The 144,179-nt window shown below is 54.0% G+C and overlaps 4 protein-coding genes across 7 annotated transcripts; 1 reads left to right on the forward strand and 3 right to left on the reverse strand.

Annotated features, from left to right (window-relative positions):
* Positions 1–2,090: 2,090 nt before the first annotated feature.
* CENPP (centromere protein P) lies at positions 2,091–76,105 on the reverse strand. The gene is made up of 10 exons (XM_076072127.1): positions 76,090–76,105; positions 71,595–71,667; positions 69,378–69,546; positions 67,622–67,785; positions 66,893–66,981; positions 66,297–66,382; positions 65,636–65,732; positions 7,977–8,068; positions 3,997–4,088; positions 2,091–2,535 (listed from the first exon to the last, which is right to left on the reverse strand). The coding sequence occupies exons 3-10, from the start codon at positions 69,521–69,523 to the stop codon at positions 2,411–2,413; spliced, it is 891 nt and encodes a 296-aa protein (XP_075928242.1). The 5' UTR covers positions 69,524–69,546; positions 71,595–71,667; positions 76,090–76,105; the 3' UTR covers positions 2,091–2,410.
* On the forward strand, positions 43,494–62,877 carry LOC103091677 (biglycan). 3 transcript variants are annotated; one of them, XM_032966370.2, is made up of 8 exons: positions 43,494–43,871; positions 48,038–48,477; positions 49,303–49,415; positions 50,200–50,413; positions 51,877–51,990; positions 53,056–53,149; positions 53,933–54,071; positions 54,907–62,877. In XM_032966370.2, exons 2-8 carry the CDS (start codon positions 48,066–48,068, stop codon positions 55,105–55,107), a joined length of 1,287 nt encoding a protein of 428 aa, XP_032822261.2. In that variant the 5' UTR covers positions 43,494–43,871; positions 48,038–48,065; the 3' UTR covers positions 55,108–62,877. The 3 variants fall into 3 exon arrangements, with proteins under 3 accessions (XP_032822261.2, XP_032822263.2, XP_032822259.2); XM_032966372.2 differs by having other exon boundaries at positions 43,494–43,694; XM_032966368.2 differs by having other exon boundaries at positions 43,497–43,859.
* Positions 76,106–79,161: 3,056 nt separating the features above from the next.
* On the reverse strand, positions 79,162–117,571 carry LOC116949464 (uncharacterized). 2 transcript variants are annotated; one of them, XM_076072128.1, is made up of 8 exons: positions 117,479–117,571; positions 107,507–107,593; positions 95,898–96,057; positions 92,164–92,277; positions 91,277–91,414; positions 90,482–90,685; positions 89,606–89,792; positions 79,162–84,706 (listed from the first exon to the last, which is right to left on the reverse strand). In XM_076072128.1, the coding sequence occupies exons 2-8, from the start codon at positions 107,575–107,577 to the stop codon at positions 83,163–83,165; spliced, it is 2,418 nt and encodes an 805-aa protein (XP_075928243.1). In that variant the 5' UTR covers positions 107,578–107,593; positions 117,479–117,571; the 3' UTR covers positions 79,162–83,162. The 2 variants fall into 2 exon arrangements, with proteins under 2 accessions (XP_075928243.1, XP_075928244.1); XM_076072129.1 differs by lacking the exon at positions 117,479–117,571 and adding an exon at positions 101,787–101,961 and having other exon boundaries at positions 107,507–107,594.
* LOC142930058 (uncharacterized) lies at positions 100,523–101,983 on the reverse strand. Its single transcript, XM_076071971.1, has 2 exons — positions 101,876–101,983; positions 100,523–101,755 (listed from the first exon to the last, which is right to left on the reverse strand). The coding sequence occupies exons 1-2, from the start codon at positions 101,981–101,983 to the stop codon at positions 100,850–100,852; spliced, it is 1,014 nt and encodes a 337-aa protein (XP_075928086.1). The 3' UTR covers positions 100,523–100,849.
* Positions 117,572–144,179: the final 26,608 nt, after the last annotated feature.

Here is a 144,179-nt window from a genome sequence, read left to right on the forward strand (position 1 = left end):
GGGTGACGGTGAAGAGCGATGACGGTGACGGGGTGACGGTGAAGAGCGATGACGCGGAGGCAGTGTAGGGATGGACGCATGGAACGCGTCCCGAGAGCGGATCCAGCGACGAGGTCCGAGGCCGCGGGTAGACGCCAGACGGACCGTGGCATCGCAGGACCGCGAGGGACGATGGTGGTGGCTAAGGGGGGGCGGGGAGACCTTCATCCAGCAGTGGATGGATCACGGCTGATGATGACGAGTGGATCATCGTCACGAGTCGACATGCCTCCCACCGTCCCCTGCCCCGCAAAGAAGACGGCGCGCTCGGCCCCATTGAGCCAAGCGTCGCTCCATCGACGGATGCGAGCCAAGAGCAGTGACTCGCCGCTGTGGTCGAGTGGCTCACAGCGAGTACCCAGCACAGACGCAACAGCAGCAGTACGAGCAGCAGCAACACTAATACTAACAGCAGCAGTACTAACAACAGCAATACTAACAGCAGCAACAGCAGTACGAACAGCATCAGACAGGAAAGACTTGGCGAGTGGGGTGATTTGTATGTTTACTTGACATGGGCCAGTAGAAAATCGTGGAAATCATCCAGAAATGTACAGCGCTACCCAGCCCCTGCATGTGCCCCCCGCACTCCCCAAGGCCCCACGCCGCCCGCGGAGGGGATGGCGAGAGACTCGAGACGATTCATTTGTTGTTTCCCCGTCTCTGTTTAGGTTCAATCTGAGAGATGTAAAAAATAAATAAACCACGGCATAAATAATGACGAGGATCGGAATAGCACGCCCGACAGTTCCCTTGGCACAGGGGAGACGGGGGGGGGGGGGCGAGCGGCCCTCCCCGTGGCCTCGCCCCGGGGCCGGCCCCATCTGTTGCACAACGGTCGCGCGTGGCCCTCGGCCATGCGTGGGTGGAGTGGGCTGTGTGTGGAGCCGACGTTGGCCCGGCCCGGCTCGCCGTGACGAGCCGTGACGAGCCGCGGCTCGCGACGACGCAGCGATGCACGTGGCGCGGGTGGCGGGAGCACGTGGCGCGGGTGGCGGGAGCACGTGGCGCGGGTGGCGGGAGCACGTGGCGCGGGTGGCGGGAGCACGTGGCGCGGGTGGCGGGAGCACGTGGCGCGGGTGGCGGGAGCACGTGGCGCGGGTGGCGGGAGCACGTGGCGCGGGTGGCGGGAGCACGTGGCGCGGGAGCACGTGGCGCGGGTGGCGGGAGCACGTGGCGCGGGAGCACGTGGCGTGCGCGTGGCACGAAGCGGCCACCGCGGGTCGGCGTGCTTGCGGCGGCGTTACGTTGTGTCGCGGGGTGAGGCGGCGTGCCGGTGCGGCGTGCCGGTGTGGCGTGGTTATATCCGGCGTCGGTGGAGGTGGGCAGAGTTGTGGACGTGGCGGGGTGCGGCGAACCCCGGCGGCCGGAGTTCGATTCGCGCTCGCGGGCGATGCCAGCGACGGATATCCGAATCTGTCCTGGGCCTCTCCTAGGTCGACTCAGCCTTAAATGATTATCTGGTGTGGCATGTAAAACATCAGGACTGGGAGAGACAAAGACGGCCAGGAGTGGTGCTGGCCCTTGAATGCCGTGCCGGCCTTAACAGGCGATGGCTAACAGCGCTTTCCCCAACAGTGTGAAAAGTTGACAGGAGGGATCCTTGCCTCACGGTGTGGATGAATATTATAATGTAATCCAAAGATGGCAATCCATGCAGACGCACACGAATCTATCTCATGGCTCCGTCTCCGCAGTGGACGCGAAGCCAGGCGTGTTCACTCCGTCGGTCGCCACCCCGTCCGCCAGTCCCGACCGCCGCTGGGCATCAGCCCTTCTCGGCGCACTTCTCTCCCCGTGATCCACGCCCCTCGCCCACACGAAGAATCTTACGCGACGTTTCTTCTGTTGTAAAATGGCCTTCCTTTAAAAACAAAAAAAGGCTCCAGCAATGCCACACCCGCGATCACGCGCCAGAGAATCGGGGCCATCTCGCTTCCGGCGCGGCGCGGCGCGGCGGCGGTGGTGCCGTGAGAACGGTGCCGCCGGCGTGTGCGGTCGACCCGGCGATGGGGGAAGCGATCGACTCGCTCACGGATGCGCGTACGGGGTGGGGATCGACGTTTTTTTTATTATTATGATTTACGGGCAAGAACAAGGCAAGCAAATGCGCCGTGTCGATACACACCGGGGGCCGCGTGAACCAACGACAAGAGACGCGAGCGACGTTACAAAAGAGACGCTAAAAACACCGAAAAAAGCGAGAACGAACAATTCCGAATGTACAGGGTGGCACGGTATAGCTTGGCATGGCGTGGTGCGAGGTGGCAACAGCAACAGCTTGGCACGGCCACAACGTTGCGCGGCGTGGCAAGGGGGCACGCCGCGGCTTGGCGTGGCTTGGCGTGGCTTGGCGTGGCACGGCGTGGTGCTACTGCGCGGGCTGCACGCTGAGCACGAAGCAGGCGAGCGCCGTCTCGATGCCCTGCAGCTTGAGCAGGGTCTGGAAGGCTCGCGGCGCATCCTCCGGCAAGCCGCCCAGCCCCTGCTCCTCCACTGCAAGAGACGCCGCCACCCCCCCGCCAAACAACAACAACAACAACCGCCACCAGAATCACATGCCTCGTTCATCCTGGAGAAAGCCAGCCACGAAGCTCTGTTTTCACGGCAACGTCCACCAGGAGGGACAACCACGACGTCCCACGCGGGGCCGGGCGGTTGTCACCGTGAGCCGTCTACGGCTGGGGCGTCGCCCGCTCGGCACTCTCGCCAGCTCACCCGGCCCCGGCTGGGCAAGAGGGCCCTGGCTGGGCAAGAGGGCCCTGGCACAACACCCACCCTGGCCCCATGTGCACGCCTCGCCCCACCCAACGCCTCCTGGAGGCTTTGGCAGCCACAAGGTGGAGCGGTCCAAGAGACGAGAGGAGGGCGGGGGGGGGGAGTCTGGGACAGGGATGTGCTTGGGTTGACAATAGGGGACTCACTGGGTGGACAATAGGGGACTCACTGGGTGGACAATAGGGGACTCACTGGGTAGACAATAGGGGACTCGCTGGGTGGACAATAGGGGACTCACTGGGTGGACAATAGGGGACTCACTGGGTGGACAATAGGGGACTTGCTAGGTGGACACTACGGGGACTCACTGGGTGGACAATAGGGGACTCGCTAGGTGGACAATAGGGGACTCACTGGGTGGACAATAGGGGACTCGCTAGGTGGACAATAGGGGACTCACTGGGTGGACAATGGGGGACTCACTGGGTGGACAATAGGGGACTCGCTGGGTGGACAATGGGGGACTCGCTGGGTGGACAATAGGGGACTTGCTGGGTGGACAATAGGTTGACTCGCTGGGTGGACAATGGGGGACTCGCTGGGTGGACAATGGGGGACTTGCTGGGTGGACAATAGGGGACTCGCTGGGTGGACCATAGGGGACTCGCTGGGTGGACAATAGGGGACTCACTGGGTGGACAATAGGGGACTCGCTGCGTGGACAATAGGGGACTCGCTGGGTGAGTGCGAGCGACTCACTGGGTAGACAATAGGGGACTCACTGGGTAGACAATAGGGGACTCACTGGGTGGACAATAGGGGATTCGCTGGGTGGACAATAGGGGACTTGCTGGGTGGACAATAGGGGACTCGCTGGGTGGACCATAGGGGACTCGCTGGGTGGACAATAGGGGACTCGCTGGGTGGACAATAGGGGACTCGCTGCGTGGACAATAGGGGACTCGCTGGGTGAGTGCGAGCGACTCACTGGGTAGACAATAGGGGACTCACTGGGTAGACAATAGGGGACTCACTGGGTGGACAATAGGGGATTCGCTGGGTGGACAATAGGGGACTCACTGGGTGGACAATAGGGGACTCGCTGGGTGGACAATAGGGGACTCGCTGGGTGGACAATAGGGGACTCGCTGGGTGGACAATGGGGGACTCACTGGGTGAGTGCGAGCGACTCACTGGGTGGACAATGGGGGACTCACTGGGTGAGTGCGAGCGACTCACTGCGTTGCGTGGTTTTGACGTGCAGCTGGATGTTGGGCAGGACGAGGCCGTGGGGGTGCACTTCGGTCCGCCACACCACGAGGAAGCGGGGCCTACAAAGACAAAGATCCCCGTGTAGCCTTAACAGACTGTTGGGGCAAGTGCTGTTAGCAAGTCGTACCTATGAACGCCAGCAGGGTGGGTGGTCAGCGCCACGCCCGACCGCCTTTGTCTCCCAAGTTGCGATGAGTTCACACACCGCGCCAGGTACTCATTTGAGGCCGAGTCGATCTAGGGGAGGCCCAGGACCGGTTCAGATAATCATCATCGGTGTTGGCAGTGAGCGGGAATCGAACTCGGATCGTCGGGTTCGTCGCTCAGGGCGTTAACCGCTACATTAACGGTTCCCTCACCTGCGTCATCACACACACACTCGCACTTTCGCAGGCCTTTACAGAAAAAACATCACCACAACGCTACGGGGAAAACGCCGCATTTGTGAGTGTTCATCCCAGTCGTGTGTGACAGCTCGTTTGATTGCAACCACCACCACAACCACCACCATCGCGGCAACCACCACCACAACCACCACCACCATCACGGCAACCACCACCACAACCACCACCATTCACGAGCTAACGCACAGGTGTGCGCGCGTCAACAATTTTTTTTTTTTACCGTCGCTGCCAATCATTCCTCATCACCTACAACGGCTTCTATGATCGATCTCCGCACATGTACTGATTTCATCGCTGCATCTCCTCGGCGGTCGTTCAATTTCTTGGCTGCCGCCACTTCATCGTTGTTCTTGACCACCGCCGGCCCGCCCGCCCGCCCACCCCAACAGTTCCAACGCCGCATGTGCCCCTCTTCCCCATCCCTCGGCGCGATTCCGGCACGAGTTATTTTTCTCCTTCCGTCATTACAACGACGAAAATAAACACGGGCTATTCTTTGATTTTTTTGCACGTTAAGAGGCGGGCGTTTTGCCCGTCAAGGCCATATCGCGATGTTGTTCAGAAACGCGGCTCCGTGGTTCGCCCGTTTGGGGGCGAAGGAGCGGGAACATTCCAACGCGGACGAGAATAGCCGAGAGTAAAAAATGTCTTGACCAGAAAGGGCCGGGCGCCGGCTCCGTCGCGTCGATGTTGTTTGGCCAGGTGAGAACGACGCGAGAGGAGACCGGGCGTGGGTACGTCTCACTTTGAGAGGAGACCGGGCGTGGGTACGTCTCACTTTGAGAGGAGACCGGGCGTGGGTACGTCTCACTTTGAGAGGAGACCGGGCGTGGGTACGTCTCACTTTGAGAGGAGACCGGGCGTGGGTACGTCTCACTTTGAGAGGAGACCAGGCGTGGGTACGTCTCACTTTGAGAGGAGACCAGGCGTGGGTACGTCTCACTTTGAGAGGAGACCAGGCGTGGGTACGTCTCACTTTGAGAGGAGACCAGGCGTGGGTACGTCTCACTTTGAGAGGAGACCGGGCGTGGGTACGTCTCACTTTGAGAGGAGACCAGGCGTGGGTACGTCTCACTTTGAGAGGAGACCAGGCGTGGGTACGTCTCACTTTGAGAGGAGACCGGGCGTGGGTACGTCTCACTTTGAGAGGAGACCGGGCGTGGGTACGTCTCACTTTGAGAGGAGACCGGGCGTGGGTACGTCTCACTTTGAGAGGAGACCAGGCGTGGGTACGTCTCACTTTGAGAGGAGACCGGGCGTGGGTACGTCTCACTTTGAGAGGAGACCAGGCGTGGGTACGTCTCACTTTGAGAGGAGACCGGGCGTGGGTACGTCTCACTTTGAGAGGAGACCAGGCGTGGGTACGTCTCACTTTGAGAGGAGACCAGGCGTGGGTACGTCTCACTTTGGAAGTGTGACCCGGGTCACCAAAACAATGAAACATACCAACGGAACGAAACAAATACACACACGGCCAGGAAAATCGGTGCGGAGCGGTGGCGGCGGTCTGTGACAAAGAGCTTCACAGCTCATCGAATTCCTCCTCCTGCAGTCCAAATAAACATGCCCATTCTGGGATCCCGAGCCTCCGCAACACGGCGTCGAAATTCACAGTGGGAAGGGTGGAGCGGTGACACAGTGGGAAGGGTGGAGCGGTGACAATGGGAAGGGTGGAGCGGTGACAGTGGGAAGGGTGGAGCGGTGACACAGTGGGAAGGGTGGAGCGGTGACACAGTGGGAAGGGTGGAGCGGTGACAATGGGAAGGGTGGCGCAGTGACAGTGGGAAGGGTGGAGCGGTGCCACAGTGGGAAGGGTGGAGCGGTGCCACAGTGGGAAGGGTGGAGCGGTGACACAGTGGGAAGGGTGGAGCGGTGACACAGTGGGAAGGGTGGAGCGGTGACACAGTGGGAAGGGTGGAGCGGTGACACAGTGGGAAGGGTGGAGCAGTGACACAGTGGGAAGGGTGGAGCGGTGACCCAGTGGGAAGGGTGGAGCGGTGACACAGTGGGAAGGGTGGAGCGGTGACACAGTGGGAAGGGTGGAGCGGTGACACAGTGGGAAGGGTGGAGCGGTGACACAGTGGGAAGGGTGGAGCAGTGACACAGTGGGAAGGGTGGAGCAGTGACAGTGGGAAGGGTGGAGCGGTGACCCAGTGGGAAGGGTGGAGCGGTGACACAGTGGGAAGGGTGGAGCGGTGACACAGTGGGAAGGGTGGAGCGGTGACAATGGGAAGGGTGGAGCAGTGACAGTGGGAAGGGTGGAGCGGTGACACAGTGGGAAGGGTGGAGCGGTGACACAGTGGGAAGGGTGGAGCGGTGACACAGTGGGAAGGGTGGAGCGGTGACACAGTGGGAAGGGTGGAGCAGTGACACAGTGGGAAGGGTGGAGCGGTGACACAGTGGGAAGGGTGGAGCGGTGACACAGTGGAGCGGTGACCCAGTGGGAAGGGTGGAGCGGTGACCCAGTGGGAAGGGTGGAGCGGTGACCCAGTGGGAAGGGTGGAGCGGTGACACAGTGGGAAGGGTGGAGCAGTGACACAGTGGGAAGGGTGGAGCGGTGACCCAGTGGGAAGGGTGGAGCGGTGACACAGTGGGAAGGGTGGAGCGGTGACACAGTGGGAAGGGTGGAGCGGTGACACAGTGGGAAGGGTGGAGCAGTGACACAGTGGGAAGGGTGGAGCAGTGACAGTGGGAAGGGTGGAGCGGTGACCCAGTGGGAAGGGTGGAGCGGTGACACAGTGGGAAGGGTGGAGCGGTGACACAGTGGGAAGGGTGGAGCGGTGACAATGGGAAGGGTGGAGCAGTGACAGTGGGAAGGGTGGAGCGGTGACACAGTGGGAAGGGTGGAGCGGTGACACAGTGGGAAGGGTGGAGCGGTGACACAGTGGGAAGGGTGGAGCGGTGACACAGTGGGAAGGGTGGAGCGGTGACACAGTGGGAAGGGTGGAGCGGTGACACAGTGGGAAGGGTGGAGCGGTGACACAGTGGGAAGGGTGGAGCGGTGACACAGTGGAGCGGTGACCCAGTGGGAAGGGTGGAGCGGTGACACAGTGGGAAGGGTGGAGCGGTGACCCAGTGGGAAGGGTGGAGCGGTGACCCAGTGGGAAGGGTGGAGCGGTGACACAGTGGGAAGGGTGGAGCGGTGACACAGTGGAGAGGAGTGACACAGCGGTGCTCCTGTGTCACTCCTCTGTGTGACACAGTATGCTGCTGGAGAGCCGAACTGGGCAGTGGTGACTCCCATTGTGGTGACTCCCATTGCGGTGTCTTAACGAGCAGTGGCACAGCACGGTGCGGCGTCGCGTGGTCTGGTGCGATGCAGTATGTCGCAGCGTGATGCAGTGCAAGTAGGTGCCGTGTGGCGTGGTGCAGTGCGATGCCGCACGGTGTGGTGCACAGTGTGGCGCGGTGTGGTGCCGTGGTGCCGGATGATGCCGTGTGGCGTGTTGAGGTGTGATGCCGTGTGGCGTGGTGCGGTGCAGTGTGACGCTGTGTGGCGTGGTGAGGCGAGGTGCCGTGTGGCGTAGGTGCGGTGTCACACACAAGTGCTTGTACCCCGGCACGGCGGGGTTCTGGATGAGCAGGGTAGACCCGAATTCACCCTCCGGGAGCAGAACCACGCCGGGGAACCGGGCCTGGCACCGGGGAAAGGGGGGCGAGGGGGGGAACAGACAGATCGCCTTATACATCACAGTGGTGATTGTGGGATTGTTAGTGCCTGTTGTGGCATTCTTAGTGGCAGTTGTGGGATTGATAGTAGCGATTGTGGGATTGTTAGTGGTGATTGTTGGATTGTTAGTGGCAGTTGTGGGATTGTTAGTGGCGGCAGTGGGATTGTTAGTGGAAATAGTGGGACTTAGTGGTGATTGTGGGATTGTTAGTGGCAAGTGGGACTTAGTGGCGATTGTGGGATTGTAAGTGATGCTGCATGCAGGGATGCTCCGGTGCCAATTCCACAACCGAACACGACTCTGCTACAATCCAGGCGGCCCTGCTTTTATGCGCGCAACTGCTCGCCAAAAATCAAATACAGAGCAGACGAACAAATACAAACATCAACCTTCATGGGGGACTCTGCATGTCGTAACAAATTCAAAAAAGAAATGCGCTTAAGTGAGACTCTTGGGCCAGCAGTGGAAAGCCTTTATTTCGGAAAAGTAAAACCAATTCATAATCCCTGGGCGGGCGGGCGATGGAGAATGAATATGGGTGCACATTTCAAATTCGCATCGTTACAATCAACTCCGGCAAAATGAAAAAGCTTAAGTGTGTGGGAAAAAAAAATCACATTATTCTGCCGCCACTCTCGCCATATCGCTCGCAAGCCCAACGGTCACTCCAATAAAAATATTAACAGCGTGTGGTCACTGGCACCTGGGGCAGACAAAACATACCGTTGAATAATAATGAAGTGTTCCGTTTTACATTTTGTGCCCCGAATGGATTGTTTGGTTCAGCTAGAATATCGCCACTGCCGTCATTGTTGTTGTTGTTGTTGTTTTGGAATCGTTATTTTTACCGCGAGTGCGCTAATCGTGCGAGCCCCCATGCGGAGGACTCAAAACTGGGGGGGGGGGCCGTGGGCCAGCAGGGGGGTGGGGTGGGAGGGAGGTTCGCCGCTCGTTGTGGAGGTTCGAATCCAGCGGCAGGCAGCTCTCTCCCGCCCGATTGATGCCGGATGTGAGCGCTGACCGCGCCGTACGCTTCACAAGAGAGGGCCGCCGCATTCCCGGTGTCGCGGTCCAAATTGGCCACGTTAAAAAAATTTGCCCGTAAAAATTACTCGAGTGGGTAACACAGGGGCGCCACGGTGGTGGGATGTTAACTACCTAGCCTAGTTTCCAGGAGGTCGTGGGTTCTATCCTGACCGTGACGCCTGCTGCATATTTGTAGTTTTCACGTACTCTCTTCCCGTGGTCGTGTAGATTTTTCTCTGGGTCCCCCAGTTTTTCTCTCCACATTTAGAATCAACAACATGTGTGTAGATTATTTGACTCCTACAAATTTCCACGTGTTAAGCCACTGTTCGTGTGTGGCCAGGTCGCTTATGATTTAGAGCCGTATACAATTCAGTGGTGCCTTACCTGGTAAAAAAATAAAATTGTCAAAGTCAAATCACCACCTACTCTGTAAACTACGAAAATGTGGCAAGACCCTCCTGACAAATGAGTCACAAGACTCAATTAATATTTTGCGGGGTAAACGAGTGTAATAATAAAAAACAATCATGAATAAATACAATCTGAATCCCCCGTCATGGTGTTTAACTCTTCTTATTGAGCCGGCCTGCGACCGAATGTCCTAGGCTCGTCGCGTCTCGGGCGACCCGGCACGGGCCAAGGGCGCAGAGCGTCGCTTGGATCGGCAACCCCGCCCCGTGGCTCATCATGTGGCCAGAAAGAGAAGCTAAATAGCGCAAATGGGCTTTAACCTGATAGGATAAAAACAAAAGTTTTAGTTTTATTTGTATAGATTTTTAAGGGGAGTTCAATCTTGATTTGGGGCGTAAAGTGAGTTGTTTACCCTTCCTTTGACTTTGCACTCCTGTCGTATTTTTGTACTGTTTATTGTTGGAACAATCTGACCCACGCCCTACTGGACATTGGTGGAAGAGAGATGTATAACTGATCGGATTCCTCCAGTCTTAATAAAGATTATAAGTCTATAAACTACCGCGCCTGGTGTGTCGGAAGTCGTGGGTTCGATCCCGACCCCGACGGCCTGTTGTATATTTTTCTCCGGGTCCTACGGTTTTTCCCTCCACACTTAAAATCAACATTACGCATTTAGAGTTTTTGACTGCGATACATTTCCACGTTATAAGTGACTTTGTTGAGCTATCATTTGTGGCCAGTTTGCTTCTGAAAAAGAGCTATAGAGCTTAGTGGGCCTTACCGGGTAAACTAAAAAATAGTTTAGTAATTTCGTCATTGATATAATGTATGGAAAGGAAACAGAGAAACAAGAGCAAAAGAGCCAGGAGATACGAGGGGATCGGGAGAAAGAAGCTGCTTCAGGGCCTTGATGCTGCTGCTGCTGCTACTGTTGCTGCACAGAGTAGGAGCGGAGTCTGTTTTCACAGTGGGCGACGACGGGGAGATGGGAGGGGTTCAGGGTGGGGTGGCCACACAAGTCACGTGATTTACGGGAAGCTTGAGCTGAGGGAGAGATGTGTGAGCACTGCGCACAAATAGGTTGCCGCAGGGCTTGCGAGGCTACGACGTTGCAAGCACTGCAGCAAAACGAATTGTTGTACTGCGATTCTCTGCTTCTGCATCCACGCTGCTCGCCTTCCCCAACTCGCACTGACCAGCAGGGTGAAGTATGGCCAAACTCATCTCCGTGACCCGCACTGCAAGGGGAGACCCTTATCCAGCATACGGATGAACACAAAACTAAAATCCCTGTTCTCATATGATGGCTGCTGCTGCTGTGACGTTTAATTCTGCCTTTGTTAGTTCGCATTGCTGTAGAACCCGTGAGGGGCGGTACTCGCCATTTATAGATTTATTTAATGTGCAGTTGACCCGGCCCAGTGGGAGCGTGGTCGCCGCGCATCATGGTCCGAGTCCGGCAGGTCGCCCTGGTTAATACTGCGGCACGTGAGTTTCAACCGTTAACAATGGGGCACTTCTATGGCGAGATGTTAACTCCCTCTGCTGCTATGGAGGAGCTCGTGGGTTCTCTGTCCCAACCCTGACGTCTGCTGTATTTGGAGTTTGCGTGTCTCTCTCTCTCTCCCCATGGGTGTGTCTTTTTCTCCGGGTCCTCCTCCGGTTTTTCCCTCCACATTTAGAATCAACACCATGCGTGCAGAGTATTTGTCTGATGTAAACTTCCACGTGATAAGCCACTTCGTTTATGAACTATAAAAATTGTTTTTAGTTTCATACTCCGAGCGGGGGAGGGGGGGGGACACGTTAAAGATTCCACGATGTCATTCGGCCGCCGTGTTTCCGTGACGGTCCAACTTTGCTCAATTCGAAAAACCACGCCGCAATTAACCCAATTTGGATCACGCACACGGCGTGTACGCGGGTACACGCGTGTACGCGTGTACGCACGCCGAACTTCTTCAGCACCGCACGTAGCCAACCGTGCTCACCGGAGGTGCGGGGGAAAGGACAACAAAACGAAACACAAAAAAGCAGTGTCGCCCCCTTCACTGCCAAACAACTGCAGCCTGCGTCCGTGATAAACACAGCAGCACCCCGTCTTCGTGATAGCCTTGCGCTACAGAAATGACAGCGCCAATACCAACTGTGCTCAATTATTATTAACCCACGTCTGCTTGTAACCCAATGTGTGTGTGTATAAATATAAAACTGTTGGCACTCCTCAGTCCCAACGTTGCTCTCACCTGCTCTTAAAACTAAGGCGTCGCGACGACCCGCCTTAGCGTAATTAATGACCATTTTTATAAACATGTATTTACTTACAAATATAGTTTTTGTTCTACGACGATAAATTGTGTGCGCGTGTCTGTGTGTGTGTGCATGCATGTGGAGCGGTAGTGTAGCAGTTAGTGCACTGCGCTACAAACCCGGGGACCCAAGTTCGACGATTATCTGAAACGGTCTTTGGCCTCCCCTAGATCGACTCAGCCTCAAATGAGTACCTGGTGCGGTGTGTAAACATCGCCACTGGGGAGACAAAGGCGGTCGGGCGTGGCGTTGGCCGCCCAACCCCATGTGCCGTGCCGGCCTTCATAGGTGCTCGACAACAGCACTGCCCCAAGTCTGTTCAGGCTATACGGGGGATCTTTGTTTTTGTGAACACCAGCGCGTGTGTGTGTGCACTTGTGCACGTGTGCGTGCGCGCACGTGTGTGTGTGCATACGCACGTGTGTGTGTGCATACGCACGTGTGTGTGTGCCTGTGTGTGTGTCCGTGTGTGTGTCCGTGTGTCTGCGTCGCCTCTGCACGAAATGCAAATGCCTGCGCTGGCCGTGCCGCAGCGAATCTAAATGTAAATGCGTGCGGCGCCGCTACCGCAGCAGCAGCAGCAGATTGCCGCTGAATATCTGACCCATAAACGATGGAGAAGAGAAACATTATTTTAGAAAGCGGCAGGGGCACCACGCAAAAATTGAGATAAATGAGGCTGTGCGGGTTTTTGTTTGTATTTGTGGATTTGAGTGCTTAAAGTGGTGAGCGGCAACAGCAGGGGGGAGATGAGGGGAGAGGGGGGGGGTGGAGGTGTGCGTGCGCGACGACCACACGTGATTCGCGTGCGTGGGCGCACCACCACAGCGACACGCGTGTACAAACACGCATCTGCGAATGAATAATATAAACATACATGCATATAAAATAATAGTAATGGACACAGGACGCCGGGCTGACTCAGGGGTCAGGGACGCTGAGCCGGCACAGCCGAGATACCGAGTTTGCATCCAGGTTACAGCCGCCCAACCGTAAACAACCTGAGTTCTTGAACGTAGAGTGGTGATGGTCTCAGCCTGGTCACCAGTGACTCATGCCGAAACCGGTAAGACTCACGCAGAGACCCGTAAGACTCACGCAGAGACCTGTAAGACTCACGCAGAGACCCGTAAGACTCACACAGAGACCCGTAAGACTCACGCAGAGACCCATAGACTCACACAGAGACCCGTAAGACTCACACAGAGACCCATAGACTCACACAGAGACCCGTAAGACTCACGCAGAGACCCGTAAGGCTCACACAGAGACCCGTAAGACTCACACAGAGACCCGTAAGACTCACGCAGAGACCCGTAAGACTCACACAGAGACCCATAGACTCACACAGAGACCCGTAAGACTCACACAGAGACCCATAGACTCACACAGAGACCCGTAAGACTCAGGCAGAGACCCATAGACTCACACAGAGCCCCGTAAGGCTCACACAGAGACCCGTAAGACTCACACAGAGACCTGTAAGACTCACACAGAGACCAGTAAGACTCACACAGAGACCCATAGACTCACACAGAGACCCGTAAGGCTCACACAAAGACCCGTAAGACTCACACAGAGACCCATAGACTCACGCAGAGACCGGTAAGACTCACACAGAGACCCGTAAGACTCACACAGAGACCCGTAAGTCTCACACAGAGACCCGTAAGGCTCACACAGAGACCCGTAAGACTCACACAGAGACCCATAGACTCACGCAGAGACCGGTAAGACTCACACAGAGACCCGTAAGGCTCACACAGAGACCCGTAAGACTCACACAGAGACCCATAAGACTCACACAGAGACCCTTAAGACTCACGCAGAGACCCATAAGACTCACACAGAGACCCGTAAGACTCACACAGAGACCCGTAAGACTCACACAGAGACCCATAGACTCACACAGAGACCCGTAAGACTCACACAGAGACCCATAGACTCAGGCAGAGACCCATAGACTCACACAGAGACCCGTAAGACTCACACAGAGACCCATAGACTCACACAGAGACCCGTAAGACTCACACAGAGACCCGCAAGACTCACACAGAGACCCGTAAGACTCACACAGAGACCCGTAGATTAACAGAGACCCATAGACTCACACAGAGACCCGTAAGACTCACACAGAGACCCGTAAGACTCACACAGAGACCCGTAGATTAACAGAGACCCATAGACTCACACAGAGACCCGTAAGACTCACACAGAGACCCGTAAGACTCACACAGAGACCCGTAAGTCTCACGCAGAGACCCATAGACTCACACAGAGACCCATAGACTCACACAGAGACCCGTAAGTCTCACGCAGAGACCCATAGACTCACACAGAGACCCGTAAGACTCACACAGAGACCCGTAAGACTCACACAGAGACCCATAGACTCACACAGAGACCCATAAGACTCACACAGAGACCCATAGACTCACACAGAGACCTGTAAGACTCACACAGAGACCCGTAAGACTCACACAGAGACCCATAAGATTCTCACAGAGACCCGTAAGACTCACACAGAGACCCGTAAGACTCACACAGAGACCCATAGACTCACACAGAGACCCATAAGACTCACACAGAGACCTGTAAGACTCACACAGAGACCCGTAAGACTCACACAGAGACCCGTAAGACTCAGGCAGAGACCCATAAGACTCACACAGAGACCCATAGACTCACACAGAGACCCATAAGACTCTCACAGAGACCCGTAAGACTCACGCAGAGACCCGTAAGACTCACACAGAGACCCATAGACTCACACAGAGACCCATAGACTCACGCAGAGACCCGTAGATTAACAGAGACAAGTAGATTCACACCGAGACCGATGGCTTTAACAGACACCAACAAACTCGCACAGAATGAGTTTGGGATAGCTAAATTACGACACTTATGAAAATTGTGATCGCCTGCACACTACTACTGATGCAGTGAAATATACTCATAACCATGAATAATATATTTATATTTTATAGAGCGTCATCGTTCATGCAAATCGGATCTCAAAACACAGCAGTATAATTTGTCACGTGCGCAAATGTGCGCGCACGCGGAGGTGTGCATGTGTGTTATGTATGTTGAACTTCTTTCGCACACCGTTAGTAGCCAACCGTGCTGATTGGAGGTTGCGCAGGGTGGCGCAGTGGTACCACTAACACATCCGAGCAAGAAGAGCCTGGGTTCGATTCTTGATTCAGGCACCCGTGTATATGTGGAGTGTTGTAGGTTTTGTTTCCTTCCATAGCTACAACACCGCCGCCTCCCACCCCCCCCCCAGCAACATAACTGGTACTGGCTCAAACATCCTCGATGCTGTAAAATGATGTCGATGCCCAGCGCGCGTGGATACAAAATAAAAACATCGGCGTGAACACGCCTACGACCGTTAAATACGATCGCTGTCCAACTCCGCGCGACGGTCGCTGCTCGTCGCCGCACGTTTAACCCGAGCGGCGAGCGCGGTGACGGCACGGGGTTGGGATCGTTGGCGACGCGGCAGCCTTCCGGCGTACACCCGTGGTCCTCGCCGGAAACCGTACCGGCGGTGGGAGAAGGGTTGGGGTCGCTCTCGTGCGACCGATTTGAGCAAAAAAAAGCTATCAAAACAACAAAAATAACAACTCGCTTGCCACAACTGTACCAAAATAGCTCGCCGACGATCTCGTCAAGGAGCATTAACCATCAGCACGCAAACGCCGGTGATCCTCGCAGCAGCAGCGGATTTTGGCTAACCGTAGGCCTCTGGTCATCGAAGCGTCCATTTTAAAAGAAACAAAACAAAATAATTCCATCGCGTGCTTTCAGGTATGCTGCTACGGCCGTCTGGAACGCCTCTTCCTTCCAATATTAGGAAGCCACTGGGAGCTATGCACTTTTAAATCATCATCATCATCATCTAGATTGACAAACTCATTTCTTTAGGAGTGATTTTTCTGTTCAATCTGCTGTCCTTCCCCTGCACCTCTGATTAGCGCGGTTGGCTAAGTACCACTCAAAAGAAGTTTAACATACATACATAAGCCTCACATAGCCATTGACCCACTCACAGTCTCTCACCAACACACCCAACCTCCGATTAGTGCGGTTGGCTACATATGGTGCCAAAGTAGTTCAACAATAACAACACCACCATCTCTGTGAGGGGGGTTGTAATTTTCAGTATTTTGAAACCTAAACCGTCGTGGCCTGGTTTTTTCTACGTGAGCGGTGCGGTTAAAGCTGTTTACACCAAAGCCAGCTTTTAATCCTTACTTTCATTCGGATAAATACATGCCGCAGGGCAGACTCGGAAATGACATCTCCGCAATTGCCTCGTCTGGGGCCATAGATAACCATCGAAAGTTTCCGCGCCGGTGAACATGGAAACTTAAACCGCTCCGTGAGAGATGACAACGAGCAAGCCCGCTTGCGTTTTGTTTGTCGCGCCGACGGGGAGGGAGGATACTCAACGTTTCGGCCGACTTGCCCGCATCATTGAATGTTGGCCGCCACGGTGGCGAGGATGTACAATGCATCACCTGGTTTGCTGTAGGTCGTGGGTTAGATCCAAACCCTGGTGCCTGTGTATTTGGAGTTTGCGTGTCTCTCTCCCCGTGGTCGTGTGGATGTTTTTTGCAGGTCCTTCGTTATAAATAAGCAAACGATTTGTCTCCTTCCCATGTCTGTCCATCACATCAGCGACGCGGCCCGCTGGAAGTGTGTAATGTCAGTAGCATTGCTTGAGCTTGAACACAGGCAAACTCTGGACCAGTTTCGACATTCAGTGTCTCACCAACAGAGGCAGGCTTGGAGTATTTGGCTGCTATAAATTTCCATACGCTAAGCCACTTCGTTGAGCGATCATTTGTGATAGCCAGGTCACTTCTGAAAAAGAGCTACATAGCTCAGTGGACCTTACCTGGTGAAATAAAAAAAGGTTTTAGTTTAGTTTTGTCTCATTCCACAGAGACGTGCCGCAGTTAGTGCACTGCGCTCCAAGTTGAATTCCTCAGCCCGTGGCTAATGTCGGTGGGTGTCTAAAACCAGTGCTGGGGCAGCCGTCGCCACTTTTACCGGACTACACCTACCGGCGTGGTGAAGTCCGTTCCAATAACTTACATCGCCTGCGCTGCGTGGGGAAGTCCCTCATCCAGCAGTGGATTCACACGGGGGCCGTACACCGTTAAAGATATATATAAATAAAAAAATGTTTTAAACCAGACGAGAGCCTGGTGAGACCGCACGGGGGGGGAGACCTGGGTAAATAATAAACACACCGAGCTGCAAGCGCGTGGGTCCCAGGGTGCCAAGCAATTCATAAACGGCGCCAACATCTGCATTCTATCGCCGGCTGTTGAGGAGACGAGGCCCCCGGCGGAGCCCTCCCCCCGCACGACCCTCGGCCCCAGCGTGCGTCCCCGTCTGTGCCGGGAGGCAGCGCGCGGGTGACAGGACGGAGAGTTTCCCCTGGCCAGTGGCTGGCTGTCCGTCCAACCGTCCGTCTGTCAGTCCGTGCCCGAGTGTTTGTCCGCCCGACGCCGCTGGCGTTCCGTTATTCTTGTTCGGGTTCCAGGCGCGGCGTGCCAAGGACGCCAACGCAAAATGCCATCTTTGTTGCGTTAAGAGCCTCAGACCGAGCGTCACCGAGCAAAAATTAACGAACGTGTACATACTTCTCTCTGCCGTCATTTATAAAGCGCAGGAACCGGGAGGCCGGGTGTTTAAGGAAAAGAAAAAAAATGCCGCACGGCGGTCCGCGCGAGCCGTAAACAGCGGCGCGCGAGAATTCGGGACTGAGTGGTGCTCTTTGTTGTGGCGAGAGCGAGATGGGGGTGGGGTGGGGGGTGCTGGCACGCTCGCGCAGGTGAGCGCTCTCCGATTTGTGTCAACGACCGCCGAAGCCGTCGCCTTCACCCGCACCGACAGCCGTGGTCTATCCACTGCTGGGTGAAGGCCTCCCCAAGGCCATTTTCGATTTTAGCTTATCTGGCTCGGTGGGCCAGACACGGCCATTCCATCATCATCATTACCACCCATGGGCAGATAGTCCGTAGTAGGAGTCCACTGCACATTTCGTCATTTGTTTCCACTTTCCTCTCTGTCTTGTGCCAATATTCTGAGGTAGTGCAACATCTTTCTGGCACCAATCTCTTGTCGTCATTGTCAAGCCATTCTGTTAGGTCTTCCTCCATCTCCTGTTCCTTCCAATTTTTCCCAAACAACAACAACAACGCACTTATGAATTCAACAACAGTTGTGCATCCTACACGGCCATTACGAACCCCCAATTCGCAAATACTGTTTTTGTTGCTCACAGGAAACCAACGTCAGCCGCTCGTACAGATTCATTTCTCACCGATTACTTTCTGGGTCGCTGCCAGCCTGGACTAGCGGACACGGCCATAGCGAGAGGTCTAGTTTAACACGTCGGCTTTCACGACCAAAATTATTCATAATAAAGGTTTATGGGATAGATCGTGTAAGTGTAATAAAGAAATATTAAATGCTCTCAAATACAACTTTTTGGCAGGTGCAGAACATGCTTGCCAACAAGGACGCTCAATTGATTTTGATAACAAAATATATATAAAACAATAAAAAATTCTCACGACGTTTCGACCATAACTCAAACGGTCGTCTTCAGGTGTGTTGGTTTGCATAAATTTATTTTTAAACGGCGCATTTATTTATTTATAAAATTGATTGTTCACGCTTACAGTGGCTTTCAGACAGCATACATTATAAAAAAATTTCGTCTCCCCCCTCCTCTTTTCAGAATATAGATGGACTAGTCCTAAATAAACTGCCAAATTGTTGCGCGTGGCGCTAACGTTTTTTTATAAATAAATAAATGCGCCGTTTAAAAATAAATTTATGCAAACCAACACACCTGAAGACGACCGTTTGAGTTATGGTCGAAACGTCGTGAGAATTTTTTATTGTTTCATATATATTTTATTATTTTGTTGTTTCCCTTCAACTTGACTTTACCGAAAAAACTAAGAATATGAATTACTGCAGTCACGAAAGCTTTAAATCAAAATTTGATTTTGATAACGTTGAAGTGTTGTGTAAAACTAATTATGACTGGCGAAAGACTGATTCGAGAATACATTGAAACTGAGAGAAATACAAATAATTTTAACCGCTCTGACAGCTACAGGCTAAGTGCGGCCTGGAAGCGTATTAAGTAATATATATTACAATTACAATTCCTTACAGAGCAAACATACTAATTAACTAATTACTAATCTGTTATAGAATTAGAATAGTCCCCCATCCTCCGCCTCTGATCTTTGCACCTGATTGGGTTCAGTGCCGACAGTGTCCTGCTGCTCTATTTAAGACCGGAAGTAGGTGGATTGCTTCATCATTCTTGCAAATCGCCCCATGATGCTGGATGTAATTACCAGCAAAACGTCGTACTACTCAAATTGTAAATGTGGATTTACTCTCCAACACACCAGTGGGCTGAAGTACTAACGATTTGGCGTTTTGTTTAATGACAAGTCCCTTACTAATTGCCTGTCGGGTGGTGGAGGGTTTGGACACATTTTTACTTACGCAATCTAAACCAAAAACCTTTATTATGAGCGAGGGGTACAGTGGGGACGCGGTGTGTCGGTCACGACAGTGTCTCCTGGGTGAGCGACCCGGTCGAAGTTAATCCCTGGCCGTGGCTTCGCGGCGTATGTATGTGTGTATGTTGAACTTATTTCGCACCATACGTAGCCAACCATGCTAATCGGAGGTGTGGGGGAAGGACAACAATCTAAACAATGCATGGATGTTGAACTTCTTTCGCACCGTACGGCGGCCAACCGTGCCAAGTGGAGGTGCGACGACCGTGACCCACCGGCACCTGGCCAAGGTCACCGCGTACGCAGCAGCTCCCAACCGCTCCCTACCGAAACTATGGCTCTCTCGAAAGGCCACACAATAAAATCAACAATCACTCGTGTCACTGTGGATAACGTAAGTTTACTGCATTCTCCTCGAGGACATTGACGAGTAGCTCGTGTTGTGTATTGTGCAGCTGTGCGTCGAACTCGGTAGGGCCGAAATCTTAGAGCAGAAAGGTCTATTGTCTTCAAACACCTGGTAGCTCGTCAGCATCGTTTTGAAACTAAAATATTTTTCATTTTACCAAGTAAGACTCACTGAGCTATAGAGCTCTTTTTGAGAAGCGACCTGGCCACAAATGATAGCCCAATGAAGTGGCTTATCACGTGGACAATTTTAGCAGCCAAATACTCTCAGCGAGCTTGGCCCTCCTGGTGAGACACTGAATATCGAAACTGGTCCAGAGTTTGCCTGGATTCAAGCCGAAGCGATGCTGCTGACATTACCCACCTCCAATGGGCCACCTGGCTGATGGGATATGAAGAGAAACACTTTTATATTTCATGTGGAGGGGCAGACATGGGAAGGAGACAAATCGTCTGCTTATTTATAACGATGTTAGCACGCGCGTGGGCGGGCGGGCGGGCCACGCAATATGGTCCGCCCGCACAGGGCGTCACGTAGCGAGATGTTAACTTCCTCAGCTGGTATACAACAGGAGGTCGTGCGTTCGATCCCGACACCGACATCTGCTGTATATTTGGAGTTTGCGGTGTCTCTCTCCCCGTGGTCGCGTGGATTTGTCTCCGGGTACTCCGATATTTCCCTCTACATTTGAACACACGTTTTAAAGATATTTGGCTGCCATGAATTTCCACGTGATGATGATGAGCCACTTCATTGGGCTATCATTTGTGGTAGCCAGGTCACTTCTGAAAAAAAAGCTACACAGCTCAGTAGGGTCCTTACCTGATAAAATAAACAAATAGTTAACAATTTAGTTTCATGTCCCGCGAGCAAGCGACACGGCGTCACGTGGTGCCGTGCCATCCCGTCCCGTCGTCCTGACACGTCACCGCTCGCGCATCGCCCGCAGCTCAGAACAGCGCCGGCGCGCGGAGCGAGGGTTGTCCTGCCGCTCTGCCACACACGATGCGGGATCGCGGATCAATCCGAGGGTCGATTTCTCGCCCTCCTCGCGTCCCGTTGTCTTCTCTCTTATTGACACTCGTTTGCTTTGCTCGGTTCGGAAACCATTTTCACGAGCCACCTGCCCCGATTAACCCTCCCGACGATTTGCCCCGGAGACGTGCGCCCGGATAGTCGGAACGCCGGCGTCGCAGACGCACCCCACCGCATCTGCCAACAACCGAACCCGCACCGCGCCCGGTCTCGTCGCAGCTCGGCAGTCACGCAAGGGGTCGGGTCTGGCCCTCGATCGAACGGGAGGGTGGGGGGCAGGGGGACTGTCTGGGAATACTGGCTGCGAAGTGGGGCAGGAGATCGTCGTACAGCGATGGATAATTGAATCCATCCGTGCGGAGGACGAGTCTAACGGCCCTTGCATGCGTGGGGGGTTTCTCCGGGTTCCTCCCGTATAAAGACATTCTCGCGAATGGACAAACATTGCACTGCAGGATTCTCTTGAAAAAAAAGAGTTTTGAGACTCAGTGAGGGTTTCCTGAAAAAAATGACACGACGTTGTTACGCTTCACGGTTGGGTAGATGGGACTGCGGTTGACGCACCGACATTCCTGGGCACGGCTAGCATCGGTATCTGAACCAATTCCTGGGATCCCCCCTCTCCTGCGTCAACCAATCCTCACTGACCCGCCGCGGAGTTCGTCCGGCAGTGGATAGACCACGGCCGACGACAAACTTCCCGAGCGCTCGTTGATCCCGCTGTGCGTCGCGCTCCGCTCGCTCCGGCGCGTGTCAGCCGAAAGGCATCTCGACACGGGCGCGGCGCAGATCCACGGTAAATCCTCCACGAACGTTTAAACATCGCGTGAGCGGGGAGGGAGCGAACGGGAAGGGAGAGAGCAGGGCGGGAAGAAAGAGGGAAAGGGGGCAAGCGAAGAAGGGAGGGGAACAGGGAGGGAGGGGAGCGGAGAGGGGAACAGGGAGGGAGGGGAGAGGAAAGGCGCGGAGAGGGAGGGGAGCGGGGAGAGAGGGGAGCGGGGAGGGAGGGGAGCGGAGAGGGAGGGGAGCGGAGAGGGAGGGGAGCGGGGAGGGAGGGGAGCGGGGAGGGAGGGAGGGGAACGGGGAGGGAGGGAGGGAGCAGGGGTCAGGGGAGGCAGCGAGGAGGAGGGAGCAGGGACAGCTCTTTCAACAGCAAAATCTGCTTTGCTTCACATGACAAACAGGGATGGGATTGCTCTTCCGAAGAAGCCAGTTTCACCCGCCGTGGCACGTCAAGTATACACACATACACACACTGACTCACAAATACGTACCCACCTACTCACAAAGACACACTGACACACACTCACCAGCTCACGCACAAATAAAGACGAAGATCCCCACACACGCATGTTAACAGACACACACAACAACAACCGCCATTCGCCACTAAGTGGCGGTGACGTCACCACGACGCTTGTGCCAGGCCATGTGCACCTTGAGGCCACGTGAAGTGTCGAACGCCCGCGGGCAGGAGGTCACGGGGCAGACCCAGGTGCCACGGGTCGACTGACTAAGATGACTGGCTGGTGCACCACCTGTGGCCCCCTACTGTGCCAACCTGCTGTGCTTTAGCCACCCGGCGCTCCGCTCGTTGTTGTGAGCGTCGCTCCTCCGCCCTCCGTTGTTGTTGGAGGGCGACTGCCTCCAACTGCCCAATAGCGTCCTTCACGAGCCTCCTCCACAGAGGCCGATCTTGACACCGCTGGTACCAGTCATCGGCAAGTCCACTCAGCTCCACATCCTCCTGTACCACATCACTCCATCTCTTCTCTAGCCCGTGCCGCGCCCGTTTAGCCCCCTCGATCCGGCCGAACAAAAGCTGTTTTGGCATGCGGTGGCTGGGCATGCGGGCTACATGACCCAGCCAACGCAGCCTCGCCTGCCAAAGGAGCTCACCGATGGGACCTTGCCCAGATCTTTCAAGGATTTTTGAGCTCCCCACACAATCCAGCCTGGTTAAACCCAGAATGGATCGTAGGCAGGCCAGCATAAATGTTTCAAACCGGCAAAGATGCTCCATTAAGGGGGTCCACGTTTCGCAAGTGTAGAGATGGGAGGGAATGACCGTGGCCGAGAAGACCTGAAGCTTAGTGCGGAGCGACAGACCAGGTAGCTTCCACACGGCGTTACGCAACCGATGAAAAGATATTGCCGCTCGACTGATTCGGAGTGAGACCTCTGCTGTTAAACTGGAGCCGGTCATAAGCACACTGCCCAGGTATGGGAAACTCTCCACGCTCTCCACAACTGCCCCATCACCGATTAGGAGTTGTGGGGGTGGAGTGTCCGATGGTACGAAGTACCCAGGCAGGTGCTTAGTTTTGGTGGGGCTGATGGTAAGGCCCCATATCTCTTAGTGGCACGCTCCAGTCTCAGCAGCAGCGTCTCCAACTCCTCCTCTGAATGAGCAACTATTACCAAATCATTAGCATACATAACGTGGTTGAGCAATAGGGAGCCATCCCTTGGCCGCACCCGGGCATCAATCAGCCTCCCATTATATCTGTGCCAAATGGATATTCCCCCGGTACAGCTATTGAAGGCTTTACGAACTACGGCGTCAAAATAGATGTTAAATAATGTGGGAGCCAGAGGACATCCCTGTCGCACCCCAAGGTGTACAGGGAATGGCTCTGACTCCCAGCCACGTCGTTTTACCCGGGCCCGCTCACCATCATGAAGGTCCTTAATGATCGTGAGCAGAGGGTCAGGGACTCCAAAAGCACGAAGAACAAGCCAGAGCCCAGGCCTACTGATGGTATCATAGGCCTTGACCAGGTCAATAAAGCAGAGATGTAGGTCTTGTTGGAATTTCCTACACCTCTGCTGTAGCAGACGGAGAGAAAATATGGCATCTGTGCAGGACCACCTTTTCCTGAAACCGCATTGGGGCTCCGCAAGCCTCTCCTCAGCGTGCCTGGCGAGGCGATGTTGAATAATCCTTGCCAGGACCTTTCCCGGCACACTGAGGAGTGAGATGCCCCTGTAGTTGTTACAGTCAAACAGACACACGCGCGCGCTCACATGCGCTCGGTGGATCGCCGCATCGCAGGAGGCCTTCTTCCTGCAGCCCATTCGTCATGGCCAATGACGAAGATGATGACGGTGGTGGTGTTGATGCGATGATGACGGTGGTGGTGTTGATGCGATGATGACGGTGGTAGTGTTGATGCGATGATGACGGTGGTGGTGTTGATGCGATGATGACGATGGTGGTGTTGATGCAATGACGGTGGTGGTGTTGATGCGATGATGACGACGGTGGTGGTGTTGATGCGATGACGGTGGTGGTGTTGATGCGATGATGATGACGGTGGTGGTGTTGATGCGATGACGGTGGTGGTGTTGATGCGATGATGATGACGGTGGTTGTGTTGATGCGATGATGATGGTGGTGGTGTTGATGCGATGACGGTGGTGGTGTTGATGATGATGACGGTGGTGGTGTTGATGCGATGACGATGACGGTGGTGGTGTTGATGCGATGATGACGGTGGTGGTGTTGATGCGATGACGGTGGTGGTGTTGATGCGATGATGACGGTGGTGGTGTTGATGCGATGGTGATGACGGTGGTGGTGTTGATGCGATGGTGATGACGGTGGTGGTGTTGATGCGATGGTGATGACGGTGGTGGTGTTGATGCGATGGTGATGACGGTGGTGGTGTTGATGCAATGACGGTGGTGGTGTTGATGCGATGACGATGACGGTGGTGGTGTTGATGCGATGACGATGACGGTGGTGGTGTTGATGCGATGATGATGACGGTGGTGGTGTTGATGCGATGATGACAGTGGTGGTGTTGATGCGATGATGATGACGGTGGTGGTGTTGATGCGATGATGACGGTGGTGGTGTTGATGCGATGACGGTGGTGGTGTTGATGCGATGATGACGGTGGTGGTGTTGATGCGATGACGATGGTGGTGTTGATGCGATGACGGTGGTGGTGTTGATGCGATGACGGTGGTGGTGTTGATGCGATGACGGTGGTGGTGTTGATGCGATGACGGTGGTGGTGTTGATGCGATGACGATGACGGTGTTGATGCGATGACGATGACGGTGGTGGTGTTGATGCGATGACGATGGTGGTGTTGATGCGATGACGATGACGGTGGTGGTGTTGATGCGATGACGACGACGGTGGTGGTGTTGATGCGATGACGACGACGGTGGTGGTGTTGATGCGATGACGACGACGGTGGTGGTGTTGATGCGATGACGACGACGGTGGTGATGTTGATGCGATGATGATGACGGTGGTGGTGTTGATGCGATGACGATGACGGTGGTGGTGTTGATGCGATGGCGATGGTGGTGTTGATGCGATGACGATGGTGGTGTTGATGCGATGATGATGACGGTGGTGGTGTTGATGCGATGAAGATGACGGTGGTGGTGTTGATGCGATGATGACGGTGGTGGTGTTGATGCGATGATGACGGTGGTGGTGTTGATGCGATGATGACGGTGGTGGTGTTGATGCGATGATGACGATGGTGGTGTTGATGCGATGACGATGGTGGTGTTGATGCAATGACGGTGGTGGTGTTGATGCGATGACGATGGTGGTGTTGATGCGATGACGATGGTGGTGTTGATGCGATGACGGTGGTGGTGTTGATGCGATGACGATGACGGTGGTGGTGTTGATGCGATGACGATGGTCGTGTTGATGCGATGATGATGACGGTGGTGGTGTTAATGCGATGATAACGATGGTGGTGATGTTGATGACGATGGTGGTGTTGATGTTGTTGGGTACAGAAGGACACACGCAGTGTGGCTAGTTCCAGGACAAAACAGAGATCCGATGACAATGCTGTGACGTGAATGGCGCGGTCGGCGGTGGCCACGCTGGCGCTGCTCCGTGCCTTACACGACACCCGGCGCCCGCCGACGCTCGCGCCCACGTTCGCCGCGGCGACCACGGCTCACCCCGCGCTGCCCCGTAACCCGTACAACCGCGGGAGAGATGGGCGCACCACAGCAGGACACGTCAAGCTGACCAGGGTCGTTCACCGTTCAGCTGTGGTCCCGAATAAAAAAAATATTAAAAGTATTTATTATTTTACCAGGTAAGGCCCACTGAGCTATTAAGCAGCCAAATACTCCATCTGTGTATGTTGAACTTCATTCACACTGTACGTAGCCAACCGTGCTTATCGGAGACGCTCGCCAAACAGCACTTGCCCGAAAAGTCTGCTGAGGCTATACACGGGGGGATGGGGGATTTCTATCTCGTGTGTCTATTTGAGGGCTCCGGGATCTCCATGCAAGTCCGTTGGTAAATCTGCGGGTCCTCGTTTGCAAGCCATTCGCGGACTGGTGCCGAGACCGTCAACTCTCTAAATAATAACACAGCCCACACCTGCCTTGAACGAGTCTGTGACGAGACCGGCACCTCGCAGTCGCACACGGCCACGCGAGGTACTCGGAAGCCGTGCCACGCTGCCGTGCCACGCTGCCGTGCCACGCTGCCGTGCCACGCTGCCGTGCCACGCTGCCGTGCCACGCTGCCGTGCATGCGCGCGAGAGAGCAGCACATGGCTCCGCACTGCACCGCCCCCACCTGCCCCCCCCCCGACCCCACCGAATCGTGAGGCGGCTCAACCCAAAATACCTAACCTGGGATTGTCAGAAGCGGCGGGCTCAGCGTGTTGACCCCCCCCCCGCCCCCCCCGCCCAGGGGACCAAGCTCTATGATTTCCATCGCTCGGCGCGAGAGAGAGAGTGGCCGAAACAAAAATAGGGCAAAAGCCGCCCAAGTTTTGGGACCGTGCGACAGCCGCATGGCCGTCCCCACCCCTCGTGTTGGAGAAACAAAAAAGGGATCCGTTGGCGGCCGTCGGTTCGGATTTCGTTTCTCCGGCAGGGCCATCGCGCCGCCGCGGAAAGAGGCCAAGACGGCGGGGAGATCGCGCGCCGGGGGACGCGCAGGGATAGGGAAACAGGCTGCGCCTTTGTGTATGCACGCGCACACGGTGTCTGAATCGGTGTGTCAGTGTGTGTGAAAGAGTGGGGATTGGTAGTGGTGAGCGCGCTGCGCTATGAACCTGGCGACCCGAATTCGATTCCCCCTCACGGCCAACACCGGTAAACATCGCCACTGGGGAGACAAAGGCGGCCGGGCATGGTATTGGCCACCCACCCCCTCACGTGCCGTGCCAGGCTTCATAGCTGCTCGCGAACAGAACTTGCCCCAAAAGTGCGCTTTTTAATGCTGTTGCTGATGATGCTGCTGCATCAGCCCGTGTGTGCCGGTGTGTGTGTGTGCCGGTGTGTGTGTGGGTCGGTGTGTGTGTGCCGGTGTGTGTGTGGGTCAGTGTGCGTGTGGGTCGGTGTGCGTGTGGGTCGGTGTGCGTGTGGGTCGGTGTGTGTGTGGGTCGGTGCACGTGTGGGTCGGTGTGTGTGTGGGTCGGTGTGTGTGTGGGTCGGTGTGTGTGTGGGTCGGTGTGTGTGTGTGGGTCGGTGTGTGTGTGGGTCGGTGTGTGTGTGGGTCGGTGCACGTGTAGGTCGGTGCACGTGTAGGTCGGTGTGTGTGTGGGTCGGTGTGTGTGTGGGTCGGTGTGTGTGTGGGTCGGTGTGTGGGTCGGTGTGTGTGTGGGTCGGTGTGTGTGTGGGTCGGTGTGCGTGTGGGTCGGTGTGTGTGTATGTCGGTGTGTGTGTGGGTCGGTGTGTGTGTGGGTCGGTGTGTGTGTGGGTCGGTGCGTGTGTGGGTCGGTGTGTGTGTGGGTCGGTGCGTGTGTGGGTCGGTGTGTGTGTGGGTCGGTGCACGTGTGGGTCGGTGTGTGTGTGGGTCGGTGTGTGTGTGGGTCGGTGTGTGTGTGGGTCGGTGTGTGTGTGGGTCGGTGTGTGTGTGGGTCGGTGTGTGTGTGGGTCGGTGCGCGTGTGGGTCGGTGTGTGTGTGGGTCGGTGTGCGTGTGGGTCGGTGTGCGTGTGGGTCGGTGTGTGTGTGGGTCGGTGTGTGTGTGGGTCGGTGTGTGTGTGGGTCGGTGCGTGTGGGTCGGTGCGCCGAGCGAGCAGTGTTCCGCATCCACTTCTCCTTGATCACAGAGTTGCTGCCTGGGAGGGGGCGGGAGGGTAGTGGGGGCCCGGCGTGGGGAACAATCCGCCGTTTGTTTCTCCGCTTACAGAAAGAAAAACCACTGGAAAAAAATTTAAAGAAAGGCAACCCCACCCCACATTTCTTGTCGTCTCGCCGAATTCCTCGCTGCCAATTTCGGTAAAATCGCTCCCAATCATGTGGCCGCGCGAAACACAGACGGCTCGAGGCGGGCGGCAGTCTCCGGCCTCCCCTGCCCTCCCGCGTGCTTTCGGGGTCGCGCTGCACGATGCCCGGCACATGCAGCGAAACGTCGGACGTCACGTCGAACAATGCGGGACGTGACGCCGAACACGTGCCCGACCACCGCCCACCACCCACTAAAGGAGGTGGAATTGCCATCTATGTTCGTAATACTATTGTTTTGAAGGTCTGGCTCTCAAAATAACTCTCCCAAATAATCAACAGATATTGGTAGTGTGCTGCTATCGACCGCCTAGTGGGAAGGATGTTGAAGCTGCACCTGTACTGAGAGAGCTTTTTGGGGGCCTCCCTAAAGGTGAAATAGTTTTAGTGGGTGATCTAAATAGGAATTGGCTAAACACGCCGGCCGTGGCCACAAATTTTTCAGATGAATTTACTCTGTTTCAATTAATAAATGTTCCCACAAGACGAAACCTAAAAAATGCGGGACAGTCATCTCTGCTTGACGTCCTATTGACAAATGCCCCTCACAATTTCGCACTGACTGGTGTTCTGGGTAATAACCTTAGTGATCACTCCTTCATTTTTGGGGTGAGATCATCAGCCAGACCCAAAAGCCCCCCCTAAATTGGTTGAGAAGCACTCTATGAGACACTTCAGCACTCAGGCATTTACTAATGATGTGCTTAACTCGTATATTGACAAGGTCTGTGATATCCCCAACCTGACTACGGCTTGGGAGACCTGCAGGTACACGTTTCTCCAATTCTTAACAAACATGCTCCGTTGGTTAGATTTAAAACTAAAGGCAACTGCCCACCATGGTTTGATCCTTTGATTACAAAGCTCATGAAAACTAGGCACAAGGCTTGGGCATGTGCTCAGAAAAGTAATTTGGTCAATGACTGGCTAGAATACAGAATTTTAAGGAATAGATGCGTCAAAAAAATATGGCATGCAAAAAATGCCTACCTTCCTCCACTCTCCTGGAATAACATGGAAATGCCAGCATTTTCTGGAAAACAATCAAATGTATCGAAAAGGCATCCAAAATAGACAATCTGCCCGTTGAGCTTAACCGAAATGGGTAATATTTTTCAGATCCCAAAAAAACTAGTTGACAATTTTAACCTTCATTTTTCTGAAGCTGGTAATCTTTTTGATAATGTATTGGGAGTCACCCCTGCTCATGCAAATTCCTACACCCCTGTCCAAACATTAAACGAATTTAGTTTCCAGACAATCCACGAAAGTAATGTTCTGAAACAACAGCCCTACCTCAAAGGGTCCTCCTCTACCGGAGCAGATAGTATTCCCGTCTTTGCTCTACTAACTGTTGACAAACCTATAGCCCATATTTTCAACCTGTCCATCAGAGAAGCATCAGTTCCTCTAGAATGGAAACATTCCTATGTCCGTCCACTTCACAAAGGGGGCCCTAAAGATGATCCAAATAACTACCGACCTATCTCAATTTTGTCCCCGTTGATTTAAAATTTTAGAAAAATTATTGACCTACCAAATTAGCAGTTTCCTGTCCACCAACAATCTACTACATCTAAAACAATCTGGGTTCCGAAAAAAATACAGCACCACATCTGCTGCATTAGACTCTCTGAATCACATTTACAGTAGCCTTGATAATAAGCAGTACTGTGCCTGTCTTTTTCTAGACCTGTCCAAAGCTTTTGATACAGTAGACCACAAAACCCTGCTTAGAAAACTAAGTTGCCTCGGTTTGTCCGAAAACGCAGTAAAATGGTTACAAAATTACCTCTTTTCTCGTACCCAAACTGTATTCACAGATGGTTGGAGGTCAAACAGTGTTAAGATAACAAAAGGGGTTCCACAGGGTTCCATCCTCGGCCCCCTTTTGTTCTCTCTTTATGTCAATGACTTGGGCACTGACCTGGATCATTCCAGGGTACATCTTTTTGCAGATGACACGATACTGATTACTGCTGGCCGCTCTCCGGATGACGTGATTGCTAAGCTCCAGGGTGATTTCAACAAACTACAACATCAGCTAGTTGCTCTTAAACTAATCCTGAATACCTCCAAAACCAAGGTGCTATGCTTCTCACCGGGACTAAAACAGGAAGTTATTTTTCCCCAATTACATTCCTTAAATAATTATCAAATAGAGCAAGTCAAGATCTATAAGTATCTTGGGGTCATCCTGGATTCAAAATTGAATTTTGAAGATCACATTGATTATATTGGTAAAAAGACAAAAATAAAAATTGGTTTTCTGTATCGACACAAGCACTGCTTCCTCCCTATGTTCCGTTTGGAATTGATAAAAGCTACCATACTGCCTCTACTTGTTTACTGTGATATCGTGTATAAATCAGCCCCAAGTAATGTACTGAAGAAGCTTGATTCCATCTATCACTCGGCCTTAAGATTTGCATTGAACTGCCCATATAGAGACTCACCACTGTGATCTCTACATTGGGTCAAACTTAACATCTCTTAATGTTCGACGGCTTGTGCACCAGATCTTATTTACTCACGATGTTCTTACAAAAAAAATCCGCAGACTACCTGCTGGATCTCCTCTCTGTTTCAAAGAACAAATTTGACCTCAGGTCTTCGCTCATTTACCAGCTTCACATTCCCTATTGCCGTACAAAAACTGGGGGAACGGCCTTTGCTATTGATGCCCTCAGGGTCTGGAATGCTATTGCCAATAAACTGCAACTTGAATCACTACCTATGAGATCTTCACTCAAAACTGATCTAGAGGAGTTGTACACCCCTAGCTGCCACTGCTATTCATTGGCGTAAAATAAAATAAAATGTTTCGCTCCGGATGACACTGCAAAGTATTATCTGTATTTTGATTTAGCGTGCTGATCTTCAAGGTGCATTGAAAAATTTGATACTCCGACTGATGCTTCTGTTGTTGTGGAGTAACTCATGCAGCCAGCTATGGCTCTAGGGTTTGGTATTACATGTTATTTATGTAGTTTATTGTAAAAAATTCGGTCACAGTCCCTATGATCACTGTTACATTGCATTTATGGCTTTATTTTGGTGATTTCGAAAAGTTTTTTGGTTTGGCCATGTTTTTGTTTATTGTAGTACGGAGTTAGACTGATGGCCTTAATCTTAGTTGTCTTGTGGTTGTTGTTGTTGTTTGACTTGCATCCCACTGGGATTTTTGCACACAGCGTTGGTGTACGGTGCTATTTCAGGAATATTCTGATGTGTTTTTCCTGAATTTTCTGTTTGCACAGTCACATAGTCGCTTTAAGATGTTTTCTGGTTCACGTTTTTGTTTTTTGTTTGTTGCGGTTGCACCCGATTCAAGAGCCGAATGGCTCACAGGGCTATACCACATAAATCGAACTATGAAATATAAACTACCTACCACCCACCAGCAGCAGCTTCAACGTTCGTCTCCAATTTTTCCCAGGCTCCACCAACGCGCAAAGACAACGCGCGCGCTAACGCAAAGCGGTCGGCGCAGGCGCGGGCAGAGCACCTGCGACGCCACGGCAATTGGTAAACCCTGAACGCGGCACTGGCGGGATACAGAAGAACATCCGGCACCGCTGGGTTTCCGTGCCGCTGCCTGCGGCCCAGCCGTCACGCCCGGCGTCGTGTCCGCGTCTCCTTTCCGAGCCTGGGCGAGGTGCCTCGCCCGCGCGGCAAACGCCGCTCCCCACCGCCATCCCGGGAGATGGCGTGGGTGTTTTTGTGGGGCGAGGTATTGTTGGCCTTGCAGTCTCACGCCACGTTTCCATGAATGCTGGATTGGCCTGGTTGTAGCCCAGGATGAGTTTCCTACCTCTTTTCCACCGAACAAACGATGCGCGCCAGTCTGGCGCGGCTCAGAAGCTCGATGTACCGCTGACGTCACGGGCAGAGGACGAGTGGAGACGCGTGGTAGGTGACATGAGTGTCCTCCCAGCGTACTGATTAATGTCACGTGCAGTGAACGCGAGGCAAATATTATTGACCCATTCTCCCTGGCCTTGCTTTCGCCATGAAGCCAGATTCCGATTTCCAGTGAGGCCACAGTTTCGAGCGGTGCCAGTGCTTGGTATGCAGGAGGTCGTGGGTTCAAATTCGACACTGACGGTTTTTCCCTTCGCATTTTAGAATGAACATGCGTTTGGAGTATTTGGCTGCTATAAATTTCCACGTGATGATAAGCCACTTCGTTGAGCTATCGATTTTAGCCAGGTCACTTCTGAAAGAGGTATACGACTCAGTGGGCCTTACCCGGTAAAATAAAAAATAGTTTAGTTTTTACGAGTTTCATCGTTTAAAGAGCGAATGGGAAACCACCGGAATCACGAGGGCTGGCTTAGATGCGCCGGCGGAAAAGCGGTACCCGTGCATTGTGTGCCACGCTGTGCCAGAGACAACTCGGAGACGGCCGGGCCTCGCAAATCCCCAATGGTTTCTGCGGCCGCTACGTCAGCCTCTTAAGAATTTATTTCTGTTTTCTGTTATGGGCATCAAAGCGTGGCGGACGAGAGCCGGGTTGAAGTGCTTTCAGAAAAGCCGAGCTCGATAATGAAAAGCAACGAAAGCAAAGCGGGAAGAATATGTCGTCAAGAAGAAAGTTTGCAATCATGGCGCAGCGTCTTGCCACGACGTCGTGTGGGCTCACAAGCACCGTCGCTGACCCAGAAAATGGAACAAAATTCAAAAGGGGCACAACGAAGTGTGGAGAGGACGCACTCCTTGGAAACTACACCGAGAAACAGGAATAGAAATGCAACGTAGAGACATCGCACTGACTGGAAGGACACGGGGGCTTGGGAAGGACGCGGCCCGATAGATGAGGCGATGGCCTGCGGTCACAAATAACGACACAGAGGTGGCAGCCGCAGGAGGTAACGTACCTGAGAGGACGGAGCGACGAGGTCAGAGTGCGAGGCCGCCGCTCCGTGGATTGCTCTACCGCAGGGCCGTGAGGGACGGCTACAGCTTCAGGAGGAATTTATCGGGCAGTGGATATATCGTGGCCGTCTCCGAACGTGGCAGAGACGACAATGAGCGTGGCGGCCGATTTAGATTTTAACACGTAGGCTTTCGCGACCAATATCATCCATAATATAGGTTATTCTGGTTAGATCGCGTAAGTAAAAAAATGTGTCGTTAAACCACCACCACCCGACAGCCAATTAGTAAGGTTTGTCACGAAAGCAGAACATGCCAATTCGGTGGCGGGTTTAACGACACATTTATATATTTACGTGATCTAACCCAAAAAAAATCGGTATTATGGATTTAAATTTTGCGCTCGCACGCACTTCGCTGTCTCTCGATGATGTTACTGGCATTCCCGTCACGCAGTTCTTTGGGCACATCTGCTCGTTTGACTTAGCAATAGAAAGCGCTTCACACAAACCACTTATTTTTCACTTCCAAAAGGCTGTTTGATGCTTCGTGTACATTCAAAGAAAACCGTGAATGTTAATGAAAACCATTTACTGACCAGATGTTTTGAAGTGTACCAGTTTTCTCGCGCCCCACGGCGTCAAGCGTGAACTCCAACTACACGCCATTTAATCTCTGCCCTCTCCCCCTACGCTCTGAAGAAGGGCCACTGCCTAACAAATCAGCAGTCTAAGTTACACGTCGCCACAGTCAAGCTGTTGAGTTGACGACGAATGTGGCAAGCATGCTGCGAGCTGTGTCAGAGCACGGCTGCCAACGCAGTCCCTGGCGAGTGCTGGACAGAGTGAAGGCCTTCACTAGGACTCTCTCCACACACAGTGGACATGTCAATGGACGTAGACCGACAAATGAAAGCCCAAATTAAATCCGGTATCGATTTCAAGATCGCACTCCCTGTCTTCAAGATCCTCCACGGACTTGCTCCTGCCTACCTCTCCCCTCTCATCTCACTCTAATCCCCTCCACGCACTCTCCTACCTCTCCCTTCTCATCTCACTCTAATCCCCTCCACACTCTCTCCGACCTCTCCCCTCTCATCTCACTCTACTCCCCTCCACGCACTCTCCTACCTCTCCCCTCTCATCTCACTCTAATCCCCTCCACACACTCTCCGACCTCTCCCCTCTCATCTCACTCTATTCTCGTCCACACTCTCTGTCCCAGTCACCGAGGCTTTGTCAAAGCCCTCCGTCAACCTTCGCTCAGCAAGAGGTCGCTCATTCTCCTCCCCCAGAAATCCGTGCTATTCAAGTCCAGGCTGAGGCCTTCCACTTCTCCTCCACCGATGACTGCCTCTCCCTATAAAAACAAACACGCCCACCGTTTCCGTACATGGTCTGTTCCCCACGACACCAATGGTCATTACTCTTTGGTTCTTTCGGTAAAGTCACGTAGAAAGAAAATGAATTAAATAATAGAATACGACGTTTCGATTGCAACACAAGCAGTCGTCATCAGGTAGAACTAAATTTGAGAGAGACACAAAACAGACACGGAGACACACAGACAGACACACACACAAGCAGAGAGAGACAACACAGAGACACACAAAGAGACACAACATAGACACACAGAGACCCAATGCCTCTGTGTCGTGGCCTTAAATAGAGAGAGAGGGGGGGGGCAGAGGGAGAGGTGCGTCAAAATAGTTTAATATGACCACCAATGGTCATATTAAACTATTTTGTATTTTACAGGTGTAGTGACATACTAGATACCAATCTTGATTTGAATATTTCGTGACTGCAGGAATCCACTCTTTGGTTCTTTCGGTAAAGTCACGTAGGAAAAAAAACCTTTTTTTTACGTGACTTTACCTAAAGAACCAAAGAGTATACTCGATGTCACTCGAGGGCAGCCACAGTGCCAAGTGACGAAGGGTACTGCAGGGGCATAGCGGTGAGAGAGAGGGCACGTGAGGACATTGCCTGTGGGTGAACCCGGGAGGACGTGTCCCTCTCACCCCCTGTGTGGGGTGAGAGGGACACGTCAGGATGGCCGTCGTCGTTGTTGCTGCCCCAGGAAAATGGAATCCGCCATCCAGATCTTCGATCCTCGGTCTACAGGCATCGGACAAGTCATCGAGAGCCGGGCAGCGCGTTAGCTGACCCGGCCGATTATGTAGTGTTCCGTGTGGTTATGTAGCTATCCGTGGTGGTCACCACCCTTAGTCGTTATCCCGTTGAGTATAGACTTACCTGTTGTGTTAGTGAATAAAACGTGTTGCCTCCATACTCGAGAGTGCGTCTCAGTAGAACCCACTGCACAGGTAAGGCCCACTGAACTATATAGCTCTTTTTCAGAAGAAGCCTGGAACGAATGATAGCTCAAGGATGAAGTGGCTTGTCACGTTGAAATGTATAGCAGACAAATACTCTAAACGCACGTTTTTAAATATGGAAGGAAAAAACCAGAGGACCCGGAGAAAAATCTACATGATCACGGTGAGAGACATGCAAACTCCAAATATACAACAGGCGTCCGGGGTAGGATCGAACCCGCGACCTCCTGTATACCAGGCGGTCACGTGAACGTCAAAGTCACGTCCGGCTCACTCGCCTCCGGTTTGCAACCTTGAGCTAGCGGATGGGGGGGGGAACTCTTCGTTCCTATGGCGGGGTCGGCTCTACCCACAGGACAACCGCTTGTGACTTCCCCACAAAGTGGTGGCCATTTTATCGACCCTGGGGGTGAAGATGGGCCGAGTTAAACCAAAGCAGAATTTGAACTCCGACCTTCCCACTGCCGAGTTGTTCGCTCTCCTGCCGGGCCCGAAAACGAGCCCTGAGCTTTTCCCGGATAAACAAACATCCTAACGATGATTACCAAGTTACGACGGCGAGCGCTTTAAGAGCACACCGTGTGCGCGCGGCGTTGCCATAATTAGTTCACGTTTCGGTTCTCAAGAGCTGACCTCAATGCGCATATTGTGGGGGGGGGGGGGGGTTATTAGACACAGATGGGGCCCAACACGCACAGCCAGAGAAAATATTTTTCACATCTTGCTCTCCACACTCCACCCGTACAGTGCTGCTAACGTCCACCAGTGGAGGTGACGCACTCGAAAGGTTCGAGCGGTTCGAATCCGGCACACTGGTTATTACCGTGGCGGTGCGCGCATCGACCGTGAAAATGCCACGTGCGTGCGTCAAAAGATCCAGTGACGTCGTTCGAAAAGAGCAGGCCCATGGCAACACCACCGCCGTCACCGCAAATTTACTCAACTTGGATCGCATGCACGGCAGCGATGGTCAGGGCCCCTTAACTGGCAAACGAACACCGGCTCACAGGGCCCAGCCACCCAAATCAACTTGTGCCGTGTGAGGGCAGCTGCTGCTGCTGGTGGGGGGGGTGCCCATTGCAACGCGTCAACGCGAGGTGTGGGGTGAGCGGCGTGTTGCGCACGACAAGCTCACGTGGCGTGCGTGCAGGACAACGACAAATCGTAACAGATGTGTGTCGATAACCGTTACGCCACATCAGGATGAATAAAATACTCTACAAACCTCATCAATTCGCGACTGAACGAAGGCCGTGTCGGTCATGGGGAGATGTTTGACCATACTTCACCACGTTCGGGGAGCAGGGGGGTCCGTTGGACGGGACATCACTCGCCACCGGCGTTAGCCGTGGAATGGGGTGATTGTGCAGCATGCTAACCACTGCGCCACCGCTCCACCCCTGCGTTTGACGTACATATATATACACACACACACACACGAGGGCCTGAAACCAGACGCCCTGCCGAAACACCAACACGCTCTACTTCAAACCTTTAATATTACATACGGCCAGGAAGACCATATTGGCTAACCGGAAAAGATCATGAACCCCTCTGGTGAAAACGGTGGCATAACACCCTGCTCGCCCGGGCACGGATCTGAGCACTTATAAGCCACATGCTTAAGGGGAGGGAACGGAAGTTTCAGACCACGTGGTCCCCCCACCCCCTTCGTTTCCTCCAGAGTCTAAAATCAGGGAGGGGGGTGGGGGGCGAAGATAAGGGACTGGTGGAAGGGGGGGGGGAGTGCCCCCCTCAGCCGTGAAACGAGCGGGGAGCGGATCCACGAAGGGTGAGAGGTTAGCGCATCAGCCAAGTGTGTATTGTTTGATTTGTGGAGTTTTCCTTGACTCCCCCCTCTTATCACTTCTCTGCCCATTCCCCTGCCACTTTCCCCTCTGCCCTTGGTCTTCCCTCAGTGTGTTACTTACCTATCCCCTCCCCACTATTTCCTCCCACCCCCATATAAAACACCCCCCCCCCCCATTCGTCCCTGGTTGGGGCAGCGAGTCCAACAGCACCACCCCCAACCCCCCCCCCCCCTCCAAAAGAGGTGCCGTCGCGCCGAATATGAATTCTCATGGAGTATTTGTCGTCCCCCCCCCCCCACAATCTCGGGGCTCGCGTTTTGTCGTGAGCTTGAAGAATACATGAATCTGTAAGGTCCCGAAACAGCGGTCGAAAGTCCGAGTGAGTTGCTGCTCCAACGAGCATTGGGGACTGTGTTCCACATTGCTGTGGTGGGGTCGAGGGGGGGGGGAAGTCTCTCAAAATAGAACCACTGTTGACGTCCCCACAACGTGCTACTAATTTTATCAACCCCGGAAGGATGATGAGCTGAGGCAATCCCCTGCGAGCTCTACAAAGATCCCCACATATAGCATGTAACAGACTGTTAGGGCAAGTGCTGTCAGCGAGAAGCACCTATGAAGTCCGGCATGGCACACGATGGGGGGGGGGGGGGGGGGGCTTGGGGGAGTGCCAGTATCACGTACGGCCACCTTGTTTCCCGAGTGGCAATGTTTACACACCGCAAGCAGGTACTCATTTGAGGCCGAGTCGACCCATGGGAGACCCAGGACCGGCTAAAATAATCGTCACCGGTGTTGACCGTAAGCGGGATTTGAACTCGGGCCGCCGGGTTCATAGCGCAATGCAGCTATATAGTCTGTGTAATGTATGGCGCGTCTTGGATGTTGGCGCAACTCTCCTCTTTCCGAGAGTGTCTCACTCACAGGGGTGGAACCGTGCATCCAGTCATCGATGAATGCCGTTTGTTCATCTCTTGGGTGTGTGCTTGGGCTCTACCCAACAGCCGTCTCTTTGCATCCGTTGCACACTCCGTGTGGCAAACGAAAAAAACTATTAAGCTATTTTTTTATTTTAGCAGGGAAGGCCCACTGAGCTATACGTAGCTTTTTTTCAGAAGCAACCAAGGCTGTCACAAATGATAGATCAACAAAGTGGCTCATCACGTGGAAATTCATAGCAGCCAAAGACTCTAAAACGCACGTCGATTCTAAATGTGGAGGGAAAAACCGCAGAAATTGGAGAAAAATCCACGCGACCACAGGGAGAGACACCGCAAACTCCAAATATACAGCAGGCGTCGGGGTCGGGACCGAATCCTCGACCTCCTGCATAACAGGCGAGGTAGTTAACATCTCCTATCCACCGTGGCGCAGTGCCACGCGACCACGCGGTGGGAGCAAGCGAGCATCGAGCCGATGTCTTCCTCTTCGCACGACTAAATTTGATGTAGAGCGACAGCTATAATTATATACCCGAGGTGATCGAGCCAAAGCGGTCGCGTCACAGGGGTAACGGAGTTGTCTCTTTCTTTCGTACGGCGTCAGGAAAGGGTACGGCAACAGCGTTGAAACGCGTTAAACGCTGAGTCATCCAAGGAGGCGGTAGACGCTCTACGTATCGTGGTCTTCCCTGCCACGGATCTCAGTGCGAGGTTACACGTCTCAGTGTGAGGTTACAGGTCTCAGTGCGAGGTTACACGTCTCAGCGCGAGGTTACAGGTCTCAGTGCGAGGTTACAGGTCTCAGTGTGAGGTTACAGGTCTCAGTGTGAGGTTACAGGTCTCAGTGTGAGGTTACAGGTCTCAGTGCGAGGTTACAGGTCTCAGTGTGAGGTTACAGGTCTCAGTGTGAGGTTACAGGTCTCAGTGTGAGGTTACAGGTCTCAGCGCGAGGTTACGGGTCTCAGTGTGAGGTTACAGGTCTCAGTGTGAGGTTACGGGTCTCAGCGCGAGGTTACGGGTCTCAGTGTGAGGTTACAGGTCTCAGTGCGAGGTTACGGGTCTCAGTGTGAGGTTACAGGTCTCAGTGTGAGGTTACAGGTCTCAGCGCGAGGTTACAGGTCTCAGTGCGAGGTTACAGGTCTCAGAGCGAGGTTACGGGTCTCAGTGTGAGGTTACGGATCTCAGTGCGAGGTTACGGGTCTCAGTGTGAGGTTACAGGTCTCAGTGTGAGGTTACGGGTCTCAGCGCGAGGTTACAGGTCTCAGCGCGAGGTTACAGGTCTCAGTGTGAGGTTACAGGTCTCAGCGCGAGGTTACAGGTCTCAGTGTGAGGTTACAGGTCTCAGTGTGAGGTTACAGGTCTCAGCGCGAGGTTACAGGTCTCAGTGTGAGGTTACAGGTCTCAGTGTGAGGTTACAGGTCTCAGTGCGAGGTTACAGGTCTCAGTGTGAGGTTACAGGTCTCAGTGCGAGGTTACAGGTCTCAGTGTGAGGTTACAGGTCTCAGTGCGAGGTTACAGGTCTCAGTGCGAGGTTACAGGTCTCAGTGCGAGGTTACAGGTCTCAGTGTGAGGTTACAGGTCTCAGTGCGAGGTTACAGGTCTCAGTGCGAGGTTACAGGTCTCAGTGCGAGGTTACAGGTCTCAGTGTGAGGTTACAGGTCTCAGTGTGAGGTTACAGGTCTCAGTGTGAGGTTACGGGTCTCAGCGCGAGGTTACGGGTCTCAGCGCGAGGTTACAGGTCTCAGTGTGAGGTTACAGGTCTCAGTGTGAGGTTACGGGTCTCAGTGCGAGGTTACAGGTCTCAGTGCGAGGTTACGGGTCTCAGTGTGATTTCTGCCTTCTTCATCTTCTTGGTACGGCTGATGTTGATCGATAGCAATGGCTACGATTCTACGCCGAGGTGCTCGAGCCAGATAATTGCATCAAGGAGCATCCCTGCACCTCCCTTCCCCCTTCCCTCCCTCCCTCTTCCCTCCTCCTCCGCGCACCAGGCGTCGAGACGCGATGCGTTCCACAGCTCTGCCCCGGATTGGCGACCACGGTCGCCGCGCACTGCCGGAGGGGTTTTCAATTCTCCATTTGCATGGAAAAAAACATTTTAATGAGCACGCGCGCGCGGGTGTGTGTGTGTGTGTGTGCACGCGAGCGAGTGCACCCAACCAGAATTCGGTTCACGGCACGCCTAACGTTCAGTGGCGAGCGATCTCCCCGCTCTTCCCGGCTCCTGTGCCCCCTCGGGTTGCGAGGGTGACAATCCCTCCAGCAGGTGGTGGGGACTCAAGCGGAGCAGCCCCCAACCACCCCCTCACGTTGGCGCTTCCCCAGCACGGTTTGGTCAAACAACCCCCCGCCCGTGACCGACAAGGCACTGCCTTCATCCAACAGTGGATAAACAAATAGATGCATATTAACACTTAGGAGGTTTTCATGGTTTTTTGGAGTTAGATCTCGTAGATATAAATGTTTCGTTAAACCCGCCACCACCCGCCACAGCCAATATTTAAGGTTTGTCACGTAAAAAAAACGTGCAAATTAGTTTCTGGTTAAATTCGAGCTGTCGCCCGATGAGGATGGTTGCTGTAATTACTGGCGAAACGTCGTACTCGAATTATAAATGTTGTGGGTTTACTCTCCAGCACAGCACATGGCTGTGTTGGAGAGTAAACCCACAACTAGTAACTAATTGGCATGTTTTGTTTAAGTGACAAACCTTACTCATTGGCTATGTTGGGCGGTGGCGGGTTAAACGACCACAATTATTTTTATGTTATCTAACCCAAAAACCTCTATTATGGAGATGAATATTTAATGGGTTCACGTCACTCCCTGCAGCCACTCGGGGCGCTACTTTTCACCAGAACGGAATTTGAAAGGAATTGATTCTCGAATAAAACCGTGACGCAACAATTAATCAAATCGCTTGTGGGGGCGGTGGAGGGGTGACTCCAACCCCTCCCCCCCGTGTCACACACAATTAATTAAGTCACTGCTGTTCGGCTCACGGCTAGTGGTGATTAGAATCTAATTGACAAGCGTAGTGGGGGCGGGGGGGGGGGCGGCGAGCTGGAGAAAACCTGGCACGGTGCGCTGGACGACGGAACGGGGAGTCGGGCGGAGCACCCTGGGAGTTAGCGGGAGAGCTTGAGCGGAGTTGGAGAGTTGACAAGATCCCCCGCAGGGGTGTCAACTCCACGCACACTCACCACACGTGCGCTCGTTTGCTCGTTACATAAACACACTCGTTCATGTGAACGCAAGCAATCCGCTCGGAACGTCACTTCAGTACGCGAGCACATACACAGGCATGTACACAAAAATACACACTTCCATATATAGGAGCACAAACTCAGCCATGTACACACACAGACCGTATACACAAGCACATACAAAACCGTATACACAGACACACCAAAAAGACAAAGACCCCCCCCGTATGAAACTAGATTCGAAGCTTTCGTGACTGCCGGAATTACTCTTTGGTTCTGTCGGTAAAGTCACGTAACTTTACCGAAAGAACCAAAGAGTAAATTTTGATTTAAAGCTTTCGTGACTGCAGGCATTCATATTCTTGGTTCTTTCGGTAAAGTCATGTAGAAGGGAAACAATAAAATAATAAAAATATAAAACAATAAAATTCTCACGACGTTTCGACTGCAACACAAACAATCATCATCAGGTGTGAAAACCACAGCAAGAAATTTTGAAAAAAGTGGCGGTTATTTTTGTTTGTTTCCCTTCTACGTGACTTTACCGAAAGAACCAAGAATAACCAAAGAGTAGTTACCCCCCATACAGCCTTAACAGACTGTTGGGGAAAGTGCTGTTAGCCAGCACCTATGAAGGCCGGCACAGCACACGACGGGGTGGGTGGCCAACACCACGCCCGGCCGCCTTTGTCTCCCCAGTGCTGATGTATAGGCACAGCGCAGCAGGTGCTCATTTAAGGCAGAGTAAAACTGGTGAAGACCCGCAACCAGTTCAGACAATCGTCACCGGTATCAGCCGTCCACGGGAACTGAACGCGGATCGTAGAGCGCAGCGCGCTCGCAAACGAATGAACGTGCCGCACAGGAAACTGAAACAAGAGAGCCCCTCAGCCTTCAGGGTGCCGTGGTCAGGCCGGTTTGTGTAAACAGGACGACAGTCTCCAGGCGCACATAAACAATGATTATCTCCTGGAAAATAGTTTAGAGAGTGGATGTGATGTAGGGAGAGGAGGGGTGGTGTGGAGGGTCAGAGAGAGTGCAGAACAGATAGGAGGGGCAGAGGGCAAACGTTGGGAGTGTGCTGGGTAGAGAGAGTATGGGGGGGGGCACAAGCAAGGAGGACGCAAGGACAGAGGAAGAGGGAGAGGAGGAGAGATGATGAGAAGAGTGCCGGGGTGGGAAAGTGAATAAGTCAAAGAGAATCTGATATAGAAAGAAAAGGGAGGGAGAGTCGTGCAGCGATGTAAAACTCGTGGGAAGCCCATTAAGATTAATTATCATCATCATTGGCCATGATCAATCGTCTGCTGGGGGAAGGCTTCTCTAAGCGGCTGCCATCTCTTGCGATCAGGCGATGCGACAATCCCCCCAGGCCCTGCACCAGGGCGGATTTCATCCCTCACTCTCCTCGGTGGGAGAGGGGCAGCAGAGTGAGCGGTGCATCATGGGAGAGGGCAGCAGTGAGCGGTGCATCATGGGAGAGGGACCGTGTGAGTGGCGGAGTGAGCAGTGCATCGTGGAAGAGGGCAGCAATGAGTGGTGCATCATGGGAGCGAGTTCATGTGAGCGGCTGAGTGAGCGTTCCTCCGTGGCGCAGAGCGTGACGCGACCGTTGCTGCTCCGCCGCCAGTCGAGGGGCATTCCAGTCATGTGACATCAGGGGTCTCGGACCCCCTCCACCCCCCTCACCACACACACTCACACCAGATCACACTCCCAGCATCGCTCTCCCGTGAGCGTTTCGAATTTTTTACCGCGAGGCTGTCCGGCACGACGTTCCAACGTTTTTTTTGCTCTCCCAGCCCGCGTGGGCGAAAGGTCGAAACGAGCAACACGCCGGCACGACCCAGAAACACATCACAGCGCAATTGTTACCCCCCGCGCACCCCCCACCGCGTCGCCCCCCTGCCACCCCCTTGCTCGGCTGGCTTCAATTATAATTTAACACTTCATTAGGATCCAGGCCGTAATTGGCTCTGAGCACAGCACAGGAGCGCACCGCCGGGCGGGGGTGGGGCAGCTGCCGCGACGCTTAAGACAACACCACAAAGCGCAGACCTCATCTGGCCTCTTGAACGAGTCTCTTCCACACGAGTCGAGTCCACACGTTACGCGGTGCACACAAAAGCCGCCCCCCCCACCTCAAGATCCCCCCCTGTATCTCCCCCCTCTTCCACCCGCACCGCGCAGCTGCCGCCGCTCCTTTCCCGGTGCCTCCCTCTCCGTGGCACGCAAGCAAGCGAGGGAGCGTACAGGGAGACGGAGGGAGGGGAGTCGAGGAAGGGGTGAGGGGTAGACGAGGGCAGGAAAGAGGCGACGTCACGCTGCGCGAGCATTTCCACAGAGTTACCGCGCTCGCGGGGAACGGGCCGAGACGCACGCGGGACGCACGCCGCCACCAACGCTCCGTAAGCTCCTGCTGCTGTCGCTGACGTTGTTTTTGCTGTCATCGCTGTTTTGGTGGTGGTGTTGCTGTTGTCAGTGTTATTCTCACGTCGCAAGCGGCCGAGAGGAAACTCGCAAAACTCGACCCGTACGCCGGTACCGCATCTAACGGACGACGGGTACAGCAGGTACGCACGCAGGTACGCACGCAGGGACTCGGGTCCGCACGCACACGCATGGGTACGCAGGCTCGCCATACTTGCCGACCTACACCGATTCGAGAGGTAGGCTGAACCCTTTAATTGCAAACCAGATTTGCAAAGCTGATAGAAACGGGTCGACAAAGTTTTTGGTAGAAAAAAAATGTGATGTAATTTTCGCTTTGAAAATGGGCAGCCTGTCGCTAAAACTCGGGAGAGGTCGCCACGTATGGCACGCGAGTCTGCAGGTATGCATTGCACGTACGCACACCCCCCCAGGTGCTACCCGTCCTGCCCACCCCCCCAGCAGCGAGGAGATAGCAGCGGCGGCGTCCCCGCATCACCCGAGGCGCTGGTGATTAAAACCGAGACGCAGAGAAACTGGAGAACGTTATAATTGCCGTGTTTGGCGCCAGAGTGCAAAAACTTGCGTTTTGCCAATTAAGGTTGTGGTGGTTAAGTTCCGCTTGTTAGCAGTGCACCACCTTGTGTCGAACACGGTTCGGGAGAAAGTGATGTTACGGGAACAGATTCCCAAGTGGATTTTGAGGCGCGCCATTCGGGGGTGGGGGGATAACCGACGCAAAGAGCAGTTTGCGCGGTCAATGGCGATCGGACCGAGACCGTCACACAAACCTGCGGCGCTCGAGAACCTGGTTCAACCTTGATTGGGGCGGCCCAAACCGAGATTCAAACAGAGCATCTCAACAGTGCCGGCTAGGTAAAAACTAGAAACTAGTTTTTTTTTATTTTACCTGGTAAGGCCCACCGAGGGATATCGCTTTTTTCCAGAAGCAAACTGGCCACAAATGATGGACAAATGAAGCGGCTTAGCACGTGTACATTTACAGCAGCCAAATACTCTAAACGCGTGTTTCTAATTGTGGAGGGAAAAAAACCGGAGGACATGGAGAAAAATCTACGCGACCACGGGGAGAGAGAGAGACACCGCAAACTCCAAACATACAAGCAGGCGTCAGGGTCGGGATTGAACCCACGATCTCCCATCGAAAAACTAAAGTTCTTCGAAGGGAGGGGGGGCGAGGCGCGCCGACTAATCTCTGCATGAGTTAAAAAATGTCGTGGTAAGAATCTTGCGGTAAGAGAATACTAACAAAGCAGGGCTTTAGTGAAAGCCTGCAGATTTGCAACCCTTATCAGATTATGTGCCTTACAAATCTGGAGAAACAAGACCCCATTTATTCAGTTTTTTTTTTCTCCCAGAAGCCAGAGTTATATGTGAACCCAACAGGGCACCACCGAACGCAAACACAACTGGAAATTACGGGAGGGACGAATAAACATCGCCGAAAATATTCGGCACCGACCGGACGATCCGCCCGCCGCACGACGCCAGCAGCTCAACAGAGTTGTCGCGATGCCAATTGGTGCGCTGCAGTGAATGGTAGCGCCCCTAGTGGCTGCAGCAGGGCTGACATTAACCCATTTATTGATGGTAACAATTTACAGCACCTTGTTAATCCGCTGTTGGCCAAAGGCCTCCCCCCCCCCCCCGCCGTTTTGGTCACGGGGGTTGTTCAACCGTACTTCACCGCGCCGGTCAGTGCGAATCGGTGATGCAGAGACTGGTGCCAGGACCGCTCCAGACAACGCCCACCGAACCGCCATTTGGCCGTGGCCAGGAATCGTACCCTCTCGCGTCGAGACGCTCAACATCGGCAAAAGCCACGGGGATTCCCAGGCGCGACTGGGGAATCGCCAGCTCCACAACATGGCGGGCATGAGCCAGCGCATGGGTCTCATAACTCAAACGGCGAGAAAAGCTCCGGAATTTTTTTTTATCTCGTTTATTTTGTTTACAATCGAAATGCCGTGCCGGGTTTGAGCACGCAAATCCGCCCACTTCCTGTTGGTCGCCGAGCGAGCGAGGGGCTCGGTGCTAAAGCCGTGCTCGTAGTGGTGGTGGTGGTGGGCTCGAAAAAATATGCTCTCGCGCCCCCCCCCCCAAAACCACCCCCACCCCACCAACCAGACCATGCCTCCGAGCAAATCCCTCCTTCGCGAGCTCTCTCGCTCGACGCTGTCATGCAAACCTCCCCGGCGCAAGGCAAGTCCCGTCTTGAACGGCCCAGGCGCACGTTCGCGTCGGCTGCCAAAGATTACAACGGAGCTGCTCGTGAGCGCTAGCGCCGCTGAAGGGCCGGAACGACAGGGGCGGGGGAATAACACAAACAGCGCAGAGAGAGCGGGGACAGAGAGGGGAAATGCCACGGAATACACAAGCACGGAGAGAAGAGAGGCTACACTCGAATTTGTACGCCAAACGAAGGAGGACGACAGATACCCGGTTAGACCCACAGCAGACCGTTGGGGGTCTGAGTCCTGTTAAGTGAGCGCATATTAAGGAACGGAGAAGATGCGCAGCTGTCCATTGCCTTACGATGTTTTTTTACGCGCCGAGATGCTCATCATATTAAGGCTGAGTCTACCCGAGAGAGGCCAAAATCCGGTTCAGATATTTGCCATTCGTTTTCGGAATCGCCGGGATTTGTAGCGCAGTATGTGAACCACTCCACCACTGTTCCACTCGCACACACCCACTCTCACACACAGATCCCCCCCCACAGCCTGAATCGACTGTTGGGGCACACGAAGGGGGTGAGTGGCCACCATCACGCCCGGCCACCTTTGCCTCCCTAGTGGCGATGTTTACACACCACACTAGGTACTCAAAGGCTAGAGGAGGCCCAGTCGATCTAGGGGGGCCCACGACTGGCTCAGAAATTCGTTTCTGGTGTTGGTCGTGAGCGGGAATCGAACTCGGGCGGCCAGGTTCGTAGTGCAGCACCCATCCCCACCCACACACAAATATACCAACACACACACACCAAGTTGTTGAGTGTGGTGAGCTGGAATCAGGGTCCCAGGGTAAGGTGAGTGGGGTGAGCAAGGTGAGCGAGGTGAATGAGGTGAGCAGGATGAGGTTAAGTAGGGCTAAGCGAGGTGAGTGGAGCGAGAAAGGTGAGAGAGGTGAGCGGGGTAAGTGAGATACACGGGGTGAGCGGAGTGAGCAGGGGAGTGGGGTTACCAAGGTGAATGGGATAAAACAAGGTGAGCGGGCTGAATGGGGTGAGCAGGGTGAATGGAGTGAGTGGGGTGAGCGAGCTGAACAGGGCGAGCTGAGTGAGCTGAGTGAGCGAGGTGAACTGGGTGAGCTGAGCAAGCGGGGTGAGTGGGGTGAGGGGGGGTGAGGGGGGGTGAGCGTGGTTCAGGATAGCTGGCAGGCTGCGGCACGTAGAGGCAGACGCGTGCTGTGTCGCGCCTCTTGGCTCCAACACTCAGAGCACAACCATGCGGGAGCAGCGAGGACACGCGCACGCATGCACAAAGACCCCCCGTGTAGCCTTAACAGAATGTTGGGGCAAGTGCTCTTAGCAAGTAGCATCTATGAAGGCCGGCATGGCACACAAGGTGGTGGGTGGCCAGCACCACTATGCCTGGCCGTCTTTGTCTCCCCAGTGGGGGATTGTTTACACACCGCACCAGGTACTCATTTGAGGCCGAGTCGACCTAGGGGGAGGGGGGGTCCAGGACCGGTTAATTTAATAGTCACTGGTGTTGGCCATGAACAGGAATTGAACTCGATCTTGCCGAGTTCGTAGCGCAGCACGCTAAAAGCTACACTACCGCTCGCCACATTCACATACACACGCGCGCACGCACAGACACGCACATCCACTCGCACCTCCCGGGAGATCCAATTAAAATAGCTCAGCAGCTTAATAATCGACTGCACAAATTACGCTCGCTCGCATCACACACGAATGGCTTTTCGGCCAGCGAGGTCGCTCATGCAGGGGGCACTCCGAGGGTGAGGGGGGGGAGCGGGGGGGGGGGTTTCGAGCCCCCCTCCCCCTGGCCCCTCCCCCCTACTCCAGCACCGCAGCATTCCATCTCCAAGAATGAAGCACCTGATAATAATGCAGCTGCTGCTTCCAAGCGCCATTGTGGTCGGGGCCGCTCGGATAGTCTCTCTGTGCGTCTCTCCTCTCTCTTCTCTCCAGTTACATCCCGCTATCCTAACATGGGAGATCCGCAGATTGTCGTCAACCAGAATAAGAGGAAAATAAAACAAAAGTAAAACCAGATGACGATGCGAACTCGCGGCTCTGCGCCGCCCTGCCGTGCCCCTCCCCCTCCCTCAGACCGTCGAGGACCTTCGCCCCCCCCAACATGGTTGCAGCACGAGCGGGCCCCGCGTGGCTGTTGACGGCCGCGTTCCTCCTCACCCTCGCGGCCACGGCGGCCTTGAGCACCGGCGCGGGGCGGCGGCAGCAGCAGCAGCAGCGCTGGAGCAGCCCGGCGGTGCCGCGCCGGCCGCGCCAACCGCAATTCTTTCTGGATTTCGCGGCGGCGGACGAGGCCCTGGAACTCTCTGGGGATGGCACAGACTCGGGGTATTTGCCCGGGGGCTCGGGCTACCCCGGGATACGTCCGCCGGTGGCGCCCAAACCACCGGCGGCGCCCAAACCACCGGCGGCGCCCAAACCACCGACCTCCCCCGTGGCGCCCCCTCAGCCCCCCTCCGTGGGGTGCCCCTTCGGTTGCCAGTGCAGCCTGCGTGTGGTGCAGTGCTCCGATCTTGGTGAGCGCGACGGAATTCTCGTTCGCGCCCCCCCCCCCCCCCCCCCCCGTCGGTGTCCTCGCCGCTCCTCATCCGCCTAATCGCTTGCATTTTTCGAAAAACTTTCAATCAACTTTGACTTAAAGCTGTCGTGACTGCAGGAATTCATATTCTTTGGGTCTTTCGGTAAAGTCCACGTAGATAGGTTCAAAGAAAATTTTAAAAAACTACGACGTTTCGATCGCCACGCAAGCGGTCGTCATCGGGAAAAGTCTTCCCGATGACGCCTGCTTGCGTTACAATCGAAACGTCATAATTTTTTGTTATTTTCTTGGATCCTATCAACGTGAATTTACCGAAAGACCCAAAGAATACTTTCAATAAATGCGAGTGAAAAAAATTCGAATACGATGTTCCGCTCCGTGGGAAGTCGCTCTTCCTCTGATGCTGCTCCGACTGTCTGGAATTCCTTTTGTCCTGTCAACCACCTCGCCTGGTATACAGGAGGTCGTGGGTTCAATCCCGACGCTGATGCCTACTGTATATTTGGAGTTTGTGTCTCACGCTCTCCTAGGTCGCGTGGATTTTTCTTCGGGTCCTCTGGTTTTTACTTCCACATTTAGAATCAACACCATGTGTTACAAGAAATATCCACACAAGCTATCGTTTGTGGCCAGGTTGCTTCTGAAAAAGAGATATATACACAGCTCAGTGGGCCTTACCTGGTCAAATAAAATTAGTTTAGTCTTTTTGTTTTTACTGCTGAGACCTTTCAGGCTCGACACCTTCCACAACTCCCCCCCCCCCAACCCCCGTGACCTGCGACCTCTTTCGCGCCGACCCCAGGCCTCAAGTCGGTGCCGGCCGGCATCCCGAAGGACGCGCGGATGGTCGACCTCCAGAGCAACAAGATCACAGAGATCAAGCAAGACGACTTCAAGGGCCTGGCCCAGCTGCATGTGAGCAGCAGCAGCAACAGAACAATCAGGATAATAATGACGACGACGGTTTGATATTGAGGGCCAGAACTCCTTCATGCCGTGGAGTCTCGCAGTGCTTTACGCGCAATTAAGCGATTTACGTCTCACTGTCTCAGTTCAAACCATTTTGAATGGGCACCCACAGAGCCAGCTGTCCCCTGTGGGCACAAGGTAACTCGGCGGCTGGCTTGAGAACGAGCATAGGTCCTGCCAGTAGGATGGGAGGGTGGAGGGGATGATTGCTGTTGCGTGTAATCTCAACAGAGTCAGTCGCGGTGCAATTTTTAATAAATGGCAAAAGGTTGGGAGCCCTAACGTCCACCATGAAGTGGATGGCGTGGAGTAATTTTACGGTTAACATACCGGCAGTAATGACCAGGGCGGCCTGGTCATTATCGAACCTCTGCAACAAGTAGTGGGAGGGCGCACTTCCATTGGGCCACACATCACCGTGCCAAACACGTAAATATTTTTTCGGTTTCCTCCACGTCGAGTCGCACAACGCAGCTTCGCACTTCGTCCAGACTCGGCTGTCCTTCGGTGAGTTAGCGTTCAGAGTATTTGGCTGCTATAAACTTCCACACGATGAGTCACTTTTGTTGAGCTATCAATTGGGGTCAGGTCGCTTCTGAAAAAGAGCAACACAGCTCAGTGGGCCTTACCTGGTAAAATTAAAATAGTTTAGTTTTAGTAATTTATTCATCCCCCCCACCGCTACAGACGGGCGTCGCTAACGCACTCATCACCCTTGCGACCCTTGCAGGCGCTGTTCCTGGTGAACAACCTCATAGCGAAGATACACCCCAAGGCGTTTGCGCCCATGGTGAGCCTGGACAAGCTCTACATCTCCCACAACCGCCTCACGGAGGTCCCCACGGGGCTACCGCCCTCGCTCATCGAGCTGCGGGTCCACGAGAACTTAATCAAGCGCGTGCCCAAAGACACGTTCATCAACAATGGGCAGCTCCACGTCATCGGTGAGAGAGCGAGAGCATCGCAAGCGTGCGCGCAGTTCGCTCGGGATTCGCCGTAGATTTTCGGGGGTTTGCCCGCGCAGTGATCTGCGTCGAATCTGCGCCATTAAGGAACCCTGGCCCAACCGACGCGGCCAAACTAATGAATTGTCAAGCGTTTCACAACAGGCTGGTAATTATTATTACTATTCATTATTGTTGCCGGAGTGAGATGAATATCGCAAGTTGCATAACGATCCTCACAAAATGTGGCAATTAGATACGCGACGTTCCACTTGAAACGAGGTCAACCGTATTAGGTAAAGATCGGGAGAGTCAGAGGAACGATGCAGGAAGCCAGACAAAACTCGATTCGCCGATGAGGTGAAACGATACTATCCGTCGCATTGTTAAACGTTTGTGCGCGTGACAGTTAATTAGATTAGCTGCATTGAGTGGTGGAGGGTTCCTAATGACCCAAACCAGGGTTCGGCAACCTGCGGCTACGGAGTCCCATGGAGCTCTTTAAGGGCTGCTATAATATAGGGTAAAAAGCACCGTCCGCGATAACGTGCGAGATGCGTACGCAGGCCGAACAAAGACTGAGGCGTGTTGGGAGCATCTAGAAGCATCCCAATTCCTCGTATGATGATGATGATGCTGCTACACCGAGGCAGCCGTGACAACCGCTTATTCCTACTCGCGCGACATAGTCCTGGTTGCTCGATCGCATTACATCCAATTAAATCCGCGTTATAAAAAAAAGTGTTCCCTAATACATTAATCATCGCGTTATATCCACTTCGCATTATAAAAACAATGCGCAGCGTTACCGAATTCAGAAAAAATGGCTCTTTCTTGTTACTTTGGTTGCAGACCCCCGACCCAGATCATTACGCGGCCGAACCCCAACATCCAATTACGAATCGGAACATTGGCTGCGAGTGTACGTGTCGAGCGTTCATTTCGTCACCTGAAATGAGGTGGCCAGATTGTGCACCAGTGCCATGGTTAAAATTTTGCCAAGTCTGAATTACTCACAAATTAGAGCAATGGGTTTACGCACGGCACCGATGATCGCCCCCCACACCCGCCCCCCACACCACCAGACTACTGGCAGACTCATACCCATTCACCTGGTACGCAGGAGGTCATGGGTTCGATCCCAACACTGACGCCTGCTGTATATTTGGAGTTTGCGTGTCTCTCTCCCTGTGGTCGCGTAGATTTTTCTCCGGGTCCTCCAGTTTTTCCCCCCCCACATTTAAAATCAACATAACACGTGACAGCTGCTTTAAATGTTCCACATCGTAAGCCATTTCGTCGAGATATCATTTGTGGCATTCTATGAAAGCTTCGTTAGCCGACAAGGGGCCTTACCTGGTAAAATACAAATTTAGTATGGAGAGTTTAGTAAATCGTCATCAGCGGGTGGGCAAGCGTCTTCTAATCTGCCGCGCGATTCGTTCCCGCCTCCTCCACGCCAGAGCTGGGCAAGAACCCGCTACCAAGCTCGGGCATCGAGGTGGGCGCCTTCAACGGCCTGGACAAGCTCACCTACATCCGCATCTCCTACTCCAAGCTCACGCAGCTGCCCAAGGGTGAGCGCGGAGGTGCCGGCAACGCCGCCGCACGGGCACAGCGGCGTCGGTCGTGGTCGTGTGGGTGAGGTGGGGTGGGAGGCAGTTGTGCGGGAGGGGCAGATGATGATGATAAGCTTTGATGCATTCCTCAAAAAAACTTTTTACACGTTTCTTCAATGCACTTTGAGGCTTTTGCTCGGTATTTTTTTTGTTCCGCATTCTTATCCACTGCTGGATGACAGCCTCGCTGCCTCCCAACGATCCCGGGAAACTTACGAACCACTTTTCACGGCGACTCGAGCTAAAACCATCGCTCCATTTGCGCGCTGAACCCACGCTTTTGTTTAACACACAGAGACAGAGAGCGGGCGGGGCTGCAGGATAGAGGCAGGGTGAGCGGGGTGGGGTGGCTTGGCATGGCTCGCGGTTGCAAAGCCGACCCATGTGTCGCCGTGACGACACCGCCGGTCGCGGGACGCTCTGCCAGGAGGCCCCCGAAGTCAGACTCTAATCTGGTGCCCGGCGTGCCGAGGGGCTTTCCGCCGCGGGACGACGCGTGGAGTCTGCCGATGGCGCCCCCTGTGCGCGTGGGCTAATGGCCCGGTCGGCCGCACAAGAAAAAAATTATTTGGGTTCCGCAGGAGATGCGAGGTGGCCCGGATGTCTCAGAGGTCAGAGCGCTGAGCAAGCACCGCCGAGTGCCTGTAATTAAACCGTGCCCTCGAGCTCAGCGAGTTGATGGTCTCAGCGACAACAATTTCTGCACAAAAACTCCATCCCAGCAAAAGTTGATTTTTGCACTCAATTTGGTCAAATTTCAGCTCTGAGAATGAAAACATCAGTTTGACTGTCATGGTGACGAACATCAATCTCTGTGATAGAGCGGGGTGGGAGAGTACTGCCCCCTACTGTGTGGACCAGAGGTCACTTCAAGGGATCTCGTAAGGTAGCTGCGTGGCATCCGAGCGCATCTCGTGCTGCGAGGTCGACAGCGCAACCGGGACGAAGGTGGTGCAAGCTCTGCAACTGTCCGGAAGGGCTTGCACTGGGCCACATTGGTCTACTCTTCATCTGTGCCCACAGAGCTGCCAAACTCCCTGCTGGAGCTGCACCTGGAGGGAAATGAGATCGTTGCCATTGAGGATGAAGACCTCTTCGGGTACCCGTACCTCTTCCGGTGAGCGCCGTAGCATTTACATCACCACGTCCACGTGAAGCGCAGCCTAACGCAGCCGAGCGCGCATCGTCAACACCGTCACCGTCATCACTTCCCACCCCCTCCACCCACACTTCAAACCGCGTGCGGTCAATTTCCCACCACCATCGTATTTGTTTAGCCACAAAGATGCTGTGATACAACCCGGGAGAGCCTCGCCGAGTCTCAAGAGGGTCCTGTTGCATTGGCATTTATCACGTGTGTGTGTGTGTGATTGCATTGCCTCTATGTGTGCGTGCATGCATGAATCGGTCCTGGACCTCCCTTGTGTCGACTCAGCCTCAAATCCAGTACCTGGTGCGGTGTGTAAAATATCACCACGAGGGAGACAAAAGCGACCGGGCATGGTGCTGGCCACCCATAGGAGCACCTTCAGAGTTTCTGACTAACAGCACTTGCCCCAAAAGTCTGTTAAGGCTATATGAGGGACTGGTCTTTGTGCCGTATGTAAGTCGGGGTGAGCCGTGGCGCAGAAGTTAGTGCACTGCGCCGTGAACCCTTGTGAACCGAATTCGATTTCCAATCAGAAGCCAACATTGGTGATGGATATCTGTGCGTGTACACCCGCGTACACCCGCGTACACCCGCGTGCACACCCGTGTGCGTGCATGTGCTGTGCGTGCACACCCGTGTAGACCCGTGTAGACCCGTGTAGACCCGTGTAGACCCGTGTAGACCCGTGTAGACCCGTGTAGACCCGTGTAGACCCGTGTGGCGTGCGTGTGGCGTGCGTGTGCAACTCAGACTGGGCTTGAGCTACAACAAGATCACAGAGGTGCAGAATGGCAGCCTCGCCGTGAGCGGCAACCTGCGCGAGCTTCACCTGGATAACAACCTCCTGGTCAGCGTGCCGCCGGGCCTGTCCAAGCTCCGCAGCCTCAACGTGCGTGCAAAGCAACCACCGCCATGACCATTGCAACACCGCCATCGCAACGCAACCACCACAAAGACAGAACACACCACTAACAGATACAAATAAATTACACTACCAGCAGACAACACCGCCAACGCAACACAAATTGGCAACGCAAACCGTCAAACACACACTGCAAATGCAGAATAAACCACTAATGCAGCATAAACCAACAGGAAAGCATTCGACCACCAAAGCAATGCACACACGCACCACACCAGAAATGCAACACGCACCGGATTTAGAAAGACTTACGCAAGCCAAGCCGAGTCGCTCTCTCACCGGCGGTCAGTCGCCTCTCCTCACCACTCTCCAGTCGCTACTACAATTGCACCGCTCGATTCCTCCACCCGTGCCGAGGATTCGGTCACTCTCGTACCGTCTCGCGTCGGCTCAGCGCTCCGACACGGCCACTGTGAACCCATTGAGCCACGGGGGGGCCCACATACCTGGGCACCACGATGGCTGGGAGATGTTAACTACCTCGCCTGGTATACAGGAGGTCGTGGGTTCGAACCCGACCCTGACGATGCCTATTGTATATTTGGAGTTTGCACGTCTCACTCTCCCCGTGGTCGTGTGGATTTTTCTCTGGGTCCTCCACACGTAGAATCAATATCAGGCGTTTAGAGTATTTGGCTGCAATACATTTCCATGTGATGATAAGCCACTTCGTTGAGCTATAATTTGAGGCCAGCTCACTTCTGAAAAAGAGCTACATAGCTCAGTGGGCCTTATCTGGTAAAATAAAAAAGTGTCATAATTGGTTATAGTTAGTTCCCCCGTGCCATGTGATCCCGCACAGGTGGTCTACCTGCACAGCAACAAGATCAAGGAGGTGAAGCCCACCGACTTCTGCCCAACGGTGTTCAGCCCCAAGCGCGCCCAGTATGCCGGCATCTCGCTCTACGACAACCCCGTCAAGTACTGGGAGGTCCCACCCAGCGTCTTCCGCTGCGTCCACAACCACAACGCAATCCACTTTGGCAGCAACTACCGCAAATAGCCGCCGCGGCCTGCGCGGGCCGCATTTACACTCGCCGGGTAATCCGGCAACCCAAGCGGACACTTACACGGGGACAACTAGACAGCCGGTTAGCCAGTCCCCTAGCCCGCCAGGTACACAGCCAACCACAGTCTTGCAGCCAACCAAACAGACGCTTACAAAGCCAGCTCGCCTGCTAGCTTGCTAACCAGCCAAAGAGACATACAAAGCCAGCCAGCCAGCTGAACATATACTTACATAGCTAGTCAGCCAGCCTGCTAACCCGCTAGCCTGGAAGCCAGCTAGTCTTCTGGCTAACTAACCAGCTACACTTACACATCCAGCCAGCCCACTAGCCAGGCCACCAGCCAGCCAAAGAGACTGATAGAGCCAGCCAGCGAGCCAGCCCATGCGCACCACCCATGCCTGTCGAGCGCCGCGAGCACGAGCGCCCAAGTCGGTTAAATCGAAGCGTCCGTTTTGAAAGAAACAAAACAAAATCATTCCAATATTCGCTAAAAGTCTGAGAAAGGCGGTAGTCACCGCATCGCGCGCTCTCAGATGCGCTTCTGCAGCTGTCTGGAACACTCTTCCTTCCGATATTAGGAAACCACTGGAGCCACGCACTTTTAAAATCTACATTGAAAACGAATTTCTTTAGAACTGCTTTGTGTGTGTTAGTTTGTTGTCCTTCTCCCGCACTCTCCGATTAGCGTGATTGGCTACGTACGGTGCGAGAGAAGTTCAACACACACACGTACAAAGTGATGTAAAGGGGAAGCGTAGCAGGCACAGCTGTTAACCAGTGCTCATGGCACCAACTCCCGCGTCAAGTTTCACACCGCACCGGTAAAGTCAACCATTACCTTGCAGTCCCCTGGCCACTGTATGCCAACGTCACCGGCCACTGTGTGCCAACGTCACCGTCCGCAGTGGAAACCTTGCCCGCCAAGTCACTGAATTGGGAAACGCACAGCGATCGTCATCCGCTTTGTTTGGTTCGAACACCCGGCAGGACCCTCCTGACACCCGACGAGGCTTTCCTGGGATAAAGAGAATAACAATAAATCATAATACCATGAGTAAATTTTCCTAAATGCTGTATGGTATTTAACAGCTAACCAATCGGGCAAGCATTCGCTACACCCTTACATTTTAACGGCCGCGTTACTTTGAACTCCCCTGCGAACACTCGGTCCAAGAAAAAAACCGAGGAGGGGGGGCAGTCTTGCAAACCCGTGAAAGCTTCTCCGCGAGAATCCTTTGCGAAGCACCGACCATTCTTCAAAGTCAAGAACACACTTTTCCAAATCGAATGCAAACTAAACAAATAGCGGCCCCCCCCTCGTGGGGTCTCCCCCGAAGGTCACATGACCGGCTCCATCCTCCTCCACGCGTGTGTCAAATGTTTTTCCGCCTCGCGATCTCAAAGCGGCGTGGCACCGTCGCTCTGCGTGGTGTACGCGCTGTTCCACGCCGACTTGAAATCGCCGTACATTAAAACAGGGTTCCGGTACGCGCGTAAGTAAAGTAAAAAAAAACAACAAAGTCGGTGGCCGACAACTTTCCCGGACTCGCCGCGGACGACAGCCGTACGAAGGACTCGCGCGTTCGGTCGATGCGTGAAACGAGCTCCATTATGGTGGAGCTCGTATGGAGCGCTGCGCAGACCTGGCTGCCCTTGGCCTGCCAAGTGAAGCGACCACCCCCCGCCACTACCCCCCCCCCCCCCCCCCCAGCTGCGCGCTCGCTGGAAACGCAACGATAAACTGATTCCAAGTAATATCGGTCCTCGCGCTCATGACACGCGTGCATGCACTCGCGCTAAACGCGAGCGTCAGAATCCATCGCGAACAAATTACGGAAACGATATGTGAAGAATGAGGATGCTGTGGCAATGCGCTGATAGGGGGAAAAATGGAGAGAACAAAAAACGGCACAAAAACCCCCAATGGGACCCAAAGGAGGTGACACGAACGGGACGGTCGACATTAAGAAAAAAAGCGATTGACAAAAATAACTTAAACTGCAAAAAAATAACCATTTGCGGACATCGCCACCCCCCACCGCTAGCGGCAGACTCACGCCCACGTTTAGGCCGGCGATGCGTTCACACCGTGTGCCGGCACAAAGACAGCTGTCATCATCCCAGTCTCCCCCGCCTGCCCCCCAGGCTCAACAACAAAAACCACAACAGTGGGACATCGTAATGGTTGAGATGAGATGTGGTGAAAAATAAGAATAGGTTTTACCCCTTTTCTGGCAAAAAGGGTAAAGCCTATTCTTATTTTTCATAGTTTTGGATAATGGCGAAAGGTGCCGTAGATATGGGATGCGGTGATGTAATGCGAGCGCATCCCATATAGGCAAAACCCCTAAATCCTTCCGGGTGAGGGACACAAAACCTTGGTGATTCTACGACATGAACTGTGACCACAAACTGTGACAATCCCGTCGCAGATCGCCACACTGGCTTCACGCCCAGGGCTATCACGATTACCGCGTGATAATTAATTAACAATTTGCATCCTGATGATGTGTGGCACCCCTTAGTGGCCGCAGGGTTAACGGTAATCGAGGACGCTTGTCAAAACGCCGAATCAAAAGACCACTCGATTCCTGTTCACGCAATACCGCGCGCGCACCGAGTGTGCGATAACTGTTTCTTCTATCGTTTAATCCCAACGTGCGCTATCGGCATCACGAGATGGAGGACCCATTTCTGAAAGCTCGCAGGGCAGTGCATCGCCACCTGTGCTCGCTGCAACCCAGCTGCCCGGCACTCCACTCATTGTGAGTGTCACTCCTCCGCCCTCCGCTATCGGCATAATGAGATGAAGGACCCACTTCAGAAAGCTAGCAGGGCAGTGCATCATCACCCCTCTCATGTTGGAGAAAAGCCCGTGGAAGCGGATGTTGCAGAGCTACCTCTGAGATCCCTTCAGAAATGGCCACCAGACACAGCAGGGGGCAGCACTTTCCCAGCCGCTTGGCGTACAAGAGTGAGTTTTTTTCGTATGACATCAAAGCCACATGCAGTCTGTATCTCATATGACGCGGCAGCAGTTCCCTTCCTGAAGAACACCGCGTTTTGGACAAAAATAAATATATAAATATGGGGTGTAAAGCACAGTCCACGATACCATGTGAGATGCGAACGCAGGCCGAACAGACTGAGGCGCCGTGGGTAGCACCTAGAAGCATCCAGAAGCATCCCAGTGCCTTGTGTGACGCTAAGCCGGAGGCAGCCGTGCGACCGCTTATTCCTACACGCGCGGCGGAGTTCCGTTCATTCGATCGCGTTACATCCAATTCGCATCCACTTTTTCACAAAAAATGTGTTCCCTAAATAAATTGACCATCGCGTCATATCCGATTCGCGTTTTACGAAAACAACGTGCATTTGTAGGGGAACGGACCGTATTTAATTTTCAGAGCTGGATTTTTTTTTTATCAAATTAAGTGCAGCAACCGGGCAGAGACCAATGGGCTCGCTGCGCTCGAGAGCCCAAGCTTAATGGCAGGCGGCGCTGGAACCCCCCGAAGGGGATGCGAACCCAGGTCTGTCAGCGGTGCCGAGCCTCATGAGCTCACAGACCCCCAGAAGAGTGCACCGTCTCTTTTAATCCAGGAAGCCGCCGCGGAAAAATAATAAAAATCACACCCGGGTTTTATTTACGAACGCTTAAGACACCGGCGCTGCTTTGCTAACACAGCGATGTAAAAAAACGCTTGCGCTCGGGTTAATAGCGAGCCGTCAATTTTGTGTTCATACGATGACCGTGTGGCGCCGGCGGGGGGGGGGGGGAGCAAACAAACAAACCCCCACCCACAACATTCAGCCGATGGAGATGACAGAGAATAATCGATCCATAAAATGGTGATTTAAAAATGCTGTTTATATACCAATGATGTACAATGGAAAATACGCAAACATCCACAAGTGCACAAACAAAGACAAAGATCCCCCCGTGTAGCCTTAACAGACTGTTGGGGCAAGTGCTGTTAAGCGAGCACCTATGAATGCCTGAACGGTACACGAGGGGGTGGGTGGCCAGCACCACGCCCAGCTGCCTTTTTCTCCACAGTGGCGATGTTTACACACCGCACCAGGTACTCATTTGATGCCGAGTCTTCCTAGGGGATGCCCAGGACCGGTTCACATAATCGTCACTGGTGTTGGCCACGAGCGGGAATCGAACACGGGTCGCCGGATTCATAACGCAGTGTGCTAACCGCTACCCCATAAGTGCACGCCCCCCATCGCGCCCATGTAACATTACAGACTTGTAGGGACAATTGCAGTTGGAGAACACCTATTAAGGCCGGCACAGCACATGATGGGGTGGTGTAGTCAGCGCCACGCTGAGCCTACGAGCGTGGTGCTGATGTTTACAGATAGCGCCGAGTATTCATTTGAGGCCGAGTTGACCAAAGGGAGGCCCCTAGGACCAGTCCAGATGTCGCTCGCCACTTATATTAGCTGCGGCCGGGTAGCAAACCCAGATGGCCGGGGTTCATAGGGCTGTGCTCCAATAACCACACCGCCACCGCTCCCCAAAAACAACAGCGATCATTTGCCGCGAAGTGACGGTGATGTCACCACAGTGCTTGCGCCAGGCTAGGTGCGCTTTGAGGCCGGTATGTGAAGCGTCGAAGGTTCGCTGGCAGGAGGTCACGGAACAGACCCAGGGGTGCCATTGGTTGACCGACTGAGATGGCTGGCAGGTGCACCACCTGTGCTATCTGCAATTTAGCTGCCCGGCACTCTCCTTGTTGTGAGCGTCGCTCCTCCACCCAGTAGAGTCCTTGACGAGCCTCCTCCAGAGGCTGATCTTGACACCGCTAGTACGACTCATATGCAAAACCACTCAGCTCCACATCCTCTAAATACATCAGCCCACCTCTTCTCTATCCCGTGCTCACGCCTATTTAACTCTCTCTATCCAGCCAAAACAGAAGCTGTTTGGGCATGCGTGGCTGGGCATGCGTGGCTGGGCATGCAGGCTACATGATCCAGCCAACGCAGTCTCGCCGACTGTAGCTCACTGATGGGACTGGGTCCACTCCCAACACAAACACGCACGCACACAAACAGTTTGTCTGCACCTGTGTGTCCGAAAAGCCCTCCCATCCACCCAGTGCGTCTGTCAGGCACAATATCGCCAGGTTCACTGTAGAGCTGAACGATTTGGGGAAAATATCTAATTGCGATTTTTCTGACAGATATTGCGATTTCATTTGCGATAAAACACATTTTAAGTCAAACTTCAGTTCAATATTCAGTGTAATAGATTTAAAACATGTGATGGAGCATTACCACATGATACCATCAAAATAGGAACTGTTCTATATATTCTAACTTAAAAGTATAAGTTGAATTGCTTCCAACATGTATTTATTAAAATGTTTGAATTGAAATAGAACAATCAAACATAGAACAATTGTTAAAATGTTTTAATTTAAATAGAAAAATCAAACATAGAACAATTGTTAAGTTAAATAAAGTTATAATAATAAATAATAAACCAATTCCAATAAGTAAAAAAAAATCGCAGCCTTTGCGATTTGCTAATCGCATCATTTCAAATTACGATTTGAAATCGAGTAATCGTTCAGCCCTAGTTCACTGTCACCACCCCCGTGCCCGCTGTTGCGGTTGCTGCCCTCGAAGCGCAATCGCACGGCAGGGTGCAGGCCATCAGCCAGGGCAAGAACAGGACAATCAAATAACTTGCGTCAAAGGCGCATTGGCAGGAGGTCATGGGGCAGATGCAGGAGCCGTGGGTTGACTGACTGAGATGCCTCGCATAATGTACCACTTGTGCCCCCCCCTACTGTGCCAACTTGCGGGCAACCACGCATGCACATGCCTCCAAGCCACTTGTGTCACCGCAAGAGGCCCTTGCGGCGACAGAAAATTGGCCGAGCGAGCCGAAGTTATAAACGCAGCGTTGCTTCCAAGTTTAAATTATTCCCTTCTGGCACCCGATTGATACAATAGACGCTCGCAGCGACGGATAAATATCGTTTGCGGGCCACCGTTTTTCGAAGCGGAAGGCCGCCTGCGGCCGCGTAGCTTAAGGCAGTGGGCCGCGTGCGGCCCTCAGGCCGTAGGCCCAAGGACACGCCAGCCAGGGCAAGTCCTGGCAATTGTTACCTGCAACGCATTGGCTAGAGGTGCAATGACGCAGATAAACGACGATTCTTAAGCTTGCGATGCACGCACGGAATCCTGCCTGTGCTTCGGTATTAATGTTTTTCAATTTGTGTTTGCTGTAGTATATGTAATGGGTTTTAGAGATGGGCAAAGCATATTCCGTTGTGTAATTTACACACCAATTTTTCATAACTGGAGAAAATGTCATTTAGATATACATGGCTAATTAACTTACTGTGATTTAGATACAAATTCCGAATTATTTTTAGGGAGGTGTAACTTAGTTACAGATTACAAATGTAATGAAATTACACATGTTAATGACATGTACGGTGGATACTGCCGAGCTGCGATTGGGCTCTATTAAACTAAACACATTTGTGTTTTTAACCAGGTAAGGCCCCACTGAGCTATATAGCTGTTTTTCAGAAGCGACCTGGCCATAAATAACAGCTCATCCAAGCAGCTTATCACGTGGAAATTGAATGCAGCTAAATACTCCAAATGCCAGTTTCCAAATGTGGAGGGAAAAACCGAAGAATCCACACAACCACAGGGAGAGAAAGATACGCAAACTCCAAATAAACATGCGTCGTCAGGTCCACATCGAACCCACGACCTCCTGCGTACCAGGCGAGGTAGTTAACATCTCCTAGCCACCGTGGCGATATGTCCAGCTCGGTGCGTGGCTTGATAGGCAACGTCAGTACCGCTGCCCGTAGCAGGGCGCCACGATAACTCTCCGAGAGACGGCGCCATACCGAGCGACACTCTCGTGTGAAAATTGCGCGGCCTTTAGAAGGACTCGCCCTCGAGGAAACCCGCCACTTTGATCAAAGCGTTGCCAAAACCTTGCAGACTTAAAAGCACTCCTCTAAAGGACTCCGTTCAAAGATGCAGACCGCATTTCGCCGATAGCTGCCCCGCCCACGAGTGCACCGCGGATCAAATACTTTCCGAGGGAGGCCGGGATGCATCGCGGAACCCGCGCACTGCCCCGATATTTATCCCTCGTTAACGATAGAAAGTGAGCGCGCCGACCGTCGCCGGCGACTGCCGCCTTGAAACCCGCCCTGGTGTCGTCTTCGCGGCCTTTAAGACAGCGGTGCTGCCTCCTGCTGCTGCTGCGGCCGTGAGCACCCACCACGGGGGTATTATGACCGCGGCAGCAACCGCGCAGCCATAACCGCGCGGCCTTAACCGCGCCGCGGCAGCCTCATCCATCAAACGCTAGTTATGGGCTGTCTTGCACATTCCATTACAGCTTTACTGCAGAGAATTGCGTACGCGTTTTTTTTAAAGGGTACCATATTCTAGCGGAAACGGTGATTTTGTTTGTTTGTTTGTTTATGTGCCACGCCACGTCCACGCTTGCACCACGGGGGTAGGGGAGCGGGCGCCAAGCGAGCCGAGTTTACGAGGCGATGGGGGACAAGAAGAAGCAGACCCCGTTTGGTTTACGTGAAGTCGCATCCGCCTACGACCACATTCCGATTACTCACGAGAGCTCGTCTGTTCACTCTCGCCGCCCGCTTCCGTGCCGTCGAGCAACGTCGTGCGCCCTTGCTCATCGAAGCGCACCGTTACAATCTCGTCGTGTACCTCTCGCAATAAAGCTGGTGGTTGTCTCATCGCGCGTGTGTGTGTGCGTCCGCAACTTCCGTTCACTTATGGCAGCCACGATAACAACGGTGTAATTTAATTTACACAGGAAAGCCTCAGACCCGGTTGAAACTGAGGTGTGCAGAGAAAACCCACTACACATATGAAAAAGGGGGCTTACAGCCACAGCTCCCCCAGAGATAGATTTGAGAATCACTTGCTGTGCTGCCACCTGTTGGCCACCTTGCAGCCCAAGCCTATAACACCTGGTGTGTTCCCAGGCAGCCTCCCATCCATTCTACCCACCAGTAGGCATCTGAATATTCGATCGTTTGTGAATCCACTAATGAATCACAGGCGCGATCCAATTAAAGAATCGAATCTTGTCGATTTTGGTCAATGTTGTCCGACTCCAGTTGCAGCTCGCATCACTAGAACTCATAACAGACAAGGTATATAAAAAAGTATTAATTCTCACACGCGCAATTCAATTAATGTAATCGCAAGCGTATAGTTTGATTTTAATCGATGCCTCGTTATACACCCCTGCTAACCAAGCCGAAGGCTGCTGAACCTCCAAGCTCCAGCGAGATCGGGCACATTCAGGGGAGATTTAGTTACAGTATTCAAGTATGTTTGTGTGTGTACACGCGTCATGACATGCTTGCTACGTACGTGTTAACGTACGTCTTGCAAACGAGACGTCGGATCTCACGGGATTATCCAGGTGAAATATTTTATGAAAATTTTTTAGTTTCTTTTTTGAAGATTCGGCCATGTTCTCGTATCCGCTGCTCAACTGCGACGTTTCTCTTCGGGGGCTCCGTTTCTCTTTGGGGCTATATTTCTCTTCCTAATAAATACATTCCGCTGGACGGTGGTGGCAGCGAGGCAGTCCATGGCAGAGCAAACCGCAAGAGAGCCAGGAGCGAAGAAATGAAACCACGCAGTTAGCCGCACGCCGGGGATGAAAGGGACGTTTTAACGTAAAGATGGGTTATGTCTGTTGGCTTTTTATCGAGAATGATAAACACATAATCCAACGCACAAAAACATAAAAAAAAAATTTATTTTAGCAGCTGCTATTAACTAAATGCCAAATAAGGAGTCAAGCTGCTGATCAAAGCCACGTGTGTGCGCGCCCCTCCTTGATCTCGCGGGTTTGTAATGGAATATTAATAGGGACGTGCGAGTGTCTCACGAACGCTTTCACGGCCTACGAGACGGCTTTGCGGGGAGCACACGGGCACGTGCGCGGCAGCAGCGTAGCGACTCGCTACTCAACTTGAGTCACGCACCGACGAGGAGACGAGCGCGACACGTTCGCAGTCGCACACAAAGGTGTCGTGGACGGGCAGAGGGCACGGTGGAGGCAAGTGTCCGCATGCTTTAGCACGCCAAGGTGACGGCACCGTCCATTGGGAGCGGCAGCGTAGCGGTTAGCGCGCGCTGCGCTACGAACATGTACCCGAGTTCGATTCCCGCTCGTGGTCAACACCGTTGACGATTATCTGAACCGGTCCTGGGCCTCCCCTAGGTCGACTCGGCCTAAAATGAGTATCTGGTGCGGTGTGTAAATATTGCCACGATAGAGACAAAGGCGGCTGGGTGTGGTGTTGGCCACCCCCTGTGCCTTCCTCGGTGCTCGCTAACAGCATTTTCCCCAACAGTGTGTTAAGGCTATATGGGGGGATCTTTGTCTTGCACACGGTCCCAATATGACTCCACCAGCTCAGAAGGGATGAAAGATAATGAGGCTTCTATGTACCGTTGTTGGCAGGGTGGCAAAGGGTGGCACGCACTGCTAGCAGGGCGGCGTGGAAGTCACGCTCGCTCCTCGCAGCAAGAAGAGCCCTGACTCGGGTGCCTTTCTGTGTTGAGTTTATATGTTCTCGCCCTGTTCCGCGTGGGGTTCCTCTAAGATGACTACCATAGCTAAAGACACACACAGTGGTAACTGGTATTGGCGAAATAACCCAATGGTGAAAAATTACACTGCAAATTACTCGATTTGGATCACGCACAGCAGCAGCATTGCCCGCGACTGCGGAAACTGGGCAGGGACCCTCCTGAAACAGTCTTGAGACTCAGCGAGGCTTTCCTGGGTAAAGAAGTATATATAAAAAGCATATCTTCATCATGAATACGTCTCATCTGTGCTATATAGCTATCATTGGCTACTGCCGCCATGTGTGGCCAAGTCCCTTATGATGATGATATTAATCACAAGCATTCAACCGTTAACCACTCACTCTTCTCATACGCTTTACATTAAGTCTTCACAGGTAATGATGCACAAGCCTATACTTCACGCACATCAGGGCACTCGAATCAAAACGACGCTCGAGCAGCATTCAAGCGTCGTACCACTTGCCGCGTCTCGCGGGACGGAGCTCATTCGGGGAACGCATTTACGAGGGAGCCGCATTTCTAGGAACCGACTTTTTAAAAAAATACCAGGTAAGGAAGCAGGACAGCCACCAAAGCTGAAGCTGGAGGATGGGCTTCATGGCGTCGGAGATCTCATAGCTCCAGCGCCAGCACGGAGTCAGGACATACGGATTGACGGGACGCCGGGTGGATGGGCCAGGAGCGATCGTAAGCACATGCGATGGGTAACGATGCCGCGTGCCGTTGCCGAGTCCCGCGTGCAACGGGGTCGTGAGCGCTGCCGGTTGCCGGTGCCGCCTCGTGGCACCCAGACCTCCACCTCCACCCCCCCCCCCCCCCCCCGCAACCCCCGCCGAGAAGGAGAGCGGTCCGCTCGCCCCCAGGAAGCCGACTCACCTTGAAGTGCGCGAAGGTCTTCCGGCGGAGCGCGCACCAGCGGCTGTGCGACACGATGGTCCTGAGCAGCAACATCAGACTCTTCTCCTCTTCAGCCCTAACGCAGGTGGTAAGACAAATATCCACTGTAGAGCCTCAAAAGACTGACACTAAAACTAAACTTTTTATCTTAGTTTACCAGGTAACAAGGCCCACTGAGTTAAGTAGCTCTTCTATAGAAGCGGCCTGGCCACAAGTGATAACTCAACTAAGTGGCTTATCGTGTGGACATTTATAGCAGCCAAATACTCTAAATGCACGTTGATTCTAAATGTTGAGGGAAAAACCAGAGGACCTGGGAGAAAAATCCATGCGACCACGGGGAGAGAGACACGCACACTCCAAATATACAACAGGCGTCAGAGTCGGGATCGAACCCATGATCGCCTGTATAACAACTGAGGCAGTCAACATCTCACCACTGCGTGTTCTCACTCGTAAGCACTTTGTAGATTTATTTTTGTTTGCAATATTGCCTCCGGTACAAAGAGCGCCACAATGAGTCGGGCGTTCTATGCGGTCACAGCAAGGTCTGCCCGTAGATGCAACGTTGGCGGTCAAATGGCATGCACCGGTCGCTGGCCTGACGGACCCAGCTGGATTTGAACCCCTGGGCAAACACCTGGCTATGAACTTGATCAGGTCATCGGGGGCCGAGTCTACTGCCACGTCCAGCTGGGACACGGAAGCGGTTGTCTGCCCGTCCACCTGCCGGGAAGAAAGGTAAGGGGGGGGGGGGGGGGTCAGGGGGCAGGCATGGTTGTCGGCTTCATTGGGGTGGCAGCTCGCGAGCCTGCCCAATCAGAGCTTCTCTCGTTCTGTTGGTCGTTCTACTAATTTCCGCGGCATTTGCACTTCCACTACAACTATAGCAGCAGCAGCAACAGCAGCACAGTAGCAGTAAAATCACCACTAGCAGCATCTGCATCCCAGCAACAGGACCAAAGCAAAAAAATCACCACTAGCAACATCCCAGCAACGGCAGCAGCAACAGCACCATAGCAGTAGTATCACCAGCATCCGCATCCCAGCAATGGCAGCATATACAAGAAGCATCACCACCACCATCGATGGTAGCACCAGCATCACGAGCAACACCACCATAATAATTTCTGTACGTGCAACACCTTTATGTGCGTATGTTTGAACTTCGTTTGCACCGTTCGAAGCCAACCGTGCTAATCGGAGGTGCGATTGGCGTGGCTCTGTGGAACTAACCGTGGTTTCGTTGAGTTCGAACTCCAGCTGGAAAGAAAAGGAGAAGCACTCTCCGGAGAACAGGTGTCTCCCCACAGCGCCCTGCACACCTGCACCATACACCAGCGACACGGCTACACGGTCACGGTGAGCAGTTACCAGGGGCAGCGGGAGCCGGGGCCACGACTTCCTTTCGCAGCAATCGCGACTTCATTCAACACGGCCCGTGGCCACACTTCATAACGATGAGGTTTTTTTGGGTTAGATCGCGTAAATATAAATGTGTCGTTAAATCCGCCACCACTCGACAGAGCCAATTGGTAAGGTTTGTCACATAAACAAAACATGCCAATTAATTACAAGTTCATGGGACCTCCCTTGCCAGTATCCAAATATAAGAAAAGGTTTAACCCTTTCTGGCAATAAAACAGGTGTTAAGATGTTACAACACCAAACTGAAACCTTTTGCAAGGAATCATGTCCGCATTAACCACATATACTTGTGGTGAACATGCTCTCAATGTCCTGATAGTGGCATTGTCTTTGTACTGTTCGCCTTTTGGCATCCTCTGGTCTAACACTGTTGAGACAAGGCTCTAAAGAAAGCTGTCTCTGGTGTGGACCAATCAGTTTCAAAGACAATGTATATACTATCAGAGCACGTTTTTGGTTTGCAGCATGCGTGTGCGCGCATATGCATGGGTGCGTTCGTGCGAGCGCACGTGCACCGCACACGTCTGCGTACGCTACCCGTGTCCTTGCGCCAGGTGTAGTTGTGAAAGTGAATCCCGGTCAACTCGCTCAAGAACTCCAACCGGGACTCCAACCAGGAATGCCGAGTCTCCATGGTGGGGCCTTGCTGCTTCTCCTCATCCCACCGCTCCCCGGGGCCAGATTGCCGCGTCAGCACCTCCCTGCGGCGTAACGGTGATCGTCATCAACAACGTCGTCAACGTCGTGTGTGACATGCACGGCTGGGCTGAAGAAAAACGCGCGACAGGCAAACAAAAATTACGCGGTAAAAGTTACGCAAATTTTTGCCGAGGTTAAGAGGTAATATTTGTTTTTGCCGAGGTTAAGAGGGAATATTTTTTTTTATTGTAAAAACAAACCGCGATGAGCCCCAATTACAGCACGCCGCGCGGCTCACACAACAGAGGCTTCACAATTCACGGTAGGACAGTCCTGATGGCAACTGGAAACATGTAAAAGGAGGGGAGGTAAAAGGTTGGGGGAGAGGGCCCCATCATCCCCCCCCCAACCAAGTCAAGATGCTACATTAGGAAGAAGATGGAAATTAAAACGGTGATGGGGGGAATATAACCAACCTCATCAGCGAGGTCCTGTTTTGGAACACGTTCTGATGCAACCGTTCCATCCGAATCTCCGTAACACGTGGCCACGATGACTCCCATAACATAATCCAACATGAATGTAATTTCAGTATTTAGATTTTTTTTGCTACTAGGCGACTTACTCGAGAGAGAAAAACCGGCTATATTTATGTACGGGCAGCCCCAAAACATGGCACTAAAAAAACCCCGATAAAGCAAAATGGATAAAAGCCTTTTCGGGCCAAGGGGATGTGACACGCCATACGCCCACCTGCACGCGCCTCATTACGTGCGTCGTCATTTTCGTACATCGCTCGCCATGCCATGAGTGGCTTGCAAAATGCTCTCGAGTAATTAAGAGCGTGGTTATGAAGTCAGGTGAATTACAAACATACCCTGTAGAGCCTCAACAGACTGAGACCAGGTAACAAGGCCCACTGAGCTAAGGAGCTCTTTTTCAGAAGCGGCCTGGCCACAAATGATAACTCAACTAAGCGGCTTATCGCGTGGACATTTATAGCAGCAAAGTACTCTAAACGCACGTTGATTCTAAATGTGGAGGGAAAAACCGGAGGACCCGGGAGAAAAATGAACATGACCACGAGGAGAGAGACACGCACACTCCAAATATACAACAGGCATCAGGGTCATAAATGAGTACTGGTTTCGAGTCAATATACATAATCTCTGCGAAGACAAAGGCGGCCGGGCGTGGTTCTCACCACACCATCCCCATATGTGCTGCGTTGGCCTTCATAGGTGATGGCTCACAGCACTTACCACCCCAACAGCCTGTGTATGTGCAAGTGTGTGCACGTGTCAGTGGCGCAGCGGTTAGTCGCGCTGCACCACGAACCCGGCAACCCGAGTTGGATTCCCTCTCACGGCCAACTACCAGTGACAAATATCTGAACCGGTCCTGGGCCTCCCCTAGGTAGACTCAGCATCAAATAAGTACCTCGTGCAATGTGAAAACATCGCTACGAGAGAAACAAGGGCAGCCGGGCGTGGTGCTGGCCACACACCCTCTCGTCTGCCGTGCCGGACTTCATAGACGCTACTCGCTAACAACGCTTGTCACAACAGTCTGTTGAGGCTATACGGGGGATCTTTGTCTCCGTGTGCGCGCGTGTGTGCGTGTGAGCGCGTGAGTGTGCGCGAGTTGGCCTCACATGGCACGCGTGAGGGCGGCTCGCTGATCGGAGTCGGCGTCCCCCTGCCCCGCGTCGTTCTCTCGGCCCTCGCGTTCCAGCCTCGCGATCTCGCTCCTCAGCGCCGCCGCTTCCCGCTCCCACGCTGCCCTCGCTCGCTCCTCCATGGCGGGCCCTGTCGGTAGCAGTGCTGGGGAGGGGGGGGGGGAAGTAGAAGGACCACCAGCGGTGAGTCCTCAGCATCACGGCCCCACTTCCACCCACTAATGAAGCTGAAGTAGAAAAAAATAGGCACGACTTAATTAAAATTTAAGAATTGGCTTTTACCCAATTGCTGTATATTCCGACAAACGGGAAGGAGAGGGGTTGGTGACAGCTCGGCATTGCTTCCAGCAGTGGATTGATTATGGCTGATGATGGTGATCATTTCAACAAGAGCGTATGACCAAATCACCCAGAATGCTGTGCCCCATCTTGTTAGATCATCTTGGAAGCAAAGCAGGATTTTAACCCTGGGTAGTGCTTGATTTTTCAACAGGCTATTAAACTATTGCAACCATTTTTATTTTACTAGACGAGGCCCCGTGAGCTGTGTGGCTATTTTTCAGAAGCAACCCGGCCACAAATGGTAGCTCAACAGTGGCTTATCATGTGGAAATGTGTAGCAGCCAAATACTCTAAACGCATGTTGATTCTAAATAGAGGGGAAAAACCGGAGGAAAGGGAGAAAAATCCACGCGACCAAGGGGAGAGACATACAAACTCCAAATATTCAGATACCAGGGTCAAGATCGAACCCACGAACTCCTGCACACCAGGCGAGGTAGTTAACATCTCGCCACTGTGGTGCTCCATTAATTAATAACTGCGCTGATAACTCATGGTAATCGATGACTAAAGTTGCTTCCTAACTTAATTTATGTAAATTACATCTCTAGATATGAAAAGTATTTAGTATGACTGTCATGCGGACGACGAAGAGTAAGTACTTCGAGGCAGCAGAGCAGTTGGGAAAGTGCTGCCCTCTACTGTATGGGCAAGTGATCACTTGGAAGTAGCTCCGATTTCCACTTCCACGGGCCAGCTCTCGAACGCGAAGGGGTTGATGCACCCTTCTGCCAGGGCTCGCAGTGTCGAGTCCGCGTTTACGACCCGACGCCGTGCAGAATCGGAAAGAAACATACGAGCACAGTACGACGCGTTTCTCTGCCGTGCCTTCTCGGGCCGACCAAACATCCCAGCAGCCGTTAACACCCGCTGCTCTTTTGCACGGTGGTCACCCATTAGAGCGCCATCCAAGCTCCGTCCCCCGCTGCCGTATGCCGAGATCAAACGGTATTGAGCGTTCTCCTGATTTGATCATGCGCGCAAATTGAGTAACTGCACGTCAAAACGTGAGCACCTGCCGCTGCCCAAATTCATCAAACACGCCGGCGTAATTGCACGCTATTAAATTAATAATACGAATTTAAACAGAGAATCCATACGAATTGAAGGATCGACGGGTCGCCACGCTCCTTCAAACCCAGCATGAGGTTTGCATTTAAACGTTACCCATTTTGGGGTTTCCAGATTGTTAAGGACAATTTCGGATTTGATTTTTATACTTAAATGTACACTGTATTACATTTGAATAACTTTCATTGTTCGCGTACGTCGTTTGATCATTTTAATTGTTAGAAATATTAATTGTGGAATTATAATTGCGAACATTGTGAACGAGCTAAATAGTCCAATCACGTCTTGTGATTTGACTATATTTATACAAAATATAGTCCAATGCTTTGGAAATGTTTGATACATCTGAAAATAAATGCTGATATTTTTTAATAATCTTAAAACTCTAAAATTGGGCATAACATTTTGGATGATCCGAAAAACAAAATGCGTCTCGGATTTATCCAAAAATAGGACGCGACGGGAATTTTCAGATACTTCGGATGAATCTTAAAAAATGAGAAAACGTCGCGACCACAAACTACGTCGCTCTTGGCGTTTTCACGGTGAGCCAGAGGACATCCCCAGCGGTCTAGGTCTCCCACGCAGACCACCTCAATCCAGCGCATGCCAGCTGTGTCCACCAGCATGGCACGGGCCCGTCCAATTTGTCCCCAGGTGCGCGACGGAGCGTGCCGTTTGAAATCCGTCCACCCAAACTTGAAATTGAGTTTCCAGAGTTTTGGAGCGTGCGGCCCAACGTACTGTCACACGGTGTGCGGTGTGCTTCTTATTCATTACCTGCGGGCCGCCGCCGCCGCCGCCGCCGCCGCCACCACCACCGCAGCCACCACCACCACCGCAGGAGCAGCCACTGCCACAGAAACCGCCGTCACCGTCAGACCGGCGCAATTTTCGCCGTGAGCTAATAGCCCTCTGTTCCGCGCCACGGCTCCGCGAGCGGTTGATTTATGGTGCCGGCTCAGCTGCGTTCCACCACGCGCACCGGCGAGCGTGAGAATAATACATTTAGCGGTAAAGGAATTCCGACCAGCAGATATAACGACGTTATTTGGCTGAGGAGCAAAATTACCATCTGTTACCATATTCTCCGGATCAGTCGCGGGGAGCTTCTTATGATCTGCTACAGTACTGCGTGACCAGATTTTTTAAAATCTTCAGAATCAGAATCTTTATTTATCTTGGAGAAATCCAATAAGCTACGAAGCTCTTTATTTACAGATGTCCAGTAGGGGCGGTTCAGAAATGTGCAAAGTATAGCAAAGGTAAGCAAATCACTAAAATAAATACGTAAACTGTATCGTGTATATCAGTTCAAATTGCATAAGTACACTAATTCCCAGGCTTGGGCAAGGTAGCAAAACAACAGCAAAAACAGTCCCAGACCACACCGCAGTGGCGAGATGTTAACTACCTCGCTGGTATACAGGACGTGGTGGATTCGATCCCGACCCTGACGCCTGTTGTATATGGAGTTTGCATATTCTCCCTGTGGTCACGTGGATTTTTCTCCGGGTCCTCTGGTTTTTCCCTCCACATTTAGAAACACGCGTTTAGAGTATTTGGCTGCTACAAATGTTCACATGATAAGCCACTTCATTGAGCTATCATTTTGACTAGCCGATAGCCCGTCTAAGGACGGGTGTATTGCAGTTAATCCGAAATATTCAATCGAAAAAAATGACCCGCTCATGATTATTAAGGAGGGGGTGGGGGCGGGGTCCACATGAGTGACGCCATCAGCTCATGATTATTGATGAGGGGGGGAAGCTCCATGTGGAGTGACGTCATCCGCTCATGATTATTAATGAGGGGGTGCCCCATGTGGAGTGACGTCACCCGCAAATGGTTATTGGGGAGGGGTGCGGCAGGTGGAGTGACGTCACGCACGGGATAACACACATTCTAGCCTTTTGCCCGTCCAGGGACGGGTGTATTTCAGTAAATCTGAAACTTGCAAGCGAAAAGCAGACGGCGACGTGATATACATTGCATCAATTCCTGAGCAATTTGTAAGGCCGCGGTGACACAGACTTATTTTATTTAAAGGTTATAATCCCTGGTTCATCAAGACGTCCTTATTACTTCTATGTCTCAACAGGGTTACAGAGATCGCGTGACGGGAGGGTTCTGCCTTTGTAGTGAGGGTTGTAAGTTGATGCCGAGGGGGGAGGAGGCGCCTCGCCCCCCCCATGTAGAGTGACGTCACCCACTAATTATTAATAATGGGGGGGGGTGTCCATTTGGAAGACATCACCTCTTCATGATTATTAATGAGGGGCTGTTCGATTTGGATTGACGTCACCTGCTCATGATTATTAATGAGCGGGGGGGGGGTTCTTCATGTGGAGTGACGTCACCCCCTCATGATTATTAATGGCGGGGTCCATGTGGAAGACGTCACCTGTTTATAATTATTAATGAGGGGGGCAGGGCACACAGACATTCTTGGCTCTTCAGGTGAGAAATAATGATCTGCTGTTGTGGCTTTATATCGGCACGGGAGGGGGAGGGTTTGTAAAGTCACCTTTCTCACCTGATGACGGAGGCTTGTGTTGCGACCGAAACGTCGTGTTCTTTTATAATTTTTTCTATCTACGTGACTTTACCGAAAGAACCAGAGCATGGATTCCTGCAGTCACGAAAGCTTCAAATCGAGATTATTCTTGGCTCATTATAGTAGTAAATAGCCAGGTCACTTCTGAAAAAGATCTGTATAGTTCAGTGGGCCTTACCTGGTAAAATAAATTAGTTAAAAAACGGTCCCTCAATAAAATTGCACGTTAAAATTTAACTGTCGATACACGGGGGTTAAGGCTGACAGTTACAAATCACATTTGTAAATGTGTCTGTATCCAGCACTAATCTTCTGCTTCAGGATATTTTTTGAAGGAAGATTTACGATGTTAAGGGAGGAAAAAAGGTCGTTCCAAAAGGTTCTTCACCCTTTCATACTGTTGTTCCTGTTATAGTTAAAAGATAATTAGGTTGCTGTAGTTTGACAAGTGGATTTGCCACTACAGAGCCATTTCTACAACTGCAGTATTTAACTATAGTTACCAGATTGTAATTTTATATTTCACAACCTTGTTTCCCGCTTTCCCGGGACGCCGTATATTTTCTGGAAACGTTTTATATTTTTGAATTAACCTCAAGTTGGGGGTGTACCTCAATTTCGGGAGTGTCCTCTCATGCAGACCGGGAAGTGTTGGTGTGGTTTATACATCGTTCATACTATATTCTATGGTTCTTTCGGTAAAGTCACTTTACTGAAAGAACCATAGAATATGAATTCCTGCAGTCACGAAAGTTTTAAGTCAAAGTTCCTACTATCGTTTCCAAAATCTCATCAGTGTCATTGATAACAAATTATAACTTTGTCAGTGCCTTACAATTTAGATTTGAAGCTTTCGTGACTGCAGGAATCCACACTCTTTGGTTCTTTCGGTAAAGTCACGTAGGTAGAAAAATAAAACAAAAAATAATATATCACGACGTTTCGATCGCAACACAAGCGGTCGTCCTCAGGCGGAAAAAAGAGAACTGCTGACGATTTTTTATTTTGTTTAATTTTTCTACCTACGTGACTTTACCGAAAGAACCAAATAGCGCCTTACAACTTTTGTAATTGTATTTCACGCGCATATAATATAGTTTTGTGCGTGCTTTTTATCCAATCCGAATAACGATTACTTAATAAAGGCTCTTCAAGTGCACTTACAACGCAGTCGATTACGCGACAAGACTCCCACAACAACGCACACCCCTCCTGCCTCCCGACATCCCTTCAAGACACCCGGTGGTGGTGGAACCATCAACCGCGCCCGAACATCAACAGCAGCACACCGATGTGCACATCTCCTACAGGAATGGACAATTAAAGACAATACCCACAAGAAGTGCGCCTGTGTCCATGCAGCCCAAACTGTGGCTCGGATCGTAAACCCCACTGGTGGTCTGCGCTCCTTCAACGAAGGAGGAACACCACAGGGCGCCGCTGTGACAAGACGCTACATACCTTGCCTGGTTACTACCTCACCTGGTGTACAGGAGGTCGTGGGGTCGATCCCTACCCTGACGCCTGCTGCTGTATAGTTGGAGTTTGTAGCGTCTCTCTCCCCGTGATCGCGTGGAATTTTCTCTGCGTTCTCCGTTTTTTCCCCCTCCACATTTAGAATGAACACCACGCGTTTTTTTGGCTGCTATACATTTCCACATGATGACAATCCACTTCGTTGAGCTATCATTTGTGGTCAGGTCGCTTTTTAATAAAGCGCTATACTGTATAGCTCAGTGGGCTTTACCTGATTAAATAAAAACTTTAGTTTTAAAAACTACACAAACTCTCTTTTGAAGAAGCCCTCTCGTCGTGGCCAGCAGGCCACGTATTGCTACCACAGGCAAGGGTATAGAATAGTTACACGAAAGGCAAAACCGTCCAGAACCCATCCACCCGAGTTCGAGTCCCGCTCACGGCAAGCCGGTCCTGGGCGTCCCCTAGGTCGGCTCAGCCCTAACTGAGTCCCTTGTGCGGTGTGTAAACATCGCCTTCACAGGTGCTGCTCGCTAACAGCACTTGCCCCTACAGCCTGTGAAGGCTACACGGGGAATCTTTGTCTCGCATTGTCGATGTCGGGAGCGGTGGCGTAGCGGTTAGCGCGCACTGCGCTACGAACCCGGCGACCCGAGTTCAACTTAATGAACCTGGCGGGCCTAGGTCTCTTCCCCTAGGTCGACTCGGCCTTAAGCGAGTAGTCAGGTACTGTAAATGTCATTCTTGCTCACACACTTGGCGCCGTCAAGAGTAGCTGGTGCGGGAAGACAAAGACGGATGTGCGTGTTGGCGCGAGCCACCGCCGCCTTCACAGGTTGCTTGCTCGCTAACACCACTGGTGCCCCTAACAGTCTGTTACAGGCTACGCGGAGAGGGGTTAGCTTCGTCGAAACGTGTCCGCCGCATACACCGCCAGAACAAACTCCCGACAGGGGCTAACATCGGTGGCAAAGCGGCACAGAAACGTATCCCTCCCTCGAAAGCCTCTCGCCGAGGCAGACTGGGCCTTAACAACGAGCGCTATCAGCTGGCGTTGTTGGCAAAAAGAAGCCGCGAACATCGGCCCCGGGGAGACAAAGGCGGCCGGGCGCGCGGGGTTTATCTGGGTACCAACAAACCGCGGACCATCGTAAAAAGGCACCCGCGGGCCCGGGCCTACAACAGGCGCTCGCTAACAGCCTCCCCCTCCCCTCCCCCGGCCGCCGTGTCTCCCTCACTCACCTCGTCACGATCTCCCCTCACCTCATCGTTTGTTAATGTCCCCTCGCAAGTACTACGACTGCACCGCGCCCCACCTCATCGTTACCTCAGCCCCGCTCGCCTCGCCAGCCTCTCGAATTCTCCCGCGCTTTTTCCGCCTTGATGACGCGGCCGGGGTTCAAAGGGGGAGTGGGGGCGGGCCCATGGTGCCACACCCCCTCCACCCACAACACCCCCCACCCGCGACCCCCCCACCCGCGACCCCCCCACCCACAACCTACCCACCCACAACCCCCCCACAACACCACCACCCACAACCCCCCCACCCACAACCCCCACACCCACAACCCACCCACCCACAACCCCCCCACCCACAACCCCCCCACCCACAATCCACCCACAACCCCCCCACCCACAACCTACCCACCCACAACCCCCCCACCCACAACACCCCCACCCACAACCCCCCCCCACAACACCCCCACCCACAACCTACCCACAACATACCCACCCACAACCCCCCCACCCACAACCTACCCACCCACAACATACCCACCCACAACATACTCACCCACAACCCCCTCCACAACCCCCCCACAACCCCCCCACCCACAACCTACCCACCCACAACCCCCCCACCCACAACACCCCCACCCACAACCCCCCCCCCCACAACACCCCCACCCACAACCTACCCACCCACAACATACCCACCCACAACCCCCCCACCCACAACCTACCCACCCACAACATACCCACCCACAACATACCACTCACAACCCACCCACAACCCCCCCCCCCACCCTTGGCCACACTCACAACCCCCCCCCACCCACAACCCCCCCACCCTTGGCCACACCCACAACCCCCCACAAAACAAAGATCCCCTGTATAGATCTTGACTGAAAGCCTATGAACATGAATCCCCCGTGTAGCCTCGACATCCTGTCAGGGCAAGTGCTGATAGCGAGCAGCAGCACCCGATGAAGGCCGGCACGGCACGCGAGGGGGTGGGTGGCCAGCACCACCACGCTCGGCCGCCTTTGTCTCCCCAGTGGCGATTCATGCGCACATCGCACCAGGTACTCATTTGAGGCTGAGTCGACTTAGGGGAGGCCCAGAACCAGTTGAGATATTCTTCCAAAGGTGTTGGCCGTGAGCGGGGATCGAACTGGGATCACCGGGTTCGTAGCGCAGCTGCGCTAGGCGCCATCCATTGAGTAGGCAGCAAAAATCTGTCAAAACTTTACCCCCCCCCCACCACCTGCGTACGTACGCCTGACGCACCCCCCCCTCCCTCCCACGAATCCACGCAGAAACGATCAAGGATTAATCATATTGACGTGTTTAAGACAAATTATTATTGAGGCTTCACCCCTCCCCCCCCCCGTTTCCTATGCGTATGTAACGTGTCAGTAGACCCCCCATACGCAAGCGTACGCATTTGGGTTAACCCCCCTCCCTCCCCACTCCACGCGTACGTACTGAATGAATGCCCCCCTACGGCTCCCTCCTCCACCCACTTCGCCCGGCTCCTCTCAGTGGCTCCCCCTGCCAGACACCATCTCCATGAGCACTCACCGGGCTCCACCTGGAATCCTCTGGCTCCACCTACATCAGCCTGGATATCACTGCCTTCACCTGGCTCCACCTGGTTCCCTCTGGCTCCACCTGGAATCCTCTGGCTCCACCTACATCAGCCCGGATATCACTGCCTTCACCTGGCTCCACCTGGTTCCCTCTGGCTCCACCGGGCTCCACCTGGAATCCTCTTGCTCCACCTACATCAGCCTGGATATCACTGCCTTCACCTGGCTCCACCTGGCTCCACCTGGTTCCCTCTGGCTCCACCTGGAATCCTCTGGCTCCACCTACATCAGCCTGGATGTCACTGCCTTCACCTGGCTCCACCTGGTTCCCTCTGGCTCCAGCGGGCTCCACCTGGTTCCCTCTTTGCTCCACCTACATCAGCCTGGATATCACTGCCTTCACCTGGCTCCACGTACATCAGCCTGGATGTCACTGCCTTCACCTGGCTCCACCTGGTTCCCTCTGGCTCCACCGGGCTCCACCTGGAATCCTCTGGCTCCACCTACATCAGCCTGGATATCAATAACGATCAAAGGTGTCACCGTTCAATGGCAGCGCTATCACGAAAACTGCCGATCCACAGTAAGAGTGAAGCTGGCCCACAGTGGTAACGTTGAAGAGTCGGGGGCTACGCTGTGTCGGCGTTCAGGGTATGATGGCCGAGACGAATGTCGCGGTGGCTAGGAGATGTTAACTACCTCGCCTGGTGGTCTACAGGAGGCCGTGGGTTCGATCCCGACCCTGAAGCCTGCTGCTGCTGTATATTTGGAGTTTGCGGTGTCTCTCTCTCTCCCGTGGTAGTGTGGATGTCTCCAGATCCTCCGGTTTTCCCCTCCACATTTATAATCAACGTCACGCGTTGAAGAGTATTTGGCTGCTCGACATTTCCACGTGATGATGATAAGCCACTTCGTTGAGCTATCATTTGTGGTAGCCAGGTCGCTTATAAAAAAACAACAGATACATAGCTCAGTTGGGGCCTTACCTGGGAAAACTAAAAACAAATAGTTTAGTTTAATAGTTTAAAGCCGGAGCAGCAATCAATGGAGGAAATTGCCGACAGAGACGGTAGCAAGCTCGAGAGAACATCCACGCGGGTGCCACGTGGATTGTGACATCGTAGGGAGGCCTTCATCCAGCGGTGGATTGATCATGGCTGATGGCGATGCTGTCGATGGTTTGATGCGTGTCCTTGGTCTTCGTAGCGGTTTAGCGGAGCTGTACTGCGCTACAAACCTCGCGAACCCGGATTCGATTCCCGCTCATGGTCAACAAAGGTGACGATTATCTGAACCGGTCCTGGGCCTCCCCTACGTCGACTGGGCCTCAAATGTAAATTTCGCCACGATGGAGACAAAGGCGGCCGGGCGTGGTGTTGGCCACCCACTCCCTCGTGTGCCATGCCGGCCTTCATAGGTGCTACTCGCTAACAGCACTTGCCCCTACAGTCTGTTAGGGCTACACGGGGGATCTTTGTCTGCAAGAGTGACGCGACACAGTTACTCAGCTGCACAGTCTCGATTTATTCACCAAGCCGGACAGCGCGCGTCATACGTGCAGGCAGCACGCGGCAGTGGACACCCCAGGGTCTGTCCCCACGTGACAGTGGACACCCCAGGGTCTGTCCCCACGTGACAGTGGACACCCCAGGGTCTGTCCCCACGTGGCAGTGGACACCCCAGGGTCTATCCCCACGTGGCAGTGGACACGCCAGGGTCTTTTTCTAGATTTGAAGCTTTCGTGACTGCAAGGATCCATACTCTTTGGTTCTATTCGGTAAAGTCACGTAGGTAAAAATAAAATAACAAAAAATCACGACGTTTCGGCCACAACACAAGTGGCCTTCATCAGGTGAAGGGACTGGACTGTCCAGAGGACAGCGTCCTTTACCGAATAGAACCAAAGAGTACACCAGGGTCTGTCTCCACGTGGCAGTGGACACCCCAGGGTCTGTCCCCACGCGACAGTGGACACACCAGGGTCTGTCCCCACGTGACAGTGGACACCACAGGGTGTCCCCACGTGACAGTGGACACCACAGGGTGTCCCCACGTGACAGTGGACACCCCAGGGTGTCCCCACGTGACAGTGGAAACCACAGGGTATGTCCCCACGTGACAGTGGACACCACAGGGTCTGCCCCCACGTGACAGTGGACACCCCAGGGTCTGTCCCCACGTGACAGTGGACACCCCAGGGTCTGTCCCCACGTGACAGTGGACACCCCAGGGTCTGTCCCCACGTGACAGTGGACACCCCAGGGTCTGCCCCCACGTGACAGTGGACACCACAGGGTGTCCCCACGTGACAGTGGACACCCCAGGGTGTCCCCACGTGACAGTGGACACCCCAGGGTCTGTCCCCACGTGACAGTGGACCCCCCAGGTTCTGTCCCCACGTGACAGTGGACACCACAGGGTCTGTCCCCACGTGACAGTGGACACCACAGGGTGTCCCCACGTGACAGTGGACACCACAGGGTGTCCCCACGTGACAGTGGACACCACAGGGTGTCCCCACGTGACAGTGGACACCCCAGGGTGTCCCCACGTGACAGTGGACACCACAGGGTATGTCCCCACGTGACAGTGGACACCACAGGGTCTGCCCCCACGTGACAGTGGACACCCCAGGGTCTGTCCCCACGTGACAGTGGACACCCCAGGGTCTGTCCCCACGTGACAGTGGACACCCCAGGGTCTGCCCCCACGTGACAGTGGACACCCCAGGTTGTGCCCACGTGACAGTGGACACCCCAGGGTCTGCCCCCACGTGACAGTGGACACCCCAGGGTCTGCCCCCACGTGACAGTGGACACCCCAGGGTCTGCCCCCACGTGACAGTGGACACCCCAGGGTCTGTCCCCACGTGGCAGTGGACACCCCAGGGTCTGTCCCCACGTGACAGTGGACACCCCAGGGTGTCCCCACGTGACAGTGGACACCCCAGGTTGTGCCCACGTGACAGTGGACACCCCAGGGTCTGCCCCCACGTGACAGTGGACAGCCCAGGGTCTGTCCCCACGTGACAGTGGACACCACAGGGTGTCCCCACGTGACAGTGGACACCACAGGGTGCCCCCACGTGACAGTGGACACCCCAGGGTCTGCCCCCACGTGGCAGTGGACACCCCAGGGTCTGTCCCCACGTGACAGTGGACACCCCAGGGTGTCCCCACGTGACAGTGGACACCACAGGGTGTCCCCACGTGGCAGTGGACACCCCAGGGTCTGTCCCCACGTGACAGTGGACACCCCAGGTTGTGTCCCCACGTGACAGTGGACACCCAGGTTGTGTCCCCACGTGACAGTGGACACCCCAGGGTGTGCCCCCACCACCACCCCGCACTCCGGTGCTCCTCACCAGTGCGCGTCGCGGTTCCGAGTTTTTCCGTTGGCACGCCACGTCCACGACTGGCCGCCTCGCCTCGGTTTGCTGTTGTCCTCAATGCATGCTCTGCAGTCCCATAAAGCCTGGTCATAGGATTATAAACAAATGCAGAGGGTACAATCCGATCGGAATATTGTAGATCGGTGTAGCGATTATTATCCTGACCCCATGCCAGCCCCTGCGGGTGTTCTGGCGAATACGGAGAGAGAAGTGAAGCCCCTGGGGGTCACCACCCACCGCACGATGCACGTTTCCATGGTCACCACCCGGCTCCCGTTTGAAGACGAACAGTCCCGCCACGTGCTGCACTTGCGCGTTCAGCGACTCTGGAGTTGAATCGGCACCACTGCCCCGCGCGTAGCCTTGAAAGACTGCTGGCGCCAGTGCTGTCAGCGAGCGCCTGCGCGGGTTCCGAGGAGCCGGTGCGGCCAGCACAACGCCCCGGCCACGTTTTTCTCCCCGGTGCTGATGTTTATCCACCGCACCGGCCACCGATTTAAGGTAGACGGGGCGCGGCCAGGAATCCGATTCGCGAACCAATCCCTCGTCCCTCTCGTCTCGGCAGACCTGGCGCCTCCGCACTTCGCTTGCGCCGATCGGCTCCCCCTGTCCACGAGCGCGGCCGTGAGAGCGGCGTTTAATCTGCGATTTGCACGTGGCAGCAATTCGGCACGAAACGCAAATACGGCAAAACGTCGCATATCCGACCATCGCACGCGCGGACTCGGGCAATCGAGCCGCCCACACCCGGCACGCGTGCGTGCGCGACGAGGCCGGCACTTCCCGCAGACGTTCGTGCGTGAGCGCGGTGCGTGTGTGAGCACGGTGCGTGTGTGAGCGCGGTGCGTGTGTGAGCACGGTGCGTGTGTGAGCACGGTGCGTGTGTGAGCGCGGTGCGTGTGTGAGCGCGGTGCGTGTGTGAGCGCGGTGCGTGTGTGAGCGCGAGGTTCGACGCGCGGAGCCGCTACGCCCGGCGCTTGCTGCCAAAAATATATATTTCCCTACGCGACTAAAAAGAGTGACCCGCGGTTAATGACAAGAAAGCGCGCGATCTACGAGTGTATAAAAACGACAACAAGAAGGCCACAGTATATAAACGCGACGCATGCAAAAAACAGCCGACGAGAGAAATGCGCTCGTTCAATTTCAGGCATCGTGTCAAAAATAAATACTTTTTTTGTCCACAACAACAAATGGTTTAGCATTGTAAATATATATGTCTATATAAATATAAAACTACGTCGCTAAAGCCACGTTCTAGTCTTGCATAAGGAAAACGTCCGCAGTGAAGGCAAAAGGCACCCGGCCGCAAAGTCAGGATTGAGCGACAAGGAGCTCGGGAATGCGAACGTGGGATCACAGTTTGGGAATGTGACAGTAGGGATTGGGAATGTGACAGTAGGGATTGGGAACGTGGGAGCTGGGTTTGGGAATGTGAGAGCAGGGATTGGGAATGTGGGAGCTGGGTTTGGGAATCTGGGAGCTGGGTTAGGGAATGTGAGAGCTGGGTTAGGGAATGTGGGAGAGCTGGGTTTGGGAATGTGACAGTAGGGATTGGGAATGTGGGAGCTGGGTTTGGGAATGTGACAGTAGGGATTGGGAATGTGGGAGCTGGGTTTGGGAATGTGACAGTAGGGATTGGGAATGTGGGAGCTGGGTTTGGGAATGTGACAGTAGGGATTGGGAATGTGGGAGCTGGGTTTGGGAATGTGAGAGCAGGGATTGGGAATGTGGGAGCTGGGTTTGGGAATGTGAGAGCAGGGATTTGGAATGTGGGAGCTGGGTTTGGGAATCTGGGAGCTGGGTTAGGGAATGTGAGAGCTGGGTTTGGGAATGTGAGAGCTGGGTTTGGGAATGTGGGAGCTGGGTTTGGGAATGTGGGAGCTGGGTTTGGGAATGTGGGAGCTGGGTTTGGGAATGTGGGAGCTGGGTTTGGGAATGTGGGAGCTGGGTTTGGGAATGTGGGAGCTGGGTTTGGGAATCTGGGAGCTGGGTTTGGGAATCTGGGAGCTGGGTTTGGGAATGTGGGAGCTGGGTTTGGGAATGTGAGAGCTGGGTTAGGGAATGTGGGAGCTGGGTTTGGGAATGTGGGACATCTATCAGGGAATGTTCGCTCAGGCCATCACGCAGCCCTTGCTGCTCGTTCCATCCGCACGTCGGCGGTTCTTGCCCCTGCGGCTAGGGGTCGGAGCGGCGAGCGGCGCAGGGGCGGCGGCCTGCGCCGCACTGCCCACCACCTCGTCGTGCGTGACGTAGCGCAAGCGCGGGACGCGCGTTCCGGGGATCGGCTCTCCGAGGAAGTAGCCCTCCTCCTCCTCGTCGGACGAGGAGGAGGAGGTGGTGGATGAGTCCGTGTCAGAGGAGGCGTGGTCGCAGCCCGTCTCTCCTGGCTCGCAGCCGAGGCGCCGGCGGTGGTCGTGACGGTGTCTGCGCTGGCGGCTGTAGCGATGGTGTCGGCCGTGACGGCGGCGGCGGAGGTCGTCGTTGTTGCCGCCGCCGGTGCCGCCGGAGTGACGGCAACCGCCGTCGCCGTCCGCCGCGCCGGCGCGATCGGCGGCGCCGCCGCCGTCCGCGGCGTCGTCGCCTCGTGCGGCTCCGTCCGACGGAGGCTCCGACCCCCCGGCGGGCTCGGCTCCGGAGCGATCCGTGCTCGGCGCGGGAGCCGGTGCCGGCGCGACTCCGCGCGGCAGGGAGCACGAGCGCCGTAGCGGTTCGGCATTGGCCGGGCCCTGCCGGGGCTGCCGGGGAAGAGGCTCGGCTCCACGTGGCTCCGCTCGCCCGTTCCACCGGCGCTGGCGGGAGTCGCAGCTGTGCGAGCGACGGGGGGCGGCGCCGCTCCCCCGCCGCTCCTCCCTCCCCGGCTCGTCGCCCGCCAACTTCGCCTCCCGACTGCGCCGCCGACCGCGGTCCCGCCCGTCCTCGGCCGTTTCCGCCGGCGCCTCCATTTCCTCGCTCCGAGCAGGCTCTGCCGGGCGGTCACCGCGACCGTCGTCGTCGTCGTCACGATCAGGCGAAGAGGTCCCGTCGGCCGTGGCGGGCACCGGCGAGCTCGTCACCGTGATCCGTCCGCCGACGCCGGCGGCGCCGCCGGGGGGCGCGGCCAACATCCCGGGCTGCGACGGGCCCGACGTGTCGCTGTCGGAGAGCTCCAGCGAGGGCCGGCTCCAGTCCGCGTGCGCCGCGCCGCCCGCGGGGGGCGGCCTTTTCGGCGGTACCGGCGGCGGCCCCGCGGCCCGGCGGCGCCTCTCCGGGGAGGGGGCGCGGGCGCCCGGAGGGGCGCCCCGACGGCGCGGGGCGCCGCCCGGCGGCCCCGGGGCGAGATCCGACACGGGCGGCGGCGCGGACCGGCCGGCCTGGGCGCCGGTGCCGCCCCTCGCCCTCCCGCCCCGCCGGGCCGAGCCCCGCAGGCCCTGGAGCGGGAGGGGCGGCACCACGGTGGCGGCCGAGGAGTCCGACTCGGTGTCGCCGGGCGCCGGCGCCGGCGGGGTTCCCGGGGCCGCGTTGGCCGCCCGGCTGCAGGCCTTGGAGCAGAAGATGGCGCCCTGGCGTGGCAGGAAGGGGGCGCCCAGCAGCGGCGCGTGGCAGCGCGCGCAGCTGAAGCACTCGGCCCGCGCGTGCCAGTGCTGCCCGTCGTGCGTCATCTGGCCCTCGTCGGCACCTGTGGACGGCGCACGCACAAAGGTAAAAGACAAAGATCCCCCGTATAGCCTTAACAGACTGTAGGGGCAAGTGCTGTTAGCGAGCACCTATGAAGGCCGGAACGGTACACGAGGGGGTGGGTGGCCAGCACCACGCCCGACCGCCTTTGTCTCCCTAGTGGCGATGTTTATCCACCGCACCAACAAGTGCTGTTAGCGAGCAGCACCTATGGCACACGAGGGGGGCGGTGGCCAGCACCACGCCCGACTGCCTTTGTCTCATTTAAGGCTAAGTCGACCTAGGGGATGCCCAGGACCGGTTCAGATAATCTTCGCTGGTGTCGGCCGTGAGCGGCAATCTAACTCGGGCCACCGGGTTCGTAGCGCAGCGTGCTAACCGCTACACCACGGCTCCCCAAACACACCCAAGGAACACCCACACCCGCACCGCGCATGCGCAACACGTGCACATTCGCCTTGGCCATCAGTTATCCACTGCTGGATGCACAGCTTCGCACTTCGATGAACGTTACTTATACCCCGTGCGAACGAGCAAACCCTCCAGCGACGGTGCCCCCCCCACCCTCGCTCCCCCCCCACCCTCGCTCCCCCCCCACCCACCCTCGCTCCCCCCCACCCTCGCTCCCCCCCCACCCTTGAGCGCGAGCGCACCAACATTTGTAAAGCGCTTGCCGGCGCCGCTTGCTCGGTGACCGTACGTCACCGCCGCCCCGGTGTTCGGCGCTCCCCGGTTTCGTTTCGCCACCGGCGCGCGTTGCCGTCTCATTTTCTCCGCACGCCGTTTGTCACCGGGAGGCGTGGGGGTGCGGTGGGGGGGGTCACCGCACAATCCCTGTCCGATTTGCACGTGGACCACGCGACCCCCCGGGGTCGTCAAGCGACGCAGAATCCATTCGGAACTCGGCGACCCCCCCCCTCCGTGCGAGTGAAAAGCCTCTGCGGAAGTGGGAATCACAGAGCTACCTCTGAAATCCACTGGGGCGCCATGGTGGCGAGATGTTAACTACCTCGCCGGGTTTACAAGAGGTCGTGGGATCGGTACCAACCCTGACGCCGTCACGCTCATCCCCGTCACTCTCACCCCCGTCACTCTCACCCCCGTCACTCTCCACCCCGTCACTCTCCACCCCGTCACTCTCCACCCCGTCACTCTCCACCCCGTCACTCTCCACCCCGTCACTCTCAACCCCGTCACTCTCAACCCCGTCACTCTCAACCCCGTCACTCTCATCCCCGTCACTCTCAACCCCGTCACTCTCAACCTCGTCACTCTCAACCCAGTCACTCTCAACCCCGTCACTCTCAACCCAGTCACTCTCAATCCCGTCACTCTCAACCCAGTCACTCTCCACCCCGTCACTCTCAACCTCGTCACTCTCATCCCCGTCTCTCTCATCCCCGTCTCTCTCAACCTCGTCACTCTCAACCTCGTCACTCTCAACCTCGTCACTCTCAATCCAGTCACTCTCAACCCAGTCACTCTCCACCCCGTCACTCTCAACCCCGTCACTCTCAACCCCGTCACTCTCAACCTCGTCACTCTCAATCGTTGTCACTCTCAACCCAGTCACTCTCAACCCCGTCACTCTCCACCCCGTCACTCTCAACCCAGTCACTCTCCACCCCGTCACTCTCCACCTCGTCACTCTCAACCCCGTCACTCTCAACCCAGTCACTCTCAACCCCGTCACTCTCCACCCCGTCACTCTCAACCCCGTCACTCTCAACCCAGTCACTCTCAACCCCGTCACTCTCAACCCCGCCACTCTCAACCCAGTCACTCTCCACCCCGTCACTCTCAACCCCGTCACTCTCAACCCCGTCACTCTCAACCCAGTCACTCTCAACCCCGTCACTCTCAACCCCGTCACTCTCAACCCCGTCACTCTCAACCCCGTCACTCTCCACCCCGTCACTAACAACCCCGTCACTCTCCACCCCGTCACTCTCAACCCCGTCACTCTCCACCCCGTCACTCTCAACCCCGTCACTCTCCACCCCGTCACTCTCCACCCCGTCACTCTCAACCCCGTCACTCTCAACCCCGTCACTCTCATCCCCGTCACTCTCATCCCCGTCACTCTCATCCCCGTCACTCTCCACCCCGTCACTCTCATCCCCGTCACAACCCCGTCACTCTCAACCCAGTCACTCTCCACCCCGTCACTCTCATCCCCGTCACTCTCAACCCCGTCACTCTCAACCTCGTCACTCTCAACCCCGTCACTCTCAACCCCGTCACTCTCAACCCCGCCACTCTCAACCCCGTCACGCTCAACCCCGTCACTCTCAACCCCGTCACTCTCAACCCCGTCACTCTCATCCCCGTCACAACCCCGTCACTCTCAACCCAGTCACTCTCCACCCCGTCACTCTCATCCCCGTCACTCTCAACCCCGTCACTCTCAACCTCGTCACTCTCAACCCCGTCACTCTCAACCCCGTCACTCTCAACCCCGCCACTCTCAACCCCGTCACGCTCAACCCCGTCACTCTCAACCCCGTCACTCTCAACCCCGTCACTCTCATCCCCGTCACAACCCAGTCACTCTCAACCCTGTCACTCTCAACCCCGTCACAACCCCGTCACTCTCAACCCAGTCACTCTCAACCCCGTCACTCTCAACCCCGTCACTCTCCACCCCGTCACTCGCAACCCCGTCACTCGCAACCCCGTCACGCTCATCCCCGGCACTCTCAACCCAGTCACTCTCAACCCCATCACTCTCAATTCTTGTCACTCTCAACCCCATCACTCTCATCCCTGTCACTCTCAACCCAGTCACTCTCAACCCCGTCACTCTCATCCCCGTCACTCTCAACCCCGTCACTCTCAACCTCGTCACTCTCAACCCCGCCACTCTCAACCCCGTCACGCTCAACCCCGTCACTCTCAACCCCGTCACTCTCAACCCCGTCACTCTCATCCCCGTCACAACCCAGTCACTCTCAACCCTGTCACTCTCAACCCCGTCACAACCCCGTCACTCTCAACCCAGTCACTCTCAACCCCGTCACTCTCAACCCCGTCACTCTCCACCCCGTCACTCGCAACCCCGTCACTCGCAACCCCGTCACGCTCATCCCCGGCACTCTCAACCCAGTCACTCTCAACCCCATCACTCTCAATTCTTGTCACTCTCAACCCCATCACTCTCATCCCTGTCACTCTCAACCCAGTCACTCTCAACCCCGTCACTCTCATCCCCGTCACTCTCAACCCCGTCACTCTCAACCTCGTCACTCTCAACCCCGCCACTCTCAACCCCGTCACGCTCAACCCCGTCACTCTCAACCCCGTCACTCTCAACCCCGTCACTCTCATCCCCGTCACAACCCAGTCACTCTCAACCCTGTCACTCTCAACCCCGTCACAACCCCGTCACTCTCAACCCAGTCACTCTCAACCCCGTCACTCTCAACCCCGTCACTCTCCACCCCGTCACTCGCAACCCCGTCACTCGCAACCCCGTCACGCTCATCCCCGGCACTCTCAACCCAGTCACTCTCAACCCCATCACTCTCAATTCTTGTCACTCTCAACCCCATCACTCTCATCCCTGTCACTCTCAACCCAGTCACTCTCAACCCAGTCACTCTCAACCCCATCACTCTCAATTCTTGTCACTCTCAACCCCATCACTCTCATCCCCGTCACTAACAACCTCGTCACTCTCCACCCAGTCACTCTCAACCCCGTCACGCTCATCCCCGGCACTCTCATCCCCGGCACGAGCCATCGGCGCGGTGATTACACGGGGGATTAGACGGTGTTTACTCTGCGTCGCGTTCGTTAAACAAGAGCCGGGTTTCTAATCGCACGCGATATTACAACTTAATCTCCAGAAATTATATTCGCCGATTAATTTATAAAGTCAACAATAACGAACCACGGCCCCAGCGGGCCCCCCCCCCCTCCTCACACGGAGATGCAGATGGCGCGTGATGTCAGAGACCTTTGGGAGACGTTTCACGAATGTCAAACTCCACGCAACTGTAATTCAAACATCGCTTTGGAAATGCACGAGAATACGTCAAGTTAAAGGGTAATTTATACACCCAAGGGGGCCTTTGTCACGTGATGTAACGTACAGCCCTTGATCAATGCACTGCTTGGAACTGGACAATGCATGTTGGTGGGAGAGGTGTGTCCAGAACCGGTTTGGATATCACGAAACCATCCACGTTAGCCGGTAGGGTTCACAGCCCAATGTGCTAACCACTGCACCACCACTCATAACCCAATGTGCTAACCACTGCACCACCACTCATAAACCAATGTGCTAACCACTGCACCACCACTCATAACCCAATGTGCTAACCACTGCGCCACCACTCATAACCCAATGTGCTAACCACTGCACCACCACTCATAACCCAATGTGCTAACCACTGCACCACCACTCACAGCCCAATGTGCTAACCACTGCACCACCACTCATAGCCCAATGTGCTAACCACTGCACCACCACTCATAACCCAAGGTGCTAACCACTGCACCACCACTCACAACCCAATGTGCTAACCACTGCACCACCACTCCAGCCGGAATTTTTTTGGTCGCCAGGTTTGCAGCGCAGCGCGCCAACCGCTACGCTACCGCTCTCCCCCACCACCGCCAACACCACCATCCCTCCTCAACCACTACCACCGACGCCACCACCACCACCACCACCCCTTCAGCCAGCGGGCATCTCCGCTATCCCATTCGGCGTGGCGGTCGTTTGGCCGCGTGCGCGGGCACGTGCTCTCGTGGGCACTTGTGGGCGGGCACTTGTGGGCGGGCACTTGTGGGCGGGCACTTGTGGACGGGCACTTGTGGGCGGGCACTTGTGGGCGGGCACTTGTGGGCGGGCACTTGTGGGCGGGCGCGTTCGTGGGCACGGGCGGGCGCTTACCGATCTGGGAGCCGCACGCGTCGCAGTAGACCGAGTAGAGCGCCTGGTGGCACGCGACACAGTGGGGGCGGCCGTCCCGCATCAGGTAGCGAGCGCCGGCGAGCGCCGCCTCGCACTCGAAGCAGCAGAAGTGGTCGCGGTGCCAGCAGCGGCCCTCGGCCTGCACGCACTCCTCCTGGAAGATCAGCTGCTCGGACACAGACGCGCGGGGTCGCCCCGCCGGGACAACGGGAGCGGCACTCGGCGTCCGCGCGTTAACGCACGTGGCTCTCCCGCGTAGCCTCGACGGGCCCTCGGGGCGAGCGCCGGCGGCACGGCGCGCGAGCGGGGGGTGGCGCTGGCCACACCGGTCTTGGCAGGCGGTCGCTCGCGACGCTCGCCCCAACAGCCCGTCAGAGCGGTGGTCGTCAACCTTGTCTGGCTGCTACTCTAACCCCCTTGTTACAAATGCATGAATCACGAACATCAATTTTTTTTTTCACCAGTGTCCATTTTGGGAGGCTAAGTAACTGCAAGCGAATACAACAACAACAACATTCAACGGACGGTTGAAAGGCCTTTTCACATACGGTAGTTCTATGTTTACCACGTGGGTGGAAATCGTGTCGTGGATTATTCCGCGTCGGACACGGTGAGACAGGCGACGGTTCACCAACGGCTCCCCCACCCGCGACATCGTTTCACGCGTTTACGATGTCGCCCCACGTACACGCACCGCACCCCCCACCCCCCCCCCCCCTGGGGGACATTGCCACGTAACCCCTGACCCCCCCGGGCCATGGGGTCCACGTACCCCCTCTCGGTGGGGTGCGGGGGTGGGGGTGGAGGAGGGGGTGGAGGAGGGGGTGGAGGAGGGGCAGCGTGGTATTCACGCACCTCGTCACAGGCAGCACAGCGTGGTTTGCTGCGCTCGGCGTGGTGCCGGCCGCAGTAGACGGCGCCGTCGGCGTAGAAGTAGACGAGGTCGACGAGGAGCTCGCGGCAGGCGGCGCAGGCGAAGCAGCCGGGGTGCCAGCTGGCCGCGGGGCCGGCGCGGGCCGCACACACGGCCAGCGAGCCGGGCCCCACCGTGCCGCCGCACTGCACGGACGCACGGGAAGAGGGCGGGACGGTCATGAACGTGCACACGCACACGGGGTGGGGGGGGGGGGTGGGGGGTGGGGGGGTGGGGGGGTGGGGGGGTGGTGGCACGCACGGGCAGTCAAACACGGGGGACGGGCACACGCAGAGCCACGTCGCAGCTCACCCCTCGACCCCTAAAGACAAACCCGTGACCTCGAAACAACCTCGAGCCCTCAACCCCACGATCGCCAAAGCACGCGAGCGGCAATCACGCTCCCTCTCAACCAGGGCTTCACCCCGGCGGGTGCCGGCCGGGTCGGCGGACCGGCACACCGCACCCGGCGTCATTCTCGCCGTGGCCGGGGTCCAAGCCGGGGTCCAAGCCGGGGTCCAGGCCGGGGTCCAAGCCGGGGTCCAAGCCGGGGTCCAAGCCGGGGTCCAAGCCGGGGTCCAAGCCGGGGTCCAGGCCGGGGTCCAAGCCGGGGTCGGCCGCACGGCCGCCGCTCACGCGCCCGGCCGACGTCGGCGTGACCCCGCGGACCCCAGGCCCTCTGAGCCCCCCCCCCCCCCCCCAACCCCCGATCCCGGTTATCCGGCGGAAGGCCTCACCTGGCGGCACACGGAGCCGGCTCCGGTGGGGGGGACCACTCGCACCGCGCCGCGCCCCAGCGCCTCCCTCTGCCGCGCCGCGGTGAAGGAGCGCAGCGCTCGCTCGCCAGCGGCGTCCAGCGACGAGCAGTAGCGCGGCTGCGGACGCGACGACGACGATGACAATGACGACAACGACAACAACAAGGACGACAACAACAAGGACGACAACAACAAGGACGACGACAACAACGACGATGACAACAAGGACGATGACAACAACGACAACAACAAGGACGACAACAACAACGACGATGACGACAACGACAATGACGACAACAACAACGACGATGACAATGACAACAACAACAACGACAACAACAAGGACGACAACAACAACGACGATGACGACAACGACAATGACGACAACAACAACGACGATGACAACAACAACGACGATGACGACAACGACAATGACGACAACGACAATGACGACAACAACAACGACGACAATGACAACAAAGACAGCACGTATTTGGCCGCTGTAAATTTCCACGTGATGAAAAGGAGCTACATAGCTCAGTAGTTTCAGTAAGTAGTTCAACAGAGGCGGTCACTTCGTGAGCAGATGAGCGGGTGGGCGGGTGAGCGGATGGGCGGGTGAGCGGGTGGGCGGGTGAGCGGGTGGACGGGTGAGCGGGTGGACGGGTGAACGGGTGAGCGGGTGAGCGGGTGGACGGGTGGCCGGGTGAGCGGGTGAGCGGGTGAGCGGGTGGCCGGGTGAGCGGGTGGCCGGGTGAGCGGGTGGGCGGGTGAGCGGGTGGACGGGTGAACGGGTGGGCGGGTGAGCGGGAGAGCGGGTGAGCGGGTGGACGGGTGAACGGGTGAGCGGGTGGGCGGGCGGTCACCTCGTGGTCGTGTGGCGGGAGCTGGCGCAGCAGCTGACGCACGCGGTGCCGCTCACCGGCGCTGCTCACCAGCGGCACGCGGTCCTCGGGGAGTGCGCGGAAATAGCGCTGCACCTACGGCATGCCGGGAGACGCAGAGAGATGCGGGAAGACGTGTGAAGACACAGGGGAGACGCGGGGAGATGCAGGGAGACGTGGGGAGACACGGGGAAACACAGGCGGGGACACGAGGGGGGGACACGGGGGGGGGGGACACGGGGGGGGGGTGGGACACGGTGAGACACGGGGAGACACAGGAGAGACACGAAGAGATACAGGGGGAGATGCAGGGAGACACGGGAGGGACACGGGGACACAGGGCCGAGACACGGGAGATCAAACCAGGTTCTCAAGTGCATTGCCTATCCGGTTTTCTCCAGAGTAGCTGCCCTCAACTGGCAACAACAACTCAACTCCTTCCCACATCTCTCCCCCGACGTGCGGGTTGTGTTCTTCGCGTAGAGAACGCTTTGCTTTGTATGAGGAGGAGGGGCAGGCGGGGGGCAGGCGGGGGGCAGACACGGGCAAGCGGGGGAGGGGTGGTGGGCGAGTCGCGAGGAGTCCGTTACTTCTATCAATGGAACATAACGAACGCACGCGCACAACGGCGCTATTAGCCGGGGCGGCCCGCCAGATTCGAACCCCTCGAGCGGCGACACCGCCGCCGGGGCCGCCCTCCACGGTGGCGGCGCCGCTCGCTCGCTCGTCAAGGCCACCGGTGAGCGCTGATTCACCGGCGCTCGTTTAACCAGGCGGGGGGCGGGGGGGTGTGGCGGCGGGGGGCGAGTAGGGGGGGGGGCCCCATTGAGATTCATGATCTCCTTTTCAGGAGCAACCGTGCGTCACCATGCCTACGCAGAGCCCGCCGATTTAATTTCATTCAAACTTTGCAAAACGGAGCAATAATTGCGTTGGGACGGCAAGTGATTGCGCAGCATGAGTGTGTGTGGTATGTGTGTGTGTACGTGGTGTGTGTGTGTGTGTACGTGGTGTGTGTGTGTGCACGTGCTGTGTGTGTACGTGCTGTGTGTGTGTATTTACGTGGTGTGTGTGTGTGTACGTGGTGTGTGTGTGTCTACGTGGTGTGTGTGTATTTACGTGGTGTGTGTGTATTTACGTGGTGTGTGTGTGTGTGTACGTGCTGTGTGTGTGCGCAGGTGGGGATCGGTAGTATAGCGGTTAGCGCCCATCGCTATGAACCTAGCGACCCGAGTTCGATTCCCACTCACTGCCAATACCAGTGATTATCTGAACCAGTCTTGGGCCTCCCCTCGGTCGACTCAGCCTCAAAAACTGGTGCGGTGTGTAAACATCGTCACTGGGGAGACAAAGGTGTGTAGTAAATATCGTCACTGGGGAGACAAAGGCGGCCGGGCGCAGTGCTGGCCACCCACCCCCTCGTATACCATGCCGGACTTCATAGGTGCTACTCGCTAACAGCACTTGCCTTTTAAGGCTATATGGGGGATCTTTGCTTGCGGAGCCCCAATGCGGTTTCAGGAAAGGGCGGTCCTGCACAGATGCTACAGCAGAGGTGTAGGTAATTCCAACAAGACCTACATTTCTGCTTTATTGACCAGGTCAAGGCCTATGATACCATCAGTAGGCCTGGGCTGTTCTTCGTGCTTTCGGAGTCCCTGATCCTCTGCTCACGATCATTAAGGACCTTCATGATAGTGAGCGGACCCGGGTAAAACTACGTGGCCGGGTGTCAGAGCCATTCCCTGTTCACTTTGGGGTGCGACAGGGATGTCCCCTGGCTCCCACATTATTTAACATCTATTTTGACCACGTAGCTCGTGAAGCCTTGAATAGCTGTACCGGAGGAATTTCCATCTGGTACAGATACAATGGGAGGCTGACCGCTGCCCGAGTACGGTCAAGGGATGGCTCCTTATTGCTCAACCATGTTATGTATGCCGATGATCTGGTAATTGCTGCTCACTCAGAGGAGGAGTTGGAGGCGCTGCTGCTGAACCTGGAGCTTGCCACCAAGAGGTGGGGCCTTACCATCAGCCCCACCAAAACTAAGCACCTGCCTGGGTATTTTGTACCATCGGACACTCCACCCCCACAACTCCCAATTGGTGATAGGGCAGTTGTGGAGAGAGTGGAGAGTTTCCCATACCTTGACAGTGTGCTCATGACCGGCTCTGGTTTAACAGCAGAGGTCTCACTCCGAATTAGTCGAGCGGCATTATCTTTTCATCGGTTGCGTAACACTGTGTGGAAGCTACCTGGTCTATCACTCCGCACAAAGCTTCAGGTCTACTCGGCCACAGTCATTCCCTCTCTTCACTACGCGTGCGAAACGTGGACCCCCCTAATGGAACACCTTCGCCGGCTAGAAACATTTAGGCTGGCCTGCCTACGATCTATCTTGGATTTAACCAGGCTGGATTGTGTGAGGAGCTCACAAATCCTTGAAAGATCTGGGCAAGGTCCCATCGGTGAGCTCCTCCGGCAGGTACGGCTGCGTTGGCTGGGTCATGTAGCCCGCATGCCCAGCCACCGCATGCCTAAACAGCTTTTGTTCTGCCGGATCGAGGGGGCTAAAAGGGCGCGGCACAGACTAGAGAAGATATGGAGTTATGTGGTAAAGGAGAATGTGGAGCTGAGTGGACTTGCCGATGACTGGTACCAGCGGTGTCAAGATCGGCCTCTGTGGAGGAGGCTCGTGAAGGACGCTACTGAGCAGTTGGAGGCAGTCGCCCTCCAACAACAACGGAGGGCGGAGGAGCAACCTTCACAACAACGAGTGGAGCGCCGGGTGGCTAAAGCACAGCAAGTTGGCACAGTAGGGGGCACAGGTGGTGCATCAGCCAGTCATCTCAGTCGACCCGTGGCATCTGGGTCTGCCTCGTGACCTCCTGCCAGCGGGCGTTCGACACTTCACGTGGCCTCAAGGTGCACATGGCCTGGCACAAGCGTCGTGGTCACGTCACCGCCACTTAGTGGCGAATGGCGGTTGTTGTTGTTGTACACGTGTGTGCATGCGTGTTTGTGTGCGGGCGTGTCTAGTGAACGTGCGTGTGTGCGTGCGTGTCTACGTGCATGTCTGTGTGCGTGTCTGTGCGCGAGTCTGTCTGCGTGCGTGTCTGTGCGCGAGTCTGTCTGCGTGCGTGTCTGTGTGCGGGTGTGTGTGTGTGCGCGTGTCTGTCTGTGTGCGTGCGTGTCTGCGTGCGTGCGTCTGTGTGTGTGCGTGTCTGTGTGCGTGCGTGTCCGTGTACGTGCGTGTCCGTGCGTGTCTGTGTGCACGTGCGTGCGTGTCCGTGTGTGTGCGTCTGTGTGCGTGGGTCTGTGTGCGTGCATGTCTGTGCGCATGCGTGTGTGCATGTCTGTGCACATGCGTGCGTGTCTGTGTGCGTGTCCGTGTGCGTGCGTGTCTGTGCGCGTGCGTGTGTGCATGTCTGTGCGCATGCGTGTGTGTCTGTGTGCGTGTGCGTGCGTGTCTGTACGTGTGTGTGTCTGTGTGCGTGTGCGTGCGTGTCTGTACGCGTGCGTGTCTGTACGTGTGCGTGTCTGTGTGCGTGCGTGTCTGTACGCGTGCGTGCGTGTCCGCGTGCGTGTCTGTACGCGTGCGTGCGTGTCTGTACGTGTGCGTGTCTGTACGTGTGCGTGTCTGTACGTGTGCGTGTCCGTACGTGTGCGTGTCTGTACGTGTGCGTGTCTGTACGTGTGCGTGTCCGCCCCACCTGCTCGGGGGTGAGGCCGGGCGGCGCCCACACCAGCTCCTCGAGCGCACACCCCGAGTCATCGTCAGAGCCGCCCCCCCCTCTCTCCGTCTCCCCGGCAACTGTCACCATGGCGACGGCGTGCTCCTCGCGCGCACACCGGCAGTGAACGCACACCTTCCTGTGAACGCACACGCCCGCACAGAGACACAGATCCGTCACATACCCTCGATAGACTTGCCGGGGCAAGTGCTGCTAGCGAGTGGAACCTATGAAGGCCGCCACGGCACACGAGGTGGTGGGTGGTCACCACCGCGCCCGGCCACTTTTGTCTCCCTAGTGGCGATGTTCACAAACCGCAACAGGTACTCATTTGAGGCCGAGTTGACCTCGGGGAGGCCCAGGACCGGTTCAGATATCGGTCACTGAATTTGAGTCGCCGGGTTTTTGGAATGCAGTGCGCTAACTACTGCGCCACCGCTCCGCGCACACACACACACCCGTGTCTGTGAACACACACACACACACCCGTGTCTGTGAACACACACACACCCGTGTCTGTGAACACACACACACACACCCGTGTCTGTGAACACACACACACACACACGTGTCTGTGAACACACACACACACATATGCGCGTGCACCTCTTTGGTAACGGAGCGGAAACACTTCTGTAGATAACAATGAGCCACCCGCGGCGATTCGATCGCCAAACAGGCACCACTCTTCCTTGGTGGGCGTCTCACTCGAATCGCCCCCCCCCTTCTCCTCATCATCCGTCTCCGCGTGGCTCCACAGCACCGCCCACGCCGGAGCCACCGATGCTCCCGCCCGTTCGGTCACCGGTTCATACCGGTCACCGGTTCGTACCAGTTTGTATCGGTGACATGTTCGTACCGGTCACCGGTTCGTACCGGTTTGTATCGGTGACATGTTCGTACCGGTCACCGGTTCGTACCGGTTTGTATCGGTGACATGTTCGTACCGGTCACCGGTTCGTACCGGTTTATATCGGTGACATGTTCGTACCGGTCACCAGTTCGTACCGGTTTATATCGGTTACATGTTTGTATCGGTTACATGTTCGTACCGGTCACCGGTTCGTACCGGTTTGTATCGGTGACATGTTCGTATCGGTGACATGTTCGTATCGGTTACATGTTCGTACCGGTTCGTGCCGGTTACCGACTCTTCGTGGCGAGCGTAGTGGCGCCCCCCTCTGGTTGCGTCAGGGGTCAGGTGACCACATCGCACGGGGCATACGAAGCGAGACGGTGGATTCTGGCGCGGCGCGTGGGAATCAGGATTGAGCACGATGGAGGGGGACCGGTGCACCCAGGCACGCTCGTACATACACACGCACACACACGCACACACATACACACGCACACACGCACACACGCACACACATACACACGCACACACACGCACACACGCACACACATACACACGCACACACATACACACGCACACACGCACACACGTGGACGCACCCTCGTGCTCGAGCCATCGCCGGTAATTCCACGTTCCGTGGGACGACCGCCGTTCACTTCCGCGCAAAGTGCGACTCACTTTCTCGACCCCGCAGGGATGATGGGCCGAGTCAACCCCGCCAAGCACAAGCAGAACTCGCAACCTTTCTTATCGCGAGAGGCTGGCTCTATTTTACACACACGTTGTACGCACGCGCGCCTATGCACAGTAATACGTAGCAGTGGATAGATCATGGCTGATGACAATGATGATGCAAGCTGTCTCCGTGGCTCGCACCAACATCAGACCTGTGAAGTGCGTCTTGCTATGATGGCGCCGAGGTCTGACCATGTCGCTACAGGAGTCAGCTTGCATCCGTGCAAAGCCCAAACTCCAGACTCACGGGATTCCCTCGTTGTTAACCAACTCGCTGTGCGGGAATCACATCTGGAACGCTACACGATGAGAGAGAGAGTGACGAGAGCTAAAGCGACACGAGATAAAGTAGATGAGAGAGATAGAGAGAACTTCTCTGAACTTTAGAAGCATTTGCAGACGTTGCGCGTGTACAATATTCGTAGAGCCAACATCACCATCCGTGGCATTAGCTCTTCACGAGCGTTCTCCGGAGCGTATCCTTCATCGTGTATAACGAGGCAATGCTTTAACTTTCAGTTGAACACGCAACAGCAGGCTTTCGTTTCCAATATTACCCGTAACAGTTTTTTTTGGTTAGATCTCGTAAATATTAATGTGTCGTTAAACCCGCCATCACCCGACAGTCAATTAGTAAGGTTAGTCACGTAACCAAAACGTGCCAATTCGCTACTAGTACAGCACACCGGTTGAGTGTTGAAGACAACGGGACTCCTCTACTTACGAACGAGTTAGGTTCCATATGTATGTTCGTAAGTCGTTACTCCTGTCGATTCCAAACACGTTGTACAGTGTACACACTCAACATGGGGAATGCCTTTAAAAGTTGTATAATCTCCTGTAGATGTCACTGGTTATTAACGTTCTGTAGATGTAGATACCACTGGTTCTTCATGTTCTGCAGATGTAGATGCCACTGGTTATTCACGTTTTGCGGATGCAGATGCCACTGGTTCTTCACGTTCTGTAGATGTAGATGCCACTGGTTCTTCACGTTCTGCGGATGTAGATGCCTCTGGTTCACATGTTCTGTAGATGTAGATGCCACTGGGTCTTCACGTTCTGCAGATGTAGATGCCACTGGTTCTTCATGTTCTGTAGATGTAGATGCCACTGGTTCTTCACGTTCTGCAGATGTAGATGGCACTGGTTCTTCATGTTCTGTAGATGTAGATGCCACTGGTTCTTCATGTTCTGTAGCTGGAGATGCCACTGGTTCTTCATGTTCTGTAGATGTAGATGCTACTGGTACTTCATGTTCTGTAGATGTCACCGCCGGCATCTATTGCGCGGTGGTTGAACTTACAACTCTCGGTCCAAACAGGCAACTGGACATACGGACAAGTTTGTTCGTATCTCTGGAAGTTTGTAAGTGGAGTGTTGGTAAGTAGAGGGGCCCCTGTAAATCCACTACATTGACAATTCGAGTACCGTGATGTTTGGCCGGTAGTTACAACAACAACAAGCAACATCATCGGGTGACAGCCAGAAGCGTGAAGAAGTCCTCCTGTTTTGGTCTCAAACAAAGGACATTGTGATTATCAGGTGGATGGCTTCATTATTCTGACAAATCGCCCGAAGATGCTGGATGTAATTTCCAGCGAAACGTCGCACTACTCAAATTGTAAATGTTGTGGATTCACTCTTCAACACATCGATGGGCTAAAGTAGTGAACTATTTTGTCTTTTGTCAACGTGACACTTTTTTAACTGATTGACCGTGTCGGGTGGTGGAGGGTTGCGACACATTTATAAATAACGCATCCAACCCAAAAACGCATCCAACCCAAAAACCTACGTGTTAAACTGTGATGATCAGAGCAGTAAAACTGGCTGAGTTGATGGTTCAGATATTCGTCGCTGGTGTTGGCCGTGAGCAGGAATAGCGCGGTGAGCTAACCTCTGCGCCTTCCTCAAAGATCCCCCGTTTAGCCTTAACAGATCGTTGGGGCAAGTGTTGTTAAGCGAGTGCCTATTAAGGCCGGTACGGCACACGAAGGGGGTGGGTGGCCAGCACCACGGACGGCCGCTTTGTCTCCCCAGTGCAGATGTTTACACACCGCACAGGCTGCTCGTTTGAGGCCGAGTCCACCTAGGAGAGGCCCAGGACCGGTAAAGATAATCGTCACTGGTGAGCGGGATTGGAACATAGGTCGCCGGGTTCATAGCGCAGAGCACTAACTACTACACTATCGCTCGGCACTCACATGCACGCACGCACGTAGGCACATAGGCACATACGCACACACGCGTACACACGAACACGCGGACGCTCGCGCGCGGAACATGAAGAGCGCGAGTGGGGTCAGAGGTCGTGGTTTGGTGCTGCCCGCCGGGCGAGGCCGGTCACAGAATCAACAGAGAGGTCGGAAGTCACGCGCTCAGGGAGCCTCCCAAGACACCGGGATTCAGCGCCACAATAACCACCACCACCACAACACACACCGCCACCACCACCACCACCACAAACACACACCACCACCACAACACACACTGCCACCACCACAACACACACCACAACACACACCACCACAACACACACCACCACAACACACACCGCCACCACACACACACCACCACCATCACCACACACACCACCACCACCACAACACACACCGCCACCACACACACACCACCACCATCACCACACACACCACCACCACCACCACAACACACACCGCCACCACCACCACAACACACACCGCCACCACCACCACAACACACACCACAACACACACCACCACCACAACACACACCGCCACCACCACCACAACACACACCACCACCACAACACACACCACCACCACCACCACACACACCGCCACCACCACCACAACACACACCGTCACCGCATGGGGTGGCACGGGGGAGCACGGGGGGCAGGGGGGGTGGGCACGGGGGGGGGGGCAGGGGAGTCACGGGGGGTGGGCACGGGGGGCACGGGGGAGGAGTGGGTACGGGGGGGGAGCAGGGGGGGGCACGGGGAGGGGCACGGGGGGGGGCACGGGGGGGGGGCAGTGCCGGAGGAGGCTCCCGCGGGGGAGGGATCCCAGACACGCGGGGGGCGGGGCCCAGGTGAGGGCGCCCGGTACCCCCCACACGATGCCGCCGCCGCCGCTGTTGCTGCTGTAGCGGCATCGTGTGGGGTTCGCTATCGTTCAGGCGCGGCCACGCCACCTCCACCGCTAACGCCGTGCTAGCTGCACGCACACCTCATTCCCACCACTACCACCCACCACAACCACCCACCACTACCACCCACCACAACCACCCACCACCACAGCCGCTAGCTCCCTGTGTATCTCCGTTCCTGCGTCGAGGCTGCTGCGTTGCACAGCATTCAACTCACGGCTCTGGGCCGCGGCGATGGTGGTGATGGTGGTGGTGATGATGGTGGTGATGTTGGTGATGATGGTGGTGATGTTGGTGATGATGGTGGTGGTGATGGTAGTGGTGGTGGTGATGATGGTGGTGATGTTGGTGATGATGGTGGTGGTGATGGTAGTGGTGGTGGTGATGGTGGTGGTGATGGTGGTGGTGATGATGGTGGTGATGGTGGTGATGATGATGGTGGTGGTGATGGTGGTGGTGATGGTAGTGGTGATGATGGTGGTGATGGTGGTGGTGATGATGATGGTGGTGGTGATGTTAGTGATGGTGGTGGTGATGGTGGTGATGATGATGGTGGTGATGATGATGATGGTGGTGGTGGTGATGGTAGTGATGGTGGTGGTGGTGATGATGATGATGGTGGTGATGGTGGTGTAGATGGTAGTGATGGTGGTGGTAATGGTGATGATGGTGGTGGTGGTGATGGTGGTGGTGATGGTAGTGATGGTGGTGATGGTGGTGTTGATGGTGGTAGTGTTGATGGTGGTGGTGATGGTGGTCGTGGTGGTGGTCGTGATGATGGTGGTGGTAGTGGTGATGATGGTGGTGGTGGTAGTGGTGATGATGGTGGTGATGATAGTGGTGGTGATGATGGTGGTGATAGTGGTGGTGATAGTGGTGGTGTTGATGATGGTGGTGTTGATGATGGTGGTGTTGATGGTGGTGGTGTTGATGGTGGTGGTGATGATGGTGGTGATGATGGTGGTGATGTTGATGATGTTGGTGGTGTTGATGGTGGTGATGGTGGTAGTGATGGTAATGGTAGTGGTGATGGTAGTAATAGCGATGGTGGCGGTAGTGGTGGTGAGTGATGGTGGTGAGATGCAGGGTTTGAGATGAGAAGACCCCCCCCCGCCTCAGTGCCAGCCCCGCCTCTCCCCGGTTACCTCGTCCACTTCTCCGCTGGCGGCGTTTCCCCAGAATCTCCAGGAACGTGGCGATGTTTATTCCCCAAGATTCACGCTCGCTCACTCACTCGCTCGTCTCGCTTCTTCTCCACTCGGCGCTCCTCCTCAGCCTCTCTCCTCTCCCCCGTCTCACCTTCCGCCAGGTGACACCTGCCTACCGCCAGACGCCGCCGCATTGGCCCAAAGCCGCACCAATGGCGTTGCGCGTTACTCACCCACCAGCCCGCCCCAACCCCACTCACCCCTCCACCCCAACCTCACCCCTCCACCCCAACCTCACCCTTCCACCCCAACCTCACCCCTCTACCCCAACCTCACCCCTCCACCCCAACCTCACCCCTCCACCCAACCTCACCCCTCCACCCCAACCTCACCCCCCCCCACCCCACTCACCCCTCCACCCCAACCCCACTCACCCCCCCGCCCCACTCACCCCTCCACCCCAACCCCACTCACCCCCCCGCCCCACTCACCCCTCCACCCCAACCCCATTCACCCGCCCGCCCGCCCCAACCCCACTCACCCCCCCCAACCCCACTCACCCCCCCACCCCACTCACCCCCTCACCCCACTCACCCCCCCACCCCACTCACCCCCCGCCCCACCCCCACTCACCCCCCCAACCCCACTCGCCCGCCCCAACCCCACCCCACCCGCCCGCCCCAACCCCACTCACCCCCCGCCCAAACCCCACTCACCCGCCCGCCCACCTGCCTGGGCACTACGCGCTCCAGGAGGCCTGTGTCCACACCAACACGTGCCTAGTTGGGAGTCGCTCTCTGCCGTGCCCGGAAAAAAACTATGATGTCTGTGTGTCCATCTCCAAGTCAGTGTGGCCGTACGTGCGTCCAATTGTACGTCCGTCCACCACTATACAGTGAGGGAAAAAAGTATTTGATCCCCTGCTGATTTTATACGTTTTCCCACTGACAAAGAAAATTATCAGTCTATAATTTTAATGGTAGGTTTATTTGAACAGTGATAGACAGAATAACAACAAAATCCAGAAAAACGCATGTCAAAAATGTTATAAATTGATTTGCATTTTAATGAGGGAAATAAGTATTTGACCCCCTCTCAATCAGAACGATTTCTGGCTCCCAGGTGTCTTTTATACAGGTAACGAGCTGAGATTAGGAGCACACTCTTAAAGGGAGTGCTCCTAATCTCAGCTTATTACCTGTATAAAAGACACCTGTCCACAGAAGCAATGAATCAGATTGCAAACTCTCCACCATGGCCAAGACCAAAGAGCTCTCCAAGGATGTCAGGGACAAGATTGTAGACCTACACAAGGCTGGAATCGGCTACAAGACCATTGCCAAGCAGCTTGGTGAGAAGGTGACAACAGTTGGTACGATTATTCGCAAATGGAAGAAACACAAAAGAACTGTCAATCTCCCTTGGCCTGGGGCTCCATGCAAGATCTCACCTCGTGGAGTTGCAATGATCATGAGAACGGTGATGAATCAGCCCAGAACTGCAAGGGAGGATCTTGTCAATGATCTCAAGGCAGCTGGGACCATAGTCACCAAGAAAACAATTGGTAACACACTACGCCGTGAAGGACTGAAATCCTGCAGCGCCCGCAAGGTCCCCCTGCTCAAGAAAGCACATATACATGCCCGTCTGAAGTTTGCCAATGAACATCTGAATGATTCAGAGGACAACTGGGTGAAAGTGTTGTGGTCAGATGAGACCAAAATGGAGCTCTTTGGCATCAACTCAACTCGCCGTGTTTGGAAGAGGAGGAATGCTGCCTATGACCCCAAGAACACCATCCCCACCGTCAAACATGGAGGTGGAAACATTATGCTTTGGGGGTGTTTTTCTGCTAAGGGGACAGGACAACTTCACCGCATCAAAGGGACGATGGACGGGGCCATGTACCGTCAAATCTTGGGTGAGAACCTCCTTCCCTCAGCCAGGGCATTGAAAATGGGTCGTGGATGGGTATTCCAGCATGACAATGACCCAAAACACATGGCCAAGGCAACAAAGGAGTAGCTCAAGAAGAAGCACATTAAGGTCCTGGAGTGGCCTAGCCAGTCTTCAGACCTTAATCTCATAGAAAATCTGTGGAGGGAGCTGAAGGTTCGAGTTGCCAAACGTCAGCCTCGAAACCTTAATGACTTGGAGAAGATCTGCGAAGAGGAGTGGGACAAAATCCCTCCTGAGATGTGTGCAATCCTGGTGGCCAACTACAAGAAACGTCTGACCTCTGTGATTGCCAACAAGGGTTTTGCCACCAAGTACAAAGTAATGTTTTGCAGAGGGGTCAAATACTCTCTCATTAAAATGCAAATCAATTTTATAACATTTTTGACATGCATTTTTCTGGATTTTCTTGTTGTTATTCTGTCTCTCACTGTTCAAATAAACCTACCATTAAAATTATAGACTGATCATTTCTTTGTCAGTGGGAAAACGTACAAAATCAGCAGGGGATCAAATACTTTTTTCCCTCACTGTATTTGTCTTTGTGTGTCCGTGTCTTTTCACCCCCACCGCCAGTGCCCTCACACGCCCCCCCCCCCCGCGTGCACGTCACGGTCACCGCGGATCGCCGTGGCTTGGCGTGTGACGAAGCGGCCCCCCGTATCCTCACCCCCAACTCACCCCTCCTCACTCAAGAACCGTGGCTCCCCAAATCTGTGGTCCCCACAGCCCTGGCGGGGTCGGAGGTCGCGATACGCTGGGAGTCGACACGTCCGGTAAGCAGGGGGCACGCGAGGCACCGATCTAGAACCCTCCGGAACACCCCCACCCCAGACCCCCACCCCCCCACCAGTGCCCCCCCCCCCACTTCTCCACTTGGGGCCGACAGGCCAGAATTGGCGCTCTGTTCAACAGCGCTCGATATATGGCCTCAGTTGCCATGGAAACAACTCGTTATCCCCCCCCCAAACGACCCCCGCTGAGCTCGTTAATGGAGAACGAACTCGGCCGTTTGTCAAACGGTGGTGGTTACGGGGAAAACTGTGGCCCCTGCAGCAACAACAACAACCAACACCACCACCGGACTCACGGAATCACTCACCCGCTCGCTCACCCAGCCCCTCGCTCACCCGGCCACTCACTCACCCAGGTACTCACCCAACCAACCACGCAGCCACTCACTCACTCACCCAGCCACCCACTCGCTCCCCAGCCACCCACTCGCTCACCCAGCCACCCACTCGCTCCCCAGCCACCCACTCACTCACCCAGCCACCCACTCGCTCCCCAGCCACCCACTCGCTCACCCAGCCACCCACTCGCTCACCCAGCCACCCACTTGCTCACCCAGCCACCCATTCACACCCCAGCCACCCACTCGCTCACCCAGCCACCCACTCGCTCACCAGCCACCCACTCGCTCACCCAGCCACCCCACTTGCTCACCCAGCCACCCATTCACACCCCAGCCACCCACTCGCTCCCCAGCCACCCACTCGCTCACCCAGCCACCCACTCGCTCACCCAGCCACCCACTCGCTCACCCAGCCACCCACTCGCTCACCCAGCCACCCACTCGCTCACCAGCCACCCCCTCGCTCACCCAGCCACCCACTCACTCCCCAGCCACCCACTCACTCCCCAGCCACCCACTCGCTCACCCAGCCACCCACTCACTCCCCAGCCACCCACTCACTCCCCAGCCAGCCACTCACTTACCCAGCCACTCGCTCACTCCCCAGCCACTCACCCACCCAGCTACTCACCCAACCAACCACTCAATCAGCCACCCACTCGCTCACCCAGCCACCCACTCGCTCACCCAGTCACCCACTCACTCCCCAGCCACCCACTCGCTCACCCAGCCACCCACTCACTCACCCAGCCACTCACTCACCCAGCTACTCACCCAACCAACCACTCATCCAGCCACTCGCTCACTCCCCAGCCACTCACCCACACAGCTACTCACCCAACCAACCAATCAATCAGCCACTCACTCACTCCCCAGCCACTCACTCACTCACTTAGCCACTTGCTGAACTCGCCATTCACTCCCCAGCCACTCACCCACCCAGTCACTCACTCAACGAACTACAAGCCACCCTCGCCATGACTCTTCACGAGCTCACAGGGTAGGTCAGCCCCACAACTTATCCCTATGATGTCTGTAGTCTGTCTGCACCCTACAGGGGCCTTAGTCTGGCTCTACGAGCCCCAGTGATTAACACTGAACCCTACAGGAGCCTTAGTCTGGCTCTACGAGCCCCAGTGATTAACACTGAACCCTACAGGAGCCTTAGTCTGGCTCTACGAGCCCCAGTGATTAACACTGAACCCTACAGGAGCCTTAGTCTGGCTCTACGAGCCCCAGTGATTAACACTGAACCCTACAGGAGCCTTAGTCTGGCTCTACGAGCCCCATTGATTAACACTGCATCCTACAGTGGCTTTAGTCTGGCTCTACGAGCCCCAGTGATTAACACTGAACCCTACAAGAGCCTTAGTCTGGCTCTACGAGCCCCAGTGATTAACACTGAACCCTACAGGAGCCTTAGTCTGACTCTACGAGCCCCAGTGATTAACACTGAACCCTACAGGAGCCTTAGTCTGGCTCTACGAGCCCCAGTGATTAACACTGAACCCTACAAGAGCCTTAGTCTGGCTCTACGAGCCCCAGTGATTAACACTGAACCCGACAGTGGCCTTAGTCTGGCTCTACGAGCCCCAGTGATTAACACTGCATCCTACAGTGGCTTTAGTCTGGCTCTACGAGCCCCAGTGATTAACACTGAACCCTACAGGAGCCTTAGTCTGGCTCTATGAACCCCAGTGATTAACACTGAACCCTACAAGAGCCTTAGTCTGGCTCTACGAGCCCCAGTGATTAACACTGAACCCTACACGAGCCTTAGTCTGGCTCTACGAGCCCCAGTGATTAACACTGAACCCTACACGAGCCTTAGTCTGGCTCTACGAGCCCCAGTGATTAACACTGAACCCTACAGGAGCCTTAGTCTGGCTCTACGAGCCCCAGTGATTAACACTGAACCCTACACGAGCCTTAGTCTGGCTCTACGAGCCCCAGTGATTAACACTGAATCCTACAGGAGCCTTTGTCTGGCTCTACGAGCCCCAATGATTAACACTGAACATTACAGGGACCTTAGTCTGGCTCTCTGAGCTCGTGATGTTTACACACCGCACCAGGTACTTATTTGAGGCAAAGCCGACGTAGGGGAGGCCATGGTTAGGTTCAATTCATCGTGTCGGTGTCCGTGAGTGAAAATCAAACGCACGCGCACACACACACGTACGGACACACACACACACGTATGAACGTACACACACATACGCACACACACACGGACGCACACACACGTACGCACACACACGTACGCACGCACACACACATACGTACATACTCGCACGCACACGTACGGACGCACACGCACGCACGTACGTACACACATACGTACGTACACACATACGTACGTACACGCATGCGTACGTACACACACGTACACACACACGTACGTACACACACCTACGTACACACACGCACGTACACACGTACGTACACACAAACGTACACACACGTACGTACACACACATACGTACACACACGTACGTACGTACACACACGTACGTACGTACACACACGTACGTACACACACACGTACACACACATGTACGTACACACACACACGTACACACACACATGTACGTACACACACACATACACGTACGGACGTCCTCACCTCCACCTGTGCAGCGTGAACCCCCGGGCAGGAGTCAGAGCAGCGCAGACACGAGCTCCCTCGGCCCACATCCACTACCACGGGCAGCTGGGCACCACACATCGTCATCATCAACATCGTCAACATCGTCATCATCATCAACATCGTCATCATTATCATCAACATCGTCATCATCAACATCGTCATCATCAACATCGTCATCATTATCATCAACATCGTCATCATTATCATCTACATCGTCATCATCATCATCGTCATCATCATCAACATCATCATTATCATCAACATCGTCATCATTATCATCATCTACATCGTCATCATTAGCATCAACATCGTCATCATTATCATCAACATCGTCATCATTATCATCAACATCGTCATCATCTACATCGTCATCATCATCAAAAACATCGTCATCATTATCATCAATATCGTCATCATCATCAACATCGTCATCATCATCATCATCAATATCGTCGTCATCATCATCTACATCATTATCATCAATATCGTCGTCATCATCATCGTCATTATTATCATCATCATTATCATCAATATCATCATTATCATCAATATCATCATTATCATCAACATGGTCATCATTATCATCAATATCGTCATCATTATCATCAATATCGTCATCATTATTATAATCAATATCGTCATCATTATCATCAATATCGCCATCATCAACATCGTCATCATCAAAATCGTCAGCATCATCAACATCGTCATCATTATCATCAACATCGTCATCATTATCATCAATATCGTCATTTCATTATCGTCATCAATATCGTCATCATCATCAACATCGTCATCAGTATCATAATCATCATCAATATCGTCATAATCAATATCATCATCATCACCAACATCGTCGTCATCATCATCAACATCATCATTATCATCATCAATATCGTCATCATCATCATCAATATCATCATCAACATCGTCATCATCATCAACATCGTCATCATCATCATCAACATCATCATCAATATCGTCGTCATCATCATCAAAATCGTCATCATCATCAACATCATCATTATCAACATCAATATCGTCATCATCAACATCGTCATCATTATCATCAATATCGTCATCATTATCATCAACATCGTCATCATCTACATCGTCATCATCATCAAAAACATCGTCATCGTCATCATTATCATCAATATCGTCATCATCAACATCGTCATCATCATCATCAATATCGTCGTCATCATCATCAATATCGTCGTCATCAATATCGTCGTCATCATCATCGTCATTATTATCATCATCATTATCATCAATATCATCATTATCATCAATATCATCATTATCATCAACATGGTCATCATTATCATCAATATCGTCATCATTATCATCAATATCGTCATCATTATTATAATCAATATCATCATTATCATCAATATCGCCATCATCAACATCGTCATCATCAAAATCGTCAGCATCATCAACATCGTCATCATTATCATCAACATCGTCATCATTATCATCAATATCGTCATCATTATCGTCATCAATATCGTCATCATCATCAACATCGTCATCAGTATCATAATCATCATCAATATCGTCATAATCAATATCATCATCATCACCAACATCGTCGTCATCATCATCAACATCATCATTATCATCATCAATATCGTCATCATCATCATCATCAATATCATCATCAACATCGTCATCATCATCAACATCGTCATCATCATCAACATCGTCATCATTATCATCAATATCGGCATCATCAATATCGTCGTCATCATCATCAAAATCGTCATCATCATCAACATCATCATTATCAACATCAATATCGTCATCATCAACATCGTCATCATTATCATCAATATCGTCATCATTATCATCAACATCGTCATCATTATCATCAATATCGTCATCATCATTATCAATATCGTCATCATCATCAATATCGTCATTATTATCAACATCGTCATCATCATCAACATCGTCATCATCATCAATATCGTCATCATCATCAATATCGTCGTCATCATCATCAATATCATCATCAATATCGTCGTCATCATCAATATCGTCATCATCATCAATATCGTCATCAATATCGTCATCATCATCAATGTCGTCATTATCATCAATATCGTCATCATCAACATCCTTTCACCTGAAGAAGGCCACTTGTGTTGTGGCCGAAACGTCGTGAGAATTTTATTGTTTCATTTTATTATTTTATTCTCATTCTACGTGACTTTACCGAAAGCACCAAAGATCATCAATATCGTCATCATCATGATCATTATCATCAACATCGTCATCATTATCATCATTTATCATCAACATCGTCATCATCATCATCGTCATCATTATCAGCATTGTCATCATCAATATCGTCATCATCAACATCGTCATCATCATCAACATCGTTATCATCATCAACATCGTCATCATCAACATCGTCATCATTATCATCAATATCGTAATCATCAATCATCGTCATCGTCATCATCATCATCGTCATCATTATCATCAATTTCGTCATTATCATCATTAATATCGTCATCATCATCATCAACATCGTCATCATTATCATCAACATGGTCATCAATATCATTAACATTGTCATCATTATCATTAACATTGTCATCATCATCATCGTCATCATCATCAATATCGTCATCATCGTCATAATCATCATCAACATCGCCATCATCATCAATATCGCCATCATCATCAATATCGTCATCATCATTAATATCATCGTCATCAACATCGTCATCATTATCATTAACATCGTCACCATGTCACCCCAAATTCTGTGGTCGAGTGTCAGAACATTGACCGCTTCTGCCCCGCGCACTGCCCTCCTGCTGTCCTCATGAACCACGTCAATGTCATCATCATCACCAGCAGCAACAACAATCAGCCGTGTCATCAATCCACTGCTGGATGAAGGTCGCCCCGGGCCACGCGCCCCGACTCTGATCGCGCGCGGTCACAAAATCCTCTCGCCTGGTCCCATGGTGACGCGGGTAGGAGACGCGGGGGGGACACGGGGGGGGGATGAGACGCGAGGGGGGAGACGCGGGGAGGGAGACACGGGGGGGGAGACGCGGGGGGGGGAGACGCGGGGGGGGGGGAGACGGGGGGGGGGAGACACGGGGGGGGATGAGACGCGGGGGGGGGAGACACGGGGGGGGAGACGCGGGGGGGGGGAGACGCGGGGGGGGAGACGCGGGGGGGGGAGACGGGGGGGGGGAGACACGGGGGGGGGATGAGACGCGGGGGGGGAGACGCGGGGGGGGAGACGCGGGGGGGGGGAGACGCGGGGGGGAGACGCGGGGGGGGGAGACGCGGGGGGGGAGACGCGGGGGGGGGGAGACGCGGGGGGGGGGGGGAGACGGGGGGGAGACGGGGGGGAGACGCGGGGGGGGGGGAGACACGGGAGGGGGGAGACGGGGGGGGGAGACGCGGGGGGGGAGACATGGGGGGGAGACACGGGGGGGGGGGAGACGCGGGGGGGGAGACGCGGGGGGGAGATGGGGGGGAGACGCGGGGGGGGAGACACGGGAGGGGGGGAGACGCGGGGGGGGAGACGGGGGGGGTACTCGGGAGGGGGGGGGGAGACGCGGGGGGGGGGGGGGAGACACGGGGGGGGGGGAGACGCGGGAGGGGGGGGCCCTCTTCCACGCATCGGCCTCTCCTGTCGAGTAGGAGGAGGCAGTGACGGCGTTGCGCTCTGTGCGGTTTGAGTCAAGCGAGGCCTTCACATCCACGGCGAGTTGGAGGGGTTCCTTGCCTCTCACCATCTAGCCAGTAGTTCACCAGCATCGATTTTGGCACAGCCTGTGCTGCTGATGAGACGCTGAATGTCGAACCAGCCCAGGAAGTGTTTTGCCTGTGTCGGACCGATGCCAATCGTGAGATCGACCCACAGAAGGCCGTGATACTGATGGGATGTGTACACAAAATAATGGCGTGTCGTGTTGCGTGGAGGGAGAGGTACGGACAGAGGGCGAGTTCCCGTCTAAACACACGGACTGGCAGGCGAATAAGACCCAATGATGTGGGTTCCCATATACACAAACACTGAAACCTTATTATGGCTCAGGGCAACGCGCATCATCCATGCCACTCACACGCAAAGACAAAGATCGCCCGTGTAGCCTCAACAGACTGTAGGGGCAAGTGCTGTTAGCGAGCACCTATAAAGGCCGGAACGGCACACGAGGGGGTGGGTGGCCAACACCACGCCCGGCCGCCTTTGTCTCCCCCAGTGGCGATGTTTATAACCTCTACACTACCTCTCCGCACCAACTCACACACGCACACACAAACTCACACACAAACTTACACATACACAAATATACACACACACACAAACCCACACAACAACAACAACCGCTATTCGCCACTAAGTGGCGGTGACGTCACCACGACGCTTGTGCCAGGCTATGTGCACCCTGAGGCCACGTGAAGTGTCGAACGCCCGCTGGCAGGTCACGGGGCAGACCCAGGTGCCACGGGTCGACTGAGATGACTGGCTGATGCATCACCTGTGCCCCCTACTGTGCCAACCTGCTGTGCTTTAGCCACCTGGCGCTCCGCTCGTTGTTGTGAGCGTCGCTCCTCCGCCCTTCGTTGTTGTTGGAGGGCGACTACCTCCAACTGCCCAGTAGCGTCCTTCACGAGCCTCCTCCACAGAGGCCGATCTTGACACCGCTGGTACCAGTCATCGGCAAGTCCACTCAGCTCCACGTCCTCCTGTACCACATCACTCCATCTCTTCTCTAGCCCGGGCCGCGCCCGCTTAGCCCCCTCGATCCGGCCGAACAAAAGCTGTTTCGGCATGCGGTGGCTGGGCATGCGGGCTACATGACCCAGCCATCGCAGCCTTGCCCGCCGGAGGAGCTCACCGATGGGACCTTGCCCAGATCTTTCAAGGATTTGTGAGCTCCTCACACAATCCAGTCTGGTTAAACCCAGGATGGATCGTAGGCAGGCCAGCCTAAATGTTTCTAACAGGCGAAGATGTTCCATTAGGGGGGTCCACGATTCGCAAGTGTAGAGGAGGGAGGGAATGACCGTGGCCGAGAAGACCTGAAACTTAGTGCGGCGCGACAGACCAGGTAGCTTCCACACAGCGTTACGCAACCGATGAAAAGATATTGCCGCTCGACTGATTCGGAGTGAGACCTCTGCTGTTAAACTGGAGCCGGTCATAAGCACACTGCCCAGGTATGGGAAACTCTCCACTCTCTCCACAACTGCCTCATCACCGATTGCGAGTTATGGGGGTGGAGTGTCCAATGGTACAAAATACCCAGGCAGGTGCTTAGTTTTTGGGGGCTGATGGTAAGGCCCCACCTCTTAGTGGCACGCTCCAGTCTCAGCAGCAGCGTCTCCAACTCCTCCTCTGAATGAGCAGCTATTACCAAATCATCAGCATACATAACGTGGTTGAGCGATAGGGAGCCATCCCTTGACCGCACCCGGGCATCGATCAGCCTCCCAATATATCTGTACCATATGGAGATTCCCCCGGTACAGCTATTGAAGGCTTCATGAACTACGTGGTCAAAATAGATGTTAAATAATGTGGGAGCCAGAGGACATCCCTGCCGCACCCCAAGGTGTACAGGGAATGGCTCTGACTCCCGGCCACGTAGTTTTACCCGGGCCCGCTCACCATCATGAAGGTCCTTAATGATCGTGAGCAGAGGGTCAGGTACTCCAAAAGCACGAAGAACAACCCAGAGCCCTGGCCTACTGATGGTACCAAAGGCCTTGACCAGGTCAATAAAGCAGAGATGTAGGTCTTGTTGGAATTCCCTACACCTCTGCTGTAGCAGACGGACAGAAAATATGGCATCTGTGCAGGACCGCCCTTTCCTGAAACCGCATTGGGGCTCCGCAAGCCTCTCCTCAGTGTGCCTGGCAAGGCAATGTTGAATAATCCTTGCCAGGACCTTTCCCGGCACACTGAGGAGTGAGATGCCCCTGTAGTTGTTACAGTCTGTGCGGTCCCCCTTCTTAAAAAGGGGGACCACCAGGGCATCCTTCCAATCCTGCGGAACCTGTCCAGTGGTCCAGACTGTTGTTATGATGTCATATAGGGCAGTCTGTGCACAAACGCCACCCTCCCTCAGCATTTCGCTTGGGAGAGCATCTCCCAAGCACACTGAGGAGTGAGATGCCCCTGTAGTTGTTACAGTCTGTGCGGTCCCCCTTCTTAAAAAGGGGGACCACCAGGGCATCCTTCCAATCCTGCGGAACATGTCCAGTGGTCCAGACTGTTGTTATGATGTCATATAGGGCAGTCTGTGCACAAACGCCACCCTCCCTCAGCATTTCACTTGGGAGAGCATCTCTGCCCGCTGCCTTTCCTGGTCTCAGACTCCGGATCGCCCTTCAGTACTTCCTCAACAGATGGCACCTCAGCCAGCCACTCACAGGGGGTGACTTCTTCCAATATTTGAGGCACCACACACACATACTCACACACACACATACACACACAAACTCTTACACACACACAAACCCACACACCACAAACCCACACACACAAACCCACACACACACAAACTCACACACACACACGAACTCACACACACACACAAACTCACACACACACACAAACTCACACACACACAAACTCACACACACACGAACTCACACACACAAACTCACACACACACACAAACTCACACACACAAACTCACACACAAACTCACACACAAACCCACACACACACACAAACCCACACACACACAAACCCCACACAACAACCGCCATTTGCCACTAAGTGGCGGTGACGTCACCACGACGCTTGTGCCAGGCCATGTGCACCTTGAGGCCACGTGAAGTGTCGAACGCCCGCTGGCAGGAGGTCACGGGGCAGACCCAGGTGCCACGGGTCGACTGAGATGACTGGCTGATGCACCACCTGTGCCCCCTACTGTGCCAACCTGCTGTGCTTTAGCCACCCGGCACTCCGCTCGTTGTTGTGAGCGTCTCTCCTCCGTTGTTGTTGGAGGGCGACTGCCTCCAACTGCCCAGTAGCATCCTTCACGAGCCTCCTCCACAGAGGCCGATCTTGACACCGCTGGTACCAGTCATCGGCAAGTCCACTCAGCTCCACGTCCTCCTGTACCACGTCACTCCATCTCTTCTCTAGCCCGTGCCGCGCCCGTTTAGCCCCCTCGATCCGGCCGAACAGAACCTGCGGACTACATGACCCAGCCAACACAGCCTTGCCTGCCGGAGGAGCTCACCGATGGGACCGTGCCCAGATCTTTCAAGGATTTGTGAGCTCCTCACACAATCCAGCCTGGTTAAACCCAGGATGGATCGTAGGCAGGCCAGCCTAAATGTTTTTAATCGGCGAAGATGTTCCATTAGGGGGATCCACGTTTCCAAAGCGTAGAGAAGGGAGGAAATGACCGTGGCCGAGAAGACCTGAAGCTTAGTGCGGAGCGACAGACCAGGTAGCTTCCACACAGCATTACGCAACCGATGAAAAGATATTGCCGCTCGACTGATTCGGAGTGAGACCTCTGCTGTTAAACTGGAGCCAGTCATAAGCACACTGCCCAGGTATGGGAAACTCTCCACTCTCTCCACAACTGCCCCATCACCGATTGGGAGTTGTGGGGGTGGAGTGTCCGATGGTACAAAATACCCAGCCAGGTGCTTAGTTTTGGTGGGGCTGACGGTAAGGCCCCATCTCTTAGTGGCACGCTCCAGTCTCAGCAGCAACGTCTCCAACTCCTCCTCTGAATGAGCAGCTATTACCAAATCATCGGCATACATAACGTAGTTGAGCGATAGGGAGCCATCCCTTGACCGCACCTGGGCATCGATCAGCCACCCATTATATCTGTACCAAATGGAGATTCCCCCGGTACAGCTATTGAAGGCTTCACGAACTACGTGGTCAAAATAGATGTTAAATAATGTGGGAGCCAGAGGACATCCCTGTCGCACCCCAAGGTGTACAGGGAATGGCTCTGACTCCCGGCCACGTAGTTTTACCCGGACCCGCTCACCATCATGAAGGTCCTTAATGATTGTGAGCAGAGGGCCAGGGACTCCAAAAGCACGAAGAACAACCCAGAGCCCAGGCCTAAACTCTCACACACACAAACTCTCACACACACAAACTCTCACACACACGCCCCCACCAACTCACACGCACCAACTCACACGCACACGCACCGACTCACATGCACCAACTTACACACACGCACCAACTTACACACACGCACCAACTCACACGCACACGCACCAACTTACACGCACCAACTCACATGCACCAACTTACACGCACCAACTCACACGCACCAACTTACACACACGCACCAACTTACACGCACCAACTCACACCAACTCACACGCACCAACACGCACCAACTTACACACACGCACAAACTCACACTCACCAACTCACACCAACTCACACGCACCAACTCACACCAACTTACACCAACTCACACGCACCAACTTACACGCACGCACCAACTCACGCACCAACACGCACCAACACACACCAACTCACACGCACCAACACACACCAATTCGCACCAACTCACGCACCAACTCACACGCACCAACACACACCAACTCACACGCACCACCAACACGGACCAACTTACACCAACTCACACGCAACCAACACACACCAACTCACACGCACCACCAACACGGACCAACTTACACCAACTCATACGCACCAACACACACCAACTCACACGCACCAACTTACACGCCGCACCAACACACATGCAGCAACTCACGCACCAACTCACACGCACCAACACTCACACACACCAACTCACACGCACCAACTCACACGCACCAACACACACCAACTCACACGCACCAAATCACACGCACCAACACTCACACACACCCAACTCACACGCACCAACTCACACGCACCAACTCACACACCAACACGCACCAACTCACATGCACCAACACACACCAACTCACACGCACCAACTTACACACCAACTCACACGCACCAACTCACACGCACCAACTTACACACCAACTCACACGCACCAACTTACACACCAACTCACACGCACCAACTTACACACCAACTCACACGCACCAACTTACACACCAACTCACACGCACCAACTTACACACCAACTCACACGCACCAACTTACACACCAACTCACACGCACCAACTTACACACCAACTCACACGCACCAACTTACACACCAACTCACACGCACCAACTTACACACCAACTCACACGCACCAACTTACACACCAACTCACACGCACCAACTTACACACCAACTCACACGCACCAACTTACACACCAACTCACACGCGCTCGTTGTGATGTTCACTGTTGTTTCGCCCCGTTTCCGGCGACCATCTACGGGCCTTGCGGAGTGAAGCATCGCCCCGACTCTCAACTTGTCAACCTGGGGCTCCCGCAGGGGTCTGTGAGGGGTCCGTGAGGGGTTTGTGTGGTGTGTGTGAGGGGTCCGTGAGGGGTCCGTGAGGGGTCCGTGAGGGGTCTGTGAGGGGTCCGTGTGGGGTCTGTGAGGGGTCCGTGAGGGGTCCGTGAGGGGTCCGTGTGGGGTCCGTGTGGGGTCTGTGAGGGGTCCGTGTGGGGTCTGTGAGGGGTCCGTGAGGGGTCCGTGAGGGGTCTGTGAGGGGTCCGTGAGGGGTCCGTGAGGGGTCCGTGTGGTGTGTGTGAGGGGTCTGTGTGGTGTGTGTGAGGGGTCCGTGTGGTGTGTGTGAGGGGTCTGTGAGGGGTCCGTGAGGGGTCTGTGTGGGGTTCGTGAGGGGTCTGTGTGGGGTTCGTGAGGGGTCCGTGAGGGGTCCGTGAGGGGTCTGTGAGGGGTCTGTGTGGTGTGTGTGTGTGGGGTCCGTGAGGGGTCCGTGAGGGGTCTGTGAGGGGTCTGTGTGGTGTGTGTGAGTGGGGTCCGTGAGGGGTCTGTGAGGGGTCCTCACCGCCTTGCCGGGGTCTCTATCCCGACCCCTGCCGCCGCCGCCTCCCCGTGCCGACATCACGCGGCCTGCTCCAGCGGGCCGCCTTCCCCCTCTAGCCCCTCCCCCTCTACCCCCTCCCTCTAGCCCCTCCCCCTCTACCCCCCTCTACTCCCCCCTCCCTCTACCCCCTCGTTCTCCCCTCCTTCTACCCCCCTCGCTCTCCCTCTACCTCCTCCCTCTACCCCCTCGCTCTGTCTCCCTCAGGCCAGCCCCCCTCTCTCTTGCCTCTCCTCCCTCCCTCCTAACTCCCTCCCTCTACCCCTCGGCCACTCCCCCTTCTGGCTCCACCCCCCCCCCTGTCTCCCCCCCCCCCCCCTGTCTCCACCCCTCTGTCTCCCCCCAGTCCAGTTGACTCCCATGGTAAACTGAACTTCCATGGGAAACTGGACTGCCATGGTAAACTGGACTTCCATGGGAAACTGGACTGCCATGGTAAACTGAACTTCCTTGGTATACTGTGACTTCCATGGTAAACTGGACTTCCATGGGAAACTGGACTGCCATGGTAAACTGAACTTCCTTGGTAAACTGGACTCCCATGGTAAACTGGACTTCCATGGTAAACTGGACTTCCATGGGAAACTGGACTGCCATGGTAAACTGAACTTCCTTGGTATACTGTGACTTCCATGGTAAACTGGACTTCCATGGTAAACTGAACTTCCTTGGTATACTGTGACTTCCATGGTAAACTGGACTTCCATGGTAAACTGAACTTCCTTGGTATACTGTGACTTCCATGGTAAACTGGACTTCCATGGCAAACTGACTCTCATGGTAAACTGAACTCTCATTGTAAACTGGACTCTCATTGTAAACTGGACTCATTGTAAACTGGACTTCCATGGTAAACTGGACTTCCATAATAAACTGGACTTCCTTGGTATACTGTGACTTCCATGGTAAACTGGACTTCCATGGGAAACTCAATTTTCATGGTAAACTGGACTTCCATGGTAAACTGGACTTCCATGGTAAACTGGACTCTCATGGTAAACTGACTCTCATGGTAAACTGAACTCTCATGGTAAACTGGACTTCCATGGTAAACTGAACTCTCATAGTAAACTGGACTTCCATAATAAACTGGACTCTCATTGTAAACTGGACTCTCATGGTAAACTGGACTCCCATGGTAAACTGGACTTCCATGGTAAACTGGACTTCCATAATAAACTGGACTTCCTTGGTATACTGTGACTTCCATGGTAAACTGGACTCTCATGGTAAACTGACTCATGGTAAACTGAACTCTCATGGTAAACTGGACTTCCATGGTAAAACTGAACTCTCATAGTAAACTGGACTTCCATAATAAACTGGACTGCCATGGTAAACTGGACTGCCATGGTAAACTGGACTCTCATTGTAAACTTGACTCTCATGGTAAACTGGACTCCCATGGTAAACTGGACTTCCATGGTAAACTGGACTTCCTTGGTATACTGTGACTTCCATGGTAAACTGGACTTCCATGGGAAACTCAATTTTCATGGTAAACTGGACGTCCATGGTAAACTGGACTTCCATGGTAAACTGGACTCTCATGGTGAACTGGACTGCCATGGTAAACTGAACTCTCATAGTAAACTGGACTTCCATAATAAACTGGACTTCCATGGTAAACTGGACTGCCATGGTAAACTGGACTGCCATGGTAAACTGGACTTCCATGGTAAACTGGACTTCCATGGTAAACTGACTCTCATGGTAAACTGAACTCTCATGGTAAACTGAACTTCCATAATAAAATGGACTTCCTTGGTATACTGTGACTTCCATGGTAAACTGGACGTCCATGGGAAACTCAATTTTCATGGTAAACTGGACTTCCATGGTAAACTGGACTCCCATGGTAAACTGGATTCTCATGGTAAACTGACATCCATGGTAAACTGCACTTCCATGTTAAACTGGACTGCCATGGTAAACTGGACTCTCATGGTAAACTGGACTGCCATGGTAAACTGGACTGCCATGGTAAACTGGACTCTCATTGTAAACTGGACTCTCATGGTAAACTGGACTCCCATGGTAAACTGGACTTCCTTGGTATACTGTGACTTCCATGGTAAACTGGACTTCCATGGGAAACTCAATTTTCATGATAAACTGGACTTCCATGGTAAACTGGACTCTCATGGTGAACTGAACTCTCATGGTAAACTGGACTTCCATGGTAAACTGGACTTCCATGGTAAACTGGACTCTCATTGTAAACTGGACTTCCATGGTAAACTGGACTTCCATGGTAAACTGAACTTCCATAATAAAATGGACTTCCTTGGTATACTGTGACTTCCATGGTAAACTGGACGTCCATGGGAAACTCAATTTTCATGGTAAACTGGACTTCCATGGTAAACTGGACTCCCATGGTAAACTGGATTCTCATGGTAAACTGACATCCATGGTAAACTGCACTTCCATGTTAAACTGGACTGCCATGGTAAACTGGACTTCCATGGTAAACTGGACTTCCATGGTAAACTGAAATATCATGGTTAACTGGACTTCCATAATAAACTGGACTTCCATGGTAAACTGGACGGCCATTGTAAACTGGACTCCCATGGTAAAATTGTCTCCCATGGTCAGGGTCCGGCAACCAACATAACAAGCAGGGACACATTTTTATTTTAAATCTCCAGAGCCGCACTGCACGGCCCTTAAAGAGCCGCGGGTTGGCGCCCCCCCCCCCCCCCACGTGACATCTCCCTCCCTCCACCCCTCCCTCCACCCCTCCCATCCCTCCCTCCACCCCTCCCACCCCTCCCTCCACCCCTCCACCCCTCCCATCCCTCCCTCCCATCCCTCCCTCCACCCCTCCCACCCCTCCCTCCACCCCTCCACCCCTCCCATCCCTCCCTCCACCCCTCCCATCCCTCCCTCCACCCCTCCCTCCACCCCTCCCATCCCTCCCTCCACCCCTCCCATCCCTCCCTCCACCCCTCCCATCCCTCCCTCCACCCCTCCCATCCCTCCCTCCACCCCTCCCATCCCTCCCTCCACCCCTCCCTCCACCCCTCCCATCCCTCCCTCCACCCCTCCCATCCCTCCCTCCACCCCTCCCTCCACCCCTCCCATCCCTCCCTCCACCCCTCCCATCCCTCCCTCCACCCCTCCCATCCCTCCCTCCACCCCTCCCATCCCTCCCACCCCTCCACCCCTCCCATCCCTCCTACCCCTCCCACCCCTCCCTCCACCCCTCCCACTCCTCCCCCTCATCTCTCCCCACCTCTCCTCATCAATCTCTGCCCACTTCCCCAACTCCCTCATCCCCTCTGCGCTGGCCATTATCGAAACCGGTCCTGGGCCTCCCCTAGATCGACTCAGCCTCAAATGAGTACCTGGTGCGGTGCGTAAAATCATCGTCACGGGGGAGACAAAGGCGGTCTGGTGTGGTGTTGGCCACCCACCCCCTCGTGTGCCCTTCCGGCCTTCATAGGTGCTGCTCGCTAACAGCACTTGCCCCTACAGTGTATTGAGGCTATACGGGAGGATCTTTGTCTTTGTAGGGTGTGCGGAGTTTGTCCGTTCGGCCACCTGTCCTCCTGGGTTCCCTCCGGGTTCTCCGGTCTCCTGTAATTCCCTCACACACCCACACAGAGTACCTGGTACTGACTACAACACCCACACAGAGTACCTGGTACTGACCACAACACCCACAAAGAGTACCTGGTACTGACCACAACACCCACACAGAGTACCTGGTACTGACCACAACACCCACACAGAGTACCTGGTACTGACCACAACACCCACACAGAGTACCTGGTACTGACTACAACACCCACACAGAGTACCTGGTACTGACTACAACACCCACACAGAGTACCTGGTACTGACTACAACACCCACACAGAGTACCTGGTACTGACTACAACACCCACACAGTGTACCTGGTGTTGACTACAACACCCACACAGAGTACCTGGTATTGACTACAACACCCACACAGTGTACCTGGTACTGACTACAACACCCACACAGAGTACCTGGTACTGACCACAACACCCACACAGAGTACCTGGTACTGACCACAACACCCACACAGAGTACCTGGTACTGACCACAACACCCACACAGAGTACCTGGTACTGACTACAACACCCACACAGAGTACCTGGTACTGACTACAACACCCACACAGAGTACCTGGTACTGACTACAACACCCACACAGAGTACCTGGTACTGACTACAACACCCACACAGTGTACCTGGTGTTGACTACAACACCCACACAGAGTACCTGGTATTGACTACAACACCCACACAGTGTACCTGGTACTGACTACAACACCCACACAGAGTACCTGGTACTGACTACAACACCCACACAGTGTACCTGGTACTGACCACAACACCCACACAGAGTACCTGGTACTGACCACAACACCCACACAGTGTACCTGGTACTGACCACAACACCCACACAGAGTACCTGGTACTGACCACAACACCCACACAGAGTACCTGGTACTGACCACAACACCCACACAGAGTACCTGGTACTGACCACAACACCCACACAGAGTACCTGGTACTGACCACAACACCCACACAGAGTACCTGGTACTGACCACAACACCCACACAGAGTACCTGGTACTGACCACAACACCCACACAGAGTACCTGGTACTGACCACAACACCCACACAAAGTACCTGGTATTGACTACAACACCCACACAGAGTACCTGGTATTGACTACAACACCCACACAGAGTACCTGGTACTGACCACAACACCCACACAGAGTACGTGGTACTGACCACAACACCCACACAGTGCACCTGGTACTGACCACAACACCCACACAGAGTACCTGGTACTGACCACAACACCCACACAGTGTACCTGGTACTGATCACAACACCCACACAGAGTACCTGGTATTGACTGCAACACCCACACAGAGTACCTGGTACTGACTACAACACCCACACAGAGTACCTGGTACTGACTACAACACCCACACAGAGTACCTGGTACTGACCACAACACCCACACAGAGTACCTGGTACTGACCACAACACCCACACAGAGTACCTGGTATTGACTACAACACCCACACAGAGTACCTGGTACTGACTACAACACCCACACAGAGTACCTGGTACTGACCACAACACCCACACAGAGTACCTGGTACTGACCACAACACCCACACAGTGTACCTGGTACTGACCACAACACCCACACAGAGTGCCTGGTACTGACCACAACACCCACACAGAGTACCTGGTACTGACTACAACACCCACACAGAGTACCTGGTACTGACTACAACACCCACACAGAGTACCTGGTACTGACCACAACACCCACACAGAGTACCTGGTACTGACCACAACACCCACACAGTGTACCTGGTACTGACCACAACACCCACACAGAGTACCTGGTACTGACCACAACACCCACACAGAGTACCTGGTACTGACCACAACACCCACACAGTGTACCTGGTACTGACCACAACACCCACACAGAGTGCCTGGTACTGACTACAACACCCACACAGAGTACCTGGTACTGACCACAACATCCACACAGAGTACCTGGTACTGACTACAACACCCACACAGAGTACCTGGTACTGACTACAACACCCACACAGAGTACCTGGTACTGACCACAACACCCACACAGAGTACCTGGTACTGACCACAACACCCACACAGAGTGCCTGGTACTGACCACAACACCCACACAGAGTACCTGGTACTGACTACAACACCCACACAGAGTACCTGGTACTGACCACAACACCCACACAGAGTACCTGGTACTGACCACAACACCCACACAGTGTACCTGGTACTGACCACAACACCCACACAGAGTGCCTGGTACTGACTACAACACCCACACAGAGTACCTGGTACTGACTACAACACCCACACAGAGTACCTGGTACTGACCACAACACCCACACAGAGTACCTGGTACTGACCACAACACCCACACAGAGTACCTGGTACTGACCACAACACCCACACAGTGTACCTGGTACTGACCACAACACCCACACAGAGTACCTGGTACTGACCACAACACCCACACAGAGTACCTGGTACTGACCACAACACCCACACAGAGTGCCTGGTACTGACCACAACACCCACACAGAGTACCTGGTACTGACTACAACACCCACACAGAGTACCTGGTACTGACTACAACACCCACACAGAGTACCTGGTACTGACCACAACACCCACACAGAGTACCTGGTACTGACCACAACACCCACACAGTGTACCTGGTACTGACCACAACACCCACACAGAGTACCTGGTACTGACCACAACACCCACACAGTGTACCTGGTACTGACCACAACACCCACACAGAGTACCTGGTACTGACTACAACACCCACACAGAGTACCTGGTACTGACCACAACACCCACACAGAGTACCTGGTACTGACCACAACACCCACACAGAGTACCTGGTACTGACCACAACACCCACACAGTGTACCTGGTACTGACCACAACACCCACACAGAGTACCTGGTACTGACCACAACACCCACACAGAGTACCTGGTACTGACCACAACGCCCACACAGAGTACCTGGTACTGACTACAACACCCACACAGAGTACCTGGTACTGACCACAACACCCACACAGAGTACCTGGTACTGACCACAACACCCACACAGAGTACCTGGTACTGACCACAACACCCACACAGAGTACGTGGTACTGACTACAACACCCACACAGAGTACCTGGTACTGACCACAACACCCACACAGAGTACCTGGTACTGACCACCACACCCAAGCGATTAACACTGCCGACTGCTAATCACTCAATCGGGAACACCATGCAGACTACCTGCGGAAACCTGGCAGGACCCTCCTGAAAAAGAGCCTTAAGACTCAGTTGAGACCTTGCTGGGTACACATCCTCCACAGGTAATAATATTACCATTCATATTATTGTTAAATATTAATAACATATACAGTAGTTCAACCCCTCCCGCTCCTCTCCCCACGTCTTCCTGCCTCCCCTCTCTCCATCGTTTTTTCCACTCCCCTCCTCGGACCTCTTTCCACCTCCTCGTCTCCAGCCCTCCCTCCTCTCTCCACCCTCCTCCCAGATCCTTCTTACACTAGGGGGCAGCGCCGGCCCGCGGCACGATGGTGGTGATGGTGGTGGTGATGATGGTAGTGATGGTGGTGGTGATGATGGTGGTGATGGTAGTGATGATGGTGGTGGTGGTGATGATGGTGGTGATGATGGTGATGATGGTGGTGATGATGGTGGTGATGGTGGTGGTGATGGTGGTGATGATGGTGGTGATGGTGATGATGGTGGTGATGGTGGTGGTGAAGATAATGGTGATGATGGTGGTTGTGATGGTGGTGATGAAGATAGTGGTGATGATGGTGGTGATGATGGTGGTGATGGTGGTGGTGAAGATAATGGTGATTATGGTGGTGATGATGGTGGTGGTGATGATGGTGGTGATGATGGTGATGATGGTGATGATGATGGTGGTGATGAAGATAATGGTGATGATGGTGGTGATGGTGATAATGGTGGTGATGGTGGTGGTGAAGATAATGGTGATGGTGGTGATAATGGTGGTGGTGATGATGGTGGTGATGATGGTGATGATGGTGGTGGTGATGATGGTGGTGATGATGGTGGTGATGATGGTGATGATGGTGGTGGTGATGATGGTGGTGATGATGGTGGTGATGAAGATAATGGTGATGATGGTGGTTGTGATGGTGGTGATGAAGATAATGGTGATGATGGTGGTGATGATGGTGGTGATGATGATGGTGGTGATGATGGTGATGATGGTGGTGGTGATGATGGTGTGATGATGGTGATGATGGTGATGATGGTGGTGGTGATGATGGTGGTGATGATGGTGATGATGGTGGTGATGATGGTGGTGATGATGGTGGTGGTGATGATGATGATGGTAACGATGGAGTGATGACGATGGTGATGATGGTGATGATGATAGTGATGGTGATTATGTTAATGATCGTCTCACGAGCATCATCTGTAATTGAACACACGTCCAACAACCGCCATTCGCTACAAAATGGCGGTGACGTCACCATGACGCTTGTGCCAGGCTAGGTGCACGTTAAGGCCACGTGAAGTGTCGAACGCCCGCTGGCACGAGGTTACAGGGCAGACCCAGCAGGTACCACGGGTCGACTTACTGAGATGACTGGCTGATGCACCACCTGTGCCCCCTACTGTGCCAACCTGCTGTGCTTTAGCCGCCCGCGTTCCGCTCGTTGTTGTGAGCGTCGCTCCTCCGCCCTCCATCATTGCTGGAGGGCGACTGCCTCTAACTGCCCAGTAGCGTCCTTCACGAACCTCCTCCACAGAGGCCGATCTTGACACCGCTGGTACCAGTCATCGGCAAGTCCACCCAGCTCCACATCCTCCTGTACCACATCACTGCATCTCTTCTCTAGCCCGTGCCGCGCCCGTTTAGCCCCCTCGATCCGGCCGAACAAAAGCTGTTTCGGTATGCGGTGGCTGGGCATGCGGGCTACATGACCCACGTCCGCACCCACGCACACTCACCTGTGAGCACCTATACCAGCACCAGCAGCAGCATCAGCATCAGCCAACACTGGCTGTGTCCTGCATGCACGCGGTGAGAAGGGATGGCGCGCGATGGTCAAGACGAATCACGGAATGGCAGCCAAGGAATGGAACGCGTCCCAGAGGTTAGTTCTCACGCACAGGTGCCGGAATGGATTGATGCATCACAGGATCGCGAAAGGTGGCCTTCATCCAGCAGTGGATTGACCGTGGCTGCTGCTGATGATGACGTGTACAGCAGTTACGTGACGTGCACATCTAAGCCTATACAAAAAAGACAAAGATCCCCCGTCTAACCTTAACAGACTGTAGGGGCAAGTGCTGTTAGCGAGCACCTATGAAAGCCGGAACGGCACACGAGGGGGTCGGTGGTCAGCACCACGCCCGACCGCCTTTGTCTCCCTAGTGGCGATGTTTACTACACACCGTACCAGGTACTCACCTGAGGCTGAGTCGACTTAGGGGAGGCCCAGGACCGGTTCAAATATTCGTCACCGCTAATTGGCCGTGAGAGGGAATCGAACTCGGGTCGCGGGGTTCGTTCAAGTTTCAAGTTTTTCAAGTTTCATGTACTAGGTATAGCCCTGTGAGCCATGCGGGTGCAACTGCAACAAACAAAATATGAACAGAGAACATCTTAAAGCGACCACGCGCAACAGAAACATCCTGGGATAAACCAGCAAATCTTCCAGAAACCCCCCCCCCCCAACACACCGTATTACAACGCTGTGTGAAAAAATCCCAGTGTGATGCAAGTCAAACAACATCAACCACAAGACACCATTGGAACCTCCTTTGCCAGTAGCAAAATATAATTGTTTTTTTTTAAACCCTTTTATCTGTGCTCCTTCTGGCGTCATCTGGTCGTAGCGCAGCGCGCTAACCGCTCCACCACCGCTCACCATAAGCCTGCAAACGCACGCGCACGCATGCCACCATCGCGCATCGTGAAGCCTCCTTAGCATCACCATCATCATCACTTCTGACTCAGCCACTTCATCATCATTCCGTCAACTCCCGTGATTAAACGGGAGTTGACGTCTTCAAGGCAACTCGAGTTGACGTCTCTAAGGCAACTCGAGTTGACGTCTCCAAGGCAACTCGAGTTGACGTCTTCAAGGCAACTCGAGTTGACGTGTCTAAGGCAACTCGAGTTGACGTCTTCAAGGCAACTCGAGTTGATGTCTCTAAGGCAACTCGAGTTGACGTCTCTAAGGCAACTCGAGTTGACGTCTCTAAGGCAACTCGAGTTGACGTCTCTAAGGCAACTCGAGTTGACGTCTCCAAGGCAACTCGAGTTGACGTCTCTAAGGCAACTCGAGTTGACGTCTCTAAGGCAACTCGAGTTGACGTCTCCGAGGCAACTCGAGTTGACGTCTCTAAGGCAACTCGAGTTGACGTCTCTAAGGCAACTCGAGTTGACGTCTCTAAGGCAACTCGAGTTGACGTCTCTAAGGCAACTCGAGTTGACGTCTCTAAGGTAACTCGAGTTGACGTCTCCAAGGCAACTCGAGTTGACGTCTCTAAGGCAACTCGAGTTGACGTCTCTAAGGCAACTCGAGTTGACGTCTCCGAGGCAACTCGAGTTGACGTCTCTAAGGCAACTCGAGTTGACGTCTCTAAGGCAACTCGAGTTGACGTCTCTAAGGCAACTCGAGTTGACGTCTCCAAGGCAACTCGAGTTGACGTCTCTAAGGCAACTCGAGTCGACGTCTCTGAGGCAACTCGAGTTGATGGTTCAAACCGAGGTGGCATTTCCTCCCGCGCCACCGGGAGTCGCGATGTCTCCATCCCTCTTGTCGCCGATGTTGCCCCAATGGGCACGAGGCTCTGCTGTGAAGTTGAGTCGCCCGAGATGAAAACCTCAGCCGCAGGCTTCGTGCTACAACAACACAAATACTGGTAGGGAGGGAGGGAGGGCTTCTAATAGCACTCGCCACTGATGTCAGCCGTGACCGGGAATCCAACTCAGGTTGGCCAGGGTTCGTAGCGCACACGGCAGGAATAACCAGGGCGCCCGCTGCAATCGAACCTTGGGGTACCTGTGCAACGAGAAGCGGCGAACGCGCGACCGCTAAGGCCACACACACACTCACTCACACACTCTCACAAAGACAAAGATCCACCCCCCAACCCGTATAGCCTTGACAGACTGTTAGGGCAAGTGCTGCTGTTGGCCGTGAGCAGGGAAAGATTTCGGGTCGCCCTCCAGGTTCGAGCGCAGTGCGCCATCGCTCCACACGCACGCACCTCTCCACTGCTGGATGTAAGCCTGCAGGGGGAGGCGACTTGGTTTCGGGTGACGTCATCGCGAGTGACTGAGTGACGTCAGCGCGAGTGACTGAGTGACGTCATCGCGAGTGACTGGAAATGAACGATAAACTCACTGGCAACTGTTTTACTTTATTTCACCAGCTATGGCCAACTTTGCTCTACAGCCCTTTTACCAGAAGCGACTTGACCACCACAAGTGAGAGCTCTACGAGGTGGCTTAACATAATCACGTGGAAATGGCGAGCAGCAGCAGACAAACGCTGGAAACACGTGACCTTGATTCTAAATGTGGAGGGGGAAACCTCGAGGGTCCGGAGACAAATCCACGCCACCACGGGGAGAGAGACACCGAAAACTCCACACATACAGCAGCAGGCTTCAGGGTTGGGATTGAACACACAGCCTCCTGTACACCAGGCGAGGTAGTTAACATCTCCTAGCCACAGTGATGATGACGAGAGAGAGACACCGCAAACTCCAAATATACAGCAGTAGGCTTCAGGGTCGGGATTGAGCACACAACCTCCTGTACACCAGGCGAGGTAGTCAACATCTCCTAGCCACAATGATGATGATGATGAGAGAGACACCGCAAACTCCACATATACAGCAGCAGCAGGCTTCAGGGTCGGGATTGAGCACACAACCTCCTGTATACCTGGCGAGGTAGTTAACATCTCCTAGCCACTGTGGCACCCTTACAGTAAGGGCAGTCCTCGGGTTACGAACCTATTTCGTTCCTGAGAACCGTTCGTAAGTCGAATGGATCGTAAGTCGGCACACAGAAATGCACTGCATACGGTGAGCGTTATGCAATGTGTTACGGTTCGACAAGAATGGAAGCATCATTGAACTCATTATTAAGAATAACTATTATAGGCTTGCACGTGCCACTGTAAGATGTTAATACGTGTGGGTCATGACCCCCGTCTCCCCCATCACTAACCACCCCGGTACACGGATACACTGACCAACACCACCAACACCACCAACACCACCACCACCACCTCCTGTTACCCCCCCCCCCATTCCTAAGGCCCTCCCCCACACACCCCCTGGTTAGTGTCACTTGAACGAGAAGTTACACCGCGGGTGATGAATAATGCATGGGGGATGCACGCGGTGGACAAATCAACAAATAAACAAACAGGCAGATAAACACACGCGCGCGGCGTGCGCTAATTGCATTCTTGTTTTCGCCATTAATTATGCTACAAGGCGCTTAATTACGCGCCGCGATGACTCCTCACCCACGTGCAAGTTGAGCGACTGGAGCCGTCCGTCTGGCTCACATCACGCTCGCCCACCTTCCAATTCGCCACGGTGACCAGGAGATGTTAACTACCTCGCCTGGTACACAGGAGGTCGTGGGTTCGATCCCGACCCTGACGATACAAATTTGGAGTCTGCGTCTCTCTCTCTCTCTCTCATCATCATCACGGTGGCTATGAGATGTTAACTACCTCGCCAGGTACACAGGAGGTCGTGGGTTCGATCCCGACCCTGACGATACAAGTCTGGCGTCTGCGTCTCTCTCTCTCTCATCACCATCACGGTGGCTATGAGATGTTAACTACCTCGCCTGGTACACAGGAGGTCGTGGGTTCGATCTCGACCCTGACGATAAAAGTCTGGAGTCTGCGTCTCTCTCTCATCATCATCACGGTGGCTAGGAGATGTTAACTACCTCGCCTGGTACACAGGAGGTCGTGGGTTCGATCCCGACCCTGACGATACAAGTCTGGAGTCTGCGTCTCTCTCTCTCATCATCATCACGGTGGCTATGAGATGTTAACTACCTCACCTGGTACACAGGAGGTCGTGGGTTCGATCCCGACACTGACGCCTGCTGCTGTATATTTGGAGTTTGTGGTGTCTCTCTCTCCCTGTGGTCACTCCCCCTCCACCCACCATCACCCCTCGAAAGGTCCCTTCCTTGCCCACCACTCTCTGATTAGCTCTGAAGAAGGGTCACTGTCCGAAACGTCGCTTGTTTTTCTCTTATTTTTGCATGCTCGGGCCGAAGTGTTTGTTGACACGCAGCGTGCTGCGTGCTGGTTGTTGTTGTTGTTGTTTGTGCATCACTGCCAACGCAGCAGCTGGTGCTGCTGCAGTGTGTTCTCTCTAACCGTGATGTGATGATGATGGCGTGATATGTGTATATATGTTGAACTTCTCTCGCACTGTACGTCGCTAAACGTACCACTCATCATCACACCACTCATCATCACACCACTCATCATCACACCACAAATCATCACACTACACATCATCACACCACACCTCATCACACTACACATCATCACACCACACATCACCACACCACACATCATCACACCACTCATCACACCACACATCATAACACTACACATCATCACACCACACATCACCACACCACACATCATCACACCACACATCATCACACCACAAATCGTCACACCACACATCATCACACCGTGAGCATCACACCAACCATCATCACACCACACATCACCACACCACACATCATAACACCGTACATCATCACACCACAAATCATCACACCATGAGCATCACACCCATCGCGGGTTCGTCAACTCGCCTCCGATGTCCATGATGATGTGTGGTGTGATGATGTGTAGTGTGATGATGTGTGGTGTGATGACGAGTGGTGTGATGATGTGTGGTGTGATGATGAGTGGTGTGATGATGTGTGGTGTGATGATGTACAGTGTGATGATGAGTGGTGTGATGATGTGTGGTGTGATGATGAGTGGTGTGATGATGAGTGGTGAGATGATGTATGGTGTGATGATGTGTGGTGTGATGATGTATGGTGTGATGATGAGTGGTGTGATGATGTGTGGTGTGATGATGTACAGTGTGATGATGAGTGGTGTGATGATGTGTGGTGTGATGATGAGTGGTGTGATGATGTGTGGTGTGACGATGTGTGGTGTGATGATGAGTGGTGTGATGATGAGTGGTGTGATGATGTGTGGTGTGATGATGTGTGGTGTGTTGACGAGTGGTGTGATGATGTGCGGTGTGATGATGAGTGGTGTGATGATGTGTGGTTTGATGATGAGTGGTGTGATGATGTGTGGTGTGATGATGTGTGGTGTGATGGTGAGTGGTGTGATGATGAGTGGTGTGATGATGTGTGGTGTGATCATGTGTGGTGTGATGACGAGTGGTGTGATGATGAGTGGTGTGATGATGAGTGGTGTGATGATGAGTGGTGTGATGATGTGTGGTGTGATGATAAGTGGTGTGATGATTTGTGGAACACGCGACAACCAGACGCTCGCTCCCTCGCTCGCCTTCACCGTAAAGCAGCTCCCGTCCACGTCCACGACTCCAGTCCACGCGCGTGTCTACGCGGGGAGCGGTGGTGCAGCGGTTAGCGCTGCGCTACGAACCCGGTAACCCGAGTTCGATTCCCGCTCACGGACAACGCCGGTGATGATTATCTGAACTGGTCCTGCGCCTCCCCTAGGTCGACTCAGTCTCAAATGAGTACCTGGTGCGGTATGTAAACATCGTCACTGGGGAGACAAAGGCGGCCTGGCGTGGTGTTGTCCACCCACCCCACCCCTGAGCCCGTGCCGGCCTTCATACATGCTGCTCGCTAACAGCACTTGCCACAACAGTCTGTTAAGGCTCCACGGGAGATCTTTGCCTTTGTCGTGTCTCTGTGCGTGTCTCTGTGCGTGTCTGTGCCTGTGCGTGTCTGTGTGCGTGTCCGTGTCTGTGGGTGTCTCTGTGCGTGTTCGTGTCTGTGGGTGTCTCTGTGCGTGTGCGTGTCCGTGTCTCTGTGCGTGTCTGTGTCTGTGGGTGTCTGTGTGCGTGTCCGTGTCTGTGTGTGTCTGTGTGCGTGTCTGTGTCTGTGCGTGTCTGTGTGCGTGTGCGTGTCCGTGTCTGTGGGTGTCTCTGTGCGTGTCTGTGGGTGTCTGTGTCTGTGGGTGTCTCTGTGCGTGTCTGTGACTGTGCGTGTCTCTGTGCGTGTCTGTGTCTGTGGGTGTCTCTGTGCGTGTCTGTGACTGTGCGTGTCTGTGTGCGTGTCCGTGTCTGTGGGTGTCTCTGTGCGTGTCTGTGCGTGTCTGTGTCTGTGGGTGTCTCTGTGCGTGTCTGTGACTGTGCGTGTCTCTGTGCGTGTCTGTGTCTGTGGGTGTCTCTGTGCGTGTCTGTGTCTGTGGGTGTCTCTGTGCGTGTCTGTGTCTGTGGGTGTCTGTGGGTGTCTGTGTGCGTGTTTGTGTCTGTGGGTGTCTGTGTGCGTGTCTGTGACTGTGTCTGCGTGTTTGGCCGGATAGAGGGACGCTAAACGGCGCGTGACAACACGTGAGAGGAGACATGGAGCTGACGTGACCACACAGGAGGACGTGGAGCTGAGTGGACTTGCCGATGAGCGGTACCAGCGGTGTGGAGGAGGAGGAGGCTCGTGAAGGACGCTGCTGCTGCTGCTACTGGGCAGTTGGAGGCAGTCGCCCTCCAGCAACAACAGAGGGCGGATGAGCGATGCTCACAACAATGTGCGCAGTGGTAGGGAGCGGTAGCGTAGCAGGCCTACGAACCCGTCGTCCCGAGTTCGATTCCCGCTCACGGCCAACACCCAGTGACGATTATCTGAACTTGCCCTGGGCCTCCCCTAGGTCGACCCAGCCTCAATTGAGTACCTGGTGCGATGTTTAAACATCGCCACTGAGGATGGTGGTGCTGGCCACCCACCCCCTCGTGTGCTGTGACGGCCTTCATAGGTGCTCGCTAACAGCACTTGCCCCAACAGTCTGTTAATACTTCAAGGGGGATCTTTGTCTTTGTGCGTGTAAAACCATCCGCGTAGTTAACAGCTACGCAGAGCGAGTGAAGGGCTCAGATGAATGAGTCAATTAGAGACACAGTGGGGGGCACGGCCCCCTCAAATCTACTGGGTCCTCTCTCACTCCAGCCCCCCACTTTTTAAACACAGCTCCCCACTCCCCGATCATACATTCATTCACTCTCCCACTCTCTCATTATACATTCATTCACTCTCCCACTCTCTCATCATACATTAATTCACTCTCCCATCATACATTCATTCACTCTCCCACTCTCACATCATACATTCATTCACTCTCCCACTCTCACATCATACATTCATTCACTCTCCCACTCTCACATCATACATGCATTAACTCTCCCACTCTCCCGTCATATATTCATTCACTCTCCCACTCTCTCATCATACATTCATTCACTCTCCCATCATACATTCATTCACTCTCCCACTCTCCCATCATACATTCATTCACTCTCCCACTCTCACATCATACATTCATTCACTCTCCCACTCTCACATCATACATTCATTCACTCTCCCACTCTCCCGTCATACATTCATTCACTCTCCCACTCTCTCATCATAGATTCATTCACTCTCCCACTCTCCCATCATACATTCATTCACTCTCCCATCATATATTCATTCACTCTCCCACTCTCTCATCATACATTCATTCACTCTCCCATCATACATTCATTCACTCTCCCACTCTCCCATCATACATTCATTCACTCTCCCACTCTCACATCATACATTCATTCACTCTCCCACTCTCTCATCATACATTCATTCACTCTCCCATCATACATTCATTCACTCTCCCACTCTCACATCATACATTCATTCACTCTCCCACTCTCCCGTCATACATTCATTCACTCTCCCACTCTCTCATCATACATTCATTCACTCTCCCACTCTCCCATCATACATTCATTCACTCTCCCATCATATATTCATTCACTCTCCCACTCTCTCATCATACATTCATTCACTCTCCCACTCTCCCATCATACATTCATTCACTCTCCCACTCTCTCATCATACATTCATTCACTCTCCCACACTCCCATCATGCATTCATTCACTCCCTCACTCTCTCATCATACATTCATTCACTCTCCCACTCTCCCATCATACATTCATTCACTCTCCCACTCTCTCATCGTACATTCATTCACTCTCCCACTCTCTCATCATACATTCATTCACTCTCCCACACTCCCATCATGCATTCATTCACTCCCTCACTCTCTCATCATACATTCATTCACTCTCCCACTCTCCCATCATACATTCATTCACTCCCTCACTCTCTCATCATACATTCATTCACTCTCCCACTCTCCCATCATACATTCATTCACCCCCTCACTCTCTCATCATACATTCATTCACTCTCCCACTCTCCCATCATGCATTCATTCACTCCCTCACTCTCCCATCATACATTCATTCACTCTCCCACTCTCCCATCATACATTCATTCACTCCCTCACTCTCCCATCATACATTCATTCACTCTCCCACTCTCTCATCATACATTAATTCACTCTCCCACTCTCCCATCATACATTCATTCACTCTCCCACTCTCCCATCATACATTCATTCACTCTCCCACTCTCCCATCATACATTCATTCACTCTCCCTCACTCTCCCATCATACATTCATTCACTCCCCCACTCTCTCCACACGTTACTCGAGCGTCATCACCCACGCAGGCCCCCAGCCCCTCTCCTGTCGGGCTTTATAATGAGACGAGCTTCTAAAAAACTTCATTGCCATCAATTAGACGGAGCCAATCAGCACGCTCGCTGTGATCGGAATAGAACGCATCCCAGATGGACATATAAATGCGTCTCATATATATATGAGATACATATATATGTATATATACATAAAAAATACATATATAGGTCTTATAAACATGTGCCTTAGATATAGAAGACACACATATACAATACATATATATGTGTCTTAGATTGATAAGAACCGCCGGGAGGAGATGGAGCGACGAAATTATCTCCTCCGTGTGCCGGATGGATCGAGAGGTGGGATTGACGCCTGTTCATCCAGCAGTGGATTGACCATGGCTGCTGCTGCTGCTGGGGATGTTTCTTTCGAAGTGGTCGGTTCGTTGTTCAGTGTCGAGATCCCGTTATTGCTCAGTGTCATCTATTAGGAGGTATACTAACCCTGCGGGCCATGCGGCTCTTGGCTCGGGTGCAACCACAACAAAACAAAAACGTGACCAAGAAACATCTTACAGTGACTAGAACGCAACAGAAAAATCCAGGAAAAAACAGCAAAGCATTCCAGTCAGCAAATCTCAGAGGGCGGTGAGGCCAAGCAGCAACTGGGATGGCTGGATGACGACAGTGCGACTTGAGGTGGCTTCCAGGTGATTCTAGGGACGATCTCAATCGAGATCCAAACATCATCGCAATCCCCTCCTCCTCCTCCTCCTCCTCCCCCTCCTCGTCGAAGACGGCGCTGGTGGAACCATCAGACGGCATCATCGGAACATCACCACCGGACCGATGCCCGCGTCTCCTTAAAAAAAAACCAAAATTGACACCAGCCACAGAGTTTCGACTGCGGCCATGCGACCCACAGACAGTGAACCCACAGACACACACACAGACAGACACACAGACACACACACACAGACACACGCACAGACACACACACAGACACACACACAGACACACACACACACAGAGACAGTGAACCCACAGACACACACTCACATACACACACACAGAGACAGTGAACCAACAGATACACAGACAGTGAACCCACAGACACACACAGACACACAGAGACACACACACAGACACACACACAGACACACACAGACACACACACAGACACACACGCAGAGACAGTGAACCCACATACACACACACAGACAACAAGAACAACAACTGCCATTCGCCACTAAGTGGCGGTGACGTCACCACGACGCTTGTGCCAGGCTATGTGCACCCTGAGGCCACGTGAAGTGTCGAACGCCCGCTGGCAGGAGGTCACGGGGCAGACCCAGGTGCCACGGGTCGACTGACTGAGATGACTGGCTGATGCACCACCTGTGCCCCCTACTGTGCCAACCTGCTGTGCTTTAGCCACCCGGCGCTCCGCTCGTTGTTCTGAGCGTCGCTCCTCCGTCCTCCGTTGTTGTTGGAGGGCGACTGCCTCCAACTGCCCAGTAGCATCCTTCACGAGCCTCCTCCACAGAGGCCGATCTTGACACCGCTGGTACCAGTCATCGGCAAGTCCACTCAGCTCCACGTCCTCCTGTACCACATCACTCCATCTCTTCTCTAGCCCGTGCCGCGCCCGCTTAGCCCCCTCAATCCGGCCAAACAAAAGCTGTTTCGGCATGCGGTGGCTGGGCATGCGGGCTACATGACCCAGCCATCGCAGCCTTGCCTGCCGGAGGAGCTCACCGATGGGACCCTGCCCAGATCTTTCAAGGATTTGTGAGCTCCTCACACAATCCAGTCTGGTTAAACCCAGGATGGATCGTAGGCAGGCCAGCCTAAATGTTTCTAACCGGCGAAGATGTTCCATTAGGGGGGTCCACGTTTCGCAAGCGTAGAGAAGGGAGGGAATGACCGTGGCCGAGAAGACCTGAAGCTTAGTGCGGAGCGACAGACCAGGTAGCTTCCACACAGCGTTACGCAACCGATGAAAAGATATTGCCGCTCGACTGATTCGGAGTGAGACCTCTGCTGTTAAACTGGAGCCAGTCATAAGCACACTGCCCAGGTATGGGAAACTCTCCACTCTCTCCACAACTGCCCCATCACCGATTGGGAGTTGTGGGGGTGGAGTGTCCGATGGTACAGAATACCCAGGCAGGTGCTTAGTTTTGGTGGGGCTGATGGTAAGGCCCCACCTCTTAGTGGCACGCTCCAGTCTCAGCAGCAGCGTCTCCAACTCCTCCTCTGACTGAGCAGCTATTACCAAATCATCAGCATACATAACGTGGTTGAGCAATAGGGAGCCATCCCTTGACCGCACCCGGGCATCGATTAGCCTCCCATTATATCTGTACCATATGGAGATTCCCCCGGTACAGCAATTGAAGGCTTCACGAACTACGTGGTCAAAATAGATGTTAAATAATGTGGGAGCCAGAGGACATCCCTGCCGCACCCCAAGGTGTACAGGGAATGGCTCTGACTCCCGGCCACGTAGTTTTACCCGGGCCCGCTCACCATCATGAAGGTCCTTAATGATCGTGAGCAGAGGGTCAGGTACTCCAAAAGCACGAAGAACGACCCAGAGCCCAGGCCTACTGATGGTATCATAGGCCTTGACCAGGTCAATAAAGCAGAGATGTAGGTCTTGTTGGAATTCCCTACACCTCTGCTGTAGCAGACGGACAGAAAATATGGCATCTGTGCAGGACCGCCCTTTCCTGAAACCGCATTGGGGCTCCGCAAGCCTCTCCTCAGCGTGCCTGGCAAGGCGATGCTGAATAATCCTTGCCAGGACCTTTCCCGGCACACTGAGGAGTGAGATGCCCCTGTAGTTGTTACAGTCTGTGCGGTCCCCCTTCTTAAAAAGGGGGACCACCAGGGCATCCTTCCAATCCTGCGGAACCCATCCAGTGGTCCAGACTGTTGTTATGATGTCAAATAGGGCAGTCTGTGCACAAACGCCACCCTCCCTCAGCATTTCGCTTGGGAGATCATCTCTGCCCGCTGCCTTTCCTGGTCTCAGACTCCGGATCGCCTTCAATACTTCCTCAGCAGATGGCACCTCAGCCAGCCACACACAGGGGGTGACTTCTTCCAATATTTGAGGCACCGCAGCCTCAGCAGGGTCATCCTCACTTTGTGCCACGATGTCTTCCTGGCTGAGGGATTTTCCCTCCCCCAGGACCTCACAGAAATGCTCAGCAAATCTGCGAACCTGTTCCTGGGGGTCGGAGATTGGATCACCGTTTTTTCCCCTAATGATGGTAATAGGTGTGGCGCTGCAGGTTACTTTTTTGATGGAGTTAAATAGAGATTTGTGATCACGGGCCACTGAGGCAGACTCCATCTCCTCAGCAACCCGCGACCACCACCCATCCTTGCAGCGCCTCACGGCTCTCCGAACCTCCAAGCGAAGGCTGCGGTAAGCCTCCTCATTCTCTGACGTGGGATTCTGTAGCCGATGACAGTGGGCCTGTCGCTTTTTCTCAACCATCCTGAACACCTCCTCTGTCAGCCAGGGTCTCTGGGGAGGTCTGGACCGCGCACCCAGAGCAGCCATTGCAGCTGCATGAGTCACAGTCCTAAACCTCGCCCATTTACCCTCGACATCAGGAGGAGTCGGGGACGATGCCAATCCCAGCCGCAAGCGATGATGAAATTCTCGCTTGCAACTTTCATCAGATAACTGAGACCAAGCCACTTTATGTTGGAATGGGGTCCTGGGTGTACACCCACCACCGGAGTGGAAGAATGTCAGGCGCATCTTACAGATGACTAGTCGATGGTCAGAGGGCAGATCAGCTCCACGGTAGGTCCTGGTGTCAAGGACATGGGCTCGCATTCGCTGGTCCGTCACTATGTAGTCCAGCAGATGTTCTTGCTTGGACCCGGCATGCATCCATGATGTTGTGTGGATGCGCCGATGCCGGAACAGCGTGTTGGTAATTCCAAGCCCATGGGCTGCACAAAAATCTAGCAGCCTCCTACCGTTGTTATTGAGCTGATCTGGCCCATGCCCTCCAATCACTCCAGACCAGGTGCCAGTATCATGACCAACTCGGGCATTGAAGTCACCCAACATGATGACTCTATCCCGAGGGGCCACTTTAGCCAGCACCGGTGACAGGAGGTCATAGAAGGCATCTGACTCATCGGCTTTGCCTGCATCCCTCCACAGATGTTCATCTTCGGTGGGGGCATAAGTAACCACGACCACCATTCCTCGCCTCCGGTTGATGGGAAGGCGAGTCCAAAGTAGCCTGGGGCTTACAGCATCCCACACCTCACCGCCACGCTCCCACGCCCCCTTCATTATTTTGTTCAAAAGAAGACCCACACCCTGTTGTTTGGCAGTCTGCTGCCCCGAGTAGAGGACTGTCCACCCCTCATGGTGGCAGGAGCCAGAGCCGGTCCACCGGACCTCCTGAATGCCGCATAGATCCAGGCGGTACCGGTCCAGCTCCTGACAGAGGAGTGGCAGCCTCTCCTCTGCAGTGAGCGTTCGAACATTCCACGTGGCCACCCGTAGTGGCTTTTCGTTGTTTCTGGAGTAGCCCCGAGGGTAGGTATTCAATCTCCTGGCTCCGCCAATTGGGGTTTGGCCAGGAGACGTCATAGACGCCTGGCCCCCTGGGGCCTCCAGCACAAGCTTATTAGTTACATATTTCAGTTTAATTCGTGGTTTCGTGGTAATTAATTGAAGGTGGAGGGGTTATCAGCCCCTCGCACCTGTCCAGAGCCCCCGTTTAGCCCCTGTGGTGGACACATATGCCATGAGGGGAGGAGCCAATCAAAATTGGATCTCCCCCCACAGCACTGTCCACGACAGAGTTGCCCGTTCGGCACCGCGAGGAGGTAGGGGGTTGTTTTGCCGGACTCACCAACACACACACACACACCAACACACACCAACACACACACACCAACACACACCAACACACACACCAACATGCACACACCAACACACACCAACACGCACACACCAACACGCACACACCAACACACACACACCAACACACACACACCAACACACACACGCCAACACGCACACACACACCAACACACAACAACAACCGCTGTGAATGTTTTTGGATGAACCCTCCCGTGCCCTGGTCCCCCTTACCGACCCCGCCAAAGCCGGCGTCGTCACCACGATTAGAGTCAACCCGGCAGACATTGATCGCGGAACATTTTAAAGTCACGGAGCTCTCGTTAAACAACGACAAGGACGTTTTCTGTTCTTTGTTTTTTAAATATCGAGGAGGAATAACTGTTTGTTGGCGTGGTGAATAATTACGTCTCGTCAAACACTGTCACCCCCCCCACTACCCACTCACCCACTACCCCCCACTAGCCACCCCCCCCCCCACTACCAACTCACCCCCCACTAGCCACTCACTCACTACCCCCCACTAGCCACTCAAACCACCCACTACCCACTCACCCCCACTAGCCACTCACCCACTACCCCACACTAGCCACTCAACCCCCCCACTACCCACTCACCCCCCACTAGCCACTCACCCCCCCCTCACCCCCACTACCAACTCACCCCCACTACCCCCCACTCACCCCCACCCCCAACTGCCCACTCACCCCCACCCCTCACGATCCAATCACCCCCCACTACCCACAGTATTCGGTGTTTAGAGTGTTTGGTGTTTAGAGTGTATGGTGTTTAGAGTGTTTGGTGTTTAGAGTGTTTGGTGTTTAGAGTGTTTGGTGTTTAGAGTGTTTGGTGTATAGAGTTTTTGGTGTTTAGAGTGTTTGGTGTTTAGAGTGTTTGGTGTTTAGATTGTTTGGTGTTTAGAGTGTTTGGTGTTTAGAGTGTTTGGTGTTTAGAGTATTTTGTGTTTAGAGTGTTTGGTGTTTAGAGTGTTTGGTGTTTATAGTGTTTGGTGTTTAGAGTGTTTGGTGTTTAGAGTGTTTGGTGTTTAGAGTGTTTGGTGTTTAGAGTGTTTGGTGTTTAGAGTGTATGGTGTTTAGAGTGTTTGGTGTATAGAGTGTTTGGTGTTTAGAGTGTTTGGTGTTTAGAGTGTTTGGTGTTTAGAGTGTTTGGTGTTTAGAGTGTTTGGTGTTTAGAGTATTTGGTGTTTAGAGTGTTTGGTGTTTAGAGTATTTGGTGTTTAGAGTGTTTGGTGTTTAGAGTGTTTGGTGTTTAGAGTGTTTGGTGTTTAGAGTGTTTGGTGTTTAGAGTGTATGGTGTTTAGAGTGTTTGGTGTATAGAGTGTTTGGTGTTTAGAGTGTTTGGTGTTTAGAGTATTTGGTGTTTAGAGTGTTTGGTGTTTAGAGAGTTTGGTGTATAGAGTGTTTGGTGTTTAGAGTGTTTGGTGTTTAGAGTGTTTGGTGTTTAGAGTGTTTGGTGTTTAGAGTGTTTGGTGTTTAGAGTGTTTGGTGTTGAGAGTGTTTGGTGTTTAGAGTGTTTGGTGTTTAGAGTGTTTGGTGTTTAGAGTGTTTGGTGTTTAGAGTGTTTGGTGTTTAGAGTGTTTGGTGTTTAGAGTGTTTGGTGTTTAGAGTGTTTGGTGTTTAGAGTGTTTGGTGTTTAGAGTGTTTGGTGTTTAGAGTGTTTGGTGTTTAGAGTGTTTGGTGTTTAGAGTGTTTGGTGTTTAGAATGTTTGGTGTTTAGAGTGTTTGGTGTTTAGAGTGTTTGGTGTTTAGAGTGTTTGGTGTTTAGAGTGTTTGGTGTTTAGAATGTTTGGTGTTTAGAGTATTTGGTGTTTAGAGTGTTTGGTGTTTAGAATGTTTGGTGTTTAGAGTGTTTGGTGTTTAGAGTGTTTGGTGTTTAGAGTGTTTGGTGTTTAGAGTGTTTGGTGTTTAGAGTGTTTGGTGTTTAGAGTGTTTGGTGTTTAGAGTGTTTGGTGTTTAGAGTGTTTGGTGTTTAGAGTGTTTGGTGTTTAGAGTGTTTGGTGTTTAGAGTGTTTGGTGTTTAGAGTGTTTGGTGTTTAGAGTGTTTGGTGTTTAGAGTGTTTGGTGTTTAGAGTGTTTGGTGTTTAGAGTGTGTGGTGTTTAGAGTGTTTGGTGTTTAGAGTGTTTGGTGTTTAGAGTGTTTGGTGTTTAGAGTGTTTGGTGTTTAGAGTGTTTGGTGTTTAGAGTGTTTGGTGTATAGAGTGTTTGGTGTTTAGAGTGTTTGGTGTTTAGAGTTTTTGTTGTTTAGAGTGTTTGGTGTTTAGAGTGTTTGGTGTTTAGAGTGTTTGGTGTTTAGAGTGTTTGGTGTTTAGAGTGTTTGTTGTTTAGAGTCTTTGGTGTTTAGAGTATTTGGTGTTTAGAGTGTTTGTTGTTTAGAGTGATTGGTGTTTAGAGTGTTTGGTGTATAGAGTGTTTGGTGTTTAGAGTGTTTGGCGTTTAGAGTGTTTGGTGTTTAGAGTGTTTGGTGTTTAGAGTGTTTGGTGTTTAGAGTATTTGGTGTTTAGAGTGTTTGGTGTTTAGAGTGTTTGGTGTTTAGAGTGTTTGGTGTTTAGAGTGTTTGGTGTTTAGAGTGTTTGGTGTTTAGAGTGTTTGGTGTTTAGAGTGTTTGGTGTTTAGAGTGTTTGGTGTTTAGAGTGTTTGGTGTATAGAGTGGTTGGTGTATAGAGTGTTTGGTGTTTAGAGTGTTTGGTGTTTAGAGTGTTTGGTGTTTAGAGTGTTTGGTGTTAGAGTATTTGGTGTTTAGAGTGTTTGGTGTTTAGAGTGTTTGGTGTTTAGAGTGTTTGGTGTATAGAGTGTTTGGTGTATAGAGTGTTTGGTGTTTAGAGTGTTTGGTGTTTAGAGTGTTTGGCTGCTGCTGTTGCTGCTTTATGTTTCCACACGATAATGATGATGATGAACTACTTCGTTGGGATACCATCAGTGATACCCAGGTAGCTTCTTAAAACATCTCTACATAGTACAGTGGCCTTACCCTGGTAAAATATAAAACTTGTTTTAAATGGTATATCCATGGAAGCCCTTCATAGTACGTGGTCTCTTCACGACATGCATACGAGACGTCTGGAAACACAAAAACAACTGGACATGTGAATTCTCGTAGGAAGAATTCCCCAGGATGAATCATCGATATTGAACTTGACTTCAGTCGCGTGCCTGCTTTCGTCCATCGTCTGACCTCAGGCCGCTGCAGATTCTTAACGCTTCTGGGGGCCAACACAGCGGGCAGCAGACGACGGCATTGCAACAAGATTCATTGTTGAACACTACTTCTATGCTCCCACTTCCATGCGGTTCGGTCAAACGACCACCATGCCCAACGCAGCTTGGAGGGGCCTTCATCCAGCAGTGGATTGACACTAAAAGTTGCCTTTATATATGTGTGTCCATTGTTATTCAAATGTAAAAGTGTTTACATTTAGGTGATGCAGGACATTGCTATAGATCACAGCAGACGTCCGACTGAGAGTGACCGGCGGCTCGGTAGAATCATTTTTGTTCGATGTCCCGGCACGGCAGTTGAATGAAGGATTCCTGAACGTCGTCATTCACGCCCGTGATCATCAATCCACTGCTGGATGAAGGCCTTCCCGAAGCGGTCGCCGTCCCTCACGGAATAATCCACCTCTGGAGGAGCCCCTCTGGAGTGTATTTGGCCTACTCTTCCACGCTGACCAGAAGAGGTCACTGATGAGGTGGTGGTAACCCACACTTTACCCCAGCACCACCACCACCACCACCACAGGCACGCCTTGCCATTCGGCTGCGCTGTTGACGTTACCCATTGACAACCGCTGGGCTGCAACCCGAGGCGGCGAGCAGGTGGGAGGGGAGGATTGTTGACTCGCAGAGTCACAATTATGGCCGCTTCAGTTGGGTTTATCCCGCTGGGAGGCGAGGCCGAGCGAGAGAGAGAGAGAGAGGAGCGCACCGTTAACCTTTGAGAGCGTCTCAGCTTATGAACCATCGCTCCATTCACGGCGGCTCGCCGGGATCTCAACCGAGACCGCCCCCCCCCCAATCGCCTGAGCGGAAGCGCGCGCAGCACTCCACACTCCACACTCCACTCCACACTCCACACTCCGCTCCGCACTCCACTCCACACTCCACACTCCGCACTCCACACTCCGCTCCGCACTCCACACTCCGCACTCCGCACTCCACTCCACACTCCACACTCCGCACTCCACACTCCACACTCCACACTCCGCACTCCACTCCACACTCCACACTCCGCACTCCACACTCCACACTCCACACTCCGCACTCCACACTTCGCGCTCCGCACTCCACACTCCGCGCTCCGCACTCCACACTCCGCGCTCCGCACTCCTCGCTCCGCACTCCACACTCCGCACTCCGCT

Source organism: Petromyzon marinus, chromosome 36 (assembly GCF_048934315.1).
Source record: "Petromyzon marinus isolate PM22_M1 ecotype Great Lakes invasive population chromosome 36, UKy_Petmar_22M1.pri1.0, whole genome shotgun sequence".
NCBI classification, from domain to species: Eukaryota; Metazoa; Chordata; class Hyperoartia; order Petromyzontiformes; family Petromyzontidae; genus Petromyzon; species Petromyzon marinus.

Coding starts and splice junctions, on each gene's coding strand:
- LOC103091677 (XM_032966370.2), top strand. CDS start 48,066: ATGGTTGCAGCACGAGCGGGCCCCGCGTGGCTGTTGACGGCCGCGTTC. Junction 51,991..53,055: donor GCTCACGCAGCTGCCCAAGG/GTGAGCGCGGAG, acceptor CTGTGCCCACAG/AGCTGCCAAACTCCCTGCTG. Junction 53,150..53,932: donor GGGTACCCGTACCTCTTCCG/GTGAGCGCCGTA, acceptor TGTGCAACTCAG/ACTGGGCTTGAGCTACAACA.
- CENPP (XM_076072127.1), bottom strand. CDS start 69,523: ATGGAGGAGCGAGCGAGGGCAGCGTGGGAGCGGGAAGCGGCGGCGCTG. Junction 67,786..69,377: donor GCCGCCCTCACGCGTGCCAT/GTGAGGCCAACT, acceptor GTTACGCCGCAG/GGAGGTGCTGACGCGGCAAT. Junction 66,982..67,621: donor CACCTGGCGCAAGGACACGG/GTAGCGTACGCA, acceptor TGTATGGTGCAG/GTGTGCAGGGCGCTGTGGGG.
- LOC142930058 (XM_076071971.1), bottom strand. CDS start 101,983: ATGCGGCGGCGTCTGGCGGTAGGCAGGTGTCACCTGGCGGAAGGTGAG. Junction 101,756..101,875: donor AGAAGAAGCGAGACGAGCGA/GTGAGTGAGCGA, acceptor GCTGGCACTGAG/GCGGGGGGGGGTCTTCTCAT.
- LOC116949464 (XM_076072128.1), bottom strand. CDS start 107,577: ATGTGGGCCGAGGGAGCTCGTGTCTGCGCTGCTCTGACTCCTGCCCGG. Junction 92,278..95,897: donor CCGGCCTCACCCCCGAGCAG/GTGGGGCGGACA, acceptor GGCATGCCGTAG/GTGCAGCGCTATTTCCGCGC. Junction 91,415..92,163: donor TCCCGCCACACGACCACGAG/GTGACCGCCCGC, acceptor TCGCGTCCGCAG/CCGCGCTACTGCTCGTCGCT.